The sequence below is a fragment of the Castanea sativa genome, chromosome 3 (genome assembly GCF_040712315.1).
Source record: "Castanea sativa cultivar Marrone di Chiusa Pesio chromosome 3, ASM4071231v1".
Taxonomy (NCBI): Eukaryota; Viridiplantae; Streptophyta; class Magnoliopsida; order Fagales; family Fagaceae; genus Castanea; species Castanea sativa.
Genome location: NC_134015.1, coordinates 18,490,237 through 18,634,415, shown reverse-complemented (window position 1 = coordinate 18,634,415; position 144,179 = coordinate 18,490,237). Strand labels below are relative to the sequence as shown.

General features: G+C 33.6%; 6 protein-coding genes and 1 non-coding gene across 13 annotated transcripts; 4 read left to right on the top strand and 3 right to left on the bottom strand.

Moving 5' to 3' along the window:
* The first annotated feature begins 1,673 nt into the window (after positions 1 to 1,673).
* Positions 1,674 to 12,050, top strand: LOC142627058 (putative peroxygenase 3). The gene is made up of 9 exons (XM_075800856.1): positions 1,674 to 1,782; positions 3,074 to 3,223; positions 4,954 to 5,039; positions 5,120 to 5,217; positions 6,730 to 6,855; positions 6,949 to 7,099; positions 9,721 to 9,988; positions 10,715 to 10,756; positions 11,723 to 12,050. The coding sequence occupies exons 1-7, from the start codon at positions 1,674 to 1,676 to the stop codon at positions 9,862 to 9,864; spliced, it is 864 nt and encodes a 287-aa protein (XP_075656971.1). The 3' UTR covers positions 9,865 to 9,988; positions 10,715 to 10,756; positions 11,723 to 12,050.
* Positions 12,051 to 19,769: 7,719 nt separating this feature from the next.
* On the bottom strand, positions 19,770 to 29,499 carry LOC142627503 (putative inactive histone-lysine N-methyltransferase SUVR2). Its single transcript, XM_075801381.1, has 9 exons — positions 29,371 to 29,499; positions 28,677 to 29,188; positions 26,833 to 27,863; positions 25,972 to 26,237; positions 24,392 to 24,458; positions 24,186 to 24,236; positions 22,072 to 22,166; positions 20,262 to 20,547; positions 19,770 to 20,100 (listed from the first exon to the last, which is right to left on the bottom strand). The coding sequence occupies exons 2-8, from the start codon at positions 29,122 to 29,124 to the stop codon at positions 20,541 to 20,543; spliced, it is 1,965 nt and encodes a 654-aa protein (XP_075657496.1). The 5' UTR covers positions 29,125 to 29,188; positions 29,371 to 29,499; the 3' UTR covers positions 19,770 to 20,100; positions 20,262 to 20,540.
* Positions 29,500 to 42,461: 12,962 nt separating this feature from the next.
* LOC142629847 (plasmodesmata-located protein 2) lies at positions 42,462 to 44,760 on the bottom strand. Its single transcript, XM_075803891.1, has 2 exons — positions 43,917 to 44,760; positions 42,462 to 42,663 (listed from the first exon to the last, which is right to left on the bottom strand). Exons 1-2 carry the CDS (start codon positions 44,674 to 44,676, stop codon positions 42,536 to 42,538), a joined length of 888 nt encoding a protein of 295 aa, XP_075660006.1. The 5' UTR covers positions 44,677 to 44,760; the 3' UTR covers positions 42,462 to 42,535.
* Positions 44,761 to 47,049: 2,289 nt separating this feature from the next.
* TRNAQ-UUG (transfer RNA glutamine (anticodon UUG)) lies at positions 47,050 to 47,121 on the top strand. The gene has a single exon. It is a non-coding gene; the product is annotated as a tRNA-Gln (tRNA).
* Positions 47,122 to 59,847: 12,726 nt separating this feature from the next.
* On the top strand, positions 59,848 to 60,981 carry LOC142628627 (uncharacterized). Its single transcript, XM_075802682.1, has one exon. It carries the CDS (start codon positions 59,848 to 59,850, stop codon positions 60,979 to 60,981), a length of 1,134 nt encoding a protein of 377 aa, XP_075658797.1.
* Positions 60,982 to 79,108: 18,127 nt separating this feature from the next.
* Positions 79,109 to 84,043, top strand: LOC142627926 (hypothetical protein At1g04090). Its single transcript, XM_075801826.1, has 2 exons — positions 79,109 to 79,579; positions 82,157 to 84,043. Exons 1-2 carry the CDS (start codon positions 79,477 to 79,479, stop codon positions 83,764 to 83,766), a joined length of 1,713 nt encoding a protein of 570 aa, XP_075657941.1. The 5' UTR covers positions 79,109 to 79,476; the 3' UTR covers positions 83,767 to 84,043.
* Positions 84,044 to 87,482: 3,439 nt separating this feature from the next.
* Positions 87,483 to 137,487, bottom strand: LOC142627738 (protein CHROMATIN REMODELING 20). 7 transcript variants are annotated; one of them, XM_075801605.1, is made up of 26 exons: positions 137,349 to 137,487; positions 130,054 to 130,232; positions 121,006 to 121,068; positions 120,757 to 120,852; positions 120,572 to 120,664; positions 118,646 to 118,836; positions 118,321 to 118,567; positions 111,216 to 111,329; positions 109,859 to 109,942; positions 109,087 to 109,686; positions 106,986 to 107,290; positions 105,797 to 105,887; positions 105,501 to 105,716; positions 104,740 to 104,859; positions 103,923 to 104,089; positions 102,407 to 102,548; positions 101,511 to 101,660; positions 101,149 to 101,204; positions 100,758 to 101,061; positions 97,291 to 97,429; positions 93,364 to 93,425; positions 92,454 to 92,680; positions 91,096 to 91,299; positions 90,251 to 90,329; positions 89,915 to 90,174; positions 87,483 to 88,003 (listed from the first exon to the last, which is right to left on the bottom strand). In XM_075801605.1, exons 2-26 carry the CDS (start codon positions 130,183 to 130,185, stop codon positions 87,625 to 87,627), a joined length of 4,521 nt encoding a protein of 1,506 aa, XP_075657720.1. In that variant the 5' UTR covers positions 130,186 to 130,232; positions 137,349 to 137,487; the 3' UTR covers positions 87,483 to 87,624. The 7 variants fall into 7 exon arrangements, with proteins under 7 accessions (XP_075657720.1, XP_075657721.1, XP_075657719.1 ...); XM_075801606.1 differs by having other exon boundaries at positions 120,572 to 120,645; positions 120,747 to 120,852; positions 137,349 to 137,480; XM_075801604.1 differs by having other exon boundaries at positions 120,747 to 120,845; positions 137,349 to 137,480.
* Positions 137,488 to 144,179: the final 6,692 nt, after the last annotated feature.

Below are 144,179 nucleotides of genomic sequence, written 5' to 3'. Positions count from 1 at the left end.
GTTTCACTTTTGTCATTTTAGTCTTTTGTGTTCACAGTGTGGTCAAATTTAGTTTGTCCGCCCATTTTGTTAAAAAATTGTTGTTAATCCCAATAAAATGACCCAATTTTAATTTTAAGTCCTAATTTTTTTTTATCTAAATAATTCACTTACATGTTTAATAAATAAATTAAAAATATAATTTTTTTAAAGAGAAGTTTCTCTCTCTCTCTCTCTCTCTCTCTCTCTCTCTCTCTCTCTCTCTCTCTCTTATGCCCTAAGATATCAACTCCGGCGCCACCTGAGTTTCCCTCTCTCTTTCTCTTTTGCAACCCATCGAGACATGCTGCAACCCTAGTTTGAACCAACCCTTGCATATGGTTAAAAAACAAGTGTCTCAAGTTTCATTGGTTTCGATATTGAGGTTGAAACCATAGTACGTAGCTTATATTGGCGCCAATGGCAAAGAATTCGGAGAGTAGGAAGAATGAGGGAAAGCAAAGAAACTAAGGTTGCTAGTGTTAGTTTCCAAGGTTTGTTGTTCTTCTTCATGCTTTTTGGTGCTTGGTTCCTTTTGTGAATGTTAGGTATGGAGGAATAAGTCAGTGTCGTTTCGTGAGGTGAGGTGCTGGCGACATAAAGCATGCAACTCCAAGATCAGCTCACACCACCACATCTAGGTACCTTCTGTTTGCAAGATTGTGATTTATTTTTGGGGCATCGATTGATGAAGGGCGGCAGTGATGGCAATTGTTAGTCAATGATTTGGTGGTGATTTGGTTGAGCAATTTTAGGTTGAGATTGGTTCTTTGAATTTGAATTTGATTTGGATTTGTCGTAAATGATATTATGATTAGGGTTCTTCTGCATATGATGTGGCTTTGATTTTAATAATTTTTTAGATTTGAATTGGCAATCCAATGAGAAATGAATCGCTTAACTAATGCATTGTCTGCCAATTAAAGGGAACTTCATTTAATGCATTTTTTGTCAATTAAAAATGTACAAATTTTCAAAACTACCATTTTTAAATTATAAAAAAAAATAATGATATTGAATTTTTAAATAACATACAAAACAAGATAGGAAATTTGTTTATTTTAAAAAGAAAAATTCATTTTGGGATATTCCAAAATAGAATTGAAGGCCGGCTAACAATTTGAGAAAAAATAATAGATATAAATAGAAGGATAAAATGTGATCATCCCCAAAAAAAAAAAAAAAATTCAGTATCATATTCATTTTGAATAGGAACGACCTTACTTGTACATATACATGTACTACGTAGTAAGCAGTGAAAAACTGAATACTCATCGATCTGCATGTGCCCTATATGTACGTTAGTAAAGATCTTCCATTGTACGTTGTGGCATGCATGGATGTGTTCCACGTACTTCCCCCACGTTTACAGTCCTAGTCACCTGGAATTTTGTTCTCTCTTAAAAAAAAGTCTCAACGCCTCCCTATTTTTTTTTGCTACATTTGCGGAAGAAATTTTATTTGTAAAATATGTGAGTTTAGAGTTTAGAGTTTAGACTTTAGCGAGGTTCTTTTCTTTTTTTTTTTTCTTTTTTTTTTCTTTTTAATAATAAAAAATATTATAAATTTGGAAGTGAGAGTGGTTATAGATAATATTGATAGAAAAACACAGAAAGTTCCTACCCGAGCACAGTTCATTGTTGAGAGAGAGAGAGATGGCAGCAGAGGTTTCAAAAGAACCCATGAAAACGGTGGCTGAGATGGCTCCTATTACCGCAGAAAGGAAGGTCCGAGATGATCTGGAGTCTAAGCTCCCCAAGCCCTGTAATATCTTCCATCTCTTTCCCTTATGCTTTTCTTGTTCATCAACCTTCCTTTTTTTTTTTTTTCTTTTTCTGGGGGGAGCAAATATTTAGAATAATGCATTTCTGACCAAGTCTTTGCAGTGCATTTTCAGTAAGTTTTTCGCTTACTGTTCTCATGGGTCATGGTGTATATATAGAAAATGAACAAATGGATTTGAATTTTGAAGTAAACACTCTTGTGCATTTCTTATTTATTTATTTTTGAAAATTTATTTTCCAGTGGCAATTAAAGGGGTAAATATCAATCGTACGTGTGAAAATGGAATGAAGATTAAAATGTTTGGGTATGTGTTACTTAATTAATAAACATAAATGAATGTTTGAGATTAAGAATAAGTTTCAGGTTGATTTGAAAGTTGTCATGGACTAGGTGAAATGTTATCTAGGCAAGCAAGCAACATCAAAAGTGGAAAAAATTCTACCCAACATTGTAGTGAACAATTGAATAATTTTTTTTCCTTTTTCTGAGTGCTTTATTTTATTTTTTCCTCCTAGCATAACATAACAGCCAAGTCAACTTTGAGTTCACCTAATTTACGCTAAACATTTGAAACAAATCATTGAGTAGGGATTTATTGCATATTTTTTTGGAAAACAATTTCCTTTAATTTGTTTTTCAACGTTGTTTATACTTCAAAATAATAACAACTAGTATTAGATCGTCCAACTTAGATATATATATATATATATATATATATATATATATATATATTTTTTTTTTTTTTTTCCTTTCCACAAATTTTAGTTTGTGTTGAGTTTGAGCTTTTCTTTACATAAATATATAAGTTTATAGTTGGCTGTGGTAATGTGGTTTTACGACTTGGACTGCCTCTTATATATCCTTCGCATACCATAACCATAAGCACCCTATGTATGCAGGAACAAATTGGGTGTTGTTATTGTTAGACTTATGGTTAAATGATTAAATTCACAATTTTCTAACAGTTTAAGCTTTTAGAATAATCGGTAATTTAACATAGTATCAGAACAGGAGATCCCCAATTCAATCCCTGGCTTTATTCTACCTTCCATTTAAAATGTTAAATTCTCACTTGTTGGGCCCCCACTTATTAAAGGGAAGCTTAAGCCCACAAGTGAGAGGGAGTGTTAGACTTATGGTTAAATGATTAAATTCATCATTTCTTAACAGTTTAAACTTTTGAGATAATCGGTAATTTAACAGTTATATATATTAAAAAAAAAATGAATTCCCTCTTTTCTCATTTATTTTGTTGTGAATTCTTCTTCAGACTTGCCTCGAGCTGTGGTTGCACCTGATACAGAAAATATAAATGGTACGTGGGGCCATAAGCATCACAACATGTCCGTGCTTCAACAGCATGTAGCTTTCTTTGACCAAGACAATGATGGCATCATCTACCCATCAGAAACATATAAAGGTAAGCTGTGTGCTGAAGGCAAATATATAATAATCTCCAGAGACTTGAGAAACTATGAAATGATTTGTTGTTCTTAACTAAGGATATTGGAGTAGGATCAGTTTGGTGTGTGAGTTGCGTACAAATCCAGGCTATTCAATTTTAGAGTCTCAGATCTGTTTAAAACTTATGTACGTGTCCTACTTGAGTTCCTTCCTATGCAAGTGCTTTAGATGATTTGGTCGTGTTCAGAATGGGCGATTATTGTACAGGTGAGAAAAAAGGGACCTTAACTTATGTATGTGTCCTACCTTCGTATGCATATGCCTAATTTTCTCTCATTATCCTTATGGAATGAGCTCCTCATGGAAATTAACTAAATTTAGGATCTTATCTTGATGAATCTCTTCTTATGGGTTGATCAATCAATACTACAAGTCTTGAAATGGCTTAATAATTATTAGTCCAATGAATAGTTTGATATAGAGAGATGAATAAGTCTTAATTTATACACTCCATTTCTAAAGATAGATGGAAAAGGTTGGAGAGAGTGCATGGCTTTATGAAGTTCTCGACTTTCTAAAACTGTGCAAGGCCTTAGAGTAGTATATATATTAGATTGTTTGTTAGCATATTCAAGAGTTTGGAGTTTGGACCAATAGATCTAGAGCAAACCAGTAGTATATATATTACTTGTTTTTGTGGTTGATTTGAATCTCGATGCTAATATGGTGCAATTTATTGGCTAATGGCGATAGTTGCAGTATACCAGGAGTTTTTAAGGGACGAAAGCAACTGTAGACGGTAGTTGATACTTGCATTTGTAGGGGCTCGTTGGGTAATTAGGTAATGTGCATAGACAGTAAGTTAGACTTAGCAATAGGATTTGAAAAAAAAAAAGCAATTGGAAACAATATTTTTAGAGTGTTAAAATTAGAGTTGGTGGGATGTATTATATGCTTTAATAATATAATATCAATCTTTGTAGGTAATAGCATTTACAAACAAATTTTAATTATGCAATCGCTTTTTTCGTTATATATATATATATATATATATATATATATATATATATATATATATATATATATATATATATATATATGTATATATCAAATGTATTCAATCGCTTTCCAAACTAGAAGTGTTAGAATTTTCCAGTTACTTCAATTTCAATCCTAGGTTTTTGAACCATTATATTTTCTAATTTTTATTTTAAATAAGCAATCAAATTTTGATTTACTCGTAAGTTACTTATGATTGTTTTGTTAACTCGGTGGTTGTAACTGCTCTTCAAAAAGATTCTTTTTTTTTTTTTTGTTGATAATTTAAAAAAAAAAAGATTCTTGTTAATCTTTGTTTACATGGGAATTAGTAATTAATTATTTCATTTGCAAGCCAATTGCATTTCTAATTAAATATAGTCTCAAACAAATGTAAATATACCAGTTTTTGTGTTCTAATTGTACTAGACAAATATTAAAATAAAGATTTTTTTCCAGGGAAAAAGTTTTTTAGTTTATTAGGGTTTGTTTGAAATCTGTTTATTGTGTTGAAATTGAAATTTTTTTGCTGAAAGTACTGTAAATAAAGATAATAGTTGAAATAGAACCGTGAAACCCATGAATAGTATCAAAAAGTACAGTAGGACCCATAAATAGTAGCAAAAATAAGCTGAATAATAAAATAAGTTGGCAAAATTTTTTTTTTGCCCAACACACCCTAAGTTGGTTTGCTCCATTTGTTTACAGGATGTCGCGCACTCGGTTTTAATGCGGTTACTTCCTTCTTTTTTATGATTTTGATCCATGGATCTATGAGCTATGCTACCTTGCCTGTAAGTTTGTTGTGATTTGGAACATGATCATTTGTCCTTAATTAGAGCTAAAGTTGATAATTTTAATTCTTTTCTTGCAGACATGGATACCATCATCACCTTACTTCCCAATATACATACAGAACATACATAAGGGAAAGCATGGAAGTGATTCAGGGACTTATGACACAGAGGGAAGGTGAGAGATGAAAAACTCAAGCCAAACTGCAATGTTTTCCATTTTCTAATTGCAAATACTGCTTATTGATATGACACATTAGGCAAAAGAGTCTCATTTCCACCCACATCATGAGTGTGCGAGAATCAAATGCCCAATTCGTAATTCGGTGGAAAGGAGCTAAATTTTGTAGAAGCATCCCTTGTTTATTCCTACCTTTGTGGTCCAGTAGACTTTTCTCTCATCTCTCGATTAATTTAAAATTATTGTTTAATCCAACCTTTGGATTCAAAATAATTATACCTCAAATGATAGCCAAAGTTACAATTAAAACTCCTTATAAACACTAAATATAGAATTCAATATATACCCATCTAACATACACTTATTCAATCCAACCCACATGATCTGGTATATTATGTGCTTGTTTGGTTGGAAATTTCTATTATCGTTGTTCAATTTTCAATGTTGTGAAAATACTTGTTTGAGTGTTATAAATTTACATGTCAGAAGTGTTATTATTTTTTAAACACTGAAAACTGTTATTTAAACACTGGTACCAAACAGCCCCCATAATTAGTACATATATCTCTTCTCTCTTCTTTAAAGGGTGGTTTCAAGGTGTGCAACTTATACAAGGTGAGGGGATAGATTGAAATTTAAAAATTCATTAAGTTAGTGTTGATGCCAATGTAGTCAATACCGTACCGGTACCAGCCATACCGGTAAACGCCAACATTTCATACCGGTTTAAATACCGAATATACCAGCTATATTGGTCGATACTTGGCGTACTGGCCGGTACCAATTAAAAAAAAAACATTGTTTTTTTAGTTTTGTAATTTTTGAATTTTTTTAAGGGCAAAATATGTAATGAACAATTAAGTTTTCTGTTTTTTATATTATGTTTATTTCTTTTAATTGATGCTAAAGTCTAAAATCATGAATAATTTATTCTGAATTAAGGTAATATTTTATGGTAAACTTTTATGTTCATTATAATACACACACATATATATATTTATAAATATAAAAAAATAACGGTAAATTAGAAACGGTACACCGGTATTGACCAGTATCGAAATATATCATTCCACTGGTCAAACCGGTACAGCTTTTGGTACGAGATTGACTCTCTTGATTGATGCATTATATATTTTCAATTTGGCTAATTTGGAATAATCATTTATTTTCTAGAACTCATTGAAGTGTGCCTACTCATAATATCATATTCATACTTCGGTATGTGTAACCAAACCTAAGGAATATTGAGTTATGTATGATAATCTTTCTTATATCCAAATCAATATAGAACATTACTACTTATTAAAAGAAAAAGAAAAAGGTTTATGCCTCGGTATGTGTACACTCTCCTCCTACATTAGATAATATTCTGTCACAATTTTAGTTGTGGAAGTTACAATTATATTATTGTACCTCTCCCTTGATGTTTAGTTCAAAAAAGAACTTTTTGGTGTACAAGTATTGCTACACAAACCTAATTATAAAATATTGTTATCAAATTATTTGTAGATTTATCCCTGCAAATCTTGAGAACATGTTCAGCAAATACGCTCGTACAGTGCCCGACAAACTTACTCTACGGGAGCTCTGGCACATGACCGAGGCAAATCGAAATGCACATGACTTCTTTGGCTGGTCTCTCTCTCTCTCTCTCTCTCTCTCTCTCTCTCTCCATATATGAGAAACCCGCTTGAAAGTGTAATCAATCTCATTTTATAAATGTTGCAGGTTTGCAAGTAAACTAGAGTGGGGAGTTCTTTATGTTCTTGCAAAGGATGGGGAAGGTTTCTTAGCAAGAGAAGCTGTGAGGCGTTGCTTTGATGGAAGCTTATTTGAGTATTGTGCTAAGGTGCAAAAGAATGCTGCTGTTGGTAAAAAGGTTGACTAATATGCACCTTCTAATAAAAAAAAATTAGGATCATTGCGTAAGTTATTGGAACAGTGAAAATTTAATTTGACTTGCCATATATAAATGTTTGTAGCGTCTTCCTTTGTAAGGTCAAACAAGTAACCTTGCCTTAAAGGGTTAGTTTGTGCGTCAATTTTATCTTAATGATGAAGAAAATAAGATTGATAGAGAATAATGTGACTTTGACATGAGATATGCCGTGTTAAAATGGCTTTATTGATCGAGAGGATGACATGTCACTCTTATCCTTAAAATTTTTATAAACACGTGTATATCATAATCATGTTCATAATTTTCCCCAGTACAACTTCTAATGGAAGTTATGTATTAAAAGTTTAAGAAGTTTAAGATATTATCCATCCCGTTACACAATTTATTTCTTTGTGGGAAAACATAGAAGAAGTTCTAGAATGTAAGGCTCTGTTTGGTACACCATTTAAAAAAAAAGTTTTTAAACAACATTTTCACACATTTTTTAACTCACACATATTTCCAAACAACAAAACACATATTTTTAAGGCATGTATCAAACGCATCCTAAGAGTTTGAATTGTACTCCAGGGATCTCTAAAAAAAAAAGAATTGCTCTTTAGGGAATAAAGAGGACAGGCTCTTACTTATATGATGGTTTTTATGCCTTAGATTTTCTCCACCAAAAAAAAAAAATCTTGAATGTTTTCAGGATTCTTATCAATTAATACTATGGGTGAATTTTGGGCAAGTTCAGTCAATTTGAGGAATGTTAACCAATAAAAAAAGAAAAAGAAAAAAGAAGAAGAAAGAATCTCTATCAGATTAATTACACACAACACACCTATTAACTTAGGAAGAATCTTCACCCATACCCACTGAGTTGAACCCGTACCCGACCCAATTGACTCATCGAGCATTTATTATAAAAATTTTAAACTTAATTCTTTATTGACTTATTTTCAATCTATGTTTGTACTAGATTTATATTAATTTTCTATGTTGTAGATGAAAATACTAATGACATTGCTCATCAACTTGACAAGAAATTCTAAAATATAATTTTTTTCGGTGTTGAATTTACTATCAACATTAATAAGCTTTTTCGTAAGTACATTATGGGTTTTCTTCATAATTATTTACTTTTTTCTTTACCTAACATGTTACTATATTTTATTCTCAAAGCTGTATATATCATATGACTTTGGTTTGGATTAGTATTTTTTTCTTTCCATTTTTAACTTATTTGCTTATGTAAAGATTTTTAAAAGCCTTATATTTTTTTAAGCACAATTATAATTTTGCCGATAATTAAATAGCTTTTAGTAAAGAGTTAATCTAAAAGTATGCTGAGTTTACAGCAAATTTTAAACTTATTTCATGGTTTATTTACGGTTTTCTATGTGAAATTAATTACTATTAGAATTTTTTTTTATCGAATTATAAACTTAAATATTTATGTGTTTATCAAATTTTATATTTGAAGCTTTTTTTATTAATTTATTTGTATTAAAGAAACACACAAAAAAGGAGGTTGGTAAATATGTAAAAGTTTTGTTTTTGATATTGTTTTTTTATGTGTAAAAAAAAAATACTGATCATTTCTGGTTGATCCGACGATTCTGACCTGACCCGTTTTTTTTTTTTTTTTTTTGAAGATCTGACCTGACCCGTTAAAGGAATAACAACCCGTTTCAATCCAAAATCCAAACCCTTCCAAAATGGGCTACAGGGAAAGAAAGAGTCCGAAATTTGGTGAAAATGGGCCGAGTAAGCTATGCGGTCCAAAGTCCAAACTAAAAACCTTAAGTATTTTTCATAAAAACCCTCCTAAACCTTTGATTGAACTCAGCTGCAGCAGCTTTCTCGAGTCTCAAGTCTCAACCATGTCGAAACGAGTTACCCCACTTTGTGTTTGCCACTGTTCAGTAAATAGATTTTTTTTTGGTCTCAAACGCATAGATTCTTTATACTATGCATTTGAATTTCGCTTTGCTTTTCATTTTATTAATCGTTTATTCTTGAAAATTTTTTTTTTTGTGTGGAATTTAATTTATCTTAATCTGTTTATATCGTACAAAAAGTTTGAAACTTGAACCCAAAAAAAAAAAAAAAAATCCATTTCCATCACTTTAAGCTCATAAATGTTCACATTAACTGTGTGTGTGTATATATATATTTCTTTTTTCTTTTTGAAACCAACTCTATGAATCAATACAGTTTAATTTTGTGAAACCCAAGTGGGAATTTTTTTTTTTTTTTTTTGGGCTTGTTCTAAGCATTAAGTGTTTAACTTTCTTATGTTTCCCCACATTTTCACTGGAATTAAACAGTGGATAAGTTTTATATTAGGAGAACCTGAGAAATCGTTGTGGAAGTGTACGCTTTAAGTTGAAATGGGATTAATTAAGTGGAGTTCTTGGTTTTCATGGGTCCCAAGTATTGAATTTCTAAGTTATATAAAATTTTTTTCGCCAAGGGCCAAAAAGAACAAAGGGGTTTTGGTCATTTTTCCTGGGTTGTTTGTATCTATTGAAAATTTTTCTTAAGACAAAAAAGGGGATAAAGGGTTTGATTCATCTTTCCCTGATTGTTTTTGTATATGTTGATTTGCATTGCAGGACGCGGAGGAAGTGCCGGGAACAAGTTCCGGATGTCTCTGGGTCTTCCAGTGGCAGCAACACAGGGGCCAAGAACCTCTACATAATCTCAGTGAAGGGAATCAAGGGTCACCTCAATCGCTTGCCCTCTGCTTGTGTTGGTGACATGGTGATGGCTACTGTCAAGAAAAGGGAAGCCTGATCTCCGAAAGAAGGTCTTGCCCTGCCGTTATCGTGAGGCAGCGCAAGCCGTGGCGCAGAAAGGATGGAGTGTTTATGTACTTTGAAGGTTGTTTTTTCTCCTTTATGTGTATATGATTTGTTTGGTTGTTGAGATAACGAATGAATAAAACCTTATTTATGGCTGTGATGTTTGAAAATGCTTTCTTGATTTGAAAGGCTGTGTTTTGATATATCTCCACCCCTTGTGAGAGGAAGGTGGCGGTTGAGGTCCTGGGTTTAAGACCTCCCAGCTGCATGACTTACAGATAGAAAAATATATTGAAAATGATTAATTTTGTAATGTTCTTGTTGACTTGATATAGGATAAACTTTTGTTTTGGGATGTTCGATATCGTTGGTATATTATTTTTCTTGTAATTGCACTTTTTCTATGGGTTTAATAAAGAATTGTTTACTTATGATGTGTTCTCTTGTTATATATGATGCCATTGCAGTGGTCTGGCAATCATGAATGGATGAGTTGAACTAATTAATCTCTTTTATGACTACCTAAAAGTACTAGGGCTGAAGATGCACTCTATCTCAGTATTCATCTTACATCTTGGCCTTTTATTGCATGCTTTTCTTAAAGATCACTTCTGATGATCATGTAACTAAACTAGTACCTATAGTATAGATTTTATTGCATGCTTTTCTTGAAGATCACCTACAAAATGTAACATCCTCTTGCATTTATTGTTAAAATTGTCTTATTTCTTCATCAAGATATTCATAGGAGAGTCTTTTTCTATTCGTCAAGTTTTATAATCACGAACTGTTGTTAAAATTGCAGATAATGTTGGTGTTATTGTCAACCCCAAGGGCGAAATGAAAGGTACACTTCATCCTGAAGTCAGACTATAGTTTTTTTGATTATGACATGTCTAAACATATAAAATGAATTATCTTATTATATACGCTCAATAGAAAAAAGGAGGAGAAAAGGCCTAGTTAATGGGTTGGAGTGGGATTGAATTCGAGCCTGCATAGAACCTAGGTGTCTAGTTTTACCTTTGATTTTGTATTTTTGTTCGACTTGTTATGAGATTTAAAGAAAGCAGGCTGTCAAGTGACTTCTAAACTGATATGAGCAGGTTAAAACATGTGATATAACATGATATTGCATCAACTCAAACCCATTGGTCCTTTACTGACTTGTTATAGAGAATGTTACTTACATCAACGAGGCCTAAGGGTTGGTGTAATTCATCTACATCATTTTGTTTTTAAACTAAAAGAATCGTTTTGTTTGTTGAAGAGAATGATGAAAATCTTTGTGCTAGCGCAGCACCATTGCCTCGGTGCTATGAGCTGCACTCTTCCACACGAGATTTCTGACTCCGTTTTTTTTACCTATTGCTTGGACTTTAAAAAAAAAAAAAAAAAAGTGATATAACGCATACATAAGGATCAAAGTGGAACAAATTAATATGATGTGTTTCCAGCCAAAAAAAAGAAGCCAGTTTCATGCAGATAATTGAAATGGAGGAAAGGAGGTAGATTGGCCAGAATGCTGTAACATAACAACTGTCCTTAGTGAATTTTTCGTAGTTTTCACTTGCTTCATTATATGATAAGTAATTAATGAATGCTGATAAGCCATTTTGACTTGGGGAATTTGGAAGCAATATGGCGGGAAGCAAGCATTATTATTTTAAGTTGACATATGAATGCTGTAAGCCTGGAATGCCATTTTGAGCTGGCACTTTTGAGTACAATTTATGATATAGGAAAGACGTTTCTAATTAGCATGTAGTTTATTATTCAAACTCTTTTTGTTCATGTTTTGTTCTGGTTGCAGGGTCTGCTATTACTGGGCCAATTGGAAAGGAGTGTGCTGATCATAGCCAAGGATTGCAAGTGCCGCTAATGCCATTGTTTAAATGTTTGCATGTTCTGTTTCTGAACTAACATTTGGCTATAGGCTAATCTAGCTGCAGTGTAAAAGAGATTCAAGATTTTCCATTGAGATTATCACCTTTCTTATATCTATGTGAATGACTTTTTGGAGTTATATTATGCCAAATCATTAAAAGTTGTGTTAGCACCTATACTCACTGTAGTACAACATTTTTTTTTTTTTTTTTTTTTTTGAATTTGTAGGAAGTCTACTACCACTTTTGATTCAATCCACAGTTGCAAGATTTATGGGATTGAAGGTAAACATGCATTTTTGTATTTTGGGGTGAATTTGTCAAAAATGTTACAACCACAGCAAAAAATGGACAAGTTGTGTCCTAGCATTACTGCCTTACTGGTGAATTTGTAGGTAGTCCACATGGAAATATTTGCAAATACAACCAAAATATTGACATGAAATCTTCCAACACAATAATTGACCTAACAACTAACGATTTCATTTTACTCCAAAATGCAGGCGGGTGGAATGCAGCCATTGAAACTGTTGACTAAATTGTGACATAAATAAATAATGATTGGGCCTAACACAATGAGATATACAATGAAACAAGATACCAAAGCGACTTATCATCAAAGATTTATAGTACCATGTCCTGGGTATTGGGCCATATAGGCAGAGCATGGTAACATTTTCTAATGTCAATTGGGCCCTATAGGTAGGAGCACGCTAATAACTAATCAGAAATATGAGAGACGATGCACAGCATAACTATATAGAATGAAAAATTAAAAGAGAATTGCATGAAGGCAGGTACTTGAGAATAGTGTTAAATGGCATATAAACCAAGTCTTTGAGAATAATAACAAAGTCAAAAGAAAACTGAAAGCTCTGCATGAATACAATTTGTTTTAACACAACTATTTTAAGTACAGATATATCGCATAATTGTGAAGAGATCTCTTTTGCGAGGGTATAAGTCTTCAACGTGTACGTATATTTGTATAACAAAAACTTTTGGGATAGGCCACCGGGATGAAACTGGCACGTTAGGTCACTAAACACAAGTGACTAAGCACATGTCATCAAATTTGTATAATTTGGGGTATCACAATCTCCCTCACTTTAATTCTCATACTAATTAGAGTCCAAGAACTCCATATAAAGTGAGTAACTTGCTCTGCCTTGCCCATGTGAGACTCAATCAAGAGTTGGTGCCCTCTTACCTCACCCAACTTAGGAGGTCTTTTGGACTTTTGGGTCTCACAGTCCACTCTCTTAAGAGCCACACGTCACTTTGTAAGACTTAGTAAACACCTTAAAGGATTAGTCAGATTTGCGTTTCCACCCCAAAAGGATTAGTCAAGTTACAATTGGGACTTTTTGTAATCACCCATGATATCTTACCTAGTAAACACCTGATTTGGGACTTAGCACACACCATCAAATTCACACAATTTGGGTTAAATCCACGAAGTGATTGTCTAGGTGTATCATGTAAATTCTTTGAATTGGAAAAAAAAAAAAAATCAAATAATTCTTTGTGATGGGAAAAAATATCTCTCATTTATATCTTGAATAACTTATTATATTTAGTTTCTATCAAATGTCGGTATGTTACCTTGAACGTTGCCCTAATCCTTTGAATCCCATACCAATATCAGACTTAAAGGGTGTGTGTGACATCAAATTGATAATTCTAAGAGAGCCCAAATGTATATTTGAGAAGTCTATGTATGAATAGATGAGATCCGTATGGATCAAGATATTTTTGGGTGTGGGTTTGGAGGTTGATAGTGGAAGCAACAATGAAGATTGATGAGGAATGGACAATTTTCTCTCTAATAACATGTTGAAATAAATGTCAAAACAAATTGTTGGTCACTAATTTTATTTTATCCCTTTAACAAAGTTTTTTTTATAAAAATTATACAAGATATAAATTTTACTCTAACCTAATCTAAGTGTATGTGTATAAAACTCTCTCTTGGAGACTTAAACCCCAGCATTTGCCTCCACCCCCCCCCCCATCCTCCCATCTTACAAGAATTTTGTACTTGTGGAGTGACCATCACTCCAAGGACATGTGGTCCTATTAACGATGTTAGTTTTAGAAGTTTAAAGTGATTGCTTTTAGTTCATAATAAAGCAATTGTTTTTAGCCTCTAGATACCTAAAATGATCAATTTTAGATTTTAAAAAACTTAAACTTGTCACTTTAGTCCCTATGGAGTAGGGATGGCAATGGGGTGGGGTGGGTCCGAAGGATGGGGTCTTCGTCCCCACCCTGCATGGTTTTGTCTTACCTCATCCCTGCCTCGCCTCGTATGACATGGAAATTTTTTTTGCCCCATCCCCGCCTCTTGGGTCCCCACAAAGCCCCGCTCTACTCCCATAAAACTTTATTTCTTTTTAATTTGCCCACAACTAGTACAATTGTTTTTAATAAAACCTGTTTCATTAATAAAAATATTCTTGAAATTACAAATAAATTTATCCCATCAAATCAAACTAATTTTTAGCAAAAATTGAATAATATTATTAAAGTGTTTAACAAGACAATGTCACAAAAAAAAAATCTCATAATACAAAATCAATGATTCAATAGTATATAAATTTGTTTATAATAAAGACAAAAGAAAATATTAAAATTGGTACCTTATTTCCAACCATGCTAGAGAAAAAAAAGAGGTAGAAAGCCTTGTTAAGTAGAATAAAATAAAAAGTTTAAACCTATCCCCACCCCGCCTCGTGGTGTGAGGCTAAAATTTTGCCCCATCCCTGCCTCACCATCTTTGCGGGGCATGAAAAACCTGCGTGGGACGAAGATGAGAGGGGCTGGTTAAGTGGGGCAGGGCAAAATTGTCATCCCTACTATGGAGTGATGATGTGATAGTTTTTAGTTTGCCCACATGATCTAAGGGACAACAACAATGACTTAGGGTATGTTTGGTAGGCTGTAGTAGACACTATAATATAATGGTATGTTTGGTAGACTGTAATAGTAATTACATAGGAATATGAATAGGTATTACAAGGATACAAGATGTTGTAATGTAATACTTATTAGTTATTACTGTTCATTTGTTTGGTAACAACACAATAATAAAACCCTGAAGATAATGAAATGAAAACATTTTAAATCAAATTTAAGATATGTTTTAGGAAATATCTTACTCATATAGTTATACTTCCTAAAAAAATATTTTTTAAATTTAAAAGAGAGATTACTTATTTTTTATGAAATTTATTTTCATAATTGTTATGTGAATAGTTATTACAATCCTTTTAGAAATGAATAATTATTCTCCATTTTAAAGAAAAGCTATTCATAAGGAATGATTATCCCTTATAATAAAAACATAATCAAACTACTGAATAGTTAAATCATAGGAATAACTATTATATTATAGTGCCTATTACAGTCTACCAAATGTACTCTAATAGTTATTTCTATAGTTTAGCTATTCAGTAGTTTGGTTTTTGTTTTTATTACAGGATATAGTAATTCTTATGAATAACTATTCTTTAAAATGAGGAATAACTATTTCTCTCCAAAAGGGTTGTAATAATTATTTGTTAGTAGGTGTATTAATTTCTAAAATTAATATATTTCTATATAAATAAACTTTCTATATACATATAACAATTATAAAAATAAAAAGTCATAAAAAATAACTAATATTTCTTTCAATTTTTTATTAAAAAAATTATTTTTTTAGAAAATATAATTATATCATCTTCTTATTGGTGGTTGGTGGCTTGGGGTCGAAGGCTCCGAAGCATATTAAGGACGTTTGATTTGCCTTGATTCAGAAGACCGTAATCAAGGGTTGATAATGTGTTAAACAAGGAACGAAATAACTTTAAATATTTGACAAAAACTATATGTTGACACCTATGTTAATAAGCATAACGAGGCAATGGCTGAAACACTTGTTTAGAATGCGAAATTGATTATGCTATATAGCAAATATATCATCTTTCCTAATCTGCAATCTATATAAGTAAAAAATGTTGAACTTTTATTGTGCTTTTCCAAACAAAGGAATGGAAAAAATATTCTAAATTGATTCTCTTCCTTCAAAATTCTTTTCCATTCCCCCAAACAGAGTGTAAATATCCTCAACTTATATATACCACTTGATACACCAACTCCTACCACACGACTTGTCAAGGAAAACCCTATTGTTGTGTAAATTTTCATCATACAACAACAAAAAATCATGAAAAGCCTCCTTGTGTCCGCTATCCTGCTATTGTTTCTCTTCATTGCTAATGGTATAATTCAATTAATATGATATTGTAAAACCAAATGTATAGAAGATTCAATCTTTTGAAAATTACCTTCTTAGGATTTTTTTTTTCTTGTTTAACTTGTTTTTTATTTTTTGTTTGTGCGACAATAGTTGAAGGAAGAACTATCGCATCTACTCCAAGTGAACCAATTGAATTGGGTATGTGTCTCACACCTTCTGTCTTTTATTGAAGTTTCTCCATTGTATTCTCCCTTAGCAGCTCTAAGTACCAATTTTTTTTTATTCTTTTAGATGGAATCATAGGACAGATGCAATTATTTTGAAATATTGTACACAGATTATCTGGATAATATTGTTAATAACATAGAAATAAGTAGATTCAAGTAAGCACTTATTGAATAATGTTCTTTGATTTAATTCAAGTAAATTTAATCAAGTTCTTTTTTTTTTTTTGAGAGAGTTTTTAATTATGACGTTCGCAATTGATGATAGTTTTTTATTATTAGACTAAAATAACAATTGGTTTTTGGTGTAGGCAAAAATTGAACCCCAATTTAATCAAGTTCTTAGTTGTTAACTAGTCATAATTCCTTAGTTTTCAATCCAATTTACTTTAAGCTTTTGCTTTTACCTTTTATGTCTATTACAACCTCTCCATAAAGTCCTCTTAATTGAATGAACCCACTTGAAATTATATGCTTACAACAATAAATTCATCCCACAATAATTTAATATTGTGAAACAAATTAATGTGTCACAATTTTATTTATTTTTGATAAGTGCAGGTGAGGAGCTGGTAAAAATAAATGCAGTAGGGCAATGTGAAGAGGGATTATATCATGGGAAAGGAGGGTTATGCAAAGACAAGCCATGTATGAAAGCTTGTCAACAAAAACATGGAAGCCAAGCTTTGGGGATCTGCTTTTTCTTCAGTGAACCAAACGACACTTGTCGTTGTCGTTACCCATGCTAGTTAATTTCTTCCCTCTAAAGGGTTCACTCACTTGTCCAAAATAGTTTTGTTCAAGTGCAAAAGTGTATTAAAAGTCAAATTCATTACAAGAATAAGAATTTTGTTTCATCTCTCTCTCTCTCTCTCTCTCTCTCTCTCATATAATGCCTATTAGGCTATTTTTTTCGTCATTAAAGTTCGAAAGAATTTTACATTTTTTTTTCTAAAGTTCAAAATGTATGTTTTTCATTTCTAAACAATTTTTTTAATTTATTTTTTATTTATTAACTTTTAAAATTGAAGTTGGACATGTGTAACATTTTCTATAGTTTATGGACAAAAAAAAAAAAAAAAAACTTTTTAAAGATTAATAAGGATGGAAACGACATTAATGCAAAATCTAAAAATGAAAAAAAAAAAAAATTTAACCATTTAATAACTTCTCTAATTTCCTTTACTTTAGCATAATAATAGCAATAATAGCACAAAAAGTGTCAATATCGTATTTTGTTTGTCTTTTGATTTGCGAGCGAAAATCCCAAATTGAGGTTAACAAGTCTCAAAATTGCATTTTAATCATAAAAATAATAATTTATGCAAACACTTCTAGACACGGTCAATGATATAAAAATTGACAAATGCAATGTGGTCTTAAATGTTTAACAGTTCAAGCGTCTTGTAAACGCAAATCTACTCAAAAGTAGGGAAAAGTTTGAAGATAATTAACGATATCAAAATCACAAAGTTTTCAAGTCAAACAAGGAGTTTTGAACTTGAATGCATTTTCTCTATGTTAATTAATTTCCTTTTCATAGAGATTTTCTTTGCAATGTACATGTTTTCTTAGCCACTCTATCTCTCCGTTATGCATTTAATGGACAATGAGTGGTGGCTTTCACACTATTTAAAGAGGCGTCCCTCTCTATTATTAACACATCATAAAAGATTTGCATTAAATCAGATGTAGTCACTTCCACTATTTCTTTTGAAACAAGTTTGACAAATACAAATTTCAACACGGCTCATATCAATGCTGAGGTTATATAATTATCATATATCATAATCTTTTGTGCCCACAAGAGATCCCCCTCAGGAGATTCCATAATATAGGTCTTAACATTTTCATGGTCAATTGAAATATTTGATATGACCATCCTAAAGTTCATGACAACTGAAGTCAAAGAATGAAGCCATACCCTCCATTTCCACAACATTGTAACTGTCTCTGTCATAGATAAGATAAAAAATGCAGTAGTTATACTTAAAAGTTTAGTCTTTCCTCTTGAAACTCATCTATTATTAAATATACTTGTGAATGAAATCTCACGGAGAATAATAATGATATTAATATGTTGTTGTTTTTTTTCTTTCATTGACATAGCTCCAATGATTGTACATTTGTAAAGTTCATTATAGGAGTTTTTTTCCCCTAAATTAAATTGTAAACAAGGACATCTCTCTTTCTATCATTTTCAGAAAGAATTGACAAACTTGGTAGATATATGTGTGAAGAATGGGTGATTAGTATAACATAGCCGAGTCCAAATTTATAAGCTTAAACTTAAGCTTTTGGATTAAATGGTATTCATATATGTTATATTATATTAACCTCTTAATTGGAGCATCTCCAAAGTATTTTCTTCCGAAAATCAAAAACTGTTGGCAATCAAATGGGTGCATCAATGGTGAGGGGATTAAAAATCAAACTTAAATTCTCATCTATGTAATAAATAAATAAAAAAAACAAACAAACAAACAAACCATGCATGTAATGAACCACAACATCTCCAATTCTGGCAATTTGAAATCATAGACCCTTCTTTGTGTCACACTATATAAATCAGATGGTTTTGTTTCTTCGTTGCCTTAGATGTGCAAAAGAAACTGAAAGCCATGGTTTGCAAATGGCACTAATATTATACAGTCAAAGAGTGAAAACAACTTGTCTAAAATCAAAACCACGGTAGGTCATTTGGAACTTGGAAGACATGCCCAAATTTGGTTCCAAGGAAGTCATGCTCCCTTTGTCACTCGATAGAAGACGACAGGTAATAGGACAATAATATTTAATAATTCATTCGAGCATGAGTATTTCAATAAATGAGAGGTGATTCAAAATTATGAAAAACCTTTCCAATCTAATTAATCAAACAAGTGCTAAAACATCCACCAAATGATAAAGTTTGATTATAAACTTAATTGTAGTTAGTGATTACAAACCTACAAATCTACTTAATATTTTTTATTGGATATGAATCTTGATAAATTCACCATTGGATTACATTTTCTTATATCCCCATGCTTGCAAAATTTTCAAAAGATCGAAAAATCAATAACTATGTCATCAAACAAAATTTTAAATTTCAAGTTTTATAGTCTTAAATTAGGCAAGAAAAAAAACTTTATGGATTGACTAATAAATAACATATGATTAGCAAAAATTTTGATATGTGTGTGAAGAATATAAAGTACATGCAATTTAACAGTTAGATTTTCAAAATATATAGATATGTTAATTTTTTTAGTAGGTTTTGTAGTCAGTTACTACAACCAAATTTGTAACCAAACTTTGTCTTCTGCCATATGATCTACTTGTAATCTTCAAGCCTCTAGACAAAGTCCTCACACACGAAACCCAGTTAAATTAAATTATTCTTTGGTGGCATCATGAGTCCAGTAACTATAAAAGCAATCTTAGACAGTCAATAGGCAAGGACTCATGGTATGATAACCTTGTATTAAAATCTTGAACATACACAGTCAAAAAATTTCCATAAAATCAAAAACTTCAATGAGAATTACCTAAAAGATAGGCTGTTAGAGGTAGACAAAAATTCCGAACACTTGATTTCTTCATAAAGATAAAAGATGTTAGGCACAATGCAGCTCAAACAGAAGGAGAAATCAATTGTATGCTTTAATGGAGCAGGTTTTTACAACTGATTTTTAAGGAGGGAGTTTCTCAAAAAAAGAAAAAAGAAAAAATTCTAAGGAGGGAAAAAGCAGAAAATCTACACCAAAAAAAGTCAGTCTGCTGTAGGACATGCGTCAATTCTGCTCCATGTGGTATGTTATAACAAATGTGTGAGGGACTTGAGCCAAAAACAAACCTGCAGGCATAAAATTTATTGCATACCGTCAATAGATATACCTCAGTCAACTTGGAAAGTTCTATTTGAGAAGGAAATTTAAATGCATCGCCTTTTCCAATTAGCAAAAAAGTTGGATGAGGAACAAATAGAGGACTCGAATGGATATTGAAAATACTCACAAATACTCTCCATGTGGCTGCTTCCGCTCTAAAATTGACAGGGACAACTACAGAAATTCAAAAGCTCTATGTATGATATAGTGAAACAAATCATTGTTAAACTTCCCAAAATATCCTCAGACATCTCCAGAATTTTATCTTTGGAATAAAAAAAATCTCTCTTCATGTGAGTTCTTGTAGTTACTTCTGTATAAATTGGTAGGAAGTTGCAGAAAAAGGAGAATTGTCCTTCAGAAAATGATCTTGTCAATTATTCATCTAAGTGTTATACCCATTGATCTAGCTCCTGTTACAGAAAATATTACAGTGATCAGGAAAGAAGATATTAAGAAATGCCAAACTAAATTAATTGCTTAGTTTCAGATTTGAAACAAAGCATAATGCACCATGTATTCTCTCTCCCTATATCATGGTTAAGGCTTTCAGTTATTTGGGCCCTTTGAGGTGTTTGAGAGGTCCAAAGTACTCAAAAGATAATTGAAAGCAACTGCTTGATTTCTGTTTAAGATCCACCTTTTTTAGGCTGGGCAAAGAGAGAGACAATGAGCCAAATTCATAATAATCATGTGATGTGTAATTTAAGAGATGAAATGAAAACATCAAATTAATATGCAATGCATTATGTTATGAACACCTTCCTATTTAAGATTTGCTTTACATTCAAAGCCTAAGCATCAGAATTTTTTTTGGAAAATTAAGCACCAGGCATATTATTGTAATAGATAAAAGTAAAAAACTGTTCACATACACTTTTCCAATGTAAGTTGTCCCAAGTTAAATTCAATTCATAATCTCTTTTGGAATCGGTATGTGATGAACAGAAGTCCTAGGAAAAAAAACGAATGCCTACAGACCAACAAAAACTATTAACCATGAGAAAGGGGAAACTCTTGCTAAACCGTTGTTATATACTCATTGCTTTTTCTAATTTAACTAATCACCATGAAGAGGAGAGAATAGCCCATTTGGCTGCATCAATTTAATAGATGTAACAAATAAATTGATTTCGCAATTTTGGTCAGTTTAAATATTAAATTATGTATTGCTGAGTTCAGATGAGAAATCATGCATTGTCTAAGGTAGAGCATGGTCATGCTCCACAAGTAAGGCATCCTGTTGAGGTATTGTATGCCTTAACTATTTTGTATCTATATGGAAAATTAAATAGTCAAAAAAGTCTAGCAGGAAAGTAGTTCTAAGGTGTGTCCATAATGCAGGAATTCTGATTGGGAATTGTATATTCTTGAAAATTCAGTAAAGCCAGGTAGTTGGTTTCAAAATAATTCTCTGAAATTACAATTCCCATGAATATCCCCAGTTCTAACAAAACACGAGAACTCCAACTTCAACCTCTTAAGAATGAAAGAGAGCCACAAAGGTGAAAAGAAAGGAAAGATGGTTTCACGTTCTCCTGTGATTCTTTTCTTTCAAATGCTCAGACTTTGATGATACATCAACCCATCAAAAGAGAATGAAGAGATTTAAGGGTAACTATTTCCTGCAGGAGAACGGTTAGGGGTAAAGCCACACTGTTGCCTAATAACGAAATACACAAAGCAAGGGAGAATCAAATTTTTTATCCTTAATCCAGCTTTTCTCAATCAAATTTGAACCCATGACCTCACCCTCCACCTTGTAATTTGTCATGTGAGCTATAGAGCTCATTGGCATAAACAGATCAGCGGATTTTTGTTCAAAACCAAATTAAATAAATATAATCACATTATGTTCTTTCTTCTGTCCAAATATACTTATCAAAATATTATATATATTCACATCAGCCTCACAAGGTAAGACTATATAAACTGACCTTTTATGTTTCTTGTCTCGGCAGACTTCACTTCCACAACGACATTGAAATGCCCTAATGGGATGGTTTTCATCAGCAAAGTCTATCCCATAATCCTGCAAATGATTTCAGAAAAAACAATCTAAGCAATGAGGAGTGCAGACAGCCAGAGTTCAACTTAAAATTACAAGAACTTCAGAGTAGGTCACATAAAATATTAGCATGCACATAAGATTTAATGGCTTAAAACTTCCAATAGTTTAGAGAGCAGGTAACCCATAAAATGTTCACGAGAATGTAAGAACGTCTTTCTTTTCTCAAGTTCATTGTAAAAATATTCTTTAAATACATTTGTGGGTTCTTTGGAGGCCTCATCAACAATTTTTTGATCTGTCGGTTTTCTTCCATTAAGAAGACATTTTCTAAAGCCATCTTGGACTCTATAAAGTTCAGTGGTTCAAAGTGGATGTCACATTTCTATTCTAAATGTATCAACAAAACAACAACCCACCAATCTATTGTAATATTCAATCAGGAAAACATCAGAAAGCCAGAGAGAAACAGTGAAGAGAGCAATTTTTTGAGTAAAGCTTCTCATTGAGATTATGGCAAAGGTTTAAACCAAAATACAATCTGACTTCCCACAGACTTCTCACCAGCTTACAGAGTGACATTTTATGGGCATCCAAACTCACATTTCCCAAGCACATAGTGACCATGATTGCCATCAATATTACATTGACTAGGGCCTAAAGTTTTTTTTATAACTAATAAATTGACTTGGACCTAAATTTATATCTATACTATGATTCTTTGATGCTTTGATGAATTTAACGCACCTTAAACAGCACATTAAATGGTTATTCTTCTATTTTAAGGGTTGACCATAAGATATATCTATTAGGACATTTACGTGTTTGTTTTGATATAGGGAGCAGGATTTGAACCCAAGACATTTTTGTTATAAACACTAGAAGGTGCCAGTTGAGCTACGAGGCTCTTGGTGACATTTACTTGTTTGTTTATATCACCCAGTCCACTGTCCTTTTCTTTCAAAACAATGCAACATGGAAATATCTAAATTGAAATTTCATGAACAGACACAATCACAGAAAGCAAATAGTCAACCTTAAACCACTTCTACTCCACATGCAAGAGATCAGACCCTCATTCCTCCTGTTTATGGCATGAATTTAATGAAATGGGCTAAACGGGCCAATATATCTTTAAAACAGACAAATATAAAGACTACATCAGATGGACAACTTATTGGCTACATCAACCCTACATGTAATACAAGTGTGGGAACAACTTTGTCATGCTGATAAATAGTACTGCAAGTAATAGTGTGCAAATGAAAATAGCAAAAAGGATGCAGATTTTATGTCAACAGGATGTTTAGGAAAGCTCATCCTCATTGTGTTACATTTCTGCAACTCAAAAATTCATAGATTGACTTCTCAAAAGAGAAAATCATAGACATTTGATGACTGCTGAAAATTGGGGTTTTAAATTTTTACAGACAAATGCTGGGATTGAATATACATACATACATACATACATACATACATACATATATATATATATAGAATGCTGATAGATTCATTTGAATCTACTACTCATATGACACCCATGTAATAGCAAGCTATGAAAGAGTTAAGTGTTATATAGACCTGCAGTATCTAATACCACTGAAGAACCTCCAAAGAAAAGATTGTAGTCCTTTGTTGCGCAATAGATTCAAATGGGCACAAATATGCTTGGACTACTACAACTACAAAAATGATTATTTTTTACTTATCAAAAGGAAAAAATATATATATATATATATATATATATTTTTTGTACATGCTGCTAAAAATGAATCAAGGTGTGATGATTGTAAAGATCAAATAGAACTACCAGGAACACTATTTTAGCAGAAGTGGAAATGTGGAACCCTATTGTAGCATGAGACAATTCCGAATTCCCCGGACTGGACATCATACAGTAAGGCCATCAATTTTTCATTTCTTTTTAAGTAGGTTAAATCCAAAAAATTTCAAACAAACAAGTGAAGCAACCATTTACAGTCCATGTTTTAAGCTAAGAAACTCCAAGAAACAATTTTGTTTTCACACAATGAGCCTACTTACCCATGTCAGTTCTTGAAAAGCACGCACTTTCTTCGTAGTAAAAAAGGCAAGCTGTATACATGAAACACAAGCAGGTACTTTAGTTGTACATCTTTGTAGAAGGTTTACAACTCCCCATCCAAACCCCTCCAAAATAATTTCCTTTGCATCCAAATATGTAAAATAAGTTGGGAAATAAATGCGAATGAAACTGGTCAAAATCATACATGATAATAGTGACGATCAGGAGTCTCCACTTCAACTGGAACATCAATCAAGTTCGAATCAAAGCATCTGAAACAATGGACACTTCATATTAGAATACAGAAATGGGAAATTTTTAAGAAAGAAAAGGAAAAAAAAAAAAGATGATAACCAAGTAATGAAGTGCACTAAACCATATGGTGATATCAAACTGATATTTGACAGTAGAGGAACATAATAATTTGTTCTCAGACACAAGTAATTACAGATAAAATAGAAAAATCAAGTGCCAATAATGATTAAATAGAAGAGGGCCAATTTGCCCACCCCAAGGAGAACTAAATCATCCCTTCTTCATACAAGTTACACATCCATCCAATGGGTTTTGAACCCACACTCTTCACCCATTCTTATAGGAGGAAGGAGGATTTGAGTCAAAACTCATTGGCTGCATTTTCCAATTAATTAAATATATAAATTCAAAAACTTGAACAAGATAATACTAAAATCACAACCACTGACAGCTTGTGCAGGAAATTTGAAATAATGGCATTCTTTGTAATCACACAGATGATCCAAGTACTACTGATTTAAGCAGCAGCCCAAATTTTCTTCAGTCGATCAATTCCAGTTTGTGGTTTCATGCAGCAATCCTATTAAAATCTCATAGGAGCTTTCAATTTATAGCACAAGCAAAGGGCTTAAACTTCCTTCTTTCTAGAGGATCATACAACAATGACCATTAGTCTATGATGTTGTTTCAGAAAAGAATTTTAAATAAAAGGAAAATAAATAATAAAACTCAGATTGCTGAGGACTTGAAATAGCATAATCTTTACTCAAGCATGAAAAAGTTATTCAGGAAAAACAATCTACTATGTATTTCCTGAGTTTCACTAGCTATAATAAGGTAAATTCGCTTTCTTTTTAAGTCAAAATAATCTGTCAGATCCATTTAATTTCTATAAATAAGTTAGGATTTATATCTTCTAAGGTATGATATTTCTTAAAAATGTTCCTTTCACAGAATCATAGATGTTACTTTCGTTATTGCAACAGATAAGGAAAAGGAACAAAGGAACAAGGCATTACCAGGAAAAAACGAAAAAACCTCTACTTTTCTTCATTTGAAATTAATCTTTTTCCACCTCTTTCTTCTTCTTTTTTGGTGGTACTTATGCATATTGAGAAGGCTCAAAAGTCAAAACTGTCTTTAGTTACTCTTTGTTCATAGGCACTGATTGTATTTATAGCATCTTATACACACAATGAAACATAGAAATTCCTATTCTTGTAGTTCAAATGCCTTGGCTACAGATACCAATAATATTTTCCAATGTCTTCCCTAAAGGTGCCATCAACTCTAAATGGCAGGTACCTCCAGTAAACAGCCATAATCATGGAAACAAATAACTTCACTCATGAAAATTCGAAAAGCAACCAAGATAATTTTGAGCATTAACATCCTAATTTATAAAATGGGTTACCCATTAAGATGAAGACACACGATTGATAGAAGAAAAAAATACTGCTAAATTGCAGCTAAGAGCATAAACACACACATGCAATAACCAATTAAAGAAAAAAAAAACATAAAGCCTACCTATGGTTGATGAACCTTGCAACGTTTCCATGACAAGTGGCATCCAAACAAAGTGCCTCCTCATCTTTTAAAACTACTTCTGAGCCCCAATCAGCATCAAGTGTTACTGGGTATGTATGTCTCTCATTGCCACTGCTTTGCAGAATCCGATAGTATAACTCCATGTTGGTCAGTACTTCCCCTATATATTCACATATGAAGGCTCCTTTGGGGATGTCCTCAAGTGTTCTGATACCCCATCCTTTTCCTTCAGGAGTCAAGAACACCTAAAGAATAAAAGCCAATGCAAAGTTTACAGGTCATAAAGAATAAACATATTAAAACTATCTTATCAATAAAACAAGAAGTTGTCATCATTGTATTGTTGTTTGTTGTAGTTATTATGAACATTTCCTTTTTGTATTATTGGTAAGTTACACATGCATCCAATGAGTCTTGAACTCACGACCTCACCCTCCCCCTAGAACTTATAAGTAGAAGAAGTGTTAGATGAGCTAGAGTTCAAATGTCCATGAACATTTATTATGATATAACATATGTAGCTTAATAAACTTAATTATCACTGGATGTATACAAAATAGCAGAAAGAATTTCATGAACTAGTATCAGCATGAATAACCAAACAATGGGTGTTTTCAGCAGGAAAACTTTATTATTGTCCAAAGGAACACATGCTGAACACACTTTCTGAGATTGTTTGTCAAAAATGATTACCAAGTATTGAAACTCAGTCAAATGATATCTTGAAGTCATTCTAACCTGCTTGGCTCCACTCCCTAGCCAAAATAATTGACTAATTAAATTAAAGACTCATGCAAAATCAACCTGCTTCCACCATATGAAATTCAAGGAGAATCTCACCTGCAACTTGCGTGTTATGCCTCTCTGCACTACTCGATTACCACACTGCATGTCACATCCACATTTTCTCCAGCATTCTTTAATGAACTTTCGGACCAAATGGCCCTTGCATCGTTCAGGCATGTCCTCATTCTTCATCCTCTCTAATGGGCAGTATTGACAATAAACAAAATGGTGATCTTGAGGTGCTCGCTTCATAGAGATACAAGCACTTAGAAATTCTTCTTTCAGCAGGCCTTGTGGCGAGTAAGCAAACTCTCCACCAGTTTCTCGAGCACATGCACACGTAATTGATGATGAAAGACAGTCCCCTGAACAATCTGAACAGCAATCCTCATCCGCAATCCGAGCCAATGAAATATTTACATTAGCATTCTGATAAATTATATTGTGTGGAATGTAATTGAATTTTGGGAGCTGCTCACTGCCAACTTCATTAACCAATGATATTTTCACTTTTTCTGCACCTTTTGTTATGTCAAGTACATTACAGAAGGCCCTGTTCCCATCATGAACCAGATTTCGTGAATTTGTATGCCTAGAACTGCCTGAACCCTTTCGATTTGAATCTGTTTCAGAAGTACGTACCGCAAAAGCTCTCTTCTTTGGTCCAGTAATACGTGAGGCATCACGGACATCTATAACCACATCAGAAGAAGAGTTAACAGTAGCAGATCTATGAGGAGAATTTGTACCCAGCTTCAAATAACTTTCACACAAATCCTTCAACAACATTCTCACAGAAAATTGGGGCCCAACAATTTTCCCTGATCTGAGATATTTATCCTCCACATATTTCAGAACTGAGTCTAACTTTGGAATACGAAAATTCATTTGATAAAGTGCAGAATCACAATTCAATAAGATTTTCACTTCTCCCAAGGATGAAGAAGCAATATCAAAATCAGTCTCATGGCTTGTATGGCCTGTGCCCACTGAATTGTCATTGTCATCGCCAAGAAGCACATAGTGAGGAGGCAGAACCTTGACAGAAGGTTTCACAGTTGAACCATTTGAGGACCTCGGATGAGCTAAACAAAACCAGACCAAGAAGTAAATTAGCAAACATTAACTATAGTTCTCACTGACACAAATAAAACAGATAATCAATCAAACATGGGACAGCTACAGTAGGCATTCATGATGAAATTCACATGATCAAAAGTTCAATGCCCAAAGTATAAGAGTACCTAAGAAGCCACAAATACAAAACAAAGCTAGGAAGTGAAATCAGCAAACAGTAGAAGTGTAAATTATGAATCACACAAATATGACAGGTGGATATTGAAAATTACTACCATAGTCATTGATGATGCAACTTGTATCTAAAAGTTCAATTCCTGCAATGTAAATAAAAATATGAAGCAACAGTTTGATCGCCTATCTACCTCCTGATAAATTACCAACTATCCCAAATGTTTAAGTGGTTAGAAAATGATACTACCCCCTTAATAAATGAGACTCAACATGAGATTTTAAGTTTCTAAAAGGGAGCAAGAGTGGAATCTGAGTTTGAAGAATTTAGGACCTCCTGTTATGATACCATAATAAATTACCAATTTGTAACAAAATTAATCATAACAACATATAACAACAACAATAACAAACAAAGCCTTAGTCCCAATTTTTTTGGGGCTGGCTATAGATCCTTAACAAATTAGTTAGCTTTATGTATTAATTATTCCATCAACTTGAGTTGCTCTTCTCTAATCATGACTAAATCATCTCAAGCGACTTTCTCTCGTGGGCCAAAAAAATTTGGAGACATATTTGAGGCAAAAAAACAATGAAAGGAAAAAAAAAAAAAAAAATCTTTTTTTCATGACAATTGATATGATTATTACCTAGAGGAGGGAGAACTGTAATGGGTTGATCCAGCATTGGATTATCAGTACTAGTAATAGTAACATTACACACAGCATCATCACCACCACCACCACCATCACCATCATCAACATAATCATCAACATCAACATCAATATCAACTCCAGCAACCACATCACCGTCACAAGAAATGGGTTCCTTCCCTTTTCCTTCTACTACACTCTGTTGTTTAACTCTTTTCGGTGACCTTTCATCATCTTCAACCTCGTCTTTGCTACTAGTGCCACCACCTTCGTTGAGCTCAAAATAGGCGTCTACGAGTGTTCTATAATTCCCGTCTTCAATCAAATCCCAATTCATATTGTACAACACCAACAGCTTCTTCAACACCGGTTTCACCTTCTCAGGTGGGATGTCCAAACGCTTCATTGCATTAAACGCCGCAATGACTCTTGGGTTTCGAGCCATCCCCAAAACCCAAAACGCCAAACGACCCAACTCAGAAAAAGGACCCACCTTTGTGTTACAGTAACTGTTACATGCATATCAAGGCAAAAAAAAATAAAAAAAATCGTTAACAAATAAAAAAATTCAAGAAACAACAATGAAAGCAAGTAAACAACACAATACAAAAAACCACCATTTTCAATGAACAAAATCAAACTTTTTTTAGTTTTTTCTAAATACCCAATAGAGTGAATAGAAACTTTATACCCTGAAAGACAACTTTTTTTTTTTATGAAACAACGGAGCAGAGAGATGGGTATAGGGAAGTGTGGAGGGAGAGTAAGGGGTTTGGGAATGAAATTTCCTATTGTCCTTTCGTTTACACAGTGAGAGGGAGAGAGAGAGAGAGAGAGAGAGAGATTTTGTGGGGTCGAATTTATTAGTGTCTTTATCATTTATTTTTTCGAGGAAGAGGAAGATGATTTTATTTTATTTTTTGTTAATTTGATGACGTGGCGGATATTTATTGGAGAATGTGAAGCACGTTTTATAAATTTTTATTTTTTGGGTTGAGTACTTAGTTCATTGTACGGAATTTGCAGAGAGGGACATATGGTGTGTTCACAGTCCAATTTTATGATTTTTTAAACAAAATTTATTATAAAAAAAATTTCTTGGATCAATTAAAATTAATTTAATGATGGGAGTCAATGTTTTATTTTTTTAATTTTAATAAAGATTGGAGTCAAAGTTGACAAACTAGTACAAAAAGCTTACAAATATAGATTTAAAAGTTTTTACTGATAGTGTTTCTCTCCTTCGTCATTTCTAACCTTTTTTTTTTAATTTTTTTTTGGTGATAAAATCATCATCTTTTTATCTTAAATTTAAAAATATGGATGACAATCTTATCATTTTAAATCCCATCAAACATTAAGGGAATGTTTGGTAGACTGTAATAAACTGTATAATATAATAGTTATTCCTATCTCCTTATGAATAATTATTCTTTAAAATGAAAAATAACTATTCATGTTTAAAAGGTATGTGATAGTTATTCCTTAGTAGGTGAATTAATTTTTACAATTAACATATTTCTAAATAAATAAACTTTCTATATACACATAACAATTATGAAATTAAAAAAATCATAAAAAATAACTAATCTCTTTTTCAAATTTAAAAAATATTTTTTTAAGAAATATAATTATATGAGTAAGATATTTCTTAAAATATATCTTAAGTTTGATTTAGAATTCTTTCATTCTATTATCTTCAGGGTTCTATTATTGTGTTGTCACCAAACAAATGATTAGTAATAAGCATTACATTATAACATTTTGTATTCCTTGTAATATTTATTCCTATTTCTATGTATTACTGTTACAGTTTACTAAATGAGTAAAGGTGTCCTAAATTCATTGTATGATACTATAGACTAAAGTACATTTTTGAACTTTAAACTTTAAAGTTTGGGTGGTTTTAATTTTAAAACTCTACGTTTCAAAATTTTTATTTTAGCCATTTATATATGATTCTGCTTTTATTTTGGTTCTTTATATTTGATTCAACTTTCATTTTGGCCTTTCATATTGGATTAAGTTTTTTGTTAGGCCTTTCATGAAAATGAAAATTTTGAAATGTATAGGACCAAATAGAAATTGAATCAAACATAAAGAGCTAAAAAAATGGTTGTTTTTTATAGATACAAATATAAATTTAAAATTTTTAACTTTAATTGATAGCATTTCTTTCCTTCATCATCCCTTTTCTTCTTTTTTTTTTTTTTTGTTGATAAAAAATAAGAAAAATCATCATCTCCTATCTTAAATCTAAAAGAATGGATTACAATCTTATCATTTCAAATTTCATCAACCATCAAATTCACTAGCTTGTAACTCTTGTTTACGCACATAAATATTAAACAACGGTGATAAAAATTAATGAAAATAAATAAAAATTAAACTATTGAAATTGCAAAATTCCTAAATTGATACAAACCCATCAATAATCCAAATAAGATAATCAAAACTGTGGGGAGTAAAAGGACCCAAATGGGCATATGGGCCTTTGGACTGTAGCATGGAGGGCCGACCTGCCCCAGAATTGAACTCTACGAATTGGCCAATACGCCGAGGGTCCAAGGATGCAGCCGAGGACGAGCTTCTCCTCGAACAAGCCCAAGAGAATTCAAAGCTTCATTATGAAGGTCAAAGCACAACTCTAGAAAGACTAATGGTTAAAGGGGGAAACCCTGAACCTTCTCGATACACCAGTGTTAAGGAAAATATCTAGAGCAAAGGCTGCCACCTCCGCATTAAAGACTCTGCAACTACCTCCCTGGCCGCATTAATGGGGAAGTGACCCCTGAACAGTAGGGCAGAAACTTCTAGTCAGGGTCCCAAAAGGCATTTGAAAAAGGGGTATTCAAGGGGGAGGAATGCAAAAGAAAGAGGATCTCTCTTTTTCTCTCTCTCGCTTACTCTCTCTCTCTAAAGAAAAAGAAAAGAAATTAAGAATTGTAACCTGTGAGAAAAAAAGAGAAATAATACAGAATTGGTCCTCGACTTACATCCGAGGAGGCCTATTTGCAATTAACAATTGTTATTCACAAGTGTTTGTAACTCTCAGGCTGTTGTCAAGTTCTCAGTACCTTTAACCTAGATTTCAGGCCCACACTCTACAAATTTTATTGTTTAAGGCTCATTGAGCCTGAGCCCATAATCTTCTTTGGGTCCAGGTGCAATTGCGCACTTACAAAAACTAAATGGGAAATTTGAAGAGAGAGAGAGAGCTATATATAGGAACCTTAGTAGGAATGATGAAAAAAATGAAAGAAACAAATAAACAAATCCAAAGACAATAATTGAAAATAAAGAACTATTTACTTAGAGAGAGAGGGAATGGACCTAAGGTAGAGAATTATGGCACAATGAAGACAACAGACTTCTCTAAAACCTTCCTTCAAGTAAATACAAAGTTATTTGCTTTGATTTTTTTTTTCTCAAAAGCTTCATCAACAATTTCATGCTTTCCATTAAAGAGAGAGAATTCAAAGAGTTTAGCTTTTGTGACAATTCAGTTTCTCCATTGCCCATTGTAGTATATATATGGTTTTTATATAAACTCTTTGGGTTTTGCATAGCATTTGTATAGTTTTTTTATATAAACTCTTCGGGTTTTGCACTGACTAGTCGTTAACCTGTGCGATGCACGAAAAAGTTATTGACTCTGAAAAAAATGAAGAAATATTTAATTTTTATACTTTTTCATAATTTAGAAGTGTTGTGTAACGTTAAACGTTATTGAGTTGCAAGTGCATAATTTTCGAAACCTACAAAGTAATTTACAATTCTTAAACTAATAAAATAAAACTCCTAATAGTTATATACACGCACTCAAAACTAATATAAATTGAAAATATATAAACAAAGACAATGATATAAAGAAGACACACCAAGTTTCAAACTTGAGTAGTAATATGACTATTTTGTAGTAATAACAATATAAATAATTAAAAATATGAAACAATATCAAAATTATAATACCTAATTCCATTATCTTTTATATTGAATCCAAACAAATAATTAATTGAAATTAATCCAAACAAATAATTAATCAACCAAAAATCATGCCTTTTAGTAAGAAAACAAAAAATCACATGAAACTAAATAAAAAGCATTTAAGGTGAATAACTAAGATCAATCTATTGAGACACAAATATCAAAAACCCCAATACTTAAAACTTCAAAATTTATAGAATCCTTAAATTCTACTTCAAAACCAAACCAAATTCAACAAATTTATATATAACATATCTGTGGGAGTAGAATGGTCAAAAATCTGCATTTGGGCCTTGAGCCTGACTCGGTGGTATGAGCTTGTCCGAAGAGAGCCTTTGAGGCCCACAAGCAAACTCTTGCCAGAAAAGTTTTTGGGGTTGTCCGAGGAGGGGCATCTCTTCGACTTAGTCAAGTGAGGCTCCTAGGACACGTCACGGTGTTTGAAAAGGGAATCCTGGAAGATCTGTTGAGTAAAGATATGTTTCGCAATTATGGAAAGGAGGAGCGTATGAGAAATATCAAGGGAAAAGGATGTTACCACCGCATTAAAGACCCTGCACCTACCTCTTTGGCGGCATTAATGGGGAAATGACATCTGAACAGTACCAGCTAGCCTTACAGCTGTTATTTGATGACCTCCAGAGGGCGGTGGAGAATAAAAAAGATTTGGATTATTGATTTGTGTTACACGTGGACGATGAAGGAAAAAGGAAGAGTGATATAAAAGGAAAAAGAGAAAGAAAAATAGGGGGAGCTTCTTCTTCTTCCTCTTCAATTGTAACTTGTTGCTAAAAGAAAGAAAGACAAAACAAATCATCCTCGGTTTATGTCCGAGGAAAATTTCTGTTATTTTTATCCATTGTTTGTGTAGATAGCGGCAATCTAGCCTTCCTATCTGTTGTCTAATATCTATAAAGCCTAGGTTTCAAGCCCACACTCTACAAATTTTATTGTATAAGACTCTTTGGGCCTGAACCCATCACTCGTTTGGATCCGGGTACAAATTGTGCACTTACATATCAAATAAATATTTATCATTCCCTAGACCGGAAGAAATAGGTTGCAGTTTTGATTTTTTTCCAAAAAAATAGAGATGTTTTTTTTTTTTGCCATATACAATATAAAAAATAATTAGTAGAAATTTCAACCCAAAAACCAAACCCATGAAAACAATGTCAATATAAATATCAAGATTAACCCAAATACTCAAAATAAAATCAATTCTAAAATCAACAAAAGATTAAGATAGAAAGAAAATGTCAAACACATATGAAAGCAAATAAAAAATTTGACATAAAAGATAAAATTCATTAATAACAATATAAACAAATATCCACATATATTGAATTGAAATTTTATTAATAATAACAATATTAAGAAATTCGACATAAAATTCATTATTCAAAGAAGAAAGTTGAATCAAATTGCTTGCGTTTTTATTTTTTTATTTTTACGTTAGTCTCTATTTTTTTTTTTAATCCTAAAGTGAAGTTAAGTTTAGGCTGTTAAGTTTAGGCTTTTAAGGTGGTAATTGCTAAGGTATTGAGGAGGGAAAAGACACTCCTAACAGGAGTCCTTCTCTCTTTTTTTCCTAATCCTAACTTTTTTTTTTGTTAACACGAGTCTTTTTTTTTTAGTCCTATTTTCAATGTGAATCTCTTTTTTTTTTTTTGTAGTCTTATCGGAATTTTTGTTTTTATATAGATTATCAACATTTGAGTTTGAGTTTAGGTTGGATTTATTAGAGAGATAAAGTTTCACTTCTTGTTAAGTTTTGATTAAACAAAAATAATTTTGTTTTTAAAAAATGATAATAATGGGTTTGAGTTTAAGTTGAACTTATTAGAGAGATAGAGTTTCACTCCTTATTAAGTTTGGACTAAACAAAAATAATTTTATTTAAATAAAATAATAATTGTGAGAGTTTTAGAGGCTTTGGTTATATATATATAGATAACTTGGCACAAAAATTAAATTAGACACGTAGCACAAAATTGATAATCCAATTGAAATCTAATTGGATTTTCTCTTAATTTTGGCTTTAAATAGATATATAAACTAGCGTGTAACTCAATGCATATGCACGAGTACAATTAAAAACAATCACACTTACACGATTCAAATTATACATGGTGTACAAGTACTAGCTTACATATTTTTAAACCATAGATTTCTAAAGTTGTAATGCTTTCTCATTTTATATATGAAGAGGATGGAATTAAAGTGGACCGCCAGATTTTACAAGACCTACCATAGGCAAACTATACTAGGTACAAATAGAGAGTTGAAGGACACGACAAGACGTATCATAGGGGGACGGATGATTTGTGGAGAACGGATCACCTACAATGGAAAGGATAATGGTGTGGACGAGTGCTAAGGTGGACGGTGGCAAAGCCATATGGCACCCACATGGTTTATTTGGTCCTCAAGGAATCTCAAATAGAAATAACTTATGTTCCACATTTAACCATAGGCAACAAAACCTTTATATGGAAAAGGTCCCTTGAAATACGTGCATTTATGAGGATCTTCTCTACAAGAAAACATTCTTCTTCGCCAAGGAACCGAGATCGATTTCTCACTCTTATAAAAACCCGAAACCCTCAAAAACCAAGGTACGCATAATTCACCTAGCTCTGGCACTCTAAAATTATGACAATTTTCAGACTTAACCTTCTGAGAGTATTTAGCCGGTACTACATCAGTACTTTCTTGAGGTCTTCTTTTTCGGTGTTGTACAGGTGTTGTTTTAAGCATGTGAGGACTGTGTAGCTTACTAATGATTTTCAGCATCATCAATATATATATATGTATGTATTATAATTTAGAATTTAATTAGATTTAGATTTTTCAGTTTGTGCACCTAATCATTCAATTGCCACAAATTTTAAAAAATTAGATGGACACGTGGCACAAAATTGGATTCCAATTGAAATATAATTTAGAATCTAATTTGATTTGGACTCTTCGACTTTTACAGTCAATAATTCACTTGGTATGAAAATAAAAAAATTAGATAGGACACATGTCACAAAATTATATTCCAATTGAAATTCAATTTGGATTCAAATTTAATTTTCTCTCAGCTTTGGCTTTTATATATACAAACATGCTACACAAAAATTGGAAATCCAATTAAAATCTAACTGTATTTTCTTTGAGTTTTGGCTATATATTTTAAATATATATAGATTGTAGGTATATTAAAGACTATAATAGTTTTCCACAAAAAAAAAAAAGAGACTAAAATATACGTTTGGCCTTTTACATTTTAAAATTTTTATTTTGGCCTTTCATATTTGATTCTAATTTCATATTAGCCATTATGTTTCCAAATTTTCATTGTGGTCCTTCATATTTGGTTTTGCATTTTGTTTGGCCATTCATGAAAAATTAAGAATCTGAAATGTATAGCACCAAACAAAAACTAAACCACACATAAAATGCTAAAATGAAAATTTTAATAGGTAAAATGCCAAAATGAAAATAACTCCAATCTTTAAAAGAAAAAGTGTAATTTAGTCTATATTATATACATAGATTACGTCCTCCCCCACAGTGGTTTTACGACTTTGCAAATTTATGAGTCAATGGATTGATCGAGCTTTGAATCTACATTTTCCCAGCATAGCTTTTGACTCGGCGAACTCCTCTACTTTAAGTTCCAACAAATTTATGTCCTCAATGTTTCCCCAACTTATAGCACAATCGAGGTAGACAGCGAAATCGCATCTAGAGCAATAGTAAAGCCCATAGTTTGTGTCCACTTTTTGAAAACAGAGTTGACATAATTGCGAGTTGAATTGATGGAGATCAAGAGAATGGATGAGGTTGAGGAGGTGATTGTGTCGCATGACTTTGAGTCTGCTTGGGATAGAATAACTTAAACACATGTGGGATTCACAAATAATGCACAAATTAACTTAAACATCAACTTAAAAGTAATTCCCAAAGGCACACCAATAAAGATTGTTGACTGGTTTTAAGGCTAATTTGGTAGGTGAAACCCAATTAGGAATGCTGACTTGGCTAATTTGGAGGTGAAACCAAATAAGGAATGTTGACTAGGCTAATTAAGTAGAAGACGAAAGAGATTAAAAATCTTAACTTTTAGGTGAGACTTTAGAATGCCAAAAATCAAGAGAATTAAGATATCCCAAAACTTTATCAACTGAAGTTTCATAATTTTAGTAAACTCTCAAGAATCTTAATTTCATGTTGTATAATTTTCCATTGAACAATAACCTAATTGAATCAACATTTATCACCCACCCACTACGCAAAAAAAAAAAATTTGCTAGAGAGTATGATTGGGTTTGTTTAAACACAGCTTATTTTACTGAAATTGAAAATATATTGCTGAAATAGTATAGTTGGCTCATGAATAGTACCAAAAAGTGCAGTGAGACTCATAAATAGTAGCAAAAATAAACTAAAGTGAAATAATTTATAATTTTCATTGTTTTTCAAAGGAACACTAACTTTAAACATTTTGAAGGAAAAATCATGAAATTGTGATAAATTTTTGGAGCGGAGGAATCGTAATAGGAAACCAAGGGCTAAGGCCTAACGAGAAAGTCAGGGGTTCGGGAATCTTTCGTTTTCGTAGAGAGAGATTTGATTTTTGTTAATTTGATGACGTGGCGGATATTTATTGGAGTGTGAAGAGTGAACCACGTTTTATAAATGTGTGCTTTTGACTTTGGTTGGAATGAAGGTTTTTGGGTTTAGAGGGGTGCTGTACGGAGAGCATATTGGGCATCGTGCTCTTTTTAGCAGAGAGAAAGAAGAATGGTCTCTACTAGTTTAATGTTTCTAAAATATGTTCTTTTAGATATTTAAAAAAAAAACACTCTTTTATCAACAAAAATAAAAATAATTAAAGGGTGAGACTCAAATACATATAGAATTTTTTAGATATTAGATAATATAAATATTAAAACACAATAAATTTGGCACATTTTACAGTTAAAAATTTGTATTTTAACCCTTTATATTTGATTCAGTTTTCACATTAATCCTTTATGTTTCAAATTTTTTTTATTTGAATCCTTCATGATTGATTCAACTTCCATTTTGGCCTTTCGTGAAAATTAAAAATTTGAAATATAAAGAGAAACAAAAAACTAAATCAAAGATGAAAAAGGCTAGGATGAAACAACCATGAACTTTAAGCTTGAAAATGGTGAGTCTCACACTTGTATATATTGACGATGTTCTCTATATATAGTTTTCAGAAAATTATTTTCTATTTTCCCTTTTTGAAATAGGATTTTGAAAACAGTTAAGATAATGTTTTCAAAATACAAAAAATGTTTTTAATGACATTGGCAAATAAATTGAAAACAATGGATCCATAGATTTATCCAAATATTTTTATCAAATAAATTAATGAGCTTATCTTTATAAAAATAATTTTCATGTTTCAAATTTAAAGCTTATCATTATCTATTTTTTTTTTTTATAAATAAACTCTATTCCTCTATCATTATCCCCCCAAAAAAAAGTAATCTATTACAATACTTTTATTTTTTTAAATCTCAAAAGTAGAATGAGTCTGCCAAATATCATTTAGTATTTGTTTTCAGTATTTTGAAAATTTTTCTTGAAATTGGGAGCAAAACACATATAATGTAAAAATCATTATATGAAAAGTAGTTTCAAATTTCAATTTTAATTTTTTGAAATTTGCTTTCATACTGTTTTGAAAACAAAAACAAAAATCTTCCCACCAAACAGGCTCTAAGACTCTAATGTGGTGTTTGGTACGGGGTAATATTTTAGGATTCCCAGGAATGTTTAAAGATTCCTATGTTTGGTTAAAAATCACGCTAAGGAATCAGATGCCAGGGGAATCTGGATTCCCCTCTCAGTAGGAATGTGGATTCCCTTTAAAACAGGTGGGAATCCAGATTCCCAAACTTAAAGGAAATTGTATTTTTTATAAATTGACAATTTTAACCATTTTTCATTATCATTTAAACAATTAACATAAAATATAAAACAAATTATTATGGATTAAACTCTTTTAAAATTATTATTAAGAATAAAAGCATTTGAGAATTTAAATAGTTATTTTTGTATTGTACCTGTCATTTTGAAATATTAGACTATAATTTTAATGAATTTTTCATAATTAATAGTTTATATTTGGTTTTTCATTATTTATTTAGAGGAAGATTTTTTTTTTTTTAAGAACTTGGTAGTTCACATTCAAATATAAGGATAGAATAGGAAAAATGAATAATTCATTTAAGATTCCTGGGAATAAACCAAGCGTTATCATCTCACATTCCTAGGAATCTTAAGATATTCCCAATGAAACCAAACATTGGAATAGCAACATTCTTAGGAATGTGATTCCTAGGAATCACATTCCTAGGAATCTAGATGCCAAGAGTAATGTGGATTCCCCCGTACCAAACGCCACATAAGATTCTTGTAAGTTTTAACTGTTTGAAATTTTGATAAATTAGATATCAATGACCTATAGTTAGTAAGAAATTAGATATCAAGATGTGGTATTCGTTCTTGATGATAACTCTTTATCATCAAACTAAGATACCAATCGATTTTTTGGTGTAAGTGGAGATTGAACTCCAAATTTGTTATTGTTATCTTGGTTTGGTGATAACGATCAATAATTATAAAGGGGACCTCATAGGTTTAAAATATTGTTAGTCGTTAACCCGTGCGATGCACGAAAAAAGCTATTGACTTTAAAAAAAAAAATCAACAATGAGTAAATAGACATTATGCTAGTTAGTATTTTTTTTTTAATTTTAAAAATGATGAAATATTTAACTTCTATACTTTTTCATAGTTTAGAAATGTTGTCTAACATTAAACGTTATTGAGTTGCAAGTGCATAGTTACCAAAACCTACAAAGTAATTTACAATTCTTAAATTAATAAAGCAAAATCCCAATAGTTATATATACACATACACTCAAAACTAATATAAATTGCAAATATATAAACAAAGACCATGATATGAGGAAGGAAGACACACCAAGTTTCAAATTTAAGTAGCAATATGACTTTCTTGTAGTAATAACAATATAGACAATTCAAAATATGGAACAATATCAAAATTATAATACCTAATTCCATTATCTTTTATGTTGAATCCAAACAAATAATTAATTGAAATTAATCCAAACAAATAATTAATCAACCAAAAATCATAACTTTTAATAGGAAAACAAAAAATCACATGAACCTAAATAAAAAGCATTAAAGATGAAGAATTAAGATCAACCTACTGAGACATAAATACCAAAAATTCCAAGACTTAAAACTTCAAAATTTATAGAATCTCCAAAACCAAACCAACTTCAACAAATTTATATATGACATACCAAATAAAAATTTATCGTTTCCTAGGCTGGAAGACATAGGTTGCAATTTTGATTTTTCTCCAAAAAAATAGAGATGTTTTATATGTCATGTACAATAAAAAAAAATTAGTAGAAATTTCAATCCAAAAACCAAACCCACTATAACAATGTCAATATAAATATGGAGATTAACCCAAATACTCAAAATAAAATCAATTCTAAACATAATAAAAGAATAAGATAGAAAGAAAATCTTAGGCACATATGAAAGCAAATAAAAAATTTGACATAAAAGATAAAATTCATTAATAACAATATAAAAAAATATCCACATATGTTGAATTGACATTTTATTAATAATAACGATATAAAAAATTCGACATAAAATTAATTAATCAATAAAGAAAGTTGAATCAGATAGCTTGCGTTATAAATATATATAAATATATATATATATATATATATATATATATATATTTATATATTATCAACATTTTTGTTTAAGTTTAAGTTGACTTGTTAGAGAGATAGAGTTTCACTCATTGTTAAATTTGGATTAAATAAAAATAATTTTGTTTAATGTTAAGCTTTTGCAAGATATTTTATATTTCTAGCTAAAAATGATTCATAGTTGTCAACTAAAGAAGGATTTAGAGTCCTAATGAACTTGAACAGCCAACATAGAGGCTGTGTTTCAACGTAAAATAATGGCCACCAAAAATTGTGTTGAACATGAAGTTTTGTGTGTTTAGAGTTTAGATTATGAGTAAAAACTAAAAATCTTGAAAATTTCAATAGAAGAAAATGCGTATGACAAGTAGTTATAACTAACAAATATTATTGTTGTATTTTTTTGCTAATAATATTATTGTTGTATTTAAGTTGGACTTATTAGAGAGATAACGTTTCACTCCTTATTAAGTTTGGGTTAAACAAAAATAATTTTGTTTAAAAAAATGATAATGATAAGTTTGAGTTTAAATTGGATTTGTTAGAGAGATAGAGTTTCACTCTTTGTTAAGTTTAAACAAAACAGAAATAATTTTATTTAAATAAAATGATAATTTTATTTAAAATTTGTGTTTACGTGAAAAATTGTGAGAGTTTCAAAGACTTCGGTTATATATATGTATAATAGCATTATACCCGTGCGACGCACGGCTTAATCAAAATTCATATGTAAAAGTTTTTTATTTAATAATTTACTTAAAATTAGATAATAGAATAGATAATGAAAATAAATGAGTATTTGACTTTTAAGTTAATTAATGAATACAAATGGTGTGAAATTAAGGTATTATACAATATGTGTGTGTGTGTGTGTGTGTGTGTGTGTGTATAGAGCTTTAAGGCTCAATTAATCACCAAGGTCTATCTAAATAGAAAATTCTTGAATTTAATAATTAAAAACTATCCAAAACAATAGTTGAAATCATATTTAAGTGGAAATCTCAATTCAATAATTAAGAACAATCTAAATTACTAAACATTTAAAATAATGACAAATTTTGCAAAAGATTAATGACAAATTCAAAAAAAAAAAATGATGGGTATTAATATTGTTGCAATTTAAGATGCATTAGACCTTTTGATTTAGTGTAGTATATGTTGTTGCAATTTAAGATGAATTAGACCTTTTTTTTTTTTTTTTAGTGTAGTATACAATTTTTGCAATTTAAGATAACAAAGTAATTACATGATGCAAATCCTCCAAACTTAAATGTTAAGTAACCTTGGTCAGGAAGGATAGCCTGAATTTACGTTTGACTTAATTTTTTTTTCCCAACCACTCTCATCAATATTGAAGTTTTCAAGAATCTGAGTCTTTACTCTCTCAACCACTCTTTCTATCATTAAAAAGCTCATTTTTTGTAATACTATAGTTAAAAAATAAGTTGGGAGGTCTACCTACCACCGACTACACATAACCCGTGCTCCTAGATAATACATGAGCCATATCCAAATAAACAATTATCTATTATAATAATAATAATAATAATAATAATAGTAGGTGAACATGAGAGAAATTCAAATTAGAGTTTTAATTTTACGCCATGTATCCTAAATTATTTATTCTTAAAGAATTTTATTTTCTTAATTTTAGAATCAAATATGAAACCACATCATAAATATTTATCTAAGTGAGTTATTAAGTACAAAAACTAAAGAGTCTAAAATAAATGAATTCTAAAAAAAAGTGTTTTACAATTATTTTTTTAAAAATGGACAATTTACATTTTATACCAAATAATATCTTTACAAATTTTTTTAAAGAGTTAACAAAATATAAAAATGACTATCAATAGTATTTAAATTATATATATAGAAATTATATTATGCATCTTATTGTATATTTTTAAGTATATTCATGCAAGTGCATGGGGTTACAAGCTAATTTATTATTAAATTCTACGACCAAATAACATGCATTTCAGAAAAATGGAGAAACAACTAAGATTAAACAATTTTATTAATTGCTTCTAAATTTTTTTTAATACTGGAGTATTAATTTGACATGATTTAAAATTAATCATCATCCTTCTTATTCCAAGACTTGATACACAAAAAGAAAATAAACACCAAAAATAAAGCTGCTGCCCCTCCCACAACAATTGCTGTTGATTTCCCACCGTTATTTTTGCCATTCCGGTTTTCTGTCAAGAAAATGTTGTCCATAATTAGTGATAATGAATCATGTAAGAGCGAGAGAAACGTGGACAAAAATTGAAATAATGGGAGTTATAATGCATAATTATTAAGAGTAATAATAATGAAAAAAAATGTTAGAGTTACTACAAATTTTAGTATAAAATATTTACAAGTTACAACCTCTCTTGAGAAAATAAATATAATTGATGCTACCTTAACAACAACTAATAAATAAATTTTTAAATTACCTCTATGTGATTGTGCATCAGTTTATAGGATTTCCTATCATCTCTCATGAAAATGATGATGATGATGATGATAATGGTAGTGGTGATGGTAGAGGAAAACCATCTATATAGATGATAGGATACTAGTCTACTATAACTTCTACTATAATGGCATTTTATGTTTTGATAAAGACCGTGTGTGTGCACGCGCGCGTGTGTGTGAGAAAGGGGTGTGAATCTAACTCACTGATCTGTCAAAGTCAAAATCAACATAATCCAACCCAACTCGACAAGTTGGGTTAGTTTTTAAGAGTTGGTGGGTTAGGTTGAGTTGGAAAATTGTTTTTTTTTTCGTTTTTTTTTTTTTTTTTACAACAAGTTAGGTAAGGTATAGATCAGCTGATTCACAAATTTGCCTAACACAACCCAACTCATCTATATTTAATATATATATATATATATATATATATATATTATATGATTTTATTATTTACTATTTTGGTTTAATTCACTAATTTATAAGAAAATAAACATTATGTTATTTATGTTGATTTGGTGTTAAGTAATAGTTTGATTAGTAAATCTGTTATTATTTGTGTTGGTAATCTTATAAATTTGTCATAATGTTCATTTTAAAAAAAAAACTAACAGTCCAACCCTTGAGTCCAATCCAACCCGATCGATGTGGATTGGTTTGGACCCCTATAATAAGTCTTTTTTTTTTTTTTTTTTTTAAAGCCCAATCATGGTAGGTTAAATGAAAAAAACTTCTCTATCTTTTATTTTTATTTTTTTAATACAAGATAGAAATTCTACTCTAACTTAATTTAAATGTATATGTGTGTGAAACTCCCTCTTGAAAACTTGTTTTCATACCCAGAAGCACTTATACTCATGAAAAACTTCGCTATCTAACCCAACTCGACCTATGCCCCTGCTAAAAACAACTTTTAAGGTCACTGAAACACCCATCAATCTTCACTAGCTACGCAAATATACAAAAGTTCAAAGAGAAACTGAAGCAGCATTACCGGGTTTAGAGTTGCCGTGTGTCCCATCCGGATAGTAAGTATAGCTGATGAAGCACTTGTCCAAATAAATTTCTCCTGAAACTGAGTTCCCACATTCTTCCTGAGCAACCTGCACTGCATTGTGTACGCATTCCCCACAATCACAACCCCCTAAATCACCTTCACACTGTGCCGTCACTTGCACCGAGTCATGGCTCGATGAAAAGAACCCATTACCACTCACAACACCACTTTCAAGAGCTGCAAACGCCGCGTCTCTAAGCTCTACAAACCCACCGTCCACTGCCTCAGATTCACCACAAATCTTGTAGAGCAAATTAGTTTTGGAAGTTGTTGCATCTGGTTCATGAAAACCATCAGCCTCATAGTATGTATAGCACCCAAAAAGCTGAATTCTAGCTGCTATTGCTAAGCTGCACAAGCTGTCTGACATTTGAGGAATTGCGTTTACACAGTTGTGGCACTCTTCATCGCTCATGTCCCCCCTGCATTGAAAGAGACCAGAAATGGCCGTCTCATTGTTTCCTTCAATGGTTTTGAAGAACTTGGATTGGGAGGAGTGTGCTACTAGCTCTTGGAAAAGTGAGAAAAGGGTTTGTGAGTGTGATGTTGATGTACTTGTGAATGTTTGGGTTGCACAATTCTTGTATACTAAGGTGCTGTAATCTGAAGAGGATTTGATAGATGGTAGGAAGAGAGCCAAAGACGCTAAAATAAGCAGTTGAAGAGAGAAAGGTATCAAGGTTGAAGTTGAATTCATTTTGGGAGCTTGTTTTGGTTTAGCTTAAGATGAATTAATTTGTTGGGTTTTTGGTGGTTTGGTACTACATATTGGATTTGTAAAGAAGGATGATTTAGGTTTCTTGCATGGAAAATTATCATTTTGAAACATATAATGCTTTTTGGAAAGGTGGCTTGGGGAGTTGGGTTTTTGGTATGGTTTTTCCTGCCTACTATATCTAATTCTATATGAATTTATTCTAGGATTTTCACTGAGACTTAATGAGATATAGAAAGCACCTCACTATATATAAATTCAAGTTTTCAACTGTATACGTCACCCATCTATATGAGTCAAGCCAAACATGGTAGAAAAACTGAACTAGATTGACTTTGTAATCTAGAATTGAACTTGAACGAGCTTAAGTCTCAACGCATGTCAACCATTCGTTTAGAATTCCTTAACATTTAATGAGTAATCCATATTAATCCATTTTAAAAAATAATTATACATTTTCTCAACACCGCAAGAGAGAGACATGAATGTTTTCATTAAAATGTCCAAGTTTATTCACATGATCACATCTTTTTTTTTTTTTATCTTATATGATTGGCTATTAGTAGTGAAGAAAAATTGGTGAGTCAATGTGGAATTGATAAGTAATAATTCACAATCTATTATATAAGATAGTTGTGGCAAAGTGTATGAACTAAATTGTAATCCTAAAATTACTCCCAATTCTAATTTCTAACTCTCTAAACCTATAGTTTGATCAGTGGTCCAAATTTGAGTACCGGCTATAATATTTTAGGACAAAACTTAGATGTTATACCTTAGTTTCTTAATCAAATTCAACTACATGATTGTATTGGCATAAAAGAGACATCTTTTTTAAAGATAATTAAATTTAACATGTGGTTCATTGACTAATGCAACTATATAGTTGAATTTAATTGGGGAACTTTGTTGGTCTCAATCCCGTTAGAATGAGATCTATTAATCTTTATAGTGTAGATAGTAAACTTGTTATGGTGGAAATCACCTAAATAAATTGTTACGAAACTTAGTGCAGAACCAATCATTAATGATTTTTAGGATTTAAAGGAATATCGACACATGTCTTCATATATGATAAGGTTAAAATGTGTTAAAGAAACAATTATTATGGATTAACAAAAAAAAAACAATTATTATGTCTTTTCTTTTATTTATGGTTTGTTATTAACACTATAAATTAGTTATATTATACATGTATTAATTTGTTGTTTGAATCTTTGCATAATTCTCATTTAATGTGAAATTTTTTCTTCAGACTCGGATCTCCCAAAAGACCTTATCCCACCTCCAAGAAGAAAGAAACCGAGCAACTATGTCAGCGTCTAAGCAGGAGTTGGCATGGGAGATGCAAATCCTCAAGAAGCTGTGACAAGAATTGCAAGGAGAAGGATACTGCAATATATGGAGCATGTCATGGGTTTTGGCATTCAAAATGCTACTGTTATTACTTTGAGGAATGTGAAAGTAAAACAAAAGGAATACCTATATAATGACTACTCATATCATGTCAAGACTCGAGTAGTCAAGTTTATGGCTTATTGGTTTAATTTCTCATGAGGATGAGCATGGGTTTAAAATTTTTAATCCCTTTTCCTAACTTATTGTTTTTGGTTTTGGATTGTTAACAAATTTGATGTCAGTAGTTTGTTTCAGGAATGTTTTCCTGTCTACTTATAACATTTATTCAATTGGGTGATTCTCATATCCTTTTTAGAAAGAAGAAATTTTGAAAATAACTTGGATCAATAGTGTAAGGCATTAATGGTTTCTAATATATTATCTTCTTCTTTTTTTGGTAAAAGGAAGATTGACATTAAAAATAAATAGTTCTAATACAAAAGTGCTTAGCCTTATCAAAGGATAGTAGATTAACCACCACAAGCAGTGGAATATCATACAAAATGATGTTTTTAATTTGAGAGGAACCCTTTTAATTTGGCTAATGAATGAGCACATTAATTTGCTTCTTTAAATTCATGGTGAAGTGAAGTTTGCTTGAAATAGTTTCTAATATATAAACATAGAAAATACTACCTGAAAATGGCTGAAAACAATAATAATAATAAAATAGAAAACAAAAGAGGCACACTAATTTATTGCACCCTCATTCTTAATATATACACGTCTTAATTTTTAATATTCTCCAAAGCTTTCGGCTAGTTTGAAGAGTTTTCATGGATATAATACTGTTTCATGAATTAATTTTAGGTAAAATGTATGAATGAATATATTTATCGATATCTAAAATTTGGAGTGATATAACATATTTAGTCCATTTTATAGGAATCTGACAGTTGTCAATATCTTAAGAAAAACAAGGTATTAACTTAGAATTTCAACCCACTGCACCGAACAGGTTCCATGGTGTAGTGGTTAGCACTCTGGACTTTGAATCCAGCGACCTGGGTTCGACTCCCGGTGGGACCTTTCTTTCTATAATTTTACGAAAGAAATCTAACTCTCAGATTTTTTTTTAAAAAAAAACTTATCCAAACAAAAAGGGTCTCACCTCAACTATAAAACCATATTCAAAATGAAATGTTAACATGACTAAGAGCAACCACATCAACTACAAAACCTTATTCTTTTTCAAAAAAAAAAAAGAAAAACTATAAAACCTTATTCAAAATGAAATGTTAACATGACTAATATTTAATCCTCAACTACAAAACCTTATTCTTTTTCAAAAAAAAAAACTATAAAACCTTATTCAAAATGAAATGTTAACATGACTAATGTCTAATCCTCATAAATGATAATTGATTTTAGATAGGAGAATAAGTTTAGAGATAAGATGAAAAAAAGTGATTTAATGGAGATTGATTATTAAGAAATGTTTTTACACCCATAAAAAAATAAAATAAAATAAAATAAAATAAAAAGCTTTTAGACAGAGGGAAAGTATATTTAGATGATGATGATGTCTAGATGTAATAATTGATGATGTAAAGATGGGATTTTTTTTTTCTTTTTTTAATGTGATGAAAGTCCTTTTGTAAGTGAGGAAAAAAAAATTATATGGGGCTCTTGAATTTTTAGGTAGGCATTAACACTTTCAAAAAACAAAAAAGAATAAAAAAAGATGGAATAAATAATTAAATTAGGTGATAAATTTTTGTGTAAAAAAAGTATGTGATAAATTTCATTTTAAATTGTTACACAAATATAATTATATACCATTCTATATGAACAAGATTATGAGACTTATTTTGTATAAGGGTCTTAGGAAATTGTCTTAATTGGCAATTGGTAGAGCCGTAGAGCCAGCTCTGGCACAAACTTGTTGTGAAGGGGGTTGATCAAGGCATCAATCGCCATTGTGTAAACATCCTATTTTACAACTTGTATTTAATCAATAGGTAGATCTTCAGATTTGTGATACAAAACAAATATTGGGATTTGATCGGACCACCTGATCAAAAGTTATCATACAAACAATTTTCAATGATCATGGCTCACTTACACAATGGGGTTGATTACATCCTATTTTAAACACATAATTTTGTTTGATTCCAACAAGATTTAATTTAAAATTAATTAAGTGTGAATTTTGATTGGGTTACATTTTTTTTTAATAAAAAATGTTTTTCTTTATGGCATCTTATCTGCTCTTTCAAAAAACAATTTGGAGAGAAAAAGACATGATCCATGAAAAAAAATAAAATAAAAAAGCTCAAAAAACGATATTATCTTCAGCAGCTACTTGAATCCATTTTTGGCCTAGAAAACGTTGAAATTTAGTTTTCTCTATTTCTGGAAAAATTGTAGAGAATTAAATTTTATTTCCAAAAACACCAATTTAGAATCAATGGAGTTTTGAGTAGAAAGTTATGGTCAAAATACAAAACAGGTGTAGAAGATAACACAAATTCAACATTATCTTCAAATTTCATTCAAAATTTCAAATGGGGATCAACCTCAAATTGTTCAAGCTTATCTAATAGGCTTATCCCTTCCCTTAGCTTCAGAAGAAAGCTTTTTGAAAAATAATTTGGATAAAGAAATAGATACATCCTATGAAAAATTTCAAAAAACAAAAAAATGATAAAAAAAACATTACTATTTTTAGCAGCAATTTGAATCGTATTCTTGGCTTGGAAAACGTTGAAATTTGGTTTTCTCTATTTCTAGAAAAGTTGTAGAGAATTGAATTTTATTTCAGAAAACACTAATCTTGAATCAATTGGAATTTTGAACAGAAAGTTAGAGCCAAAATACGAAACAAGTGCAGAAGATAACACAAGTTCAGCATCATCTTTAACTTCCTTTCAAAATTGAAAATTCAAATGGGGATCAACACCAAATCAATTCCAGCTCATTTAAACAGGTTTATCTCCGCCCTTAGCTTTAGAAGAAGGCTAATAACTTAGCTTTAAAGCTAATCCATCCCTTCCCCTATAAATAGAGAAGACCTATTCCATTTTCAAAACCCCGATTTTCTCTAGAGAGCTAGTGAGAAAGCAAAAAAGAAAAGCTGTTGTGCAAGCATTATTCTAACTTTGGTTGTAGTTTAGTACTTCCTTACTTTCTCCCTAGCCCTTTAAGTGATTGCTTCCCCCTTTTAATTTATGCTCTATGCTGCTCATTTAAACATGTTTATCTCCTCCCTTAGCTTCAGAAAAAAGCTAATAACTTAGTTTTGAAAGCAAGCCATCCCTTCCCCTATAAATATAGAAGACCCCTTCCATTTTCAGAACCCCGATTTTCTCTAGAGAGCTAGTGAGAAAGCAAAAAAGAAAAACTGTTGTGCAACCATTATTCTTACTTTGGTTGTAGTTTAGTACTTCCTTGCTTTCTCCCTAGCCCTTTAAGTGATCACTTACCCCCTTTTAATTTATGCTTTATACTGCTCATTTATGCTTTATGCTGCTCATTTAAACATGTTTATCTCCTCCCTTAGCTTCAGAAGAAAGCTAATAATTTAGTTTTAAACTAAGCCATCCCTTCCCCTATAAATAGAGAAGGCCTCTTCCATTTTCGAAACCTCAATTCCCTCTGGAAAGCTAGTAAGAAAGAAGAAAATAAAAGTTGTTGTGCAACCATTGTTCTTACTTTGGTTGTAATTTAGTACTTCCTTGCATTCTCCTTAGCACTTTAAGTGATCACTTCCCCCTTTAATTTATGCTCTATGTTGATAAGTAGTTAATTATGTTCTTTAAGTTTCTGCACATGCTTGAATAAATGCTTTCAAGTCATTATTTGTTTATTTCATGATATGCTTGGATGAACATGCCTATATATCTCATTGATATTCCTTTTACATGCTTAGATGAACACTTCTGGACTAATACACAACTTTCTCCTGAAAGCTTAGATGAACACTTCTAGGCTAATGCACAACTTTCTTTTGAATGCTTAGATGAACATGTCTATGTAGTTGTTTTACTCTTTTTTTAAATGCTTAAACGAACATGTCTAAATATTTTTATTTTCTCTAGATGAACATGTTGGAAAAACATAGTTTGTATTGCATACAAAACATACGTAGCGGAAACTTAATGGATCTGCTCCATTCGCAATTATTAACATGTACTATGTAAATTTTAGAATTCAAGAACAAGATAGTGTACCTTGGTGCGGTGAAATTCAAAACCAAAGATTAGAAGTACTCGTGAACACTTTTAATCTTTCCTCCAATTCCACTTATGTCCAAGAAGTGTGGTCTCTTAATCAGTTTACACGTATGTGTTCAAGGAGAATAAGAGAGTGACTTACACTCACATACACACCATTTCATTTCTTACAAAATTTTGTATGTTTCTCTCCTTATATTTAATTGATTATCTAATTGGATTAGCCTCTTGGGCCATTTCAATTAGTCTTTAGTATGTGACTTGGAGTGGGATTAAAAGAGAACAAATAAGACTCTAGCTCCAATAGGCCTTGGGCTTTTCTGTCAACTCTTGACAAGTCCAAAGTTACCATTAATTATATTTAATACCACTATATAAATGTAATTACACTCTAGGCCTTATTAATAAATTATATCCCAAGACTTTATTATACATACAACCCCTTCATTAAAATATTTGTAGTAATACAAAGTCATATGTGTTGACTACCGCTTTGAAGATTACTACATCTTAATCCTTAAGTATCCGGTTTAATCCTTTAAGTTATTCATCATATATTTATGAAATCCAATTTTATAAATATATACTTTAGTAACTTTTTACTAAAGTGGTTATGCCTAACATTCTGAATAGCCAAACTCATTAAATTTATCTCAAGGGAATATTTTATATCTTCGTTAAGAGATTATAAATTTCATCTTGAGAATATATGTTCCATCAACACTAAATGTAGTTGTCCAATATACTAAGGTTTTGATTGTGACTTTAGATCTCACTCCTAATATATCAAAGCAACCTACACGTCATGATCAGGTTCATTATTCTCTCAGGATTAAGAATTGATGTAAATAGAAGTCGTGAGATTTATTATTCATTTGACAGTCATTAAGAGAATAATAAATCTCACAGTTGTCTAGTTCAGTAAGTCTTATCTCTTAGAACATATCAACATATCAACTAGAAGTTTTCACTTCCATGATCAAGACAAATCATCTTAGTTGATATGTTATAGTCTTCGCAGATGAAATGCCCAATTTTACCACCAACTATGAACTAAAATTCTGAGTTTACAAAGAAGTTGTGATTTTTATCTTTTGTGTGACTAAATCACATAAATCACATACTATGCATTTCATGGAATATATGATAATGTCCAAATATTTATGTTACCATTATTTTAGATAATAATAAAACAACTTTATTAATCATAACATAATGTCATACATAGCATCATACAATAGGATTTAAGAGCACTAATCCTAACAGAACATGTTTAGAGAAATAGCATGGCAATTCTCTATTTTCCTTCACATGCTTGGATGAACGCTACTAAGTTATTATTTGCTTTTCATAACATACTTTTCATAACATGTTTCTCTCTTTTTTGAATGCTTAGACTAACAAGTCTAATTAACATTATAGTTTTCACTTAAATACTTGGATGAACATGTTCAGGTGATTTTTCTTTGTTCTTCTCATGATTGCTTGGATGATTAGTAGGCCTAAAAATAAATTTTCTTTTGCAATTATGTTGATGACAAATAACATGACAATTTTGTTTTCCTTCACATGCTTAGATGAACATGTCTAGGCTAGGAATTCCTTGTTTACATTAATTTCTTGGATGAACTTGCCATTACTTTCATGCTTTCTTTACATTTAAATTGTTATCTAACAAATTTCACTTTTTGTTTCTCTTTATGTCAAATTCTCCAACACATATTTGTTTACAATTCTTGCAAATTAACATGTTTATATAATATATTGTTTGTATTTATTTGACATGACATGATATTGGCCACCTTAACCTAGGAGACCAGTTTTATCAGGCGAGATGGGTGCTTAATCCCTTCCCATCTCATAAATTAGCCTCCGAACCAAGATCAAGGGTTCTAGATTAGGCTCTTATATATACGATTTTACATTTTTTAGAATGTAACTAGGAAACAAAGCAATGTAATTTACTTTCTTAGATTGTACCTAGGACTAAAAAAGAATTGTAAATTTTTGCTACAAGATTGATGTAAATTGTCATATATATATATATATATATATATATATATATTAATACAACAGAAGCGTTTTTTTTTTATAGTGAAGGTTTTCTTATTTTTCCATTTAAATTAAATAAGTAGCGACTCCATGTTAAACCCTCGATCTAGGGGGGGGAGTATATTTTACAGTGAATTCGACATTTTGAGCATCACAATCCCACTTGTTTGTGTGAGTTAGACCCAGTTTGAGAAAAAATGGGCGGGTCAGGGTTGCGGTCGCTCACACATTGAGGACTTCAACAATGTTGTAGTTGGTGTGGTTCTCAAAACTGAGGAAGTTAAGGTTGCAAAGGCTGACATCAACATCAATTGGAACGAGAAAGAAGTAGAGGCAGTTATGGGAGAGACCCATATTAGTAGTGGTGGTGGTCTAGCCCATGCCACCTTTGCCGGTGTGGGTATTACCACACAAAGTGTTTTGTGAGCAATCCACAAAAGAGAGCTGTGGTAAAATGTATGAAACAAATTGTAGTCCTAGAATTAGTGGTGTATTTGTGTGGGTTGATGTGCATGTCATCATGTGTGGGGTTGGGTAGTGGTTAGTTATGTTGGATTATTTGGTTGCAGTTACAATTTGTGTGGGTGGTTGGTTAAGAAGAGGAGAGAGTTGAGAGAGAATTGGAGAGGGAAATATATATATATATATATATATATATATATATATATATATATATATATATATATATATATATAGACGCACGCACACTACTTATAAGAGGATTCTCCTTTTTGGACTAGACTTTTATGTAGTTCAAAAATACCCCTAAAGCTTACGTTTAATAGGGAAAAAACTTGAGAACAATCTGGTAAAAATATATCTCCAATTCCACTTAAAATGCCTATAAAATATGACACTTTCCTACTAATCCAGATTTTCTATAAAAAAAAAAAACGTATCCAAATATATACACACACACACACACACTAGCCTCACCACATGCGCTTTGCGTGTTTAATGTAGTTTTTTTTTTTTTTTTTTGGTTTAGTGTCAAAATTTTCCAGAAAAATAAAAGAGAAAAAACAACTAAAAATCATATAGAACAATCAAAATCATATGAACAATAAAACAATTTTAAAAAAGCACTATAAGAAGTACCTTGTAAGAAAGGATTACTCCTTCCTCTAAGAGAAAAATAGAAAGAAGTTTTTTTTTTTTTAAGATTAAAAAGAGGAAGAGAGGCAGTTATTGATGTTTGATTTTAGTAACTGACTTACCTTTCAAAAGGAATAATAAGGAGAGATGAAAATGTCTAATTTTAAGGGACTTGGATAAGGAGTTACCATTAAATTAAAATAAGTTATAGACTTACATGAGAGAGAGAGAGAGAGAGAGAGAGAGAGTGAAAAAAAAAACTACTTTTTAAAATTTATCTAAAATTTAGGAGTGTTTAAATTGGTACTTTTACATATCTAGCCCTACTTTTCAAGTTTTCTAAACATATGAATTTGAAAGTATTTTGCTATGCAACATGATGAAACTGAAGCAAGAGAATCCTATTATTAGACAGATGTGGAAAAAAAATTTAGAGACTCTGAGACTTGTATATGTAAAAAATAGAATAACTAACATTAGAATTAAAATGGAAAAAAGAAGAAGAGTAAAGGTGGCTTTTTTATATATAAAAGGATCAAACATTAGATAAAAGTTAAAGAAAGTACTACAAATAAAGTTAGCCTATATTAGGCATAGAGTGTTGTATATAGTGCACTAGGAAGTTGGCTGCACAAGCAGCTATATCTAAAACTTGAGCTATCACTACTCTAGTTACAAACAAAAATTGAGTGATCATGCCCTACTGGTGAGATTTGTGGAGATCCGTTATCAAGGCTTGGTCTTGCCAAGTAGGCCTTCTAAGTTTGGTGCACTTGTCCACCAAATTTTTATCAGTGCTGATAATGACTGCTCTATGAAGGTTCAACTCAATTGCCTTGTTCAAAGCTTCCACCATAGCCCTGCATTGCAAGGTGCTTAGTTTGTCTTCCACTGCTAGCTCCTCCTCTAAATAACAGTATTCTTTCCATGTTCCTTGCTTCAAATGCATAACCACATCATCTAGTCTCCTATTTTTATAAGCTGCCGCCTTGATAAGAGTTTGCCAGTCTTGATTGAAAACAGGCGTCCTAGGCTTGGATTTCTTACTTTCCTTGTGAGCATGAATTTAGTGGAAAGCCTCTCTGCACTTGCAAATAAGATTTTGAGAGGTTAGTACTACCTCAAGAGGGTAAGGAACCTGCCCTTTTAAGGAGAACCATATTTCTGTGGTTCCATAACGTCCATAGTATGGTGAACAGTGCTTGCAGCAACTCCATCTTTGATTGACCTGTGACTAAGTTTGTGGTGATGTATCCCAAAAGCCATTGTCTTAAAGAGGCATAGTTCATATCTGTAGTTCTAATACTAAGGTTTGAACCATGCCAGGCAGATCTAGCAAATATACAATTCAGAAAAAGATGAGTGCTAGACTCCTCTTCTGCATCACAAAGCAAACATCTAGTAGAGGTTTGAATTCCTCTTCTGCTAAGGGTAGCAAAAACAGGTACACTATCATATATAATTTTCCAAATGAAAGTGAGAATCCTAAAAGGCAGTTTCACCCTCCATATTAGTTTCCAAACACCTTTAGAAGTTCCTGTATTATTAAGACCTTAATTGACTGCCCTAGGTTGGTCTTGTTGGATTAAAGAACAAGCCTGATTGACTCTATAATCCCCAGAGCTGGAATGCCTCCACACCAACTTATCTGAATTGCCCTCAGCTTTTGTGAAAGGAGTGTTTATAATTTTTGCACAGGTAGGGTAAGAGTATATTCTCCTAATTAAATCACACTTCCAAGATCTGGAATTTGAGTCAATAAGATCTGTCACTGAACCATTAAGGAGATTAACTTCTCTTAATTTCTAATTGGAGGTTTGGAACTAGTCAGGGTGAGTGAGTGAGATTTGCTGTCGTGACCCAACAAGCCACCTACCTTACTGTAAATCTATACATTTTGCTTTGGCAATACTCCTCCAAGTCCATGAGTGGTGGGGTTTTGGGTTACACTCTTTTAAGGTGTTTCTAGGGAAATATTTAGCTTTATAGGTCCTTGCTAGCAAAGAGTCTAGTTTATTTTGAATCCTCCAATACTATTTGGCTAACATAGCCTGATTCAAGGTACTAAATTTCTTGAACCCCAAACCACCTTTCTCCTTTGCTTTGCAAATTTTATCCCAACCCACTAGATGCAACTTCCTAGTTCCAGAACCATGACCCCACCAGAAATTTCTAATTTTAGCATCTAGCTTATCACAAATAGATCCAGACACACTGAAATAAGCAAAAGTATAAAGGGGCATAGATTTAAGAACGGATTTGATAGAGTTGCCCTCCTTGCCTGAGATAAAAGATTGGTACTCCATCCCTTTAATCTAGCTTGTAAATTTTCAACTAAGTCCTGAAAATCGGTTGTTCTCCTACCTCTCAATTTCAAATTTAATCTCAGGTATTTATTAGGATTTTAAAAAAGGTTAACTTGTAAGGATTCAGCCATAGCTTTTTGAGTATCTGCAAGAATGTTGGGAGAGCATAAGAGATTTGACTTTGAGAAGTTAATACATTGTCCTAACAGGGAGCAATACCAAAGAATTATACTTTTCAGCTGCCTTAGGGAATCCTTGTTATTTTGGAAGAAAAAGAAGGAATCATCTGCATAGAAAAGGTGAGTGAAAGAGATTACATTCCTACCAATCTTAACTCCTTTTATTTTCTTTTGATGTTCAACTTGTGTGACGACAATAGAGACGATGTTAGCACATTAAGTAGGAGGGAATATTCTATTGAAGAGACACATTCCATTATCCATTGAATCCAAGTTCACTAAAATTGATTGATATTAACATAACCTTGAGAAAAGTTCAACTTACTCTATTATAGGCTTTACACATGTCTATCTTTAGAGCTTCATACCCTTTCTTCCTGCCCTTCTTCTTCTTCATAGAATCAATGATTTCATGGGCTAGTAAAATATTGTCAATGATATTCCACCCTTTTATGAAAGCATTATGGAAAGGAGAAATCAGCTTGTCCATAAGAGGTTTCAGTCTAGAGACCATTATCTTGGATATGATCTTATAAGTGACATTGCAAAGGCTTATTGGCTTGAAGTGTGAGACTTCCTTAAGAACAGAAATTTTGGGAACAAGGGTATTGAAAGTTTTGTTGAGAGATTTTAGAAGTGTACCATAATAGAAAAAGGCATGGACAGCGTCAAGGATATCTTGTTTGACAATATTCCAATATTCTTGATAAAAGAAAGCTGGAATTCCATCAGGTCTAGGAGATTTATGAGAACCTAATTGGAATACAGCTAGCTCAATTTCAGCATCAGTGATTGGGCAGTCTAGTTGCATTTGTTGATCTTGATTTAGTTTGGGAATAGGCAAGGACTTAACTCCTCAAGGATAGATTAGGTAGTGCTAGGGTTTGTTTCAGTAAATTTATGTCTGAAGTGTTCCACTAGAACTCTCCAATCTCATCAATATTATCAATTAGATTTCCATTCTCACGCTTAAGGCTTAGAATCCTATTTCTAGCCCTTCTTTGTTTAGCTATAGTCTGGAAGTACTTAGTGTTCCTATATCCCTTAACAATCCAGTCACACCTAGCTTTTTGAGCCCACATAATTTCTTTCTTGGCCATTAAGTTCTCAATATCCTCCCTAAGTTCTTTTTCCTTCTTAACATCTCTCATCATTTGAATTGAATCCTAAAAAGATTGTAGCATTATTTATTTGTGTTTAATTTCCTTCTCAATTTTTCCAAACATCTTCCTATACCATTCAATGAACAGTTTCTTAACATTAAGGAGCTTGTTCTGTAATTTGAAAACCCTAGACCCTTGAGTGTTTGTCTTCCAAGCTTCCTGAACTATAGATTTACACCCGTCATGAGTGGTCAACATTTTCTCAAATCTAAAAGGTCTTCTCTTAAACGGGTGTTGTATTTCAAAATCTAAAAGAATAGCCCCATGATCTGATCTTAAAATGGGTTGATTATGAAGGGAATATTGTGGTTATGAGTGAATCGAGTCCACAGATGCAAAAGCCTTGTCTAATCTCTCCATTACAAAAGTTTCATCCCCCCTTTTATTCATCCAAGTGAATTTTCGGCCCATGGCCTCAAGTTCACAAAACCCCAAATCATTTAAAGTTTGTTGAAAAATATCAGCACCAATGATTTTCCTATCTAAGAATGCAAATTTATCATCTTCAGATAGAATTTGATTAAAGTCTCCTATACACAACCAGTTTGTTCTTGCTATGTGTTTGCACTCAAGCCAAACTTCCTCCCTTTTAGGCTATTCAGGATAACCATAAATAAAAGTGATTGAAAAAGGGGTACCTTTATGGTCTAGCAAGTCTATATGAATTAGGTGCTTTGAGCAGTGCATGATAGTGAGCTTCTAATCTGGTAGCCATCCTAGCAGCAACCCTCCACTAAGTCCCACTCAAGGGACTTCCCAACCTTTCTAAAAACCACATTTCTTCAAAATACCAGCTTCTTTGACTCTATCTAGCTTAGTCTCCATTAGAAACACAATAGATGGCTTATACTCCTGGGCCTTTTTTTTGGCATTGTAGAACTGCAGAGGGGTTGCCTAGCCCCCTACAGTTCCAGCTTAGTATTCTCATGGTTGTTAGGAAAGTTGTTGAGGGCTAGTGTTAGGAATATGAAATAATTGTTGTAATCCCTTTAGTTAGGTAGTTTAGCTAGTTAGTTGAGCTTAGGATGAGTTAGGATTTGAGCACGTGTAGCTCATTTAACACATGACTTAATTCATAAAGCATGTGTTTAATTAACTAGCCAATTATTTTGAGCCATATGAGCCAATAACATTAGAGCTAGTTTCTTATATATACATGATTGTAATTCAACATTAGATATCAATTGAAGAATAAACCAATTTCTTAGTACATTAGTGCATCTTTATCTCTCTCTCTCTCTCTCTCTCTATGGAGGGTGACTACCTCGAATTAAGTCAATTTCCCTACAATTTCCATTAATCTCCCTATAATTCCTATCCATTCCCATTAGGAACAACTGGATTCCTAAACAGCTAGCTTCCCAACACCCTTCATTTGGATCAACATGGACTTGTGGAGTAGAGAGCATAGTCAGAAATATCTAGGTCTTTGTCAACCCCACCCCCCTCTGCGCGGGCGGCACTGGAAATGTGGCATTTTAATTTGGGGGTAATTACACAATTCCATTCTAAGTTACACTTCATTTCACACTTTTTCTCATAAACTATCAAAATGCATGATTGACCCCCCCAAAGTTATAATTCTATAACACTTAACTCCATCTTCTTTGTTTTGGTGTTAAGTCTAATGAAATATAGTATTTAAAGACCAATATACCCTCTACTATTTGTTTTAGAGAGAGGTAAATTTGTCTTTTCATACAAAATTCCATTAGATTTAAACCCAAAAAAATAAATAAATAATAGAGGATTATGTGTTACATGGTTATAAGAAGTACTAAGTCCACAATATTTTCACAAAAAAAAAATCATAGATGATAAGTTATTATTAGTTCTAATTTAACCCACCACTAAAATTATTTTTTGGCCACTAATAACAATCAACTATTTAAAATTTATTGTGAAAATATTGTAGACATATCATTTCTCATATTCTCTTTTTTATTACTACAATTAAGACACATGATCAGTTTAATTTGGAGTATTTTCCATATATATATATATTGGGAAATGCTAACGAATGTCCTTAGAATAAGGGTTAACAATCTATTTAAAGAAAGTTTTTATGGGAAAAGATTAAAAAAAATTAATATTTTGATAGTTTTTTTCATTTCCTATAAAAGTGGTGTCAAAACTTTCCTAAAATGGATTATTAATCATTGCCCTAAAGCACTCGTTAGCATGACCCATGTATATTAGCTAATCATTTGGTTTTTGTAGTTTGGTACTGCATTTTAAACAATATATTTCAGTATTTAAATAATATTACACGTATTTTCACACACTTTTTCACCCACACATATTTCTAAAAAATACAAACAATGTTACTAGAATAAAATTACCAAACGGCCCTGTACTCTCTCAAGTTACCAACCACAAACCCTTCAAATTGAGATCCCACAAACATGCATGAAACATCGATATGTCAAACACACCTCCTTTATCGCATAGCCCCATTCCTCTGCCCTCTAATAAAAGCCTAATGCCCAAACCATCCCTTACTTAGTTCATGTATTCTAAACTTCTGAACTTCAGAAAAAGACGCACACTCAAACATTCCATCCAACATTTTTTTTTATTCCTCCACAAAAAAATAAATATATAAACCATGAAAAAACACAAAACCTTAGCTCCCTCAGATCCCACTAGCTTTATTCCCTTCTCCCATATAATTGTCACTAAATCCATCACCATCACCAACAAATCCCCATAGCCACCGCCATTGTATAAACACATTTCTAATGTTATCTTCATCACTATCGTCACCACTGACACCACTATTATTATGTCGCAATCCCATCTTTTGGAAATCAATTTGGTCTCAGCACAAGACCTCGAGCCAGTATCCAAGGTCATGAACACCTATGCGGTCACATGGCTTAACCCAGAACGCAAATTGCTGACAAAGGTCGATCAAGACGGCTATACAAACCCAACGTGGAACGAGAAATTCTTGTTCAAGGTCGACAATGAGTTCCTCAACTCCGACACCTCCGCCATCATGGTCGAGATACATGCGTCCTCGTGGCTGCGCGACATTCTAATAGGCACCGTTCGTGTCCTCGTTAACAATCTCCTCCTCCCTCAAGTAACATCAAGAAAAGGCAAATCGCGAATGCGAATTGTACCTTTACAAGTTCGACGGCCCTCAGGCCGCCCACAAGGGATTCTCAACGTTGGTGTCACACTTCTTGACAGCAACATAAGTAGCTTGCCAATATATAGGCAGTTCAGCGCATCAGCAATAGGGTATTGGGATATAATGGCTGTGAATAAAGCAGGGCCAAAGAAAAGCGAGGAAGAGGCCCCAAGCGCAAACAATGTGGATATGAATACGAATACTAATAAAAAAGCTACAAATATCAAAAGCGAGGTGTCTTCAAGCACAAACTACACTGATAATAGAAGCGAACAACAAAGTATTTCCATGAGCTATCTCCAACGTTCACAAAGCGAAAGATCAGAATTTATGGGCAATAAATTCGTTGTGGAAATGACCTCTGTTGATGAATTAGACTTTGATGCATTTATGAGAGGCAAGTTTAATATTCCTAAGAAGCCGCTTTCATCCGTGGAGAGCTCTATATTGGATGATTGGGCGACCGAGATCACTACCAGTGCCGAAGGGTTGAAGTCGAAGATAGCAAGGTGGCAGTATACGCTTCCCCCGATACAAGATAGTACGTACCAGAAGTATGAGACTCCAGCGGTGCAAACAATAAGGCGAAGTAGCAGGCACAGGCGTAGACACTCCACCGGTGGCGGTGGCGGTGGCCGTGGGTTGTTTTCATGCTTCGGAAAAGCTTGTGGACTCCGATTTTCGATTATCTGTGGTGGTGGTTCGAGAAAGAAAAGGAGTGATCAAGAAACTCGCGTTAATCTCCTTACTGATACAGACCATGATGATTCATATCTTTAAGGGTATGTAACCTTGATTCAATTAAGGCCACATAAAATTTTGAGCATGTGCCATTTTTTTTCTTGTTTTAAAACCAGACCTTTATACTGTTAGTACTCCTCTTTTTCATATATCTATTTTTGTATAAGGAGGTTTATGAAATATGAGATAGGCATTAACGTTGTTAAGCAAATGTAAATAAACCTATTTTTTTTAGTTTTATGACAATAACCTAGTACCTAGCTAGCTAGGTTTTGTATGATCCTTTCTAAATAACCTGCTTTTTGTTATGAAGAAAAGATATTCTAATTTATAATTTTGATCTTCCAAAATCATGTGTGTTACTTTGAGTTTTTGATCTTAAAGCTTCCATGAATGCAATATCTTTCAATATAATTGTAGGCCTTAATTTCCCACTTCCATGTTGAAATTTGCCTAGGTAATTCAATGTCACTTGCTTCCAATGCAATTAGAATCACTTTGCATATTTATTTGTTGAGGGATGTTATTGAGTAGTCCAGGAGTATACTCCCTCCCTTTTATTTAGGGATGAGTCTCACCATCTTAGGAATCAATTCTATGCGAGAGAGATGGGGTATAATTCCAAACTACCTAATAATTTTCCATCATCATTGAATATATATATATATGGTCATGCTAACGAGTGCTCTTAGAGCAATAGTTAACAATCTATTTTAGGAAAGTTTTAATACCACTTTTATGAGAAATGGAAAAAACTGTCAAAATATTAATTACTTTTTTTTTTCTTTTCCCATAAAAGCTTTCTTTAAATGGATTATTAACTATTATCCTAAAGGCATCCGTTAGCATTTCCCATATATATATACACACACACACTATTCATTGTGTACTTTGTAGTGATAGTTTATATATATATATATATATATATATATATATATATATATATATATATATATTTATATAAATAGGATTTTGCAGTTATAGTTAGATAAGCATATGACTATTTTTCTTTTCTTTTCTTTTTTTCTTTTTTGGCCCCTAATAACAATCAACTATTTAGAATTTATTGTGAAAATATTGTAGACATATCATTTCTCATATTCTTTTTTTTTTACTACAATTAAGACACGTAATCAGTTCAATTTGGAGTATTTTCCATATATATATTGGGAAATGCTAACGAATGTCCTTAGGATAATGGTTAACAATCTATTTAAAGAAAGTTTTTATGGGAAAAGATAAAAAAAATTAATATTTTGATAGTTTTTTTTATTTCCTATAAAAATGGTGTCAAAACTTTCCTATAAAAGTGGTGTCAAAACTTTCCTAAAATGGATTATTAATCGTTTCTCTAAAAGCACTCGTTAGCATGACCCATGTATATTAGCTAATTATTTGGTTTTTGTAGTTTAGAGGTGTTTGGCACTGCATTTTAAACAATATATTTCAGTATTTAAATAACATTACACGTATTTTCACACACTTTTTCACACACACGTATTTCTAAAAAATATAAACAATGTTACTAGAATAAAATTACCAAACGGCGCTGTACTCTCTCAAGTTACCAACCATAAACCCTTCAAATTGAGATCCCACAAACATGCATGAAACGTCAATATGTCATACACACCTCCTTTATCGCATAGCCCCATTCCTCTGCCCTCTAATAAAAGCCTAATGCCCAAACCATCCCTTACTTAGTTCATGTATTCTAAACTTTTGAATTTCAGAAAAAGACGCACAATCAAACATTCCATCCAACATTTTTTTTACTCCTCCACAAAAAAATAAATAAATAAACCATGAAAAAACACAAAACCTTAGCTCCCTCAGATCCCACTAGCTTTATTCCCTTCTCCCATATATTTGTCACTAAATCCATCACCATCACCAACAAATCACCATAGCCACCGCCATTGTATAAACATATTTCTAATGTTATCTTCATCACTACCGTCACCACTGACAGCACTATTATTATGTCGCAATCCCATCTTTTGGAAATCAATTTGGTCTCAGCACAAGACCTCGAGCCAGTATCCAAGGTCATGAACACCTACGCAGTCACATGGCTTAACCCAGAACGTAAATTGCTGACAAGGGTCGATCAAGACGACTATACAAACCCGACGTGGAACGAGAAATTCTTGTTCAGGGTCGACAACGAGTTCCTCAACTCTGACACCTCCACCATCATGGTCGAGATACATGCGTCCTCGTGGCTGCGCGACATTCTAATAGGCACCTTTCGTGTCCTCGTTAACAATCTCCTCCTCCCTCAAGCAACCTCGAGAAAAGGCAAATCACGAATGCGAATCGAACCTTTACAAGTTCGACGCCCTTCGGGCCGCCCACAAGGGATTCTCAACGTTGGTGTCACACTTCTCAACCGCAACATAAGTAGCTTGCCAATATATAGGCAGTTCAGCGCATCGGCAATAGGGTATTGGGATATAATGGCTATGAATAAAGCAGGGCCAAAGAAAAGTGAGGAAGAGGCCCCAAGCGTAAACGATGTGGATATGAATACTAATAAAAAAGCTACAAATATCAAAAGCTAGGTGTCTTCAAGCACAAACTACACTGATAATAGAAGCGAACAACAAAGCAATGCCATGAGCTATCTCCAACGTTCACAAAGTGAAAGGTCAGAATTTATGGGTGATAAATTCGTTGTGGAAATGACCTCCGTTGATGAATTAGAATTTGATGCATTTATGAGAGGCAAGTTTAATATTCCTAGGAAGCCGCTTTCGTCCGTGGAGAGCTCTATATTGGATGATTGGGCGACCGAGATCACTACTAGTGCCGAAGGGTTGAAGTCAAAGATAGCAAGGTGGTAGTATACGCTTCCCTCGATACAGGATAGTATGTACCAAAAATATGAGACTTCGGCGATGCAGACAATAAGGCGAAGCAGCAAGCACAGGCGTAGACACTCCACCGGTGGCGGTGGTGGTGGCCGTGGGTTGTTTTCATGCTTCGAAAAAGCTTATGGACTCCGGTTTTCGATTATCTGTGGTGGTGGTTCGAGAAAAAAAAGGAGTAGTTAGGAAACTCGCGTTAATCTCCTTACTGATACAGACTATGATGATTCATATCTTTAAGGGTATGTAACCTTGATTCAATTAAGGCCACATAAAATTTTGAGCATGTGCCATTTTTTTTCTTGTTTTAAAACCAGACCTTTATACTGTTAGTACTCCTCTTTTTCATATATCTATTTTTGTATGAGGAGGTTTATGAATATGAGATAGGCATTAATGTTATTAAGCAAATGTAAATAAACCTATTTTTTTTAGTTTAATGACAATAACCTAGTACCTAGCTAGCTAGGTTTTGTATGATCCTTTCTTAATAACCTGCTATTTGTTATGAAGAAAAAGATATTCTAATTTATAATTTTGATCTTCCAAAATCATGTTTGTTACTTTGAGTTTTTGATCTTAAAGCTTCCATGAATGCAATATCTTCCAATATAATTGTAGGCCTTAATTTCCCACTTCCATGTTGAAATTTGCCTAGGTAATTCAATGTCACTTGCTTCCAATGCAATTAGAATCACTTTGCATATTTATTTGTTGAGGGATGTTATTGAGTAGTCCAGGAGTATACTCCCTCCCTTTTATTTAGGGATGAGTCTCACCATCTTAGGAATCAATTCTATGCGAGAGAGATGGGGTATAATTCCAAACTACCTAATAATTTTCCATCTATCATTGAATATATATATATATATATATATATATATATATATATATATATATATATATATATAGGATCATGCTAACGAGTGCTCTTAGAGCAATAGTTAACAATCTATTTTAGGAAAGTTTTAATACCACTTTTATGAGAAATGGAAAAAACTGTCAAAATATTAATTACTTTTTTTTTCTTTTCCCATAAAAGCTTTCTTTAAATGGATTATTAACTATTACCCTAAAGGCATCCGTTAGCATTTCCCATATATATATATATATATATATATATATATATATAGGATTTTGCAGTTATAGTTAGATAAGCATATGACTATTTTTCTTTATAATGTTGGTTTGTTTGGATTGAGGAGGAGATAAGAGGAGTAGAGTAGAGTACAGTAGAACTGGCTCAAAATTAGCCTATTTTCAGCCAACTCTTCTCTACTTCCCTCCACTCCTCCTCCCTCCCCCCCCCCCCCCCCCCCTCAATCCAAATAAGCCCTATAAACCTGAAATGCAACAAAAAATGAGAGGTCCTTTTTTATTGATAACACTTCCTTGTGGTTTCTCTCGTAGATGTGTTGAATAAGGTGTTTCTACTTGCCTTTATTTGGATCATGTTTGAATGAAATTAGTACAATGACATGTGTTCCTTCTTCTTTGAATATTAATGATAGATATTATCATAAATTTAACTACTGAGGCTTATTGTTATGTCTCATTGTTATGTCATGTAAGAATAAGGAATATCATGTCAATGTACTCTCAAAATGGTGTTTTTGCAACCCTAACGAGTTTTTTTGATTTAGCTAGTTTTGTGATTTTGAAAACTTTACATTTATAGGTTCATTGCATTATCGTTTTTGAATTTGAAGTATAATGAAAATAAGAAATTTTATAATGAGGTTGATGTTGAACTTTTCAATAAAGATAGAGTGTCAAGTTTCAGCTCAAAGCATAATCCATGGGATTAGAGTAGCTAGTGAAAATTGCAATACACAAAAAATATAACTTAATTTAGAGTTTGAGATATGCCTTTATTCCTAGAATTTTAAGAAATGTAATATAATTGAATTTTATTTAGAAAAGACTTATATACAATTTCATGAAATTTAATTTTATGTTTTCAAGTGTTGTTACTTGTGAAATCTTGAATTTGAATTATATTAGGTGGCTTTTTTTAGACATAATTTTAATTAGTAATTTAGGCATGCCTATACATATATTTTTTTCCAATTTACATATTTATATTAAGAAATTCTCAAACTTAATTTTATTTTTATTTTTATTTTTATTTAACCCTACGATTTTGCTAGTGACTCACCAGTTGAATCAGTGATCCAATAATCCAACTCTTAGAACATGTTAATATATGGTCCAAATTTAATAACTATTAATAGTATTGTTTGACTGGAACTCTCATAATGTTAATAAGTAGTGCCATGTTTTTAATAGGGAAAATATATGTGAATGTGTGTGAGTTGGGGGGGGGGGGGGGGGGGAATCATGTCAAGAAATCGCGATCAATGAAACATATAATAAAATGTTGCCGGATTATTTTTAAAATAAAATTTATTTTATACCCTCTAAAGTTAAACTTGGGGTATTTTTATTTGCCATTTTGAATTCCAAAGATTCAGATTTGTTAATTTTATCTTTTTACAATTATTGTCAATTTAATCCTCCCACCTATAGTGCCCCTTGAAAATTTGTTGTTCCAACACCATGTCCCAATCCCAAATACCTGTGTGATCCACACAAGTCGTAGAGTTGCACTATAGTAGTACAACAAACCCCCAATACCCATAACCCCCCCCCCCCCCCCCCCCACCAAAACAAAAAATTAGCTAATGATGTTTAGGTCAAATGACATTTTCTAGTATTTTCAACAAATATGAAGGTTCAAATCTTCCTCTATAACTTAAAATATATCAAAAACACACTAAAATTATATTAAGTTGAATTAAATATTATCCCTGTCAACTTAATGCAAACATTAAATTTTAAAATACAATTCAGTTCATGTGAAACAAGAAGAACAAGATTAATTCAAAATTTCTCTTCAAGATTGGGATTAAATTGTTTCAAACCTCTTAACAAAAACCCTAGTTGCCAAGCTCTCGCAACCAAAACTAGAAATAGAATAGCTTAAAGTCTCAAACACCATGGTGACGAGTGCATCAACCTTTGATTTTATTATTATTATTATTATTATTATTTGTTTTTGGAGAGAAGAGTTGATTATTATTATTATTATTTGTTTTTGGAGAGAAGAGTTGATTATTATTATTATTATTATTGTTATTATTTGTTTTTGGAGAGAAGAGCTTAATCAACTATGTTGATCAAGGCCCAACTGTCTCTAAGCCTTTGATCCTTGAACATCTAGTAAATAAGAGGACCCACCTCCCCATCCCCATCCCTTGGTTGTAACTGTTCCTTAAAAATCCCGAATCATCAATGTGTTGTAGCCTTGATCTCATTGGGTACTTGCTTTGTGTAGGAGTACTAGATTTTTAAGTAAATTTGCAATTTAGAGGGCTAAATTTATAAAATCAAAACATTATGGACCAAAATAATATAAATGGATAGTTTTATCAATTGTCACTTAATGAGTTAGAAAAGATTCCTTTAAATTTTGTGTGATAAAATTTTACATGCCTAAAACTAAACGGAGAACCTTACTCCTAAGTTCCTAACACTACCTTTCTGGGCAACTGGATGGGGCTGATGGGCCAAATTTGTCGTGGCTCTGGCTTGAAGCTAAACGAAGACTGGGCCTAAACTAGACATACAGAATAGAGCCCAATTGTCAATCCAGGCTGAGGTGTACATAAGCCTTGTATCAAGGTTGTATCGCTCAATTGGAATCAGCGTTAATTGTCATTGCTGGTTCTTTTTTATAGGATTTGCCCACATATAAATGTTTGATTGATCCTAAGCAATAAAATACTACTAAGAAAGGATAGCTAGATCGTTGTAAAACTTAGGGAGAGAAGTTTGTGTCGATGGCTAATATTATGTTCAATTCAAAAGCCATCACAAGAATAAATGGATACCTCTTAAAACATATTAAGCATTTTGTTAGTTGGAAATCTACACCATCTATCACTTTGCGAGTTTGAGGTTATGGATTCAAATAACGTTATACTATCTATTTTTCGAGTAGTCCCATGTCATGTGTAACAAAGTTTAAGTGAGTCAGAGCAATAAACACATTAACCTTTTGTTTCTTTTTTAAATAATAGACATTTTGATGGCATTGAATCTACTGATAGTTGCATCTATATTTTTCAGAGTATTCTATTTCTGATTTGTAACATGTTTTAGACGTGGAACAAAGTCTTTGGGCATTCGTGTTATACGGAATGGTTAAAAGTTTGAAGTTTGAAGTCCAAATGGGGCAGCTCTGATATTTGTATTTGAAGCTTTGAACCTAGTCCTTTCGAGTCTTAACTCTCGTCCTAAAAGACATTCATTTGACAAGGACACTTTGGTGGATGCCCTATGGTTGGAGATGAAGGTGAAGTCGTGGATCCAAATGGATCGGAACATGACAAGGAAAAGTATTAGTGCAATAATTAGTACAAGCCACCAATCATTTTCAAGAAAGCATTTTTTTGAGATGTGTTCGGAAGAAGTCAAATGAAACTCAATCATTTTCATTTAGCATAATTAAATGTGAGACTTATCGGAACACTAATTTTTTTTTTTTTTGAGAAAGTATCGGCGGAACAATATTGATTCATTGATTGATTCACGTAAAAAATTGTATTTTTTAAAGAAAGAAAGGGATAGGGAGCCACTAGTCTAATTGTAGTGATCTACCTAATCGAGTAAAAATTTGTACTTTTTGAATTTAAATATGAATGCTTAATTTTTAACTTTAAATAACTTATATTTAATGATGAGATGCATAAAGAAAATGGCAAGAGTGTTCTTGGGTCCTTTGGATGTGGTTTCATTGTCTCAATTAAATTCTCTGTTATTTCGCCTTAAAAAATAAGGATCGCTAATTTTTACAGTACTTTTTTTTTTTTGGAGAAAATTTTTTACATTACTTGAGATATCAATTCACCATATCTATAACTTAGTATAAACTAAGTTAAAAAATTAAAATGTCTATTGTAATATTATTTTGAGAATGATAGAGACAAGCTCATTGATTCATTGCTGTTTTTAATGAAATCAAATTGAGTAGAACCCATCTTAATCTTGTGCAACGGATTAGGAGTTTATTAAATTAATTAGTAAAGTTTTTTGTTGTCTGCTAAAGATTGAGATTGACCATTGTCTACACCAAAATTAAATTTACTGATATCATAACATGATGATACAAAACAATTATTATAAAATATAAACACTAGAGCCTCAAATCTTACGGTATTTAAAATAAATAAATCTTGTGCATATATGAACAAATCTTAAAATTTGAAACGTTCAGTATTTTTATTGCGGTGCATTTCTAGTGGTATATGACGAGGGACTGCGAGCAATCCTTTAATTTTTAGGCCAATAGTATCACTTGAAAGCTTTTGTTAACAAGTATCCCAAATATACAAGTTAAAGTGTATTAAATATTTTATTAAACTAGTATGTAACTCGTGTTTACGTATAGGAATAATAAATTGTAATATTATTATTGATGTTAATTTGAGTTATAAAACATATAGGATATTAGTTCAACTAGGACATTCGGAGATACTAAAATAATTTTTCTTTCAATTTTCATGATATTGGTTACTTCAAATTTCTCATTACATTGCTATTACGTATATAATTTTGAAAATTATTATTGGATACTGCATATACAATATCAATTCACAATTATTGTCCATAAAATTCTGCTAAATACAATATAAAATAAAAGAATAAATTGGTCCAATAATATCTTCTAAATTGAATGGAAATATGTGCATATGATTGTTCAACTCAATTACAATTTGTCACGGTCAAGATCCTAGCATAAAAAATATCGGAATATAAATAGTATAGAATATGCTCATTAGTTCAAAGAGAAAATAACAGCAAAAATCTAAACAATTTAATTTGTATAAAAAGCTAACAAAAGAAAAAATTAATCCAATCTTGATTCTAATTGAATCTTCTCTAAACATTGGTCTTTTATATATATATATATAGTCATGGTATATTACATAAATGGCTTATAAATTTGAATTATTTTTAGTTACACAAAAAAAAGCTCATAAATATAACATCATTCAAACTCTTTTTTCCTCTAATTTTATATATAGAGTTAAATATATTATTAGGTTTTTTAATTTTTATTTATATTGAACTTTTTGTTTTCTACACTGAATTAACTCACTTGACACAAAAATTAAAAAACTTAGATTAGATGAGACACATGGCGTAAAATTAAACTTTAATTGAATTCCAATTTTTACACTGAATTAACTAACTTAGCACAAAAATTTAAAAACTTAGATTAGATGAGACACGTGGCATAAAATAAGAATATAATTGAATTTCAATTTGAAATCTAATTAAATTTTCTCTCAACTTTGACTATTAATATATATATATATATATATATATATATAGATGATGTTTATATATTTTTTTCAAAAAATAAATGTAAATTGTACATAAATATCAATAAAAATACAGAACTATAACAAATTAATAAACTATTTACAAATGCATTTTTATTTATTTTTAAAAAAATTGTGCATTTCATCTTATAATTTAATATTTATTAATATTTCTTAACTTGTAGCTTCTTTTTAGAGCTTCCCCCGTTTGCAATAATAGTTGATGATGGCAGTCCATAACCAGATAAGGGTAAAGGATGGCAAGCATTGAAAAGTTTTTTTTTTTTTTGGTGAACCATGATCATAGCATTGAAAAGTTAGGGTATTCCATATTGCACCTGCCAATTATGGTTTTTACTTTTTACTTTAAATCATTAGGTCATATACTTTACTCGAATCACTTCCTAATGAATCATCAGGTCTCGGTAACTTACTTATTAACCACTTTTACAATGCTTTTAAGCTACTTTACCAAGAATAACAATAACATGATATTAATTCAAGTCCACGGAATTTCTCTTAAGTCTTAGAACCCCATGAAGTTAGTACCTTCTCAATTTCATGATAAAAATGCACAAAACCCCATGTAATTCCTCCATAAAACTTAGAACCCCATGAAGTTATTGAGTATGACATTTAACCCTCAAAAATATTTTTTATGTGTAAACCATTAGTTATGTCACACTTAACACCTGAGATTTTTTAGTATAACACAAATTCTCGTGTGGTTTTTGTTTTAAATGAAAGTTCAAAGCTACATTTTCACAAAAACAATATCATAAGGAAGTTTTTTGTTATGCTGGGGATTTTTATTCCCATAATTACAAATTGCTTCTAAAACGATTGAAGAAACCAAGCAAAAGTTGGACTGCGTTCCATAAGACAATAGCAAATAAAGTTTAAATTTTTAAAAAATTATTTTAACAAAATGAATTTTGGTTCAAGATATTCTTTTGAAAAATAGTGATTAGTATCATTCAATAGGGTGCAGTTTAGTGGTTGAAGGCTTGGGATGAGCTATAGACCTAGACATCTTAGGTTCAATCCACACTAGAAGTTTTCCTAGATTATTTGATATATGATTCTGGTGGGTACAGTCGCGTATCCATAGTTTACTCCCCAGGGATAAGCTTACTCCCCAAGGGTAGGCCAAAGGGCCCTACCTTAGTGAGGTTTCACATTGAAAAAAAAAAAAAAGTGTTTAGTATTATGTTAAAACTCTTGCTGAAAATGAATTTATTTATAAAATTGAGTTTAGTTATGACATATTAGAAGTAATTTTTCATTGAATAAACATTTATTTCTTAAAATAATATTAATAATATATTTATTCAACTAAATTATATAATATTTTTTCTAGTCAAAACCATTGGTATTGGAAACTAGTACCAATCATTACACACCCATGGTGCAATGGTCACTCCATAACTACAAGTGCTTATCAAGTATAGAGGGCAAGATTGGGGTTCAAATCTCCAATTTGAAGCTTTACATACATATATCCTTAGATTAAGCTAGTGTAAAATTTATATCTTGCACTAAAAAAAAGAAACTACTACCATATTTATGTTTTAAACCTAGGGCTATAAATGAACCAAAATGTTTACGAATTACTCAAACTTAGCTAGGGAATAAGCTTGTTTATGTTCGTTTGTTTAGAAAACAAGCCAATTCAAGCCCTAAGTTTAGGCTCAATTATTAAACAAGTCAAACTCAAACATAATATTGTGCTTGTGAACAAACTCATGAATATGAGAGCTCGATTTAACAATATATAATATTATATTTTTATATGTATTCTTAAAATTAGATTGTATAAGTTTGTCAATAAGTTCATATGATATTAAATTATTGTTTGCATCTTATTGGTGATATAAATAGTCTATTCCTAGTAAAAAATTATAGAATTGTGAAGAGATAAAATATTTTAGTCATGGTTTCACAATATGTAGAAAAATAATAAGTTAATCAAGTAATTTGTGAACAAATTCGAAATTGCTCAAACAGGAAATGAGCTAAACTTGAACATAAAATTTTATATAGTGATGAGCTCAAGCTTGAGCTCATGTTCAAAAAATAAATAAATAATAAATAAACAAGCTTTAACTTTAAATATTCAGTTGGTCTCAACTCATTTCCAACTCCAAACCCAACCACTCATAGCCAACCTCCACAGATTAAGCCCAAAAAGGAAAAACTTACCGATTCAACCACTATAAAGCCAGAGCTCCATTTGTCACAGAGACTCAATACATCCAAAACCCATCCAATTTGATCAAATTCCACCCACACACTGCCCTAAAATCCCATTCAAAAATTTTAATTTGGTCTCTCATTTTTTTTTTCTCAACTTTTTCTCCTGCTGCCAACTATATTTGATAACATTATCTTTTGAAAGTTATTCCATAAGATAGCTATTTTGTTATGTCAAATTATATTTTGTAGTATTGATCACCTTGATGGGGATTTGATTCTCATTTGGAATAATTCTTTCCTCTGTGTTTGGGATTAATGGAAGAAAAACTCTGTTATTATTTATTTTTTGTTTTTTGTTTTTCATTTTTGAAAAACTCTGTTATTGTTTCTTTGTGTTAATGTAATTTAGTTTTATCAAAATTAAAATTAAAAAATTAAAAATTAAAAACTCAAATGACATCTCTTGATATTAATGAAGATATTGGAGATTCAAAACCCCTCACCATTGTAACTATTGAATTATCTGGTTATATTTGACAATCCTATACTATAGTCGGTGATGTTCTAAGCATGCGTAGCACATAATATGAGGTTAGCATAAAATATGTGTTACAAGATATGTCAACAGTTTCAACATTTTGGCTTTAGTGTGTGAGTGTATTCGCTTATCTCATCTCCCTTCCCCTATATATGTGTGTGTTTCTCAAAAAAAAAAAAAAATCTATAACAAACATTTGCCACATCGTAGGAATTCAGAACAAGCAGAGTTCTGCATGTGAAAACGAGTGGCAACAAAACGGCTCATAAACTTAGGCATATACCTAAATCCCAATATGCATTCACATACAAGACAGTGAAACAAAAGATTCTTTGCTCATTAGTGAATGAATCCAAATGCTTCGAATTAAAATTTAAACCAAAAAAAAAAAAGAAAAAAAAACAGCAATGGTTTTTCCAATTATTATTTTTATATGCTTTTTTCATTTCAATTTTAATAATGAGTTATAGGTAAATCAAGCAACCATGACAAATGTTATAGTTTATACTTTCTTTCTTTTTTTTAGATTATTTCCTTTCCAAAACCAAAATTGAGTTTGAAATACTGAAGTACAAATAGGCTATTTTTAAATTACAAGCCAAGTAGCCATGCCTTCTTTGACAATGATCTCCCCCTTTCTTTCCCTCTTTTTTTCGCCTATTCCATTTCCATCCAATACCAAAATTGAGTTTGAAATACCCAGAAGTACAAATTGGCTTTTAAAATTACAAGCCAAGTAGCCAACCTTCTTTGACATTGATCTCTCAAATAAAACCCAAGAATCCAAGAAATTGCTTTAGACACGACATCACAGTGGCAGTGTGGTCCTGAATCTGAGCGCAGAGTTAAATCCTAGCACATGGAAAATAAGTAACAAATGAAAATGAAAGTCGCAGAATATGCTCTTCCATTGGCATCTGGAAAGAGTTCTATGGAAGAAGAGTTTTAATTGTAATGAAATTTTTTTCAATCTTATAATCATTTCAATTGAAATTAAAAGAGTATCTTATATTTTTATTCCCTTATTACATCCTCTCTTTGGAAAATGAAAAAACTCACATGGGTGGATGTAAGCATTTTCTCATTCTTAATAAGGTGATGTTGACACTAACGAAAGTAAGAGAGATGAGAGAAAAGAGAGGAATGTTGACGTGAATATTGAGAGACACACGAGAATAGATATATGGTTGATCTAATTAATCTGTTGAAGATTTATAGTTGAACCCACACTTTTACCAACCCTTCTTGACTTTTTATCCAACATCCCAAGATTTTGACAATATAAAAGTAGCTTTAGAGCTTTTTCAACCAAAGTAGTACTCAGTTGTGTTTTCAATCATGCATCATAACCTATGAATTTGATGGTAAATGGCAATTCGTACTTAACTTTTTTTTTTTTTTTTAAATTGATAATTTGAGGAGATGAAAATTGAATTGTAGACATTTTCATTAAAAACACTAGAAAATATATTTTGTTTTTTTTTTTTGTAAATTAGAAGATATTAGTTAAATTATAAAACTCTTGAAAATTAATAGTTAACTAGTAATTGGTGTGGGTACAAATTAAATTTCCTAAATGAATGATGGAGTGGGAATTAGTTAAGTGGTAAAGAAAATAGAAACATCTACATTTTCATATATATCTTAGTTTAGTTGATGGCATCAAGTAAACTAAGTATTTGCAAGTGCTTACAATTTGATGCCAATGACCTGCTCGAGATATTCAGCTACCTTCCCTAGTTATCAAAAAGTTTCTATACGTTACCTACCTTTCTTCATCTAAAATAAGCCGCAACAATTAGCGTTAAGATAAGAAGAAGAAAAAAACCATTATTTGACATTAATAAATATAACTTGGCTCATTGAAGAACCTAACAGATAATTAGCAGACCAATGTTTTCCTAAAATATAAGCATCACATGATTATACCTTTAAAATTGATGATGGTTTCACTTTTTAAAAACAGAACAACTTAGAGGCATTTTTTTGGTGTGATCAACAAGGTTTTTTTTTTTTTTTTTGGGTAAATAATAATAAAATTTATTAAGAAGGGAAAAGAGGAACTCAAGAAAATCTGATTATTAGCATCAACAAGAGCCCAAAAAGGAATAGAGTTGATGGATTAAAGTCTCTAAATCGTATAAAATAAGGCTTGAGGGGGCAAGTTATAAACCATTCCATTAAGAGATCTGAGACCCAGCCCAAAAAAAAAAAAGTTACAACATTGAATTTGCCGAAAAGAGCTTAAATGTCAATAGAATCAATCATAATTTTGGTATCTCCTTCACAGTGGGCAAGTTTGCATCCTTGTAGAGTGGCAGTGGAAATCGAGAGTGCATGAGGAAATTCTTTTTGCAAAAATTGAGAGAATTGAGAGGAGTGCAACTTTTTATCTATAAGTTACCTAATGAAAAGTTAAACTATTCATAACGGACACCCTTTTGAGTCGGTAGAAAATTAATGGACGTCTTTCTTTTTCATTGGAAAAAAAAAAACTATATCATTTATTATTGTACGTAAATATTAAAAAAATGAAAGAGATTTCCTCGAAAAAAGTTTTAAGAAAACAGACTCCCTCAATTTCCTTATTGTGTTTACTCGAAGTGTTTGTACTGCCATCAATAAGTTGTACCTGAGCTTTTTCCTAAATCCAGAAACCAATAAAAAGCAATAGTGTTAAGAATATTTAATATGAAAAAATAATATTCAATTTTTTTAATAAACCCAACAAAAAAACCATTGTTGCTTGTAGTTTATCAAACAGTCATGATGAACAACAACAACAATATTCAAAACTCAATGTATCTAAAAATTCTAGTCAGCAGAGATTATACTCAAAAACTCCCTAGTGTATAAATCCTTGCCACCAACAATAAATTTCCATTCAAAACCAACAAAACCATAAGATCTTAAGCTATAGAACTCAGCTATGATAATAATCATAAAGGACAAATATTCAAACTTCAAATATAATTTTTTTTTTCAATTACAATAAATTTAATGAAAATCAGACCTAAAAATACTGAGAACTATTGCATTTGTCACTGTCAGGGAGAATGCCAAGAAACGATGGAGTGGTAGAAGTGGTGGTCCTTGGCGGCAAATATATGGGACCGACATCAGCTGAATGAGGGAGTGAATGGGGTGAAATCAACGAAGGGGGAAGGGGGTGAAGAGGAGAAATGGCGTTTTTTTCAGGTGAGATCGGCGGCCGCTGCATGTAGCTGTGAGTCTATAGCCGATCTGGGTTTCCGAGAAAAACAAAGATGGAAGAGGAGGAGGATGAGAAGGGCTTGGTTGTGTGTGGGCTTGGCTTGGCTGTGTGCTGTCTAGGTTAGATTGAAACAAAGGTTGCTGAGGAAACAAAGGTGGAGGAGGATGAGAGAGGACAAAGGCATGTGTGGAAGAGAAAGATTGTTTGGCTAACGCTATTAACGTTAAGGTTAACAGTTGTCCTCTTAAAATGGACATGTGCAATGCACATAACTCTTATTTATGTATTTCTTTATAAGTTTGACATTTGTCTCTATTTGTAGCAATTACTGTAGACTTGTTTGGAGGAAATTGCTCTCCATTAAAAAAAAAATTATCCAAGTAAAAAAAAAAAAAAAAAGCTAAACTATTCGTATGTAAAAAATTAATGCAAGGACTTAATTTTTGAGAACAAGTTAAAAACGCATGGGTTCAAAATAAATAAAAAGCATGGACTTTTATACATTATGTTTGTGAAAAGCATGGACTCATACTGTCATTTCTATAAATAAAAAAAAAAAAATTGATTAATAAGTCTCATAATCTATATATATTTTTTGTTGAAATAGAGAATATGATTTCGAGATGTCCATGTTAAAAATATTTATAAAAAAAGAAAAGAAAAAAAAAGAGGTAAGTTATAAACTCACATGATAACGTGAACTGATTCAAAATCATTAAATATAGACAAAATACGCTATTTTTAATTTAAACTTTTGGTCTTTCTTTGCTGAGGATGCTGCGAAAAAAAATAAAAGTGAATAGGTGTAAGATGAGAAAGATGATGATGGAAGTGGTGTAGCAGTAGCAGTAGCAGTAGCAGTAACATGGGGTGTGACTACACAGTATCTTTTCCTCTTTAATAAAATAAAGCAACAAATGGTAAGTTGGGACCAACCCACGGCTTTTTCCCTTAAAGCTCAATCAAACTCAAACTATCATAAATGCACCCCCCCCCCCCCAAATAAAATGACCCTTGTACACAACCCTGTCTGAGCGCGTGAACACCACACTAACCTTAATATTTATTTAAAATTTTCATGTTTGAAAACTATATAGAAATCTACATTATTATTATTATTATTATTATTATTATTATTCTTATTATTCTTATTCTTATTCTTCTTCTTCTTCTTCTTGCGTTATGGGTCGAACTCAATATGGATGGTTCAGCATTGAGGAACCCATGGAAAGCAGATGTCATGGAGGTATCCTATGAGATAGCTCAAGAAAATGGATGTCGAGTTTTGCAACCATAGCTAAACTTTGGGCTCTCAAAAATTGGTTTAATCTTTCCTAATAGTTGGGAATTAGCTCTCTTAGTATTAAATTTGATGTTGAAGTTGTTGGAACCACTTTTATTTGATTGCAAGAACCTACTAAGAGCATTCCCTAATGCAATAACGGACCTCAACTTCATATTAGCAAACATGTGTGCATATATTTTAGCAAACATTGGGTCAACATAACTCATAGACTTTGTCATTTTTATGAACCACTTCTAGTGGTAAGTGGTGGGACATTTGATGGCTTTTGATAAAGTAGAGTTATTTAGAAATAGAATAGAATTTTAAATGGTAAAAATTTTACTTAAAATTTACTTAAGTCAATTGAAATAGTATTTTTAAAAAACAATTTTCAGAAAAATTCTACATCCTTAAATAATTTCAAAACAATGTCAATTTAAATAATTAATATTACGAAATATTATTTTGTAAATTTTGCTAGGGATGTTAGGCAAATATAAAATGCCTAGATTTTATTTGTTTAGAATATATAGTTTTATAGGACTTTAAATATATATATATATATATATATATATATAGACACACACACACATGAAACTTTTCCCCTTTTGTCACCATAAGATTAGATAAAATTGGTAAATTAAGGGTTTATTTTCATGATGGAAAAGAATGCAATAATTTTTGCTTGGATTTATACTTTTGAAGCTTTGAAATTGATTGCATCACTTTCCTAAGATGGCATTATATACATGTTGCCTATTTCTCTATAAAAATGCAAATTGATGAAAGTGACTTTACTTGTTTCATTTAATATATCAAAATTGATTATGTCTGTTTTTGGGAGAATAAGATAGAAAAATAATATATGTATATATAAAATTACAATTGAAAGAAAATTGCCACAATAAATGAAATTATTGTTTTTATTTAAGTTAAAAAAAAGCTGATTATGTTAAAGTTATTTATTGATTGGGAAGTATCATTATCAAAAGTTTATAACAAATCTATGCTTGCAACTTGAAAAAATATAAAAACTATAAAATACTTACAAATTAAAGTAATAATGAATGTACTAAGATCCTTAATACCTTTTTTATATTTTCAACCAACACACTAGAGATCAATCTCCTCTATCCCGAATTATAATAAATAAATAAATAGTAATAAATGTAATTAGTGTCATATCAACAACATAATAAATAATTATTTTTTATTATGCGATTTAAAAGTTAATACATTAATTTTTAAAAATCAATTTGTAAAATTTATGTTGTAAAATTAAAAATAATTCTAACATATATATAAAAAAAGTGATGTCCTAATTCTTGTTCAAACTATTTCACTCTTTCCTCATTAATTTTTCTCAAAAATTTCATAAACCAATAATATAGTGAATGAAATTTGAGATCTTCAAATTTACGACACTATCTTTCAAAATCATTGAGTCCACCTCAAGTTACATTAAAAAAAAATCACTATATATAAATAAATAGCATGAAACATGCATAATAAATAAAACAAATATAAACATTTAGAAAGTGGAGCGTGGTTGCAATCTCCACAAAACGGAGAGTAAGGTAATCACTTTGTCTATAAATATTATTATGGTGGCATTCTCAATGAATAGACAAAAAGCAATCTTTAAAAAAAAATGAAGTGGGTAAAAAGAAAATTGGACAAATCAAAAACTCCGAAAATAAAGAAACCAAACCAAACTCAAAACAACAACAGAGAAAACCACATCTTCTTTCTTAGCTCCTCTTTTTTATTCCACGCAGCTTTACTCAAACCTCACTCAACCTCTTCTCTCTCTCTCTCTCTCTCTCTCTGTGTATATTTTCTTGAAGAGTTGTGGAGGGAGAGAGGACTGTCATACTTTACTATCACCAGTCATCACTCTCTGCAATTGTTCTTGGAAATACATTGAAAATTGAAGAGATTGACTAATTAAAAGTCAAAGACTTTGGGAAACAGCTTCTGGGTTTTCTTCTGGGTTCTTGATTTTGTGACTTGTGTGAGGGTGAGTGTTGGATTAATTAAAGATGTTTGGGTGTGAGTGTTTGTGCTGGGAAAGTGAACCAGAGTTTTATTTTTCTCAGCCTCAGCCTTTCTATCTGCCTGCAAACCTCCCAGAATGGCCACAAGGTACACTTGCATCTCAAAACAAAGCTTAGATCATCTTTCATTAACTTTCAAAAGTTTCCTTTTGTGATACAAATTTGTGGGTTTTGTTGTTTTGTGCTGAATTAGTAATGTGTTTTGGGAGTAGCTTGCATGTAAAGATTGGTTTTTTGGGTTTTAATGAAGTCTGTTTCACATTTAATTATAAAAGGTTTTAGTTTTGTTTCTATATTTATTTATTTTTATTAACTGTATTTCTTGTTTAGTTACGATGATTATTATGAATCATGATAAATTTGATTTAATTAGTTGATTTGTGTACTTCTTCTGGCTCCTAGATATTCATTTTTGGCTTGCAGGTAATTGTTGGAATATGCTTTATAGCTGGGTCTCTCTCTCTCTCTCTCTCTCTCTCTCTCTCTCTCTGTTTTTGGTGGTCCTGAGTTTGGTACTATGCTTTGAGTAATTAATGGGTAGAGGGCTCTACCTTGTCTGCACGTTTTGCTGAGGTTCTGGTTCATGGATCTGTGCATTCAGTCCAAAAGGGGAAAAAAAAACAGAGTATCTTGTACCTATTTGGATATTGTGTGTGTGTGTGTGTGTGAGTGAGAGAGAGAGAGAGAGAGAGAGAGAGATTTAATTTATATTATGATTTTCTTTCTTTATTTATTTATATATTATTTTTCTATTACTAAACTTAATTCAAAAAAGGAAACATATACTAAAAATTACTTTCCTTTTGTGCCACATTATTCAAGCACATCTCTATATTTCAGTTGAAAATAGCACATTATTGCTAAGGTTCTACCACATTATCCTCTCGCGAAAAAAGAAAAAAGAAAAAGGTTCTACTACATTAATATTAGAGCCCCCTATGTAGGTTTCTCCATTGTATGATATGTGTGCCATAGTCCATCAAAGAAACAGGTTCTATCAGAAGTAGAAACTTATTTTCTCTAGTCAGCTTGACAGGGTGTATAATCACTGCGCTTTATATAATTTTACATTTATATCTATGCTTGCCAAGGTTGAATGATTAGCATGGAGTTTTGTGTTGCTGCATTAATGGATAAACCTTGTTTGACACATTAATGAACTTGGTCAAAAGTTTGAGAATCTTAGTGGATTTAAAGTTGAAGGTTGCTTGGAATATGAATTCAAATGTAATATCTTTTAATTCTTAACTACATCACGGGACACTGTTGTGGAAAAATAGCATCTATTTCTACTTTGTTTTTATTCAAATTGCCAATTTTGGTTGTAAGCATGGGACTGGCATGCTTTTGTAGAAAGATGAAATTTGATATGTTTTGTATGTTGTGTATGTTGTATGAGGGAATGTACAAAGCTTAATGTGCTTATTAGCTATGTATATTGAGTGAACTGCTGTGATTAATCCTTTCTTCAATTGATAAAATTGGTTTGTTGGGTTCCCTTTGTTGATTTCTTGATCATCGTAAAGTTGTTGTGTGATTGTGTGTGTTGATTATTTGATGAGCGGAGGCATAAAAAAAGAGAGAGCACACACAAAGGTTTACGTGATTCAGCCAAATGGCCTATGTCCACATTGAGAAAGCCCTTGACGGCTACATATTATATTAAGCATTTGTGTTACAATGAACCCAAGATAGGGTTTATATACTAGAGAATACTTGACTAACCCTAGACTAACCATAGACTAACCTAAGGTATATATGCTTTTTCTACAAGTACGTGGGCCCACAATTGGTTTGTGCCACTTGGGTCATAATATGTCTAACAGTATTTATGTAGTTTCTTTGTCGTTTGAGAAGTTACTGAAAGACTTTCTGTCTGCTATAAAATGCATTGATATACAAATATTCCTTATCATTTTTATACTTATACTAATTTCTTTAAATTTCCATGTCTCGTTTGTGCCTTCTTTTGAGAAACTTAATTGTTTTCTATGTGCTGAAGCACATTGACCTTACCAAAGATTGCCATAGAACTTCTTGCGATAGAAGATGTTCCTTTCGAAGGAAATTTCAGGAAATTATCAATGCAGTACATTTGTGTCTGCTTTAAAATTTTATTACAATTTTTTTTTTTTCACATTCTAATTCATAAACATTTCTAGCTGCACTTGATATTTGCATGCATCATCTGATACATCTCTGAGGTGTCGGGTTAATATGATATGAATAAAAATAAAAACAAAAAAAATACCACAAACTTCTTTATTACTCACCGACTTTTCCCAATTATTTTTCTAAGTTTCAAATTGTTAAGAAGACTTTTATCAGTCTTTAATTTTTTATAAAACAATAATTTAGAGCTTAATTTGGAATTCCTCTTTAGTTAATTGGTGTTGATTTTTTGTGCCAAGAACTGCAATTTCTGACATTTTCTGTAAATCCAACCATGCCTGTTTCGAGTCAGTTAGTATATTAGAAAGCAGGTCTTGTGTAATAATACAGAAGCAAATATCTTTTCGCCACAATGAATGCAAGTAGTACTGCATAGTATGCGGTACTACTTCTCCATTATTGCACCTCTTGATGTTTACCTTTTGCTGTGGCCTGCAAATTATTATGACTATATGTTCTAGCTTTTCTAAACGGTGTACTGTCTTCGACTCAGGCCAAGGTTTTGCTACTGGAAGAATATGCTTAGGTGAATTAGAAGTTCTCAAAGTCTCCAAGTTTGAGAGCATTTGGAGCTGCAATCTGATGCATGGAAAAACTAATAAAGGTCTCACATTCTACAAACCTGTGGGGATCCCAGATGGCTTTTTCTGCCTTGGTCACTGCTGCCAGCCCAATGACCAGCCATTGAGAGGGTATGTTCTTGTAGCTCGTAAAGCTACTTCTTCTCCTGAGGAGGATGTTGGTTATGCCCATGAACTGGTATCAGACTTGCCAGCCCTAAAAAAACCTCTTAACTACACACTTATCTGGAGTACAGATACAGAACACAATGGTTGTGGTTACTTCTGGCTGCCAAACCCACCATTGGGTTATAAAGCCATGGGAGTTGTGGTTACTGACAAGCCAGAAGAGCCTAAACTTGAAGAAGTTAGATGTGTCCGAGTGGATCTTACAGAAAGTTGTGAAATTGGTGATCTTATACTTACCACAGATTCAAAATTTTCAAAGTACCCATTTCAGGTTTGGAACACAAGACCCTGCAAAAGGGGGATGTTGGCCAGAGGTGTTTCTGTTGGGACATTCTACTGCGGCACCTACTTAGATTCTGAAGAAGAGCTAGAAATCTCATGCTTGAAGAATCTTGATTCCACACTACATGCTATGCCAAATCTAAACCAGATTGATGCACTCATTAAGCACTATGGACCGACTGTTTTCTTCCACCCTGACGAGGTTTATTTGCCCTCATCAGTGCAATGGTTTTTCAAGAATGGGGCACTTATATACCAAGATGGCAATGAAAAGGGTGAATCCATTGATTACAGGGGCTCAAACTTGCCCAGTGGTGGGAAAAACGATGGTGCATTTTGGATAGATTTGCCGAACAAAGATGATGCGAGAGATCATCTCAAGAATGGAAACTTAGAGAGTGCAGAGCTCTATGTTCACGTAAAACCAGCAATGGGAGGAACATTTACCGATATTGTGATGTGGGTTTTTTGCCCCTTTAATGGACCTGCCACCCTTAAAGTTGGGTTAATGAGTATTGCCATGAGCAAGATTGGGCAACATGTTGGTGACTGGGAGCATTTCACCCTCCGTGTGAGCAACTTCACCGGAGAACTTTGGAGTGTATTCTTCTCACAACATAGTGGTGGTGAATGGGTGGATGCATTTAACTTGGAGTTCATTGAAGGGAATAAGTCAATTGTATATTCATCAAAATGTGGTCATGCTAGCTATCCGCATCCTGGGACATACCTTCAGGGGTCATCGAAGCTGGGAATAGGAGTGAGAAACGATGCTGCTCGAAGCAAATTTATTGTTGATTCGAGCACCAGGTATCAGATTATTGCAGCTGAGTATCTTGATGATGATATCATTAAGGAACCATGTTGGTTGCAGTATATGAGAGAGTGGGGTCCAACCATTGTGTACGATTCGCGAGCAGAACTAGAGAAGTTAATTGACCTTCTTCCACTGTTTGTTAGATTTTCAGTGGAGAACATTATTTTTGAGTTGTTTCCAACAGAGCTTTATGGTGAAGAAGGGCCAACTGGCCCAAAGGAGAAGGATAATTGGAAAGGAGATGAAATATGCTAGCTCTGCCATACATAATTCATATCTACCTTTTCGTTCCCTGCTTCAGTGAGTAGCCATGTTCTGGGAGGCATCAGACACTCACTGCAGTCACCAGCTTATAGCCAAATCAGAGACACAAGAAGGTTGTAGCGGAATTGAGGTGTGGTGGTGGCGACTGTATATTCTGGTATTGCATTGCCTAGTTTATGGGACTCACTGGCAGTTGTGTATCAATGTATCATGTATGGTTATATGCCCACTTTATAAATATTACATGTCATTTTCGTTGGTGCATCAATTCATGAAGTTTGTGTATACTGCAGTCACCATTTCGTTTTGTTTTATTGGGATACACGTGAATGACACATTGAATAATAATAAGGAAAGTGAGTGATTAATTAAACATAGACCCAAACTCTTAAGCTTAAGCTTTTGGATTAAGTTGTGTACCTATATGTTGTATTAAGTGTTAACCCCTCAATTGGAGTCTTCCAAGTTGTTCTTTCCCCAACAGGCCCCCTGCCACGTAACAAACAAATGCTTTCACTCCTGGGATGGATCATGGTAGATAAATCATTAATATGCAGGCATGCTTTGATTTTTTTGTTAAGATAAAAACTTGGATAGTTCGTCAACATTTATCAGCATGTTTGAAAAGTTTTGGCTGAAACTCTTTATGTACACTTACATATATTTGTTGGACCAAGTAGGAAGATTGCCAGGTTGAAAAAAGGAACCGAGCCCTGAAAGCTACATTAATATCCAAAAGAAAAATGGTGTGCTTGGATGTGGAGTGACTCTATATTGTAACATAAACAAATGCTCTCCCCTCAAAAAATTTCCATATACCATTGTAATTGTTGAGTTAGGAGCCGGCAACTGTTGTGATTCTATGTAGTTTTTATCTTGTTTGTTTTTGATTTAGAAAAAGATTATCCCGGGTATTTGCAGTGTTCATATGGATTCTTGTCGAAATCATTTCCAAGGAAGACTGGCCTTTGGGAATCCTCTTTTGTCCTTTGCTTATTAGAGGAAGCTCCACTTATTTCGGGCGGCAAAATCCTACCCATGATCTTATAACAAATTTGCACTGGCAGCTATTTAGTCAGGTGAGTGTTTTTGGCTTTAGCTTATTTCCAGGTGAGAAAGAAAATGGTTTTAATTAAAAAAGCTGGTTTTATCACAATACTATAGACACCCAATTTCAAAGCTTGTTAAATTGTCAATTTATGATGAAAGAATTTTTTTTTTTAATATACAAAAATTCTATTCTAGAGTAATTTAAGTGTAGTGTGTGAAGCTACCTATGAGAGGCTTAAACCTCGGTCCTTGTGCCCTACCCCCTACAAGCACTTATACTTATGGAGTAATTTTCGCGCCAAGGTGTACAGTGGTTTGATGAAAGCAATATTACTTTCACATGACTTCGTCATTGATATTATTTTTAGAGTAAATTACTATTTTAGTCCCTAAACTTTACAAAAGTTTGCTTTTCATTTCTAAACTTTGAAAGTTCTTTTTTCTCCTTAAAATTTGTTAAGAGTTTTTTTTTTTCAATAATTTAGAAACAAAAATAGACATGAAAAATGAGTATTTTTTCAATAGCTTAAGGATAAAAAAAATAATAAAAAAATAACCTTTTTAAAGTTTAAGGATGAAAGTGACATTTTCAATAGTTTAGGGATGAAAAAACAAACTTTTCTATAGTTTAGGAACAAAAAACAAATTTGTTAAAATTTAGTGTCTGTTTGGCTAACTTATTTTTTACTAATTTATTTTACAATTCAGCTTATTTTTGCTACTATTTATAGGTCTCACTGCACTTTTTGGTACTATTCATTGGTCCTACTATACTATTTTAACTAATATTTACCTTTATCTACAGTATTTTTAGTAAAAAGTTTTCAATTTCAACAAAATAAACGAATTCCAAACAGACCCTTAGAAACCAAAATAGTATTTTACACTTACTTTAATCATGCACAAAATGCAAACTATGCAATGTGCGAAAAAATTTGACGATTTTTTATTTTTTTTTAGTTCCAAACCTTTCTTAAAATAATGTGATTTTTTTTCTAATAAAGTATAGTTTATACAATATATTAGATTTTCTAAATTAAGATGTTCATATTTCTTATTTGAAAGTATTTTAAATTTAGCAAGTTTTTAAATATAACTAAAAATTTAAAAAAAAAATGCAATTTACATTCAATTATTATATAAAGCAAGATTTGTGTGAATGATATAAGAGGTTGAAATTTGTTTTTAGTACTCATTACAAATAGTTCATCCTCTACATATTTTGAATGGTCTAAAAAAGAAGTAGATATAAGTAAATTCATCACTTATATTAAAAATAAATATATAAGACTTTAATAACATAAAAAAATACAATTTTATCAAGATCCAATCAATACTAGGTTGAGAATGTGACATTGTGAATGAAGTAACTTGTCTTTCTACGCAATCCTTTTATTCCAAAGGATCATTGAAGCGGACTAGAATGGACCACAATGAACCAAAAGGACCAAAGTGAACTGAGCAAACTGAACCTAACCGAATAGACTAATGCAAACCGAATAGACCAAACTAGATAGAATAGACCGAAATGAAGTAACTCAATAAGGGGCAAAAATATTATAAAAATTATGCACCAACTTAGGTTGTCATTGTTTCTCAAAAAAAAAAAAAAAAATACTTAGGTTGTCATTGATAGGCATACCACATAACCACATTTCATATGGTAGAACATTATGTGATGAAAAGTTATCTCTATTTAAGGTTGTGTATATATATTAGAATGGATAAATACCAAAATATTCAATTTCAATAGACAAACCGGAATAATCACCGAAATGCAATTGACAACATTGGTTGAGAGGAGAATAGAAAATGATTTTTTATTCGGCGTAGAGATAGAACCGATTATTTTAGTCCCCAAATTGTGCTTACGAAGTTGTAGTAGCTCTCCACACAGAATATTATCCCGAATACTTTATCAGAATAATGAGTGTTACATGCATTTTGTCTTTTAGTTATTACTATTTAACATTTATATCAAACAAATAGATTTATATCAAGCCCAAATACAATAGCAGATAATAGCCTTAAGAAGCCAGCTTGCAAATTCTATTATAATCCACTCCTAGAAAAGGCCTTTAGAATCTGAGCAACTACTCCAGGAAAAGAGAGTAGTGATCCGTAATAGTTATACATTGTTTACGGAAAACACTATTTCACCATTTGACAATTATAACTAAAATCGAAGGTACAACTAAATGTAAGTAGATACGTGCAACAATAATTAGTAGAAAAAAGGGGGGATGCACCATTTTGCACAGCGGGGGTAAAAGTTGAAACTTGAAACCCTCCCATGGCAAGTTAAAACACTAGCAGCAAAATAGGTTCAGAATTCAGTGTCATGCAATAAAGTTGCTGGGAATAAAGAAACTGCTACCTCGTATGGTAAGTACCATAAAACAAATTGTAACAGTAAACACGAGTGACAACCAAAACCACAAAAGGGATACTATCCAACTTTCGTGACTACTAAATTCATTAGAATCAATTGTAGTAATAGAAATTTACAAAAGGTCAAATTCCCACCAGTATAAATAAAACCCTAATCCCCCCCACCCTCTCCCCCTGCGATCATTTCAAAAGGGAAAACAATCGCCCCCAACCAAAAAACCAAAAGGAATAAACAAAGCAAAGGAAAAATCCTCCCTATTAACAAAGCAGGAATTTAGGACCAATACCTACAAAAAAAGGTGTTACTATTGTGTTCAAAAGGAAATTGAACTTATGCTGCTACTGTATATAATCACAAGTAATTACATCAGTTTAACCAAATATAAACAAAATGGAGGACACTGTTCTTCACCTCGCTGTCTTACCATCCCGATTGAGGTCCTCCCAGCTTATCTCCTGGGCACATTCCCCACATACCGTAGTGCAACCACCTTTTGTGCCCTGGCTTCTAAGTGTCAACAGGTGTGAAAGGTTAGTGCATTTCCTCTGTACCAACCGATTCCTCATCTTAGATTGTGAAAGGCTGGTCTCTGGTGCAGGAGGGGGCATGCTTGACGCATCTGGCTTCCGTTCAGATGCAGATTCATCCAGAGGAACTCGCTGCACTTCCTCCCATTCTAACGTTCTCTGGTATACTTCCCAAGCCATGTCTTGCTCTTCTTTTGATAGCTTTTCTTCTTCATTCTCTTGTAAAAGGGTCTCATGTTCATGGTAATTGGAGATCCATCTGAAATCAAGGTAATGGACTAAGATGGTTTATCAAATACCTGAAATTCTTTTGTAAATCTTAATTTAAATAAGATTATATGAGAAGCAAGTAGAGCCAACAATATTAAGAGTGAAGCAAGCAGAGCCAACAATATTAAGTGTTAGCTTCAGATCAACTTCAGATGGTCTTGAACCTATCTATATCATACTTTATTACTTCATTTCCATATCTTTTTGCATAAACAGGCCCTGGCCCGGACAAAGGATGTGAGGGTTGCAGTAGATTGACAATCAGCATAAACTGTAACATCAAATAAACATGGATCCTGTTGGTATGGATGAGCATACCAAATATGTTGAAGATGATGTCTCTTGGGCAAGTTGTTTGTTGATAATATTGTATCACTACGACACCGGACTACAGGGTAGATATAGTTTAGAAATATAAACCTTGGATAACCACTATGAAGTTCGATGGATTTATGTTAAGCTAGATAGAGACCAAGAATATGGAATGCAAATTTAGTAAAACCAATAGTAAAAATAAAGTGAAGGTGAAATTAATTGGTCAAAAGATACGAAAGAGATCAATTTTGGTATATTGGTTCAATCATACATATAGGGAGATTGAGGAATGATTATTATAGATCAATGGCATGGTATATGAAGTAAAGAGGTGCCTATGAGATACTATGTGAGACTGTGATAGTAGGCTACCCACAAAGCTAAACGGAAAATGCTATAGAATTAAGCCAAGGCCAACTAGGCTTTATTGTTCCAAACATCGGGCAATCAAGAAACTAGAAGTATAGAAAATAAGTGTAGCAAAGACAAGCGTGTAAAGATAACTGTTTATTGGAAAGATATGAAACATTTGTGTGCGTGTGGAAAAAGCAAAAAGGGTAAACAGATGGGCAAAAAAATAATATCAGTAGATTTTTGTTTTGGTTTTTTTTAAGACATTTAGAAACATGTGACTGTAAGAAAGATAACTAGGGACTTGGCCCAAGATACAGCTGCGTGACATAAAAGATCAATGTATCTGATCCCAATGAATTGGGATTAACATTAAACCTGAGCTGAGCTGAGATGGCCTGACTTGAACAAATAAACAGTAGCATAGGACAGTCTTTAATATAGATAAAGGCATTGCAACCAAAACAGGAACAGGAAAGAAAAAAAGATCATGGCAGTGAGGAAATACATCTAGCCCTATCAAAGAGTACTACCAAGCAAAGCCAGAGTAGTTGGTACTTTAGATGTGTTGAGGAAGTACCATTGTCATTATACACAGCCACACTGCATAACTACCACACTGACCGGCCCAACCATTGAAACAAATGAACCAAATTAGGAACTGACCAGAGAGAACAGAAAAAGAACCTTCCAGGTTGAGTTCAAGCCTAAGCCTGTAAAAATTTTAGACACTCACATTATTTAAAATTATCCAGTGGCAAGACAGGAATAGAGAGGGTAATTTTGGTTCAGAAGATACTAAACTACAGAGAGATCTTTCTTCACTTGCATCATCCTTTGTTATGCTCTCTCTCTCCCCCAAACATAGTATGTACTATGTACAACATACTCATTTACTTACACCAAAACATGTTTGGTCTGGAAAGAAAGTAAAGATTGATACAGAAATAAAGAAAAGCAAAACCAAAGATCAAGGACATCAATTTCAGAGAGCAGCAATAATGCAAAAAATTATGCAACCATGACCTATTGAATTACTATGACTCATATCATTACAATTTTGCCTATCCTGCACATCTACCAACTTGCATATCTGAATAAATCACAAGTTTTTTCCAACATTCTATTGCTTGGGGCAACACATCAGAAAATAGAGAAATTGAAAGTAGAGAGGAAGGACAAGTCTCTGAGTAGACTTATATAAGTAGATGCAAGAGAAATAAAAGGAATCTACCTTGGATAATGCTTTCCAAGTAAACTTTCCATTATCTTGTCTGAAGAGCAACTTCCTTGAGGAGGCATTGTCTGAGAATTCCCAACTTGGCCTGTCATATTGTTGTTACTTGTATGTCCGTTCTCTAGGCCCAGATCAGCCAAAGTTTCCAGGTTCTCATCATCACCAAATTCAAAGAGATGCAACATCTCTTCTTTAGAGATAGTCCTACCTACCTGTTGTCTATCTACCACCCTTGCAGCTAGACTTTCCTTTGTCACCTATTAAAACCATTCACTTCATTAAAGATCCATCGAGAAACAGAAACCATGTAAGTACGTTGCATTATGCCATTACCTGACGCTTATAAATTTTTTCTTCCATGGTTCCATGAGCCATCAATCGGTAAGCAAACACCGGCTTTGTTTGGCCATACCTGAATATATGCAAAAGGCTTTATCATAAACAAACAAATTGTTGGAGAACTGTCTCAAGTAAGAATTCCCGTTCTCACACAGATTCCTTGTGGAGATAAAAATGCAAAACTTGTAGTCCTTGTCCAACAAGAACTTTGATTTGACTCAAAACAGATTAATTGTAGGAATTTAGGGTACCCAAGGGCTCCCTTAAGGAACACACCCGGTAAGATATTTGCATGGGCCTTTCACTATGAGACTTTGAAAGTTGTGGCTCTAAATGTGAAAGCTCAAGCAGTCGTGTTAGTGTTTAATGGCACAGTATCCAGCATTACAGTGTAATACTTTTAGAATTTTATGGTGTTTCAGTTGGGGTAATTTCTTATAGGATTTTCCGACAAAAGCACGGTTAGAGATACTCTTTTTTTTTTTTTTTTTTTTTTTATATATATATATTAAAGTGAGGGTATTCTTGTAATCTCACTATATCACCCTAACATAAATGTGCTAACATCAGAGATTGATTAATCAAGTCCAAAACCTATAATCCTAATGTTTTTACAACTAAACTTGGTATTAGAGTGTCCCAACTCCCAATCCAACCTTAGAATGCATTTAAACAATTTGGAGGTCCATAAGGTGAAATCTATATTAGTGGCCACTACTGATAATTTTAGTCCCAAATTTTTTAGCTCATCTTCCTTTTTTAAAATTTTCAGCACCATTTATCCTGATCAGCTATTTAGTTTGTTATATTTTACAACAAAAATATGAGTCAAAACCCACCTCCAAGCCCGGTATATAGCCTGAAGATCATATGTTGGATTCCAAGAACCATCAACAATAACTACACGATTAGCAGCATGAAGATTAATCCCCAAAGATCCGGCTCTTGTTGAAATAAGAGTACACTTCACCCTCTTATTTGTGGGCTCATTAAATCTCTCAACCAGCTTTTGCCTCTCAGAGCTCTCGGTTCTTCCATCTAGCCTGTACAGCATATCAAAGAAAATTGAATTCAGAAATTAATTCACTTCGACAGAGAATTTAACATCGATCAGTACTTTCATCATTACCACATAAAGAAATAAGTCAGAATCAGAATGAGCAGCTAATGAGTGACTCCAAGAATGTATCAAGAAGAGGGGAGAAAAAGACAAAAAAAAAATGGAGAGGAAGTGTAATTGACTTAAAAAGCAATAATTTAGGCATTTGCTTAAAGTGTATGGGATATACTATGATTGAGCAGCATCTATCATATTTAATTGGGCCTCAATCATTTACACACTTGATAGTATAATGTATGATATTTTACCACATGAAATCAGTCAAATAAACTGACGTGAATAGATGGGGCAGTTTCTCTAACCATTGAATTGCATAGTTTTTACATTTTTAATACACATGTCAAATTTTGTGTTAATCATATATTAATTACTATATATCTATAAGTTTATATTTTATACATAATTTTAAACTACAAAAACTTATAATTTAAACAATTTATTGATGACATAGCTATTGATATTTAATTTTCTTGAAATTTTACGAGCGTAAAGGATAGAAGAAGAAAATGTAAGTCAAATGTGGATTTGTCAAAATTCACCTCTAATAAAAAGATATTGAGTAAAGTTGTATTTTAAGCCTACAAAAAATTTTGTAGTTAAATTTTATCCCTTATATCATCATTTATAGTTTAAGGGTGATTAGCATTGTATGTATGAGCCACAAAATAAGGTTAATTTTTTGTTTAAAAGAAGTCTTTGATTTATATATTTCTTGTTATCATTTCTTATACACTATGCACTTGATCTATGAAGACTATTATATAGTTGTCAAAGAAAAAAAACACTCACAAATGGTGAGACCAGAAATTGACAAGCAATGCATTATCATAGTCTATTGCAAATCAACTACTTACTATTCTTTAGTTATTTTTATAAATATTTTAGATGAAAAAATATAAAAAGGCCTAAATTTGTGGTTGTTATCTCCCTATGTTTTCTCATTTTATAACCCTTCCATGAGTACATTGAATTCACAAATTCAAGAGGCTGATCAGAGAAAACATTGTCTGTCATTTTTTTATATAGGTAATAATATTGTCTGTCAATTTAAAACTATTTAGGGAGATTTGTACTCACCTATACCAGTCCTTTCCTTTCTTCCAAAACTTTCCTCTTTTGCCACTTCGAGGTAATCTTGAAAGATAAAGTTCTATGAGATCTAGGGTTGGTATGCTCTGGCTAAAAACCAACACTTTATCCCCCACATCAGAAGACATGGTTAGGACATCAAGCAGTAAAACCATCTTGCCACTGTAATCAAGCTCTTTAAAATTATTGCCATGAAGAAGATCATTCCACCAATCCTGAAAAGGGAAAAAAAATCGATCAAAAACTTAAAGAAAGGAAAAGAAAATCATAACATCATAAATGATATGTACAGTAACACACTTCGGTGACCAGATTATAAATTTCTGCACCATACAATGTTGAAGACGATTAGACAAATAAAGGAGGCACAAAAGCAGTGTAACTCAGCCTAATAACATCTACTAAAGCAAAAGGAGTCATCTATAAACAGGTACTTTTGAAGTGATGATCAAGTGTAAATGAAGGCCAATAAGTCAACCCAAGATTTGCATTTTTTATAACTCTTGCTAGAAATACCATCGTTTCGTTTTTAGATATATTTTGTAGTTATATGTTATCCTCTTTTATTTTCCTTTTGATCTGATATAGAGGATTTTTTTTTTTCCTTCTTCTATGTATTCAATTTCAATACATGGGTTTTAAACTTTCAATTATAGCGACTTCAATCAATAGGTTTCCAGATAAAATGAATATTTCTAGAGATATTTTCAACATCTACACATTTTTCACACAAACTTGCAGTATTCTCATTTTACTTTCAAACAAAGAAATTTCATTGAAATAAACTTTTAAATTTATCCCCCCCCAAAAAAAAAAAAAAACCAGCGATTGCCTGCACTTAGTGATTTCTGAATACACCCTTGAATATGTGGAACAGAAAATTCATTAGAATTCTTACCTTTGGAAGAAAGCCGGCACCATTTTTTCCCTGCAGATAATCATTTGCACTCTTTGGCTTATCTGTTTAAAATGAAAATTATCATTAGCAAACTATCTACTTATTGAGGCAGAACAAGCCAAAACAAAGCAACAAGAAAATTTAAAAATAAAAAATAAAGATAAGTAAACTAGGAGTCAGCACCTAGGCTTGCTTAGAATCAGCACCAAGAAAATAAAACCTCTAGGAATCAACAGCTAGGGTTGGCTGGAGTCGGCAGTAGACCATTGAGATAATTTCGACTGAAATTTTATTCATCAATATGATACCCCTTAATAGGAGTACATTTTAGTGCTTACATTGGAGTACTAAACCCTAAATCTAACTGACATAGGAAACCCTAATTTTGATTGAATTACAAAAATTACCTTGACTCTTATAAGATAAAATACAAACAACCAAAATAAATACTAGAACCTTAAATAAAAAGACGGTTGGCCAATAAAATTATAATTAAATCCAAGATCAAATAAGAATAAAATAAAATAGAATTCTCCTTGTGCTTCCCGCATCACTTATATAATCAAGTTAGATTATCACTTATATAATCAAGTTCAATCTAAGGAATTGAAAGAAATCAAAAAGGAAAACGTGTCCATGCATTCCAAACACAACTAAACCACACATTACAGAAACAATTTCCCAAGTTGTCAATGTGAACATGTATAAATTGCAGCAGAAGCATTTTTATCTTTGACATGCCAGTGTCTATTGGGCAATCCTTACTAAGAACAGCCAATTACCAGTCATTACCTGGTGGAAGCAAACAGTTCTACATATGAGTGAAGCATGATAGCCATTACCAACATGCAGCATTACATTTTCCACATAAAGCAGTAGCACAAACTCAATCAGTGCCACAAGAACAGCCAAAGATAGAGTCATTAATATAAACCCATTGACTGAAAATTTACTCTTTTGGTTCATAAATATCATTAGCCCTAATGTAAAAATTATTTAGAGTTTTGAGAATATTGACACTATGACCAAATTACCCTTACAACTAATACAATATTACTCGTAAAACTACCCTTCAAGCCGGGGTATATATTTCATATAGGTAAGAAAATTTTGTATTAAAAAGAAACTACTCCATCAAAGAGATGAAGTAAACGAAAGAAATATGCACAAGCAACAAAGGAAAACAAAACTTCTTATGTACAAGAAGAAAGTGAATCTAAAAACAACAGAATGGATTTTGTAGAAGTAAATCCCCATGCACGAGACCAATCAAACAAAGTGTCGCAAACAACGCTAAGAGCTTATCCCCAAAAAGCACCAAATCTTCAAATATGCAATTATTTCTCTCCCACCACATCATACAATGTGGTACCAAATTCCAAACATTTGAAGAGTGCTTCCCAACCAATTCCTCCAACTGGCCAGCAAGTCAATAACCCTTTAGGTAGAACCTAAGAAACACCAAAAGATCTAAGGGCAAAGCTCCATAACCGAAATACCTCACCACAATGTAGGAGCAGATGATCCACTCTCCCCATTACATTTACAGAGGCAATACCAATCCATAATAATGCAGCCCCTTCTCCTTAGATGGCCTGTTGTGAGAACCTTGCCCCAAATACCTCACCACAATGTAGGAGCAGATGATCCACACTCTCCCCATTACATTTACAAGGCAATACCAATCCATAATAATGCAACCCCTTTACCTCAAATGGTCTGTTGTGAGAACCTTCCCCCACACAGCTGTCCAAACAAAAAACGACACACAACATGGAGCCTTCACACCCCAAACACACTTCCAAGGAAAAGTAATAGAGCTAGATCCCTTCAATGCACTATAAAAGGATTTTATATCAAAATCCTCCTTCAACGGCAAACCCCACCTCATCTTATCTCCACCTTCAATAGGACTCAGCGACTCCAATGTATGAGTAAAAGCCCCCACCAACTCCATCTCCCATTCATTAAAACCACACTGGAACCGTATAGTTCAAACATGTTACATTACAAATCTAATCAAGCATTGCACAATGCTTGTAGATACATATGCGAGTAGCAATCACACCACTATCCATCCTTATTTGGACAAGAAGACAATCCACCTCTATATGTTTAGTTCACTCATGGAACACTAGGTTGGAAGCAAAATCAATTGATGCTGGATTATCACAAAAACATAATCATAGGCACCTGCACAATAAAATTTATCGGCTCTTGAATATTATCACATAAGCTCACACAATGTATGAGCCATGACTCTATACTCAGCATCTGTACTCAAACATGAAACAATTACTTTTCCAAATGACCAAGTTTTCTCCAAAAGTAGAAGTTATATTTCTTACACCTTGTCTTTTTTCAAAAAAACAAACAAGGTTCTTATTAAGAGTCGTGTCACCTCTAATATATATATATAAAAATAAAAATAAAAAAAAGGCATTTTAAGAGTCATGCCATTTCCAATGTTTCACTTAAATTAGGACAAAGGAGATGTTTATTTTCATCAAGTATGAGTCCAAGCTACCACCCTATTATTACGTAAAGGAAAAGAACCACCTACACAATGCCAGAAAATTTACAACAATGCCAAGAAAATCTATCTTTCCTTTGTTAAATAGTCCCAAAGCCTCTGGAAAATTTTTCATATCACAATTTTCATGTAAAAATTATTAAAAGTGACAGATTTTAATGCTAAAAACCATCCTATCCAAGAAAAAAGTAAAACAATCCCTGAAGTACATTCAACAAGTTCAAAAGGAGAATGGTGAGATCGCTACCAAGCAATTAAATGCATTTTTTACCAATATGTCTACATTTCAACAAGAGGAGTGTCATCAAGCAGTTAAGTACATTTTCCTTTAGTTGAGACAAAATAAAACATAAAAAGCAAGTTGTAGGATTTACAGATATAGCATGTACCACCTAAGAGCATTCACAGCAGTGGTTGTAAATTGCTATATTGCTATATTTTAGCTTCTCAACCACTAAAACTGATGATACAGCAGTGGAGCTATAGCAAAATTTTTTTTGCTTCCAGCTACAGTGCACATCTATCTTTAGATGTGCACTGTAGCTCAAAGTTAAAAAAAAAAATATTATTTTATTAAATTTCTCTCTCTCTTTCATTTAAAATATGTTTTCTCTTTCTTTCTTTTTCTCACTCTCTCCGACTTCTCTTCCTTCTTCGTTTTTCCTTCTGTCTCTCTCTTTTTTTCTTTTTTTTTTCTCTCCCTCATCTACTCTCTGCTTTGCCGGCCTGTTCTTCGCCGACCTGTTCTTCGCCGGTCCTCGCCGACCTGTTCTTCGCCGGTCTTCGCCGACTTGTTCTTCGCCGACCTGTTCTTCGCCTGTTGGTCGCCGATCTTCGCCTGTTCTGCGCCGATCTTCGCCGACCTGTTCTGCGCCGATCGTCGCCGACCTGTTCTGCGCCGATCTTCGCCGACCTGTTCTTCGTCTGTTCGTCGCCGGTCTTCGTCGACCTGTTCTTCACCGATCTTCACCGACCTGCTCTTCGGCGATCTTCACCGACTTGTGGTGTTTTTTTGTTTTGTGGGTGTATTATTTTAGTGTAATAGAAATATTATTTTATTGTAATGTTTATATTATTTTAGTGTGTTGAAAGCTAAAATAGATCCACTGCTGTATCATGTTTTGTAAAATGTATAGATAAAATAGATAAAGTAACTTTTTGTAGAGCTAAATTGCTAAAATTTTAGCTCCACTGCTGTGGATGCTCTAATCTCCATATACTGCAACAGGGTTATCAGGATTAACCAAAATACAAGTTCAGGAATAACAGATAACAATTTACTGCATTTACAGGAAGGACATGAGATAGTAGGCAAATAACTAGCATATCCAATACAGAGGTATCCATGGACGAATCTTGTGAAGTATAGGAATCAAAAGGAGAGGAAAAAATACCTCCAATATCCATATTATAATCTATGTTTTCATCACTAGAACTGTCATCCACGAGAAAATTCTCTACAGCATCTTCAGTTCTTCTTACGTAGTCTTTATCTTCTTTGGTCAATTGTAAGATCCCAGGATGGTTCCATATCTACTACAGACAATAAATCATTTCAATTAAACAATTTACATTAACAAAGTAGCAAGATCAATTTAAAAAGTAAGATTTATATGCTCAAGGACCTATTCCTTAAAGGGCAGAGTCATTTTAACTCAGCAAATGTCAATCGATTTGAAAGCATACCAAATGATTACACAATTTCAACTACCATTAATAGTATCTAAATGTAAGAAAAGCTTTAAAAAAAAGTTCTAGCATCATAGCTACACAGATCTGAACAAGATATTGACTAAACATTGTATCATTTTTCTAGATAAGTAAAAATTTGTATTGACAAAAAAAAAAATCATGTAACAGTATACATACACGAAGTTTTCCAAAAGACTTCCAATGAACAAGATTAGCAATCAAAAATTTATAAAGTCAGAAATTGAATTCATATTATTACACCCAAAAGTACGACAATTCAAACAAAGTCCCTAGAAGCAGTGTTCAGGTCAAAAACCGAGATCTCCATGTCATTGAATGTGCAATTGTTCCTCTCCCTCCATAATACTTACATTAAACATAAGAGAACCATATTCCCAACAAAGGACCTACCATGCTTGCCAAACCAATTGTTCCAATCAAATAATACCTTGACAACTCCCTTTGGCATCACCCAACACACCAAATAATGAAAATACAAATGAACACTTCTCCCGAGCTAATGTGCACTGCACTGACAAATGATTCAGTCTAGGAACAACTGCCTACCAATAATACGCCTCTCCTAATAAAATTTGTGTCAAAAGTTTCGCAAAAGTTGCTGCCCAAACAAAGAATGTCACCTTTTTTGGGACCCGACTGCAACAAATACTCCAGCAAACAGCAGATAACTTGCCCCTTATAATGCTTCATAATAAGATCAGACATCAAACTTTCCCTTATTGTTCAATCTCCACCTTCAAAAGATGCAACCTTCCACCTTTGGATAAATACAGTTTCTCCAAAATACAGTTTCTTGCATCCCAAAAGTCTATACTATCTATAAAAAAATAAATAAATTGTTGGTTATACTATCTATACAATTCATGAATTCTCCTGAATGATCTCTAGATAGAATCAAGGTAGTCAACAATGTACCATACCGGCTGGTATGGACAGTATTTGTTGTACCGGCTACAAAGCTGGTACAGGTACACCATTGAAACGTACAAGTTCTAAACCGGTCCATTCCGGTCTGTTCCGGCCATTTCGGCCTTTAACGGCCATTCTGGGCGAAAAAAGCATTCTTGGCCAGTACCAGCTAATCTTTTGTGTCCACAATGGTTTGCCTCCATTCTGTCTCAACTTCTCAAACCTCCCTCTCAAATCTCAATCTCTCTTTCAGCCTCACTCTGGCAACTATTGGAGTCATTTTTGCATCTCTTTCAGCCCTCATGCCGGCAACTTCACGCCGGAAAATATTCAACCATCTCTGCTCATGTCGTTCTTAGCTTTCTCCGCTCACCAAGCACAGTCTTGTAACTTTGATCTTGCCTTATGTTTTTTCAGTCAAAATGGGTCCTGTAACTTGTAAGTTTAAACTTCTCTTTTGTTTATTTTTTTTTAATTCAAAAATGACAAAGGTTCACGTGTGAAGACTGAAGAGTTGTCTTCTTTTCTCTTCTTCCAATGTGTTTTCTTTTAATTTAATTTTTTGTTCCCACTTCTTATATGGCTCAAGAAAGGGCCATAATATTAGATGTGTTGTGAACTAGCCCAATTGGGCCATTATATTAGGCTAGAAATTATGATGAGTTGGACCATTTGTATTTTATAAATTATATAGTGGCATATTTACAAAAGATATACCGGTAGTATCCAATTCAAAATATTTCATTCACAATTACTAAATTGAAACAACTTCCAGTACAGTATTCACTCCCTTAGATAGAATACCTAAAAAATCTAAAGTGCATTTGTTATTAGTTGAACACTCATAAGTTTGCTATTAAAATAGATGGATAGCAGCATTAATAACATATTCTTCGATGTGCAACATCTAGATACATGCGAGTGTGTCAATGTGCAAAAAGCATAAATACTATAGCAAATATCCTAAAAAAAATTCCAAATCATCTTTTATCAATAGAAGATATCCATTTTTTTTTTAAAGGCATATCAATTATTTAATGAAAATTGATAATCATTTACAATTTATGAAGAGGGTCAATGAGGAATTTAGATGAAAGCAGAGAGGTAAAATCAATGACAACTCTTTTTCTGATTTTTGATTAGTGACAACTCAACTCACCAAGCCTTAATCCTAAGTAAATTGGGTTCATGTATGTATCCTCATCGATTAATAGGACCAAATGTATTCTTATCCACTATTCTATCTTATTTTATCTGTTCATAGCTTATGTACTTGCCCCAAATGTATTCTTATCCACTATTCTATCTTATTTTATCTGTTCATAGCTTATGTACTTGCCCATGACTTCTTGCTTCTACTCCCAGTTCCAAGCTTTTGTAACATTCTCGTACTTAGTCTTGATAGTGGAAGCCTTAGTGGCATTTCCATAACTACATAGACTAATAGACTTTATGGGCACACTACACGATAGGTCTTAAGCCCACGTTAAGGGGACTCAAGACCACAGATAGAATTTACAGGTAGAACTTTGTAAAGTTCAGTCACTTAAGACAACTATGATTTAAGTCAAAAAGGATAAATTCGTTTCTATTTTAAAATGATATTTTTATTACCTATTCAAAAAGAAAAAGATTTGAGTCAAAAAGGGCTTTACATCCACTCACACAAATTAATGTTTCCTGTTGGCAAGTGCTTTTGGCCCAAAATTGCTTTCTAGTGGGGAGTGCCTAGACAGCAAAATGTTGGGCTAACATGCAAGTATAGAACAGCCTCTCCATAAAGTTTTTCCTCCACTCTCACTATTGTAACTCGCTCAATTATATTAATACCAGAAGCAGCCATTTTGCACCTAAATTCTTCAGAATGCTCCTTGAGGGGAGTGTCCCTTGGTAAAGCTTTCCCTCCCAACTCTCACCAATGTAATTCTCTAAATTATATTCATACATTAGTAGCCATTCCCACCTAAATCAGTGTGCTGTACCAACTAACTATATTATTTTGCTTCTGCATTGTTTTATTCTTCCATCAATACTTGCATAAACATTATCATTGTCATGTGAGCATGCGTGGCCACAAGATACTCATTAGCTTGCTTGGTACTCATTTAGGCACAGCAAGGTCACAGGGTCAGCTAGCCTCTACCTAGGATCATAGCAATGTGACCCTATGCATAAAATGTGTCTTAAGTGTAATACTGCTACTCTCAAATCTTGAAAAGCACACAAACAAGATGCATACCTGAGCCAATGCCTGGTACCCAGCAAAAAAACTTCTCTTTATAATCTTTTCATTGGAAACCTTGTCCTTAGTGAATCCATGCACATCAAGAAATCTCTTGTATAATTTCCTTTGCAAGGGAGAAAGTTTTACAGCAATCACAAAGACAGTTTTGGGCGGCAAGTCATTCTTCACCACATTCATGTCCATCCTCTGGACAAATCCTTTCAACTGTTCATAGAGGATATGAGACCTTTGGTTCATAATTTTCACATCATCAAGAGTTGAATTAGTATGCTGACCATTCTCAATAGGATTTTGGAAGCTGCACATAAGGAAAAGCTTAACTAAGAAACATGGTAATAAGTAAAATAGGACATCAAGCAAAGTATTGGAGGTGAAGAAGTCTTGCCGGTTCCTAAACTCATGGCTGCTTCCAAGAAAACCCTCTCTTACAAAATCAACCATCTGTTACAAACGAAATTCAACAACATTGAAACGGTGAAATATAACATGTTATATAAGGTTGTACCCAGTGCACAAAGCTCCCACTTTTGAGAGCTCTGAAAGAAGTTAATAGTAGGCAACTTTACCCCCATTAATTTAGGAGAGGCCAACTCTAGGATTCAAACCCGCAACATGCTGCTTTGGGTGGAAGGCACTTGCCATGTCACTAGGCCCAACCTCTAAATACAAATATATATATATATATATATATATATATATATATATATATATATATATATATTTTTAAATGCTTTTGCATAAGCTTACACAATAATATTCCATGAGATTGTTCTGAAGAGGTGATCCAGTTAATGCAATCCTTCGCTGGCATTTCACTTGTTTCAAGGCTTGGGTTGTGTCAGCCCTCGTATTCTTAATCATATGGGCCTCATCACAAACAAGTATATCAGGTCCATCCTATTGAGGGAAAAGTAAATTTTGTCACATGAATGAAATGAATAAAGGAACCTGTGGGAACAAGATTTGACTGGATCATAACCAGCAGCTGTACTGAATTGCTAAAGAAAGAATGGAAATAGAAATAAAGTTCTTTATTGTAAATCTAGGCAAACACTTTTTGATAAGTAACGAAAATTTTATTGATAAAAAAGGAAACACCTGTGTGTACTTGAGGAGCAGTACAATCAATCTTTCAAATTACAGTGCTCAAGCAAACATGCAATGCTTTATAAGACATTTGGAGATTGCTTATAGACTTGATCAATTTTCAGTTGCAATAGAGATGCAAATATGATTAATCTTTTAGTTGTCAAACATACAAGGAATACCACAGATCAGGTTTATAATAAAAAGGACTTTTTAATTTAGGTCAGATTTCAGATAACATGCAGGTTTCTATTAATAGAGATGCATTAAGAAAGTAGATCAAGAACATAGAGCCTGTATGTAATTGGCCAAGCACTAAAAAAAATGCAGTAATACTGTCATCTCTCAACAGAAAAAAAGTACAAAATAATTAAAAACCACATGCAAAATGATGGCCACAACTATTAATGCAGAGTATCATAAATTGAACCATGTCTCATGCTATTAAGCTTAAATGTCATACAACATTAATTTAGCACTTAGGATAGAGTGATTGAACAAGCTAAAGGCACAATGTCAATCATTTAAAAATGGGACTTTTTGGTAATAACGGTCACCTGCAAGGCATAACAAATTTCTCTGGCCATGTGCCGATCCTTTACATTCTTTCCAAGGGATAAGTTCCGAAAAGCTGTATACCCAATCAAGAAGACACCACCCTTAGCCCTCCACTTAGCAAACAATTCAGCTCTTCTTTCCCTGTCAAAACACATTATGAAGTCATTAAGTTGCAAAGATGACCAAAGGAATACAAAATAAACTTCATAAAATGTAAAAGATTATATCTTCTTTTTTAATGTTTTACTAAAAATATCATAGTGATTCTATTAAACCCATACAAGGGCATAAAAAGATAAAAGGGGGCAAAGCTATTCATCTTTCCCATGCTTTTGAAAGAAACAACCAAATCATTATTAGTTAAAGGCTCAGAGGAAACTTATTTCTCTTATTAGTTTACAACAGTCCAATTTCTACAAAACACAAAATAATCAGTTTTCACAAATCTGTATTATCCCAATCCAAATGCACAGTTTATGCTTCCACTAAACTACAGGTACCATTCAATGGCACTATCTAAAAGCATTTGAGCATGTCATGGTCACTTCTCAATTCTCCAATTTTAAAGCTGTCTTGATTCTTTTTTCGAATTTCTTTTAATAATGTAAACTCTAATATGCCAACTGCAAGTAGTGTATACTCAGATTGTTTGCGGCAGAGGCCTAAAAACAGGAAATTTTGAGGTTAGTTCTTTGATCAAGTTCTACTAGGTCCAAGTGATAGGCAATTTCCTTGGAAGAGCGTTTGGTGCTCTGAAGTTTCAAGGAAAGTCCCTTGCTTAGCATGGACAAAAGCTATGGGGAAAATTTTGACGAGGTACAATATAACTAAAAGATGTTTCATTTTAGTTAATTCCTCAAAGGGCGATCGATCTACTCGTCAATTGAAGTGCTGTTTTGGCAAATATAGTTCTCTAGTTTGGAACTCAGCCCCTCTCTGCTTAGTGTGGACCATATGGAGCGAGATGAATAGTTGCAATTTAAATTGAGTGGAGGGCTCGGTAATTGAGCTGAAATCAGCATATTTAAGACCATTGTTTGAGTGAACCCACATCTTTGGCATAACTGAAGTTTCTGTTGTAGATTTTGTTGATTTCTTCTCCTTCCATTTGTGCTTCTTTTATACAATATTCTTCTGTAGCTTCTTGTGTACGTGATACATCTACTCCATTATATCAAAAAATTTCGCTAAAATATATCTGAGCCCCTCTTTAACTTTAGTTTTGCTGTCATTTTTGTCCCTCTAGTTTCAAAACTTCAAAATTAACCTTCTGAACTTTTAAATTGCTACTGTTTTGAACCCTCATATTTCCAAATTTGCAATTAATCCCTCGAACTTTCAGATTGCTGTCATTATGGTCTGTCAACTTTATTTTTTATTTTTACTAAGTTTTAAAATATAACATCGTTTAGGGATAGTTAACGGTCAATAGTTAACCAAACCTGATGGAATGGTCTATTTCTAAGATTTGAGATATGCATGCACGTATATGTATACTAAGTAAGATTGTTAGACCTTGATACATCTTCCAGCATGAAGACACGAAGTGGCTTTAACTCTGAAGGCCTCCACTTCATAAACTCCTGCCGCCAATTATGTAGCACATTCACCGGAAGAACAATGAGTGCAGTTTTTAATCCCAAGTCGATACTTCTCATAGCAGTATACAAGAAAGTTATGACCTGAAAATAAAATATGGCAAACAGAAACTATTTCCATTAGAACACAATCAAGGAAAACTAGTAAGAGTAAATACATATAGCACTAGAGCAAGTAGTTAAACAAGAAAGTGTTTGATATGTTCAAAACAAACTAATCAAAAAATATATTTGATCAAAACAAATGCAAATTACTAAGTCGCTAATGGTCTCTTGGCCAAATGGCATCTCATCCCCCACATACAAAGGGTGGAAGGTGAGGCTATGATTTGCATTTAATTTACCAATTTAAAAATATAAGATTTCTGAGATTTACAGAAGAATAAGCCACTAAACCAGAATCAAACAGATCATGCAATTTAACAGCAGGCCTCAGCAAGAGCATGTGAGCTAATCCCAAGAATTTATTCCAAGTAATTGACTAAATGTCCTCGTCTACATGAGCGCATCACTTCTACTCATTTTTTTTATATATATAAGTAATGAGTGTATCACTTCTATTTATATCATAGATACTCCCTCCTAAGCTCTTTTTTACTCCAATGGAATCAAATCACACTTTCACTATGCATTCAAGGGTCTTCATCACAAGCCAATACTCACACATTCTTCCAATAGGTAGAAGTACATCTCAAAACGCATGTATGCATGAGCAAAACAGACACCATGTATACCTGAAAAGTTTTACCAAGGCCCATGGTATGAGCTAAAATGCAACCAAGACCTTTATCCCCAGACTTCACTTTTCTGATAGACTGTATGATATTTTCCCACATAAATCTTATCCCCGTAACCTGCAATAACAGATATTGTAACAAGATTTTAGCAAATTGTGTCAAACATAACTCCAAAAATATCAACATATAATCATCAAAGACAGTTATAGAGCGGTAATCAATATGTTTAACCCAAAAAAAAAAAGGCAATTCTCATGAATTTTCCACACATGAAATCCCATGCCCCTCAGTGGGGCTTATCCTCCCCTTCATCCCTGACTAGAACTCACACAAGCCAATTCAAAAACTCAAACCAGCAAAAAAAATGCCAAAAGTCAAGTTGGCGTGCAAAAATATAGAATCAGCAGTCAGACAGGTAGCATGCAATATAGGCCAAAAGAACAGTTCCAGCACACCTAGGTCATTATAAAACATTTTAAACAGGACTTTCCTCAGAATTCACTTTCCTTAAAATTGTTCAGTCAAAAGAACACCAACCTCATTTATGTTACATTGTATAATAAAATCTAGTAGTGAACCACATTATACTTTTAGGCAGGATCAGGTATACAAAAATCATGCAATGTAAACATAAGTCAGATATTAGACATGGAAGGTTAATAAAATTCAAGCCAAAGAATGAAAGATTCAGCCAAGAAGAAATAACTCCAAAACCAATCCATGTGGAAAACGAAAATGTGCAAGAAAAAGGAGGAAACCTGATGGGCCTTCAATTTAGCCGAGATGCTTGGAGGAATCCTGACAGCTTCTTCCCCTTTCTCCCTTACTACATTTACTACATAACCAGTTGAAGCATCACCAAGCACTTCAACACTAGCACCTTCAGATAAATTCCCATTAGAGCCCACAGAGCTCATTATCTTAGACTTGGCCGAAAACTGTACTTGCAAAGACTTCAGACGTTCTTGGCGTTCCTACAAGAATTCAAAAAACAATATATAATTTGGTACCCAGAAAAAGATACAACTGCACGTATAAACCAAAAAATGGGTACCTTTTCGATTGCAATTTTTCTTCTAGTCTCTTCTCCTAATTCAGCATCATCAAGGATCCTTCGAATTTTCTTTTTGTTCCTTCTCTTAGAGCTGATACAAAAGCAGAGAAAATTGACAACTAGCACAAGAAACAAACCTCCTAACATATTTAGTAGAGGACAAAAAGTTCATAGATCAAAATTGAAATATATCTTCCAAGTCACAATGACTGAACTGCAAAGCTCACAAGAAATATGATGCAGGGCCTTTCAAGTATACTTGTCAAGCATCAAGAAGGCTGCCATTGCCAAACAACTAGTCTAAGTACCAGATTGTAGTTACTTTGTGATCAGTTTTAAATGCAATTACATAGATTAGCCTGGTGCTATTTCAAGAGATGGATTTCTCTTAAGAAGGTTTTGTCACAACTTGTTCCTTGTTCTAAGCAACACTCATTTCCCTTAATCAATTCTAAGCCTAAACAGCAGCCTCCTTAGAACCCCTGCATCACAGTAACCCAAAAAAAAAAAAAAAAACCTAAAGGAAGAACTAACTCAACTTGACATGCAAAATTGGTATTATACTTTGGAATTTTGTTTAACCGCATGCTTTCATTTTTTAAATCTAAATTCAAATCAAATAAAATTGTAAGGAAAATAACTCACAGAAATTAACAGACGAACTTTAAATCAAATATCACCTCTTCCATGGAATAAAAAGTGCGCAGTGAGGTCACGAGTTCAAAACCAAATAGGTGTGTGATTCAATTTCTAATAAAAAAACTCATATGATGTAAGTGAATAAAAAATCCTTTTTGTTAAACAAAAAATTCACAACATTCATTATAACAAACTCTGCTAACATTGCACACAAAGCTTAAGTCATTAAATGAATAGGAAAACAATATTCATGTCTCCAAGTCTTTGCATAAATATACTTCAATGAGGTCCACTTCTTGGCTTATATAACATAACGGATAGATATTTTTTGGGCTCTTAAGATTCCTTGTTGGATTAAGCTCTTAATTTTAGGATTTGGCCTGTAACTTGTGCTTTACTTTCATTTTTACTGGGGTGCCCTTTAAAATAACCTAGTGTGCAAGGGTTGTGTCCCTTGGGCGCTTCTTCATAAATCTAATACACATAGATAAACAAATCTCTGCAGAAAAGAATAATAATAATAAATTATCCGTTTTGGAAATTAATTTACCTGTATGCAACATTCACATCTGAATCTGAATCTGAGTCTGAATCTGAATTATCAGAATCACTAGAGCTAGAAACTATCAAAGTTCCAGACCCCATGGCTTTCTCTAACTGTAATGATAATCTCTGCAGTAGACTTGGACAGCAGCAACAACACTTCCAGCCCAATGTCTGTATCCCAGACAAGCATTCTGCACCAATGTTCCTCTTAATACAAGTGGTGCAGAACAATGTCCTGCATGATTTGCAACTTACCAAATCACTGCCTCCTCCGCACCATCCACAGTAACACTCAGCACAATCAGAATCCTGCCACAAATAATTAATTCAATACAAAATCCAACATAAAACACTAAAGAACACCCATCAATTGCATAGTGACATTCAAAACTCATTAAAACAATTTAAAATTATATCAAGCCATCTCTTCCACCTGACTAAACAATGACACCACTAGATCCAATGAAGCTATGTGGCTGGCCATTGTGTAGTCCGGGAAGCTGGTGGCAACAAGCTCACCTCAACCCACAATTATCTCCACTATACCAACTTGCAACCATTCTCCCAAATAGATAAGCTCCAGCATCATGACTAACAACATTTACCACAAATTCAGAACACCATTTACCACATTTAACAGCATCATGACTAACAACATTTACTAATAGCCATACCCTCATTCTCGCTGGGTGAGAATGACGCCCCACAACCTCTGGCCACTATTTGGTATTTCCCCCAAAAGGTTGGACCAGACCAGCAACAACACCATGAGTTTGGTTTTTTATAAGTATGAATTATTTAAAGAGAAGGGGCTCTCTGAATTTCACATCTAAGTGATTTATGGGAATACGATTATCTCCTTCATGAATTGTTTGAACCCAAGTAATTAGATTCACACTTTACTGATCTTCAGTATCTAATTCAGCCAAAGATCAGAATATATGTATCCTTTTTGGCCAGATGAAAGAAAAGTCCTGAATAGGTTTGCAAAGCCATGTGTTGTTCCGACAATCCCAGCCAACAAAAACACCATTGATTAGTAATGGTCAGAAAACATGGGAATGAGACTAGCAGAGTGCGGGAGAGCTAAAACCAAGTGTTATCATAGTTTAAATCCCGTTTTGACATCCTAATTTGACAAGAGAGTGAGGTAATTTCAAAGGAGATTTGTGGAAAAGTAAAGGAATAAAGTTACTAAGATACCTTTCAGACAGATGTTACCTTATTTGCACGCATATATATACACACACACACACAAACATTTAAGACTACTATGAGGCCTTGAAAAAACACTTATTTACTCAAATTAAGCTTACTATAGTTCTCTCCCAACCCCCAAGTTCAAATGATGTCTCTAACGATTAGTATAAAATGTTAAAAAAAACTACTCTATTTCTCCTAATTGTTGAGGATTTTTCATAAGTTGTGACAAATTTATCTTTTCAAATTTCAACAAGACTTTTGAGAAATTTGATGTCTACTTATAAGGTCCATCTGGCATGATCACAGCATGGAAATCTCAAGTCATCTAGTCTATAGTGTATCACACCAATTTTTAGAACCTTATTCTTGCTTTCCATCAGCACCAGAAAAGAAGCAGTAACAAAAACTATAATAATTCTGTGAATTCCTCCTACGTCATCAAAATAAATAAATAAATGATAATAATAATAATAATAATAATAATAATAATAATAATAATAATTCTGTGAAGGCTTTGGTATCTAGCAAATTTCAACACTTTCTGGATGACACTTTTTTGACTGGTGAGTATTGAATCCAAAACTTCATCTGCTACCCATTCTTATGGAAGTACCATTAAGATAAAGCTAATTGGCACTTCCCGAATAGTGAGCTTTTTATTTTATGCAAAGTACACAGTAAGAAACTCTAAATATCATTCCTACCAGAATTAAAATTCAACAATAGAGAGACAGAGAAAATCACTAGACAAGGTCAGAGAGTAATGTTTTTACAACAAAAATCACTGGATCAAAAATACTAACATTTTTTTACCAATATATATATATATATATATATATATATATATATATAAATTCTGGAAACGTATTTCTAATGTTCCCAACAGTTGCTTAAGCCCATACCTTCATCTGCATCTTATGTTCCATTAAGCTTTTGCAATCCCGGCAAATAATTACTTTCAGAAGTGGATGTTGGTGCACTTCAACAGCTAGCTTACTACAAGCAGTACAGTTAAACTTCTCATTCTGACTCTGCAATGGTATTGAATCAGCACCAGGCTCACCAATATTTTCTTTGGAATTAGAATCAGGGTCCAAGTTAGTGGCATTAGGATGGGAATTTTCCTTCACAGAATGAGTTTCATCATCACTATCTATGATAACAGTCCGACTCTTCTTGTTATCAACTTTTAGCTCCTCAATCTCATTTGGACGCTTGGAACCCCTAGGTCCAGTATGATCAGGCAAAGCAGGCTCAGACAATGAAGGAGTATTATTCATCGGCCCTTTATTGTCACGATCATTACAAGTTTCAGAAGCTTCAAGCATATCCGTCTGGACATTCTGGCAGGCAACCTCATTGTGATCATTAGGCAGACCATTCCCATCTTCACAATTTTTCTCATTTGAAACAGGAAGAGAATTGTCAACCCACGACGAGGACTTATCTAAATTGCTATCTATGACCTGATCAACTGCGGAAACAAATTTCTGACTGACCTCCTGACTCAAAAACAAAAGTTAAGGATTTCAAAATTGTGGAACAAGATTAGATCAACTCAGGCATCAAAAATAAGTGAAGAAAAGCCTGATAAAGATTCTAGACCAACACAAGAAAGTAGCACAGATACCCAAAAATAAAAAAACAAACACACACACACAAAAATAAGGAGACCTGTTTACGTCTCTGCCTATGTCTCCTCCGTTTGAGATGAATTTGCAGTTTCAGATCTACATTTGCATCATCTTCTTCTTTAACCTGTCATTTTACACAGATATAGACCTTTACTTAAACTTAGTCTAAACAGATATCAATACGAAAGTTAAAAACACCAATAGGTTCATTCTATTTTGCACCAAGGACTTTCTATGAATCTTTGCTATTTGTACAAGTGAACATGCAAAACTGAAAACATGTTCAAGTGCAAAACACCCAAGATAATTCACAGAAATACTAAAATAAAAAATCATCCACCTAGAGGAATCGCCCCAAAAATTTATCTCATCCCAGTAACAATATTTGAATCTAGTCAAACAACATGAAAGAAAACTCAAATGATAAAATACTACCTTAAAACAAGAGTGCGGACAAAAATATTAGGATAGAACTTAAGTAAAGAGCCTTAAGTGCTGTATATTAGGTTCCCCAATTAAATTCAAGCACATAGTTGCATTGAATTTAATTGTCCTTAGAAATGATAACACAGTTTTTGCTTCCTTGGTCAATCCAACCAAGTGTTTCTATTAATTGGCAAACCTAATATACAGCCCCTAAGATACTATACCTAAGTTTTGCACAAATTAATATCCCAAAAACAAAAGGTAAAACTAAAGATAGGCATCTGCAAAGCATGTGCGCATAATAACTCAATAGATGTAAAGTAATAAGATTGTCGTCATGCATGTCATAGGCCAAAGCTAGTCTACATTAAAGTTTGGATTTGTCCTTTCACTGTATAAGGTACTTTGATAAATCGCTAGTGCGCAACCAGGTATTTTTCAACAAATCCAGAATGATATTTGTAATTAGAAAAAAATATATATATCAGACTGTCTGAAAATGTTGATAAAGCTTCACAACATAGGTTTAATTTCTTTTCTTTTTTTTTAATTCAAGAACTTGTTTAAGTAAGGCAAAATCATTCAAAATCTACCAAATGGTTGTGGCCTCCAACGCAACTCATAGAATAATTTAACTATGAACACCAATTGCATGATAATTCGTTTTAAATTGACTACAATAAAAAAGTAATCGCCTATCTTTCCCTTTTGTTCTAGATCATTGGATTAAAAATAAAATCTGAATGAGAAGACATATCCATCACAAAATAATTTATTAGTGCAGCCATAAAAGGCTCCTAGAGAAGATGAAACAGGGCTTTTCCATTTTTTGTTCATCATTCCCTTAAAATCACTTTTTTCATTAAACAGACAAATCTTGTACAAATTTGGTGATTTATAAATCACATGAAGGCTGGTAGGGAAGGGAAAGAGACAACACTATACTAAAGAGCAGAACAGTGCTGACAGACCTTTCTAAAATTTTTCTTTTGTTCTTCAGAAAGATCTAGTTCCTTTTCATTTGCAATAGCAGCTGCAACAAATGGGTCATTAAAACTTCCATCAATGTCATCAATCTCCTCCACCTGACAAGATTTTATAAACTCGTTAAAAGGGCAGCTGAGTTAAAATACAAGACGGGCTTAGATCACATCTACTTTCTGAAACAAGTGAATGCTATAAATTAAACTGCTATATCATGCCAATAAAGATAACGCAAATGAAACACAATTATAAGGTCACACAAAATCATCCATCCTAATCATCAACAAACACATCAGAAGTTTAAGCCAGTCATAAGAAAATGCACAGAGAGAGAGAGAGGAGAAAAAAAAAAAAGTGAGCACTATACATGTGACAGCAACAAAACCTCTTCTTTAGTTAGAAACAAAAACAATACTAAACTAATTCTTTGAAAAGGGAGAAAATATCAAAACCTTAGACTTGATAATCCCTCCCCCTCCCCCCCCCCCCCACCACCCCCAAAGAAAAACAAAAATGAGTGGGTTATCAAAGAGAGAAAATTACTCAAAAGATAAAAGGATAAAAAGAAACCTTTGGTTTAAAAGAAGAATTATAGGATAGAGGAAGAAACTCCCTTGTACACTCCCTGTGTACTAGGGTGTTCTACCTTTTTTGAGATCAATAAACTTTGACTTATCAAAAAGGATAGAGGAAGAAACTATCTGCATCAACTATTGTTATATGCAATCCAAATAATAGATATGAACACATCCTAAAAACATTCTAAGTGCCATAGATACATGGGATGGATAAAATGGCACAAATTAATTTGATAATATATACACCCATCTCGAAATAAGAAATCTATTACCAGATTTTTTTTTTTCTTTTGATAAGTAATTTTATATTTTTATTATTAAAAAAAAACAAAAAAACAAAAGCAATATACAAGAATTCCAAGGGAACAATCTAAATATACAGGCTGTATTCAAAACTGCTCCCAATATAAAAAATAATAAAATAATAAAAAAAACAGGTATACAATGAGTCTAGAAAATGGAGTAAAGTGGAAGGTCAATGTTCTTCTAACAACATACCCAAATATAGGAAACAGGCGAAAGCAAACTTGATTTTTTCAATAGAATGCTCAAGCCCCTCAAAAGTCTGCCTATTTCTTTCCTCCCATATATTCCATATTAGATACAATAGTACTACATTCCAAACTCTATTCCTAATGAAGTAGGCTTCCTTGACCAACATTGAAGCAGAACAATCACTAACATAACCCATCTAAGACCACAAACCACAAAAACTATATCAGCAATGATAATAACAATTTATAATCATCACCCTTCAAATAAATTTTTTTTTTAAAAATTGAGATTCACAAACCCTATTGTCAGGACATTATCATAGCAAGGAAAGGCCTTAGCAACCCTTGTAAACCCATCTTCTTGCTATTATGCCATGTGCTCGTAATAACAAACAAAAATCTCAAGTAAAGCATCCCAGTATTGAGTAAAGAGGAGGATGGATTATATCAGCAGACATCATCGCAGTTCTTTTATAACTGTATAAGTTTTTTTTTTTTTTTGATAGGTAAGAATCATGTATATTCAAAAAACTGCTAAATGCAAATTAGCAATAGCATAACAAAAGTACAAGAAAAGACAGAAGCAAAAACATAAAAAACACTAACTACAAAGAAGAAGAGAGCTAAGAACTAAAGGAAGAGAATCACTAAATGTGAGTCCCCAAGCCCTAGCCCAATCAAAAAGGGAACCAGAAAAGAGTGCACGCAGTTGGTCATCGGATCTATCCAAATCCTCAAATGTCCGCCAATTGCGTTCCCTCCAAATACACCACATCAAACACAATGGAACTAAATTCCAAATGTGAGATGAATGTTTTCCTAACCAATTCCACCAGCCAAAAAGAAAATCCGACTTCGTACATGAGGGGACCCATGAAATCCCAAAGGTTCTATAGGCAAAGCACCATAGCCGATAGGCCTTTCCACAATGCAACAACAAATGATACACCAATCAACAAAGTCAAAACCCTTAAGCCTCAAATTATCTCCTGTGAGAATCCTATCCCATGCCGCAGTCCAAACAAAGAAAGAGACCCGCCGGGGTGCCTTAACCTTCCAAATACATTTCCATGGAAATACAATGGAAGAAGAACCATGTAACTTATGATAATATGAGAGGATAGTAAAATCCCCGTTCTTTGTCAACTTCCATCTCATACGATCACCATCAGTCACTAGAGGTAAATTGGATGCCAAGAGTCGAAAGAAATCATCCGCCACGTCTGCCTCCCAATCATTAGGACCTTGAATGAAACGAGCATCCCAAGTTCTCCTATTCCCCCCCCCCCCTTGACACATCAAAGATGATTCTACGGAAGCTTCTTTGTTTGCAGCAAAAGTGTACAAAACCGGACAAGCCAAATGGAGAGGAAGATCTCCACACCACCTGTCTGTCCAGAATTTCACTCTATCCCCCACCCCAACCTTAAGCTGGACATTTTTGCTAAACACTTCCCATCCCATCCGAATACTTCTCCACAAACCACACCCATGAACACCCCTTCCCAACTTAGAGGTCCATCCCTCCCATTCTTCCCCAAATTTCAAAGTTACCACCCTCCTCCAAAGCCTATTCTCTTCAATCCCAAAACGCCAAAGCCACTTACCAAGTGAGGCTTTATTGAAAGTGGTCAACTTCCTAATACCCAAGCTGCCATTAGCAATAGGCATACACCTTATCCCTACCCAACAAATGTGTCTTAGAGTCACCCCACAATAAGTCCCTTTGCAGCTTCTCAATTTTGTTCGCCACATGTGTAGGAATAGTGAAAAGAGATAAGAAATAAGTAGGGAGGCTAGATAGCCTGCTTTTAAGCAATGTCAGTCTGCCACCTTTTGACAGATACAACTTCTTCCACCCCGCTAACTTTCTTTCAATTTTTTCCAATATAGGGTTCTAAATAGAGGGGGATTTGTGGGACACCCCCAACGGCATACCAAGATAAGTCATTGGCAGGGCCCCAACCCTACAACCCAATATCTCTGACAACGCATGCACATTATTTACCTCTCCTATAGGAACCATTTCGCTCTTAGCAACGCTAACCTTCAAACCGGTCACAGCCTGAAAACAAAGAAGTAGCAATCGAACAAGTAGGATTTGCTCCACCGTTGCCTCACAAAACAAAATAGTATCATCCACAAACAGCAAATGCGAAACACATTCCCCTCTGCCCCTCCTACCATTTGCCCTAAATCCACTAAGGAGTCCTGCCCCCTCCATTCTCTTCACCATCCTACTAAACACCTCCATCACAACTAAAAATAATATGGGAGACAGCGAATCCCTTGTCTCAAACCTCTAAAGCTACCAAAGAAATTAGCTAGAGACCCATTGACTAACACAGAAGTTCAAATCCTGCTGCACCATTTCTCCCCAAAGCCCATTTTCATCAACAACTTCAGAAGTGCCTTCCAATTCACATTGTCATATGTTTTCTCGATATCTAACTTACAGATCACCCCAGGATTCTTACTCTTCTTCCAACTGTCAACACACTCATTGGCAATGAGAACTAAATCAAGGATTTGTCTACCTTCCACAAAACTATTCTGAGATTCAGATATCAGTTGATCTAACACCACTTTCAATCGATTTGCCAAAACCTTGGCCAAGATCTTATACATGCTCCCCACCAAACTAATAGGTCTGAAATCTCGAATGTTAGAGGCATCATTCTTCTTAGGGATTAAAACTATAAAGGTAGCATTAAGAGATTTCTCAAACTTACAGTGCTAGTAGAACTCTTCAAAATCTGCTAAAACATCTCTTTCCACAACTCTCCAACAATGATGGAAAAATGCCATAGAAAAGCCATCTGGACCTGGAGCTTTATCCCCCTTCCATATCTCTAACCAATGATATAATCTCGTCCTTCTCAAATCTCCTCTCCATCCAACCCCTCTCCAACTCCCCAATTTGATCAAACTCTAGACCTTCCACAAAAGGTCTCCACTCTCCGAACTCTTGATACAGAGTTTTATAAAATTGAACTACCTGAGTAGCCACTTCTACTTATTCCTCATAAATTACCCCATCCACTTCTAAGAAACTCAGATGGTTATACCTTCTGTGGGAATTAGCCATCTTGTGGAAGAACTTAGTATTATTATCACCCTTCTTAATGCACAACATCCTCGATTTCTGTCTCCAAGAGATCTCCTCTAGACAAAGAAGATGCTCAATTTGCGATCTCACTTCATTTCTCTCATTCATCTCTATTTCAGTGACTCCCAGAACCCCATCATTAGCATCTAGTAACTCTAACACCCTCAATAATTCTTTCTACTTGTGACCAACATTGCCAAATTCTTGGTGATTCCACTAAATAATGTCTTCTTTCAAAGCTTTCAATTTTTTAGCAAACACATAACTAGGAGTACCTGAAAAAGAATGGCGATTCCACCATGAATTAACTCTATCAACAAACCCATCCGTTTTCAACCACATATTCTCAAACTGGAAGGGACTCTTCCCCCTCGCCATACCCCCTGCCTCCAAAAGAATTGGGAAATGATTTGAAACAAGATGTGGTAGAATCCACTGGATCACATCCGAAAAGTGTTGCTCCCAGTCATGCGACACCAGAGCTCTATCAATCCTAGACATGGATGGCTAGTCGGTACCACTGGACCATGTATAACTCCCTCCCTCCAAAGGCAAATCTATCAAGTTTAGGTCCTCGATAAATTCTAAAAACTTTCCCATAGCCGAAGTAAGCCGAGATCCACCCCTCCATTCACTAGGAAAACGAACAACATTAAAATCCCCCAAACAGCACCAGGGAACATTCTAGTACTGCTGAATAACAACCAACTCATCCCACATATAACCCCTCATATTGTTGTCATTTGGGCCATACACCCCTGAACATGCCCAAATAAACCATCCTCCACCCCTTTTCATTGAACCGACACCGAGAACAAACCCACCAGAACCTCTAACTTTTCTAAAACCCTTCTATCCCACATAATCAAAACTCCCCCAGCTGTTGATCAGCATCTAGAACCGCCCAATCCACATACGGACAACTCCACAAACTGCACGCCATCTGTCTATCCATGCCATCAAGCTTTGTTTCTTGAAGGCAAATAACATCACACGTCCACTCCCGTAACAAATTTCCAACCACCAAATGTTTTTGGGAGTCGTTCAATCCTCTAACATTCCATGAAATCATTTTCAACTTCATTAATACTTTTAGTTCCCCACTGCTTCTACTACTGCACTACCAACACCCTATCGCCCATCATAATTCACCGAGGAAATTAAATTCCTCAACTCTCTTTTCCCTTTACCCGTTGAGGAGGCTGCCATTTGGTTCACCGCTGCTTTCTTCCGTCTTTCGTTAACTACCTCCATCTCCCTTTCTAGCCTTTGAAGATAGTCAATGCACAACCTCTCATGACGGTTCACAGAAAGGCCAACCACTTTACTAAAACCTGGGATCCTATGTTTCACCCAACTTGAGATGTCCAGCCTACTACCAAGACCCAACACCTCAGTTTCCTTGTGCATTTCCATCAACAAGTCCAGCCCAGGAGGAGCAATAGTAGATAGCGGATTACAAACTGTCAAACTCTCCTCCTCCCCCAAAATAGCTACTTCTGAGATAGCCCCTCCCTCCACCATCGAGACCCCCAAATCAGAAAAGCCACAAACTGACTTTGATTCAATCAACGCTAAATTGGGCTGATCGGTCTCAATAACATCTATCTGCCTGGTGCATTTGTCATCCACCCCCTCAAACAAATGCACTCTACTCCCACTTCCAGCTTTATCCACACCATATACACCAAAATCCACCAACCCAACATCCATCATTCTATGAAGGGCTGCTGCCAAGAACAAACCCAAAGAAATTGGCGTATCTACCCTGTCGGCCTTACCCAGAGGCATTATAACTCAATAATTTTTTATGTTTTTTTTAGTTTTTTGATAGGCTTTAATTTTCATTACCTTTAAGTGGAATAATCTGTCTTCAACAAGCAAACAAACAAAAAAGATATCACATATTTAACATGCACACATGCACTCACACAGATTATAAGATATCAACTTCAAACATGCACTCACACAGATTATAACCTAAAAGGTAATATATCTTGGAGCCAAGATAAATTTAAAATAATTCAGAAATATAAATCCATGATGAAAATTAAGAAAGATTTTGAACATGTATCAGACAACTACTTGAATATTCCATTGATATTTGCAAGTTTCCATTTTATAAATTGATAAGTTGGGAACTCACCCAATGGGTTTTGAACCCACAACCACCCTCCACCCACTCTTATGTAAAAAGGAAGTGTCATTTGAGCTAAGGCTCATTAGCTTCATAAATTATAAAGAATAAAGTCAAAATACTCACTTCAAAAAATAAAATTACCATATACATTTAGAAAAGAGGAATACAAAACCTAGAGGACAACTTTATGCACAACTGCAAAAAAAGAGCTACTGCTATGTACCTCAGTAAATCTCCAAGAAGGAAGAAAAAAAAATTCCACAAAAATTAAATTCAAGATATTTTTAAAAAAGACATTCTTGAACTGTGACAGTGAAATACATATAACAGGTCATAGGAAATCAGCCTCTTGGAGATAGTCAAGTGAAACACCAAATGTAGACTTAGATCGAAACAATTGCTCCCTCCACATGCTATATTTTATAACCATGTCATAAAGAAAATATAAGATTATTTGATTTTGGCATTTAGAGAATCAGTTTTGATCAATTTGCAAAATAGAATATAGCTTATTATATAAATTAAAATAATTTATTGAAAAAGTGTTTAAATAATTGATGAAAGCTCAATTTTTTACAAGATAAAAACATTATGCACAACCCATGTAGGTTGGGTTATGTTGGTTTCTACACAAGTGATGAGTTGGGTTGGAAATTTCTCAACCCAACGTTGTTGGGTTCGGTTGAAAAATCCTTCAACATGACTCAACACAACTCATTCACTCCCCTATTCATAACAAAGTGAATTAAAAAGAGAAACTCAATTTGTCACCTCATTGACTCCAGGAAATTTAAGTCCCATCACTGCTGCTTGCTGCGGAGTGCTGGCTAAGTATACAGAGGCCCAATTCTTGCTGCCAAATGTAGTGTCATCAACTGATACACCATCAGAAAATATTTTGTTGAGAGAGGACCAATCAACCTCTGGATTTTCTGTTACAGCCTCCTTGCTTCCATCAACAGCAAGTTTTTTCTGCAGAAATCCGCTTGCACCCTCTTCCAATAGTTTACCATGTCGTCTGAACCCACAAAGACCCATTTAAATTGAACTCTAAGCCTTTTGCAGAATTTATGATGCTTAAAGGGAAGAATGATACCTTCTTACAGGCCTGTGGATTTGAAGAAAGTTCTCAGCATCAGCTACTGACTCAGTAACTTCACTGGTTGTCTGAGACCCAACCCAGTGCACCCTCTTTTTCCAAGCTTCAGTGCTGCAACCATTAGGAGCCTGACTTTCAATCCACTTATAAAGGCTTGGTAGCTCAATACCAGCACCATCAAGTTGTTCCTGCTCAGTGTAGTCAGAAAAAGAATGATATAATTTTACTTAAAAATATTACCATTGAACAAGATTAAAGTGCCTTTGCAAACAAGTGAGCACATAGCAAACAACTATATTTGCAACAGTATTAAACTGCCTTTACCAACAATAAACTACGATCTGCAATCATATGGTCATAAATTATAACTCTATAAAACATAATTGAAGTATGGTCATAACTATATATAACATAATTACATAACTGATAAGCTTACATTTGCCCCAAAAGCTTAAGTTGATTGAAAATTGTGAATTTAATTACTTAACCATTATTCTAACAATCTCCCTTGTGTGGGCCCAAACTCCATCTCAATAAGTGGGCTCAACACGTGGAAAAAGAACTTTTTTAATGGGAAATAGAGTGAAGAAAGGATTCGAACTCAATACCATCTATTATGATACCATGATAAATTATCACTAATTCCAAAAGTTTCAACGGATAGAAAAATAGTGAATTTAATCATTTAACAATTATTCTATACAGCTAAATGCCGCTAGCATTATTTCATGTTTACAACTATTGTACAATATGGAGGCTTGACAAGCATATATCTCAAAAACAGAATTCAAACCAAAATTGTGCCAGACTAATCCCCTTGATTATTTAAGTAAATACAATATGTTCCAAATTAAAGTGGAAAGACTGATTTGGGGCTTAAATGAAACCCAAAAATATAAATCAAAAGAAAGTTGTGCATAATAGGTCCATGAGTGAATCCACCCACTCCAATTCCCAATCATTAGAGCTGCAAGTAAATCTTAGATTCCAATGACAGGGTCCAACCACGCTTGTTAAGCAAAAGGACTGCACTGTTGCATCCTTATTCATAGCAACCAAGAACAAATCCAGATACATCTCCTTAAGGGCCAAATCTTAGATTCCAAAGACATTATGAAAGAGAATATAACATCAAATCAACATAATTAAAAAGAATCACAAAGAGAGTAATAATAGACAGATCCCATATGATCAAAGAATAACGACCTCCTACCAATATCATTGTTCCTATAGTGACAATCAAATCAATACTTTTTTCTGGTACAACATCATCATTGAAACGTTGTCATTTAGGACAGAAAAAAGCAACATAGGTAGGCATAAGTAACCCGCAAGGTGAAGTCTTTTGGCATAGTACCAGAGACCTAGAATTGAGTTCCACCCATCATTAGGGATAGTAGAGGGAAGTACATATGAGCCTCAAATAGACTAACCAATTTTTTGACACAAAAAAAGGTAATAGATATGCATCACATTAAGATCTACATCAGCAATATGAAGAATATAATCCATAAAGTTGGGAATTCTGCACGTTTCACATCCAGGCCAACAAGGTAAACATTGCAGGTTCGGACCACAGTCTTATGCTAACACCATCCACTTGGATGGTCTATCAAGATATGAATTCCCAAAGAATGCATAATACTTACATAGAAAAATTAAATAAAAAAATACAAACAATAAAAAATTTGATAAACAATATGGCCCAAGGTTGGCCAAGATTTTTTTTTTAATAACATGGAACCTCACCAAGGCGAGGCCCTTTGGACCTAACCCTGGGGAGAATTTCATATTCAATTTGTGTAATAAGAAAATAAACAACAAATTTATTAAAATAAGAAAAATAATCCTCAACATACATGCAAACATAAAATATCTATAAACAAGTAAAGATTATTTTAAAGGTTGAAGAAAGAAGCAAACCAACAAATGAGCACTCTCGGTCTCAAGCTCATCAAGCGCAGTTTCCCACTCTTCTATAAGCGTACTCATTTCATCTGCAACAGCCGTTTCCAACTATTGACAAGTAGAAACGGATAAGTGACAAGCAAAGATTTTTTTTTTTTTTAAAAAGAGCCAAAAAGAGGGGGAGAATCACATAAACTAACATCGTCCCCTTGGAGAGTCTGTGCCAACTCCTCTCTAACTTCACTCTCCACATTGGCAAGGGAATCCTTTTCAAGTGCTTCTTGAGCCTCTGCAGCCTATATTAGCATTAGAGAACCTTCCTAAAACAAATAGATATGCATTCATAGATACATACACATATAATAACATAGATGCACATGTATATATGTGCACAAATGCACACACATACACACAACTAAAAATCAAACTCAACAATGAAAATACGATACCTTACTCTCAACTTCCAAGAACTCAGCAATCAGCTCTTCTATTTCTTCCTCAGTCAAAGGATCCTGCACAATAAAGATAATACCGAATCAAATTACAATGAAATGTAAAATGTAAATAAATATGTATAACAAAAGCTTTAAGCTTGAAAATAAAAACTTGGACAAACTAAACTTTTAGTACAAATTTTTTTTTTTTTTTTTGATAAGTAATAAAGATAATTTCATTGATATAAAAAAGAGAGAGTCACCCAAGTATACAGGGAGTATACAAGGGAGAACAAATCAAAGACGAACATTACAAAAGTCAAGAAAATCCAAAATAAAAAGAAAAGGACGGCTTCTCCACACAGAGAACCAATCAAGTAAGGTTCGGAAAAAAAGAAACTTAAGATCAGGCATGAAACTCACGATGTCTTCAAAACATCTACTATTTCTCTCCTTCCAAATACACCACAACAAGCAATGAGGAACGGTCTTCCAAATATCTCCATCATGATGGCGACCAAAACGACCTTGCCAGCAAGCCAAAAGCCCAACAACAGACCTTGGCATAACCCAGCAAACACCAAATAAACCGAAGACCATATCCCACAACTCCATCGCAACCGGGCAATGAAGGAAAAGATGGTCAACACTTTCACAATTGCACTTGCACATATAACACCAATCCAGAATGCAAACTTTTCTTTTTCTTAAATTGTCAACAGTCAGACATTTCCCCAAAGCTGCGGTCCAAACAAGAAAAGCTACTTTAGAGGGGATCTTCTGCTTCCAAATGCTTTTCCAAGGGAAAATTTGCTCCTTATGGCCAACTAGAAGATGGTAGTAAGTGCTAACCGTGAACCCCTTACTCTTACAGGGCAGCCAACAACTCTTGTCCTCCCCAATCCCCTTTACGGGAGTGCTGTAAATGGAATTGATGAAGCTCCTGAAAGCTTCCAATTCACGATTATGCACATCCCTACAAAACTGAAACTCCCAATGGAGGACTCCATTGGTGTACCTCATAAGATCCGCCACAGTTGCCTCTTTTCTACGACAAATCCTATATAATTCCGAATAGCGGTCGGCAAGAGAAGAAGATCCACACCAATGATCTAGCCAGAATAGCACCTTTGATCCATCTCCAATATCATACATAATAAAACGAGATAAAGAGTGCTACCCCCGTCTAATATTTTTCCACAAACTGACACCATAAGGACCGGAGAAAGAGCTAGAACACCAGCCACCCCAATCACAACCATACTTCACCTCAATCACTTGACGCCAAAGAGCATCCCTTTCTTGCCCAAATCTCCATAACCACTTCCCTAATAAGGCAACATTGAAGGTTCTTAGGTTCCTAATCCCAACCCACCTGAAGAGAGAGGAGTACACACCGAAGACCAATCAACCAGATGAAATTTGGGCTCATCTCCTAAACCACCCCAAAGAAAGTCTCGTTGAAATCTAGCAATTCGATTGGCCACAGAAGCAGGAATAGGGAATAAGGAAAGGAAATAAGTAGGAAGATTAGAGAGAGTGCTTTTAATTAAAGTGACTCTACCTCCCTTGGATAAATATAATTTTTTCCAACCTGCTAATTTTCTTTCCACCCTTTCAAGAATAGGAATCCATATTGACTTGTCCTTAAATTTTGCCCCCAAAGGAAGACCCAAGTATTTCATTGGGAGGGACCCTTGATTGCAACCTAAGACAACCACTAAAAGATCCATATCTTGAACTGACCCCACTGCCACCAGCTCAGACTTACCCAAATTTACCTTCATACCTGACACAGCTTTAAACCAAATGAGCACCATACGGAGAGTCAGCAGCGTTGATACACAAAATGAAATCCAACGCCTCCACTTATCGGAAAAACCGCAACGCTCAAGCAAGTAGTTAAGAAATCTCCAATTCACATGATCGAAGACTTTTTCTATGTCCAGTTTACATAACAACCCTGGCAGACCGGACTTCAATCTACTATCAAGACATTCATTAGCAATAAGAACGAAATCAAGGATCTGCCTATTTAGAACAAAGGCATTCTGAGGAGCTGAGATGATCTCTCCTAAAACCATGCGAAGATGACTAGCCAAAGCTTTGGCAAGAATTTTATAAATCCCCCCAACAAGGCTAATAGGTCGGAAGTCCTTTACTTCCACTACTGCAGCTTTTTTAGGAATGAGAGCAATGAAAGTTGCATTCAAGCTTTTTTCAAACTGGCTAGTTTCATGGAAATGGTGGAACACAGCCATGATGTCTGATTTGAGAATCCCCCAGCAAGTTTGAAAGAAAGCCAACGAAAAACCGTCAGACCCAGGAGATTTATCCCCATTAAACTCCATGATGACATCAAAAATCTCAGAATCCTCAAAAGGTCTCTCTAACCAATCCACATTATCCCTAGAAATCCTAGGAAAATCCAAAACATCTGGGAAAGGGTGCTGCTCTTGCCGCTCCGAGTAAAGGTTCAAATAGAATTGTTCAATATGGTCAGCAATTCTATCCTGGCTGGAAGACAAAGCCCCATCGATCATGAGGTTTTCAATACAATTACTTCTTCTATTAGAATTAGCCATCCTATGAAAAAACCTCGTATTGGAGTCGCCCTCCTTTAAAAACAACACTTTGGACTTTTGTCTCCAGCTAATCTCCTCTAACAAGGCTGCCTTCTCAAGATCGGCACGCAAGGATGCTTTTTCCAACATTTCCTCTTCTGTTAGAGGTTGATTGTCCGCTTTAATATCAAGAGCATTCAACTTGCTCCATAATTGCTGTTTCTTGACCGTGATATTACCAAAATCTGTTTCGTTCCACTTCTTTAGGTCAGATTTTAAAGCAGTCAACTTCTTGGCAAGAATGAAACTAGGGGTCCCTTGAAAAAGGTAATTATCCCACCAAGACTTCACCTTCTCTAGAAACCCTTCCGCCTTCAACCACATATTCTCAAAACGAAAGGGGATTCGCCCTCTTCGATGATTCCCACTCTCCAACAGAATAGGGAAGTGATCAGATAACACTCTAGGAAGCCTTTTTTGGGAGAAATGAGAGAAGTGATCTACCAAAGCCGGAGAAAAGAGGAACCGATCTATTCTAGAGGCCGAGGAAGAGTTAGACCATGTGAAAAGGCCTCCCTCCAAAGGGTTATCCATTAACCCATGAAGAGAAATAAAATCTGAAAAATCATTCATGCAGCGGGTGAATCTTCCCGCCCCTAACTTCTCCGAAGGAAAGCGGATGACATTAAAATCACCTCCCAAACACCAAGGTAAATTCCACCAACTAATCAAGCCTGCCAATTCCTCCCACAAAAATTGACACTCCCTATTTAAATTTAGGCCATAGGTACCTGTGAAGGCCCACTCAAAATGATCACTAACGTTTTTGAACCTACACGAAATTGAAAAACGCCCCACTGCTTCTTCTATTTTTTCAACCACCCTTCTATCCCACAAGAGCAGAATACCACCGGAAGCTCCCTCAGAACCCAAGTATAGCCAATCTATGAAAGGACAACTCCAAATACTTCTAACAAGTCCTCTTGTAATCCATTCCAGTTTTGTCTCTTGCAAACAAACGATATCAGCCCTCCAAGAGCGTAAAAGATTACGAACCTTGAGCCGTTTTTCCTTGCCATTCAGACCTCTGACATTCCAAGATATAATCTTCAGATTCATTGGGAAAAAAATAGAGCCCTGTCCTTACCATTATCCCTGCGCCTATAAGAGGCTGGACCATAATTGACAGAGCTAAACAAACCCCTCAATTCCCTTATCCCTTTCCTCCCTGAGCTCTTCATGGCTTTGTCAGATTTTTCCTTAATATCCCTTTGCTGTAACTCCGCTTCAACAGCCAACAAGAATTTGGTAGCTGGCTCTTCCAAACCTTTGAGGGATGTCCCATGAAAATCATCAAAGCCACTGAATTTTTCCTGAAACCATTCTGAGAACTTGTCCTCTCCCAGCAAACTTTCCACAACCAAAATTGCTGACCCTTCAAGAATTTCCCTGACACCCATAGGTAAGGAGAAGGCCAGAGGTTCGACATTTAGAGGAGGCAACAAATCAGAAAACTGGGAAGCATCCTCAGAACAAATATCTGATACCCAATCCTCCACGCTAACCTCAACCCCTTTAACCAGTTCTGAATTTATCTCCCTAGGTACCGATGACTCCTCTGGAACCAACGCCAACTGGTTCGACTCATCCACTCCAACAGCCGCAGCTTCCAATGGCAAAGAAATATGAATCGGGACAGCCACTCTCTTCCCGTCTCGTAATTCAAGAACCCACTGCTCAGAATTTCCAAATTTCCTGATGGCGTTGTCTGAGTGCTCATGGATGATCCGCTGGATGTCACGATGCAAGGCCACTTCATTATCGGAGCACAGGGACTCATCCACCGAAGCATCGGAACAGCTAGACTCAGTCACGGAGGCTTCGTAGTTGTCGGGCACTGAGAGAAACTTCTCGGTGCTCGTTGGTTCCAAGAGCGACGGCGAAGGCACAGCGACAGGCACATCGCTACCTGTTTCTGCTGTTGCCGACGATATTAGGTGGGAGGGAGGGGCTTGCGAGGAGTAGAAAGACAGTGGGTGGGTCTGAGACAGAATCACGGAGGGCTGGGAAGGTTTGGGTTTCCATTTAAAGGCAGTTTTCTGAATGGGCTTTGAGGTAGAGGTAGAGGTAGAGGTAGAGGCTGGGTCAATCGAAGGTGGATGGGCTTTGGGTTTGGAGTTAGGCCCACGGATAGGACAAGATTGAAAGGGGTTTGGGTTAGGAGTGGGCTTTGGGTTAGAGGCTTGAAAAGGTTTTGGGTTTGGAATATGGTTAATCAGAGGGATAACTTTGGGCTTAAAAGAAGGAGAGGGCTTTGGGTTAGATGCTTGGCCCATAGAAGGGTCCACCTCAGTAACTTTGGACCAGCTGATCTCCCACTTACCAGTAGGCCCACGAACCAGCTTAAAAGAGAGTTCCAAACTCATCCCACCATCACCTTCAGCTGAAAAGACCTTCTCCCCTGACAGAGTATTCTCCTTCCCAAGACTGCTCCTGCGAGAATCCTGGGTTTGAGAACTCAGATTTGCAAAGTTGGACTTTCGAGGGTCCAACAATAAATGTTTTGGATTCACAGTGCCGCGGGAATCCTGGGTCAGAGAAGACTTCACCGCCACTACCTGCCTGAGAGTTTTGGGTTCTTTACGACAGCCTTGCTCCACTGCTGCCTCAAAAGATTTGGAGGCAATGTAAACAGACCCAAGTAAGAGCTTAGGGGGCTGGTTAAAGGCAAGAGTTCCAAGAGCTATCGCCTTCCTCAAGTGACTACCAAAACCTCTCCAACCACAGCCCAGTTTTCCTTCCGGAACAACTATGAAACCTTTCCGTCGGCCATGTAAGAGTTCAGAGATCATAAGGAAAGAGCCATGTGCATTGAAACCCAATTGAAGAATGAAAACTATCTCTCCATCTCTAACAGTTTTCGCAAAGTGTCCAGGGGGCTTGGTGCAAATAAAATCTTCCATCAAAGTTAACAATCTCTTTGCGGACTCTTTGCCCATGAATACTGATTGTAAAGAGCCTCTGCCTCTCTCGAAAATACGTAAAAGGAAGAAGGAACCCCCTTCTTCAACAGAAAATTCAAATGATTTTGACTCAACAAAGAAAAGTAAAGAGCCACCCATGACAGATACACAAATGAATATTCTTAAGCTACAAAATAGTTGTCATATTTCTTCAAGAATCTGCATTGCTTCTGTGAAATCTTTAAGAGTGTTGCAATTTGTAAGGCCCCAAGCATAATAATATTGACAAAAGAAACACTGCTCTATAGATTCTAACTCCCTATCATGAATTGCTCAGGAGAATAATGGGTTTGAATAAGTGGATACATTGTGATATTCTAAATAACCAATCAACCTGGTGTCTCTGTTCTTAGCAATTAAGGAAAATGCAGGATAGGTTTCCTTCATCATAGCATCCCCATTCTAAGTGTTATGTGAAAAAATGAATTTTGGACCTTGTACCCACCTCAAATTTGAAAATTTTCAAAAGGTTATGCCAACATCTTCTGATTTTGCCCCAAAGACTCACTCTGTAAGGCCCTCTAACAACATTAGAGCACCAAGAAGTGTAAATCTGATGGAGACACTATAGGTAATCTCTTTCTACTCTGTCGGGGTAGCTGGGGAGTTCTGGGGTTTTGTATTGTGCTTATTAGGGTTGAGTTGGGCGATGCCTAGGATGGTGTTGGATTTACTGACCTATTGGACAGGTTTATGTGGCCAAAAGGTGCATGCTGAAATTTGGCCCAGGGGAGGGGGTATTCCTTTATGTTTGATGTGGATATTTGGAGAGAAATGAACGTGTACATTTAAAAGTAAAGAATGTTTGAGAATCCAGCTGAAATTTCAGTTTATGGGTACTCTTTTCTGGTGGGAGCAAGCTGCTAGGTCATCTTCTGCTTCAGATCTTGTAGATTTTATGGAAAAATTGCACCTTAGTTGATTTTCCTTGTGCTTTACAAATTTTATTAATGTTTCCATTAAGACCTCAATCCTCTAGTTGCAACGATGTTATCACCCAACTTTTCAATTTTTACAATTTAATCCTTCTATCAACATCCATATAGATTAATATTAGGGTTAGGTTTTTTAATTTAAATAGGACATAAATTCTTAAGTAACAAGAAAGAAACAAGTCTACCAGTAATAAGAAAAAATCTTAATTAATCCTTCCATCAATATCCATAAATTCTTATTGTGGCATAGAACCAGAGACCTAGAATGGAAAGTGATCCTAGGTCAATAGAGATGAGGAAGGATAGCACACAATGAAGATGGTGAAGGAAGCATTGTAGCTGCAGGCCTAAGACGTCAGGTATATACCAGTAATGGAGGAGGAGCCTTAGAAGGTAATGACTCAGCGAAATAGACAGGAATGGGTTAGAGAAGAAAGGGAACCCAGAGTTGGAAAAGGAATAGAAGACTCAAACCAATAGTCCTCAAAGGAGCTAGTCCACAGAAATATGACTGAGACTCAACAAAGTTAACATCAGCACAGGCAAAAGTAGCACTGCAAGACTAGGGAGTAGCATCAATAGCCCCTTCAAGTCCGGGAATAACCAAGAAAGGCACACTTTGTGGTGCGAGGATCAAGTTTAACAAAGCCCAACCCAAGGTTATGGACATAACAAACACACCCAAAGATTCTAAGGGGCAGATGAAAGCCTGGAGAAACCGAAAATAAGGTGGAGTGAGAAGATGCACAATCAAGAACAATGGTAGGCATCTTATTAACAAGATGGCATGCAATGAACTCTACATCACTTTCAAAACATTTGGGTACATGCATATGAAACAAGAGAGCTCAAGCTGCATCAAAGTGTCTATTCTTGCACTTTGATAACACAAAAAACTTAGTTGCAGCATGTGAGGGTAACTGATCTGATGTATAATGCCTTCGTCAGATAAGGAAGCAAAGGAAGTTTTGGAGACATTCTTTGGCATTTTTGAGAATCCCTTTATGGAGAAGTTGAAATATAGACATCAACTCAAGACAATTTTTCATGAAAAATGGCCAATTCATTCGGAGGCAGTCTTCAACAAAGTACTAGAACTTATTTGATGCAACATGAAAAGGAACCCATTATCAAAATGTATTACATCAAATGGGTTTAAAACCGAACAAATAGAACTTGACAAAAAAGACACGACAATGTTTAGTAAACTAACAATCATCACAAGGCGAAGATGATATGTTATTAAGACTCCTAACTTGATGCTTCAAGCTAGTTAGAGAAGGGTGGCCACAGCGACAATGCCATTACAGAGGGTATAAGGAATACTGAAGGCCCCGTGAAGGAGAGATGGGAGCAATCAAAACAATATAAACCTCCAACTTCATGCCCAATACCAATCATCTAGATCCCAAAATTGACACAGAAGGGTAAAAATTAACACAACACTAAAGGTATCTGGTAAGTCTAATAACTGACAGCAAATTGAAGGGAAAACCAAGATTATGTAGGACATAAAACAACTCTGGATCAAAGCTAAAATGAGTGCTTTCAGAACCTAAACCTTGGCTAGGGAACCACTGGCTAAAGTAACAATCTGAGGCGAGGTAGTAATGTGTTACACAAATAGATGAACGTAAGCACTAATCATTTTCTCAATAGCAACAAAATCAATGACCCATGTATTCGAAGTGGAAGATAAAAGACAATGGGATGCACTGCCTAATTGGGCTAGAGTCACAACAGAGGAAGAAGAATCCTGCCTCTAATGAGTTTGGAACTGAGATTACTTTTCCCTTCAGTATTAAGATCAATTCTGTCATCAGGGACAGTAATGGACAATCTTGATGCTGGAGTGAAGTCATTGCAGGAAGATGCTTGACTGTAGACCTAGAGGGCTTGCAACTAGCCATGGGGATCCTAACACTAGTCTATGGTACGATTGTTGCAGCCACAGTTTGTGCACTTCTCAGGCTCTCAATTGCCAAAGCATCCACATTCCCTTGAGTCGCATGACTCGCATCCACCATGCACACCGCAGCCACCCCAACTAATACGGCCTGCTCATGATCCACCAAAACTACCACAAGGCGAGTTGTGTAGAGCACTCACCAAAAATAGTGTCAGAATCAGAAATAGTAAGAGCACTCACTATTTTTGGTGTTAGAATCAGAAATAGTTAGAATCAAAAAATTCTATGCAAGTACTGCCTCATATTCATATTGCAAACCACTGAGATAACAAACTACATCCAAATCCCGACATTGCTTTTCCATACGCAATAGATCAGCAGTGAATAGTTAATAAATCCATATCCTGATGCTACATTAATTTAAATGAATTTTGGATGGGTGGATGAAATTAAAACAATTCCAAAAATTGGAGGACAAACATGATATAATTAGAAGAGTAGGGACCAAAAGAGAGTGAGAAACATTACTAAAAGTTGGAAGATCAAAAGTATACATTACACTAAAAAATTATTATGCATAAACAACTAATGGAAACAACAAAATTTTGTGAAAGGTCCAGATGTTGACTTGCCTCAAGACGCATCCCCTCATCTTGTCCAGATGTTGATGGTCCATCATCTTCTGAGCCATCTTCTAGGCCATCAATAAAAGAATCGCTAGAAGTGCTCTCAACATCATCAGCTTCCTCTGGCTTTTCTTCCATCCCTTATTCAAATTGCATTGAATAGAAAACAGCCCTTGAATTTTTACCTAATAAATAAATCAAATATAAAAGTATATCAAGCAAAACACAGTTTATTTCACCTAAGATCCTTTACCTTTGAAAACCAAAGAGAAGAGAGATAAAGATGCCATTGTATATCAAATACAATAACTAAAATGAGTAACATCATTATCAACATGATCAAACGATAACATCACTATCACATCACAAATTGGTAACAATACAAATTAAGCATGGTCAAAGACCTAGAATTACCCCATGGCGGTTATTTTTTATGTCCAATAATGTATAAATCAAGAAATGCATATTAGCATAGTTAACCAAAGTAAGAAAAAAGACAAGATTCAAGAACTACATCACAAAGACCATGCTCCAAAATGATGGACCTCTGCTCGAATTATTTGATGACAATAAAATGATCCAATGGTAAAGCTTTAAGAGTTCTAATATTTTGCTATTTAATAAAATCATGTGAAATGACTCACCTACATATTAGATATTTATATTCCTATGCAAGACATTATGACACATCATAGTTTCAGTATATACATAAACTAATCAAGGTGAATCATCTAAAGGTCAAACTCCTCAATCAACCCATAAACCCCAAAAAATTAACCTCCCTCCATATACATATACATTTAAGTCTCTTTATACATATAGTAACCCCTAGGGATTGGCTCAAGTGGTCATGAACTTGGGCTTGGGGGTATGCTCCCACCAAGTGTAAGGTTCAAATACCCTTGGGTGCAAACAATTTCTAGGGGCCACGTCCCATTGGCGAAGCCAAAGATTTACCTAATCCATATGATGTGGGCATGTTACGGAGTTTAACTGGGTAAAAAGACACAATACTCTACACAGTCACCGGAGTTCCTCGCCATCAAAAAAGTGTCCTTATACACATAGTATATCACTAAGATACACACATACATGTCTTGGTAATTAGACACATAAATATCAAGTAACAGATCTTCCATTACCACCTCAATACATATAGTTGATTGTAAATGGTTATATATTATTAAGTTACATCCAGATTAGTTCCTGATATCACTTGCAGTGATTTTAGATTATTTAATATATTAGTTGGATGTCAAGAATGCATTTTTCTTTTATAGGTAATCAAAGAACTAATATTAATTAGAAAAAAAAAAAAAAAATAGTACAGGATGTTCATGATGATGAACAATAAGAGACAGAAAGAAAAACTAAGGGAGGGATAATCTAAGGGAAAACATAAACTCTGAAAGAGACGAAGAATCAGTAAAACCCCAACAACGAGACCACTCAAAAAGGCTACGCTGGCATAAAACCTTTAACTCATCCAATGTCTTCTCCATGTTCTCAAAGGAGCGACAATTCTGTTCCAACCAAACAACCCACATTAAACACCCTAGAATCAAATTCCAAATATTCGAGTTATGCTTCCAAAGCCACTGATGCCAACAAGATAACAACTTCGTCACTAATCTTGGCATAACCCAATGAATACCAAAAGCCTGAAGCATAAGAGTCCATAAGGCATGTGAAACAGTACAATGAAGAAGAAGGTGGTCTACCGACTCCCCATCACAACAACACATACAACACCGATTTACCAAAGGGCGATGACCCCTAATCATGAGATTATCCAATGTGAGAATCCGACCGTATACAGCTGTCCACAAAAAGAAAACTACTCGCTTAGGAACCTTTGGTTTCCAGACACCCTTCCAAGGAAACAAAAAATTCAAGGAACCCTGAATTGCTTGATAATAAGAGCGGGTATCAAACTTACCATTGCCTTTGAGCCGCCAACAAAGAGTATCCCTCCTATCCCCCAGAGGAATATGAGGTTGGATAAAATGAAGAAAAAAAAAAGAAGCAGCAAGCTCCCAATCTTCAAAAGCTCTAAAGAACCTTAAATTCCACACTCTAGTAGTACCTCCTTCCAGAAGCCACAAAACCTCAGAAATGCAAGCATCCTTGGCAACTGAACACACATAGAGCTCAAGGTAGAGATCTTTTAGGGTATAATCCCCAATCCACCTATCATGCCAGAAGCAGATGCGGGTGCCTTCACCCACTACAAAAGATAGGTGCTTAGAAAAACTCTCCCACCCTTCATGAATGCTTCTCCAAAGGCCACAATCATGGGTCCTCCTGCACACTTTAGTACACCACCCCCCTTGACCCTCACCATATTTTGTGGAGATAACTCTCCGCCAGAGATGGGTAACTTCTTGCCCAAAACGCCACAACCATTTCCCTAATAGAGCTTGATTAAACGATGCCACACTCCTTATACCCAGCCCCCCCAATTTAACAGGTAAACACACCTTATCCCAAGCCAACAAAGGATATTTGAAACTCCCCTCAGAAGACCCCCAAAGAAAATTCCTCTGAATCCTTTCCATTCTAGCAGTCACAACTTTAGGAATAGTGAAGAGAGATAAAAAGTACGTAGGAAGACTCGATAGAGTACTTTTTAGTAAAGTGAGCCTACCACCCTTAAATAAGTAGAGACATTTCCACCCTGATAGTCTCTTCTCCATCTTCTCCAAAATAGAATCGAAACACTCTTAAAAGAAGTTCCCAAAGGCATCCCCAGGTATTTCATAGGCAAACTCCCCACTCTACATTGAAGAATACTAGCCAATGCAAGCTAGTATTTCTGAAAGCTATAGAAAGCATTATATGGTTTCAAGAAGTCACCAATAGCATGGTTTTGGAATATTTCTGAAGTTGCAATGGATTTTGATCTCCACCATTGTCAAACAGATCATTTCGTTTTACAGCTACACCCTAATGTTGAATACATACTATTTGTAATGTTGAATACATACTATTTGTTCTCTATGAGAATGACATAATTATTATAGGGAATAATTTTGAAGGCATCACTAGATTGAAACAATTTTTACAACAGTATTTCGAGACCAAATATCATGTCCTTCAACTACCTCCATGGGGTGTGTAATGCAGGACAATGAGAAATGGCCTAACGGTCATGAACTCATGATGCAAAAAGACAAAATGTAAACAATGTTGTGACGAGATGGGCTAGGGTACTCTATTGGGGTTTTCGCTTTTTTGTCATTTGAATTATATATAAGAATATTTTTTGGTTCCCAAAAACCCATCAACTAATTTCTCTACATGCCTAAGTTGAAATAGGGTCCAAACACTTAAGTTGGATTTTTAGACCAAAACACTCTTTAACCCCCAAAAGGCCATACCAAATGTGCTCTAAATCTAAATTTTCATCCCCCCAACAAAGGCATTTTAAGACAAGATAAATTACACAAGAACGCATTCAGTAATCAACCAACAACTTACACACATTTCCAACCGACCTAATAGACCTAAAATTGCTTATATTTGTAACACTATTATTTTAGGGAATTCATGCAATAAAAGAGGCATTAAGACATTTTTCAAACCTAAGTGATTTGTGGAACTCCTTAAAGAAGGCCATTATGTCATCCTCCACCACACTCCAACAATGTTAGAAGAAGGAAACCATGAACCCATCATTATGTTTATCTTATTTCATTATCTTCAAACTCTTTTTGATAAATTTCTTTGTTCATTTGTGAAATTTCCATCTAAATTTTTCTGTTAACACGGTTTACTTGAAGTATGTTTTTCATCCCTAAACTTTAAAAAATTCCTTTTTTTGTCTCAAAACTATTGAAGATGTTACAATTTCTTTTTAAAGAGTTTTTTTCCCAATAGTTTAAGGGCAGAAATAGGAATGAAAAAATAACTTGTTTTCAATAATTTAGGGAAGAAAAAAGATCTTTCTAATGTTTAAGAACAGAAAGTGTAATGTTTTCAATAGCTTAGGGGCGGAAAAAAAAATAACCTTTAAAAGTTTAGGGGGGCAAAAATCAAAAGTCATGCGAACTTTAGAGACAAACAATATTTTAACCTAAAATTATAATATGACAAGAATAAAATAAGTTTCAAAAAAGAATCATAAGATTTAATTTACCATAGACATGGTTGCAACTTAATAGTAGAATCATCCAATATCCTCAGTCTACCCAAGCAAAGAAAAATTCAACACATAACTCAATGAATTAAGACTAACCAAACCAAGATTAATTTCATACAGAGAATCAAATATCATGGTTCATGTGTAAATTAAAAAAATAAATAAAACGAGTGCCAAGAGCCTTTAAGCTCAAGTGACAACTTCGGGTGTTTCCAATGGAGATATCTAGGGTTCAAATGCCCCCACCCCCATTGTTACTATTGAACCATCAAAAAAAAAATTTAAGTTTTAATTTACCTTTGGTAAGGCAATGAATGGCATGATTAAAATCAACTAAAATCTAATGTCCAATTGTGATTTCGGTGTTGAGAGTGAGGGATTTTTTGGTGTGTGATTGTTGGGTGGCTAGTTTTGACAATCTACCATGTGGGAAACTAGCTTACACAAATTGAATCCTCAACACCATTATAAGAAATTGATCATCATGGGTGATTGGACACACTCACAATTCTTTGTAAGTAGATTAAGAACATTACATATAAGTTCTTGAATAAAGAAAATGTATTAAAGGTCTAACCCTATCTTTAATTCTTCCCATCAAAAGAATCTCTTACCTATTAAGATTTATATTGAAATTCCCCCAAACCCACCCCCAAATAAATGGCTCTCTGAATCTGGTTCGTATATAGAATTTTAACTTTTCAACTATGGTAGTAAGGCATGAGGTGAGATTAAATTATAATTTTTGCAAGTTTGAACCACACTTTGTATCATATTACTAATAACAAATTAGGATGGTACTCCCAAAAAAAAAAAGGTTGTACTCAATACACAAAACTCCCACTTTTGCAAGGTCTATAAGAGGTTATGGTAGGTAGTCTTCTAATTTATTGAGAGGCTGATTCCCATAATCTAACCCACAACCTGTTGCTTTTGGCGGAAGGCCTTTGCCATCGCACCAAGGCACGACCTCTTAGTATGTTACTCCTAAAAATATTTAAATTAATAAATACCCATTTAAATTTAAGAACTCATCTAAACCCACGATAAATTCAAAAAGCACCAGATTATATCTGGAATATTTATTATAAAATGCATTCTACACCCCCACCTTATACATCGCAAAGTCACCGATAAACACACTAAATCCATGATATTATGTTATTTTTTTGAGATTTTACCAACACAATACAATTCAAAGATCGATGTATCTTCAACAAATTTAACAAAACACCAACAATTCCATGATATTCATAACATGTACAAGGATTTTTTTTTTTAACAAGTTATTAATGTGCAACAAGCCAAAATGTTTTAACAGGAGAAAACATGTAAATCCGTAAATGGAACAATAAATACGAATGCCAACATATCTGCCTAGAAAGAAGACATTATCACCATTTGAAAGCATACATTAAAAATTTAAACTCATAACACTAACCTCAATCAAAAATGTAAAAAGTAAATTAAATAACCCTTAACGAAATAGAAAATGCGCTTAAGAGCACACATCACACACCCCCTAAACAAAGTGTATCAATGATTTAAAACATAATAATACTCTTTTTACTTATCAAAAAAATAATAATAACAGGGCTAAAATTTATGAAATTTACTATTAACACCAAAAAAACCCACTCATTAAAATTATAAAAACCATACATGGAACAATAAATATGTGATCCAACATATCAACCTTGCAAGAAGACATTATCACTAACCTCAATCAAAAATGTAAAAAGTAAATTAAATAATCCATAATGAAATAGAGAATGCGCTTAGGAGCACATATCATGCATCCCCAAAAGAAAGTGTATCAATGATTTAAAACATAATTAAAAAGGGCAAATTTATGAAATTTACTATGATACCAATAAAACCCACTCTTCATTAAAAATATAAAAAACCATATATGGAACAATAAATATGAATGCCAACATATCAACCTAGCAAGAAGGCATTATCACCATTTTGAAGCATGCATTAAAAATTTGAACTCATAACCCTAACCTCAATCAAAATGTAAAAAGTAAATTAAATAACCATAACTAAATAGAGAATGCGCTTAAGAGCACACATTGCGCACCCCCAAAACAAAGTGTATCAATGATTTAAAACATAATAATAACCGGGCCTTTATGTAATTTACTACAATACCAATAAAACCCACTCTTCATTAAAATAAAAACCTGGAACAATAAATATGAATGTCAACATATCTACCTAGCAAGAAGACACTATCACCATTTGAAAGCAAGCATTAAAAATTTGAACTCATAACCCTTACCTCAATCAAATTGTAAAAAGTAAATTAAATCGCACATAACTAAATAGAGAATGCGCTTACATTGTACACCCCAAAAACAAAGTGTATCAATGATTTAAAACATAATAATAACCGGGCCGAAATTTATGAAATTTACTATAATACCAATATAACCCACACTTCATTTAAATTGTAAAAACCTGGAACAATAAATATGAATGTCCACATATCTACCTAGCAAGAAGACACTATCACCATTTGAAAGCATACATTAAAAAGTTGAACCCATTACCCTAACCTCAATCAAAATGTGAAAAGTAAATTAAATAACCCATAACGAAAATGCGCTCAAGAGCATGTGATCACACAAAACATAACAATAACCGGACCAAAATTTATGAAATTTACCATAATACCAATAAAACCCACACTTCATTAAAATTGTAAAAACCAAATATAGAACAATAAATATGAATGCCAACATATCAACCTAGCAAGAAAACATTATCCCCATTTGAAAGCATACATTTTGAACTCATAACCCTAACCTCAATCAAAACGAAACAGAGAGTATGCTTAAGCATATAACCTCACAAACTGTACAAATTTTGTTAAAGTTTTTTTTTTTTTATAGTTTTCAAAAGCGAAAGCAATACGATTTGTCACAGAAAACTTGTAAGCAACCAAACAATGTCTTAAAAATTTTATTTCAATGCCATAAAATTCCTCTGAAAACCGCGATAATCAATCAACGCCATTAACTACACAGATCTACGTCAACCACAAAATCTCAAACAAAGCAAAAGAGCGAAAATCGGAAAACGATTCGAAGGGAAAGGAAGTGAAAACCTAATGAGACCTAATGAGAAGGAGTCGAAGAAGCAGAGGACTGACCTGTGAGCGCGCGCGCGCGAGAGAGAGAGAGAAGTGATTGGAGACGGAGAGAGAGAGAGGAGGGAAAATTTGGGTGAAAAGAGAGAAAATGAATTTGTGAGAGAGAAAAGAGAGGAATTTATTTGATTTGGGGCAGCGTGAGATTTTGATTTTGGAAAGTTTCGGCTTTTGGTTTGGGAAGGTGGGTCCAGTCCAAGTAGTTTTCTTTTACTCCTTTTTTTTTTTTTTTTGTGGTTAGATTATATATTTCATTTGGTACTCGACCGGTAAAATCTTTAAAAATAAAATAATAATAAAAAAGTACAATTTCTGTGAATTTGGTTGGGAGACTTTTAATTTTGTCAATTTAACCCTAATTGGATTCAAGAAAAAAAAAAATTTTGATCCTAATTGGACGGAAGTTGTTAATGTGTAAAAAAAAAATTACTACATAAGCAGGCACTTGAAATGCCAGATTATATTACATTAAGTAATTACTAACTCGTGCTTACGTTTTTTTCTTTTCTTTTTGAGAAAGTACTTCTGCTTACACTTGAGTGTCCTATTTTGGGATCAAAATCCATAAATCATGGTTTTAATTTCATGGGCTTTGCTTATTATGGTATATTAAATATATAAATTTAATACACCATAATAACTAGCTAATATTTTTTGGTTGGAAGACTATTAATTGAACTTTTTTATTTTGATCCTAATTGGATGGAAGTTGTTGGCGTGCATACAATATTATTTTTATGCCAAGTAAGAAGACACTTGGAATGCTAGATTATACTACATTAAAAAAAAAAAGTAGTCTTATTACACACGATCCACATGTGCAATAAAGCTCTTTTGTTTATTTTGAGTTTAATATAATTTTTCAATTTGAATTTATTTATTGTTAGTGAGAATACACAAAAAAGAATTTTTAAGAAACTAGGACCCGTTTGGTACGTGTGTTTAAACAAAAGTTTTCAATTTTTTTGGAAATATGTGCTAAGTTTAGTGTGTGCTAGTTTTTAGGAAAAAATGTATCAAATGTGCCTGAGATGTATTTAAATAGAAAGTATGTTAATTGTTAGGAAAAAGTTTCTCTGGTAGTTATTTGTTTTTTAATTTTGTTGAATTCCAATTTCAACCCTTTTTTTTTTAAGCATAAGGATTAACTAATTAGATTAAGGGTATTTTTGAAGTCATAACTAATTTTCTAAATCTTCTTAATATATAGAGATAAATGTCTTAGGTAGATTCACCAACTCATGCTTACACCTGAGTGTCCTACTTTGACATCAAAATCCATAAATCATGGTTTTAATTTCATGGGTTTTGCTTATTATGGTCTATTAAATATACAAATTTATTTGTGTGGGCTTTGCTATTTTAACAAAACTAAGCCAAAGTTTGATTTAATGCTTTTAATTATGTTAATTTGGTCCCTAAACTTTTTGGTGTTGTGTCAATTTGGCCTCTAAACCTTTCAATGTGTCACTTTGGTCTCTAACCTTTTGGTGTTGTGTCAATTTGGCTTCTAAACCTTTCAATTGTGTCAATTTGATTCCTACTATTAAGTATTGGACAAAATTTGCTAACATGTCTCACGAACTGAATAAACTATTATTTCCATGTCACTTAGGTGAACTCTTGGAGTACAATGTCATATTACATTTGTGTGTGTGTGTAGTTGAGGGGGGGGGGGGGGGGGGGGGTGCCTTGTGCTTACACCTAAGTGCCCTATTTAGGGCCAAATTAACACAAAGTGTAAACGTTAGGGACTGAACATAAAAAAATAAAAAAATAAAAATATTCTCTTTTTTCCCCCTTTTTGGTTAGAAATTATGAGCATTCTTTTAATTTAAAAATGAAAACTACCTGCTTGTAGAGATAAAACACTTTTAAATTTCAAAATACAAGTTATAATAAGGCAGGTTCTTTTACTTCAAATTTTTTGCATTACCCTACAAAATCTCAACCAAAGTTGTCAAGTGTTTCTTGATCTAGTAAAAACAACTCATTTGATACATTTCAACCTAAATATTATACTGGGTGTAGTAGAGAAAATCGGGTGTGCTTCGATTGTTAAGCCTTATGAAAAAATAAAATGAAATCCTTTTTCTCAACTAAGCATAGAAGGAGAGGTGCAAGTCCATCAAGCGACTTCACTTGGGATGCGAGACTTTTATACAAAGAGTCTCGGCCAAAATGGCCAAGTACTATTGTTTGGCAAAATATGTATCAATCTACCACTGTTTACGAAATAATTAGGGATATATCACTTTTTTTAAACTCGAGTTTGTGAAACTCAAGTTTGTCGTGTAGCTCAAGTTTCACAAACTCGAGTTCCATGAATAAAATTTTATATAACTCAAGTTCTAGGAATTCAAATTCCATAAAAAATAGCACAAAAATTTTGAATGTTATTTTTTCAAATAACTTGAGATTTTGGAACTCGAGTTACACGGCAAACTTGAGTTAGAAAAAAGTGGTAAATTACTAAATATTTCACAAATAATAATATATTACTAAATATTTTGCCAAACTGTAGTATATTACCATTTTGGCCAAAGAGTCCCTTCATTTTCTTCATTGCATGTAAAGGACCATCACAAGATGATCCTAGTCTACTACCAGAGGCCTTTGCCATCGCATAATCTCTAAAGTTCAATCATTGTAGTTGATGTACAATGAATGTCTTGTCGTGGCTCTCTTTTTTTCTATTACCTTATTCGTCACTTTATCTTTCACTGTAATGTGGTTTTTCGGTTCTTAATTTGTTTCCTACTTTTGGCTCACAAACAAAGATGTTGATAAAGTGTTTTGGAGCTTGTTTGGATAGCATAAAAACTAAGTGATATCACTCAATTTTCATGATCCATCATCCAACACGAGTGGGTCCCACAGATGACAAAGTGTTTGGCTTGGTTTTGGATGGTTGTTTCCATCACTCAAAAACTAAAAATAATGAGAATGAGTGATGATGTTTTTCTCTTTCTTCTTCGTGCCTTTTTTTAATCCAGGTTCTTTTAGTTCTTCCTCTTTCATTCTTTCTTTATCTTCTTCATGCCTATTTCTCCAGCTTCTTATTTCTTTCTTTTTTTCTTCACCTATTTCTTTTCTCAACTTCGTCTTATTTCTCTCTTTATTTCTTCTTTCAAGATCTGTGGGTTTTTTTGTGTGGTTTGTCTGGTACTTTTTATGAGTTTCTTTGTTTTAGTATTTACTAGTATTTTAATGGTGATTTCAAGCTTTCGATCTGATTTGTGGGTGTGAAGTTCGGACTTGAGATGTGGTTGTGGGGTTTGGACTTTTGAGATGTGATTATGGGTGTGGGTGTGGAGTTCGGATTTTGTGGTGTTGTTGTGATGGTTTGAATTTGAGATGTGGTTATGGGTGTGAGTGTGGGGTTTAGATTTGTGGTGTCGTTGTGGTGGGTTTGGATCTAAGATGTGGTGGCCGTTTCTCTCTCTTCCTCTATGGGTTTGGGTTTATGTTTGTATGTTTAAGACAGTTCTAACTTGTTTCAAATTTGATTTTCAAATATGGTGGCTGCTAAGTAAAGAAATTAAAGAGGAAGATGATAATTGTGGAGAGAAAAATGAACAAGGAATGGAGAGAGAGAAAATTTCGTGAGTGTGGACTCTTGTGGTACTGTTACCATTCTGCCTTGCAGGCTCCACAACTTTTGAGTTAAAGTAGTGAAAACCAAACCAAATATTTGAGCCAAACATGTTGTAGAGTGAGTTAAGAAAAAATTAGAAAACAAGAAATGAGATATAAGTTACAAGTTTGAGTCATGAGATTTAAGTTTTAAGAACTAAGTCTTGAGTCATCAGCAAACCAAACAGGCCCTTGGCCTTTGGAAAAGGCAAGGTGCTTGGCCTTTAGAGGAGGCAGCTTGTGGAAAAAAAAAAAAAAAACTTGGGATTTTAGCTTTGAAGATATGTATGGTTGTAATTGCTTTTTAAATATGGTAAAATGACGGTGATTTGGATATGCACTAATTGCTTTAGATGTACACTATGGGATATATGGTAATTGTTCGATTCTTCATTTTCTTTAATATAAATGGAAAGATTTAAAAATCTTAAAATATTGAATATGGATATTTCCAATTTTGTCCAATGTCAACCTAAATAAGAAAAATATATATTATGTATTCACTCTAAATTCTTTGATCAAACCAAAACATTATCCAATACAACTTTGAATATTTTCCGAATTAAAGCATGCACCACACACACGCGTAATTTACAGGAGAACACTCCACGCCTTATAATTTGTCCCCAATGTACAAATGATACTAAGGATCCTCTATACAAAACACCCACATGAGATGTGCCTTAGTCAAATACAAACACCAAGGCCTACAAAGTAAATACAGTCACATTTAATACACAATTTTCCCATACATAACACTATGGTATCCAATACCTATAAGTCTATAACTAACTATGTTAAGCATCATTTGCAAGGACCTACCAAGATTTTGGAATCAGCACACACCTTGATGATGCACAAAAATCGTTAGCGAGCTAATTGTCCTCGAACGCTCCAATAGATACCTGAAGAACAAAAAACCAAGAACTAACAAAGAGCACCAATGGGTGTCGGCCAAAGACCCTACGAAAGTTAAGTCAGCGAATGAAAGATCCCAAAGAACTCTATAGTGAAAGAGTTAAGGATTTTCTACGTACCTTAGAGAAAGGCATAGGGGGTTTAGTGTTTATATAGTGGCGTATAGCTTGACAAAGATCCCATGAATGTAGGAGCTTTCCTTGTAGAGAATATCTTAGATTTAAGGTCCCGAAATCTTAGGGTTTATCTTCCCATATAGGGAAGATACGAACGTATAGTTGGGTCCTTGGACGTAGCATGCAAGTTATTTCTGTGTAAAGGCTCATGAGTAAGGGACAAGCGAAAATTAGTGGGACCCACCATGCTCATTAGTCGACTTGGTCATCCATCCATCAACATGGATACTCCGTTCGCTAGTATGTGATGCAAGGGTCTCGTAGGTTCTAACGTTTCTCTGTCAGCATACCTAGTCCTCCGTCGGACAATTGTTACGTAAGGGCCAACCGTTGGTTTAACCAGATGATGATCGACAGACAGCTTAGGAGGCAAACGGCTGCTGGCCGAAGAGCCGTGGGTGAAGGTTTGACCATCTCAACAGATGAGGAAGCTCTGTTTTCATACGGGACAAAAATGCCCTTATTACACCTTATTAAGGATTACCAACAAGTTATAACAAGCACAAGAAGACTCTTCGAATGAGCCCAAAATAATAATAATAATAATAATAATAATAATAATAATAATAATAATAATAATAGAAGGTCAAAAGATGTGTTTTCCTAATTGATAGCATAACACAAAGCTAACAGATAACTTTTTTACAACTTTGTATTTTGTTAGTTTATGAGGCAACCCTTTTGATATGATAGGCTTGAGCGCCCAAGAACAACTAGTCTGGGTTTTTTTTTGTTTTTTTTTTGTATTCTTTCCTAAGAAAAATATTGTTATAATTTCTCTGGTATGAAAACAAAAATGTTTGTGACATTGCAACAGGGATTGTTCAAAAGACAACAACAAGTGAGGAAGTCACACAAGCTAAGGCTGTTAGCGATGGTTTGGAGAAAAAAAAAACGATACACCACCATAATATGACTCCCCATGATCTTCCTTGATGCACTGGTAGTTGAATAATTTGTTTTTATCTTTTTCTTTTGTCCAGTGTGAAATCCTGCTCTAAGCTGAGGTTAGCTCCAAAGTTTGGCATTTGTGAGGGAGTGTGGCTCTAGGCATTTTACTTTACGACTCAAGTCGAGGCACCTATGGCAGGATTTGTCCTCTTGGCAGGAATTCCTTTAAAATTGGGAACCTACGGGTTTTTAAGATTTTTAATACCTTGATGTGGCGTTTGGTACAGGAGAATCCACATTACTCCTAACATCCAGATTCCTAGGAATGTGATTTCTTGTAATTTGGATGCTTAGGAATGTAGTTATTCCTATGTTTGGTTTCATTGAGAATCTCTTAAGATTCCTAAGAATGTGAGATGATAATATTTTATTTATTTATTCCCAAGAATCTTAAACAAATTATTTATTTTTCTCATTCTATCATTAGATTTGAATGTGAACTACCAAGTCCTTATAAAAAATTATTATTCTAAATAAATAATGAAAATCAAAATATAAACTATTAATAATTTGTTGAGCAACACATACACAACAACAAAAGTCAATACCTAGCAATAATGGAGGGCCCCCTTCAAACTTTTGTTGTCCACACGTGAAACCTAAATAGAACTTTGTTAAAGAATATATCAACAAGGGAGTCTATCCTGATTATGTTATTTTGGAGGGAAAAGATAAAGACAAGAGAAAAGATATTGATGATTTGTTTTATATTTTATCTTAATTGCTTAAATGATAAGGAAAAAATTGTTAATATATAAAAATTACAATTTCCTTTAAGCTTGGGAATTTGGTACCCACTTGTTTTAAAGGGAATCCACATTCCTATTGAGAGAGGTTTAAAGGGGGGATCTAGATTCCCCTGGCATCTGATTTCCTGACTTGATTTGCAACCAAACATGAGAATCTTAAAACATTACCCCTTACCAAACGCCACATGAGGGATTTCCTTTCATGTTTGGACTTACATTGCAATTGTTTTTACTATCAATAAATATGTTTATATCTTATATTTAAAAAAATTAAAAAATAACTAGTTATTCATCATTTTATTTAATATTTGCATTAATATTTGGGTGATATTAATGTTAAACTTATCACAAATGTTGATCTATGTTAGGGATGATAATTTTGCCCCGCCTCTCTTAAATCGCCC

Bases quoted from the DNA above. Each gene is read 5' to 3' on its own strand.
- LOC142629847 (XM_075803891.1), bottom strand. From the start codon at position 44,676: ATGAATTCAACTTCAACCTTGATACCTTTCTCTCTTCAACTGCTTATT. The intron at 42,664-43,916 runs GTAATGCTGCTT...TTTTCTTGACAG, and splicing joins ACACGGCAACTCTAAACCCG to AAAACCGGAATGGCAAAAAT.
- LOC142627926 (XM_075801826.1), top strand. From the start codon at position 79,477: ATGTTTGGGTGTGAGTGTTTGTGCTGGGAAAGTGAACCAGAGTTTTAT. The intron at 79,580-82,156 runs GTACACTTGCAT...TCTTCGACTCAG, and splicing joins CCTCCCAGAATGGCCACAAG to GCCAAGGTTTTGCTACTGGA.
- LOC142627738 (XM_075801604.1), bottom strand. From the start codon at position 130,185: ATGGAAGAAAAGCCAGAGGAAGCTGATGATGTTGAGAGCACTTCTAGC. The intron at 109,687-109,858 runs GTCTCCTTATTT...TTTTTGAGTCAG, and splicing joins ATAGGCAGAGACGTAAACAG to GAGGTCAGTCAGAAATTTGT. The intron at 105,888-106,985 runs GTAAATTAATTT...CTTTTGTATCAG, and splicing joins GATGTGAATGTTGCATACAG to CTCTAAGAGAAGGAACAAAA.
- LOC142627058 (XM_075800856.1), top strand. From the start codon at position 1,674: ATGGCAGCAGAGGTTTCAAAAGAACCCATGAAAACGGTGGCTGAGATG. The intron at 1,783-3,073 runs GTAATATCTTCC...ATTCTTCTTCAG, and splicing joins GTCTAAGCTCCCCAAGCCCT to ACTTGCCTCGAGCTGTGGTT. The intron at 5,040-5,119 runs GTAAGTTTGTTG...CTTTTCTTGCAG, and splicing joins TGAGCTATGCTACCTTGCCT to ACATGGATACCATCATCACC.
- LOC142627503 (XM_075801381.1), bottom strand. From the start codon at position 29,124: ATGGCTCGAAACCCAAGAGTCATTGCGGCGTTTAATGCAATGAAGCGT. The intron at 24,237-24,391 runs GTATGATTTTGA...TCATGTATACAG, and splicing joins CTGATCGTCACTATTATCAT to CTTGCCTTTTTTACTACGAA. The intron at 22,167-24,185 runs GTAAGTAGGCTC...AATCATTTGCAG, and splicing joins CTTTTCAAGAACTGACATGG to GATTATGGGATAGACTTTGC.
- LOC142628627 (XM_075802682.1), top strand. From the start codon at position 59,848: ATGTCGCAATCCCATCTTTTGGAAATCAATTTGGTCTCAGCACAAGAC.